At 39.1% G+C, this 117,774-nt stretch overlaps 1 protein-coding gene across 2 annotated transcripts; it reads right to left on the bottom strand.

Moving 5' to 3' along the window:
• Positions 1–8,200: 8,200 nt before the first annotated feature.
• Positions 8,201–113,132, bottom strand: plppr5b (phospholipid phosphatase related 5b). 2 transcript variants are annotated; one of them, XM_079360800.1, is made up of 8 exons: positions 112,828–113,132; positions 104,518–104,605; positions 80,675–80,863; positions 58,380–58,512; positions 40,973–41,223; positions 20,897–21,073; positions 15,854–15,988; positions 8,201–9,010 (listed from the first exon to the last, which is right to left on the bottom strand). In XM_079360800.1, exons 2-8 carry the CDS (start codon positions 104,578–104,580, stop codon positions 8,981–8,983), a joined length of 978 nt encoding a protein of 325 aa, XP_079216926.1. In that variant the 5' UTR covers positions 104,581–104,605; positions 112,828–113,132; the 3' UTR covers positions 8,201–8,980. The 2 variants fall into 2 exon arrangements, with proteins under 2 accessions (XP_079216926.1, XP_079216927.1); XM_079360801.1 differs by lacking the exons at positions 104,518–104,605; positions 112,828–113,132 and having other exon boundaries at positions 80,675–81,106.
• Between the last annotated feature and the right edge of the window lie 4,642 nt (positions 113,133–117,774).

Below are 117,774 nucleotides of genomic sequence, written 5' to 3' on the forward strand. Positions count from 1 at the left end.
TCAAATTATGATCACCACATTATTTCAGACAGTGGAAAATTTGAGATAAAGCTGAGCTTCTGCTGTCACTGACAGCACAGAAGAACAGTGCGTCCCTCTGGTTATGTATGTCATAGTTTAGTCTCCAACTCATTTACTCCATTACGACAGCATTTTCTCGATAGAGTAAATACGATTTCATCTTCTCTGCTATTGAGAATGCAATGGAGCTATTTCATTTGCAGCAATTCACGCTCACACCCACAGATAAGTAGCAGGACCAGATTAAAGTCATTCATTTCACACTCCATATAAATGCATGTTTTCCTTTTCTCCCTGCCTTTCTCTCTCCTCTTCTGATCTCCTCACACATGATGATAATGAATTTCACACACAGTGCTGGATGAGACAGGATCACAAATATCAAATGTGGATGTTTGGAATTAAGGATTATGATAGTGTGCTAGCTACGCGGCAGCTGCTACACTGTCCTGGCTGTATTTCAGTTATATCCTCCATCAACCCCTGCTGGGAGCAATTTATGTTTCCAACCTTCCCCCAGCTGAGACGAGGCACATCCAAGCACGGGCTTCCATCTCTCTGCTCGACAGGCCTTACTGAGCTCAGGCCCACTGTCAGTGCCAGCAAGCAGCAGCCAGTCACTTGTGCTTGTGAAGTCCCTTGATATCAGTTTGCGTGCACATGAGGTGGATGATGGAGAGGCAGCCTGCAGGGATCAACTATCAAGGCAGCTGAGAGGCCAGGAGTCTTTGTCACCACTTGACACAATAGATCTTAAAAACGTCTTTCATTGTCTTTCACAATTTTTGCCATTTGAGAATCTAGGCTAGCAAATATTGTCTGCTTATGGCCCTAAAGAGGCTATAAGCTACCATACAACTGAGAAAAAAATTGTATTAATGTTCTGAGAACAAACTATTTTTTCTGCAATCTTTCTGAAATCATCGACTAATGTCTGGTCATTGACCTTAGGCACTAAGTACAGGGGTCACGACCAACTGTCACCTGCAGAAGTTCCCTGATGACTCTGCCATCGTCGGCCTCATTCCCAATGGGGAGGAGGGGGAGTGCAGAGAACTCAACAGGGACTTTGTGGACTGGTGCCAGCGGAACTGCCTCCAGATCAATGCGGCTAAAACCAAAGAACTGGTGGTGGACTTATCCTGATGCTTAACCTCTCCCATACTTTCTTTGTAGAATGACTTTATTATTTTATGACTTTATTTTGTAAAACTACACAAGATGGATCTCTGTTGATGGTTATGATTGTTAATCAGAATATGGGAAGCAGAACCCTGAGTTCATGTCCAGTATATAGTCTAAAGAGTCTTTTTGATCTATTATGTTTTGTTATTTAATGCCAGACATCTATGCTTCCTTTGACATTTTGAAGAGAATACCAGAGCAAGACCGTGTACTGCCTTGGAAACAGACTGGTACACTATAGAATGGAAAAGCTTGTGTTCAAATACTTAAAAGGTCTCTGTATCCTTTGATGTCAAAGATACATAAAAGGCACAGAGTCGACGCTGAACATGAAAACAATCTCAAGTATGATGTAGGAGAAACAGAAAGCAATCACTGCTGTGTGCTACTTTAAAAGTAAATGTTGAATTCCTTGAACATGTTATTTTTCACTGTTTCAGAACAGCAGCAACTTGGTTTCCACATTAATGATGGTAGAAATTCTTGTGGACACATCGTCATACTCATATTTTTTTGTATTTCAGGGTTGCAGCTTATTCACGTTAGAGCTTTAACCCTAAGCAATAAGACACACAATTTTGTGTGAGGGGAAGAGGAAAGCCGTGTGCTCTGGCTTGCAAAAAACTTTACAACTTCCTTCAGGAAAAGCTCAATCTCCTTGTACATGGGACATGGAAACAAAGTAAATGTGATGGTAATATTGTTTTTCAATCATCCTGTCTTGTGTGTCCTACCAGGCGACCTCAGTGTTTCCAGGAAGAATGACATCATCTGTCATTCCAGACAGCATAAATTCACATCCAAGAGACACCACAAACAGATATAGTACTTATGATGATAACAAAGGACACTGTCAAAGTGGACCACGGGAGGGGGAAAATTGCGACACCAAATGTATGAATTTGACATTAACGTGACAGTCAGTAACTGTTTGTGGAACAAGATATGATGTAACCACCATGTCAGTGGGGCTAAGATAATTACGCTTCATATAACTTCCACTGACTCATAAGAAAAGGTCACTTACTAATATGTCTTCGCCCCTGATGAGTCATTGGCCAACCTGAAGACATTAGCACGTCTGAGGTCCCGACGACAACATGGCTCGTGAAAAAATAGTGTGGTTCTTACTTTTTTGACCTGAAATAACCTCAAGACTTTGGGAGCAATTACAGACCGCAGGTGATTGACATTTTCTCAGATCTTCTTAATTATAAACGTTGCATGGCCCAACTTCAAGCTGAGCAAAGGTCTAATCAGTCATGGTGACATCCCACAGATTAATGACATTGTTTTGCTCGCAATTTAATGAGGAGACTGGAAGAACCTGGGAGATGGCATGCTTACCAATCAGTTGGAACTGATTTTCACACGTGCTGCAACATATAGCTTGTTTTTGTACACTTTTCTTATAGCAATCAAATAAACATAGATTTTTGGAGTAAATTTATAACAACTAGAACAGTTTATATCTTTTTTTTGAAGGCAGTGTTGGTAATTTTCTCCAGATTCACTTTTTGAAATTTTGGTTGAAATTGTCTTGGTCCTGACAAGACTCAAAAGGAATTCAAAATCATGCTAATTTATAAATATGACCAACCCTTTCTTCAATAATCACATTTGCAGAGGTGGGTACTCATTAAAACCTTCATAAAGCCTGATTAAAAGTGAAAAAGTAGAAGATGTGGGAGGTATTAACTAAAGAAGCTGTTTGGCTTAATTATTAATTTGGCATGACATCACAAACCAGGTGTATCACTGCATCCAAAATTGAATGGACACAATAAAGATGTACTTTGTGTATGTACTCAACGCTTTCAAATGACAATGGATCGGGTTTATTGCATCCATGATCTGTTGGTCATGACTGGTAAATGGTAAATTGACTGTTGCCTGTACAGTGCTTTTCTAGTCTACTTAAAAGTATTTCACACTGTCCCACCTACACATGCACAGCCATTCACACTTTGAAGGTACATGCTGCTTTGTAAAGTGAACACCAGAAGTAACTAATCTCGTTAAAACATTTATATGCCACTGCTAAAGCAAAGAAAACAATTTGTCTGGCACAAGGACACGTTGTACATGTGGCTGCTGCAGCCGGGGATTGAACCCCTGACCTTCCAGTTGAGCGAGGATGACTCTACAAACGGAGCAACAGCCACCAAACGAGGTACATGTCACCTGTCTGTTCACCGAGGAACACTTGTGGAACCCATAACCCCAACACTGTTTTCCATTGCTGTGTAATCTAAGTTGCCTGCATCTGTTTGTGTGATGTTCTTTAGGAGTAAATACGATGTAATACTGGGAAACAAGAACACATGAAATATTTGAGTCTTATCTAAGAATATTTGAGTAACGTTTGAAACCAACATCCCAACATTCACACCCCCTACATGCCATGGTTATTCAACACTACGGAAGTGAAAAGAGAGATTCCCATTTTTGCTTTGCTTTTGTGTGAGGTTGTTTGGAACATTCACACATTTTGTTTTCTGACAAATTTTTCAGCCATTATTTGAACCAGTATTTGAAGCCACAGACATATGGTGAGTTCATGCTTATGGGGAAATGAAGTAAGCTTCTACAGAAGAATAAATTCCCCCTAGGTGGCAGATGAGCTGGATTCCATGTATGTGGGTGTTGGAGCTTCTGAAGGAGCTATTAATATACTGTACTAATACATGGATATATTTGACTGTTAGATTTCTAGTTTAACAATCTGTCACCTCAGTTATCGATCCTTCAAATATTGTCACTTCTTTTTAAATGATTATTTTGTGAAATGAGAATCGAGGGCTTGAGTATAACTCAGAGGCAACTGCTGTAAGTTGTCAATAAAGGTAGAGCGAGTCAGTACATGTCATTGTTAACAATTCACACTGTTGGCAGATTTGTATTTCAGGGTTGCAGTTTAGGAAAGACCAAATCCCAGTTTAGTGTCCTCGGGCTGGATACAGAAACCAAACATTCTTAGCAACATGGATCAATAAGGGTTAGTTTATGCATTTACATATAATAAAAAAAACTAAATGTACAAAACTCACTTTTAATACCTCTTTTGTAATGTGGGCTGTGTCCCCACATATCAGTGGGATCACCATACCACCATAAAAGGCTGAGACATGTGCCATCATCATGTGGCCGCCATCATCATCGACGTAACACTACTTGAGGCAATGGAAATATGCTCCCATCGAATTGCTTCTTGCAAGAGACGGGCTGCTTCTCTGCATAGAATTAGCTGGAACACAGTGGCACAGACCAGGCATGGCGGCTCTACTTTTTAATCATCGTAATCATGCTTTTAAATAGACCATTAAGTAAATATCCTAGTGGAGTGCTGGTTTGATTGAAAAGACTTCTAAATTAAAGACAAGATCAGGAGTCAATTAGGTCAATTATCAACTACCAGTTTGCAGGTTTGCAAACTCTACATCGCAAACAAAGGCCACAGCTGTGAAGCTTCACTGCATGTTTGTAGACTTTGCTGAACACAATAGAAATTCTCAGAAAGGAAGACAATTTAACTCTGTTGTTCTGTCCGGGTGAACCCCCAGACAGGTTTATACCAGTGCAACAGGTTTGTAGCATGTGTAAATACAAAATGTCTTAATCATATCTGATCAACTTCTTTCTTGGATAAAAAAAAAGCCAGATTGATGTTTTTCTCTGAGAATATGGAACGGAGGGTACAGAATTCTAATAAAAGTTGTTTTAAAGAACAAGTACAGTGCTGGAATAAATGGATTTAAAACATATAAGAAGATTTAAAACCACATGAGACGGATTATGAGAAAGGAATCTTTCAATTGACCTAATTCAGCTGTTACCAAAAAAGAAAAAAACAGATCCAACTGCTGTCATTATGCACTGATCATTTTTAAAAAAGAGCATGAGACGATTACAGAGGAAAAAATCTTTGATCTCTTTTATTTTATTTTTTATTCAAAGGCTGTAAATTTCTTATTTTTTACAGTGTAAAAGGTCACAATTCAACTCAAGTTGAAAACAAGAAAATTGGAAGAAAAGAATAATAGAAAAGAAACTAAGATAGAAGAAGAGCAACAACATCCATACAAAATGTTTACCTAGAGATAAATAAATCCCATGACTGAGAGTTAAAAAAGAAAGAAGATACAAATCACATGTTTAGAAAAAATTTTGAATTGATATTTCAGAACAAGCTGTTTTGATGAAATATGAGGAGAAAACAGTAGGATATAAAAACAAATATCAACACAAACAACATGGATGTCACTAATCACAAAACATAAAAATGCATCTGTAATTCTGCACTATAATTACATGAAAATAGTTAGATGTCATGAAGAAGCAACAACAGTAATCTGAGGAATAAATGAAACATTTATTGTGAACACTCACACAGTGCACAGGCATAAGAAAATAGACAGCATTAATGTACAATATGATCAAAAGGATATAATTATTTATATAATTTATATATGTATTTTTCCATTAAATATAGGATAGTGACAGCTTTTTGCACATATGTGCAGATTTTTTTTCAGTCCTGAATATTCTGTGTGATGTTTGTTTTCAAGCAGCAGCAACATAAGTGGCCATTTCATTAGCTATGAGAGGAGTTGCAGACTGATTTAAAGTGCTGCCGCTTTTTGCATGTTCCTGCCTGGAGTCCTTTTTTCTAGAAGTGCTTCATGTGATCATTACAAAAATAGAGATTTGAGTGGGCAAAATAATTTCATCTTCAACTCGTTTTAACCCCTCTGCTGATGGTAAAGAAAATCGAACATGTTATTGCTACAACTGACTTCATGACTTAACGCAAACAAGGGCTGGCACACTTTGACTTCATTACAATGCTAATATACAATATGTGTTTCCATTTGTAACTAACATAGCTGTTAGCTACTGGTTCCTAAAAATCACTTAATCAAAGGACTGTTGAGAATCATTTGATGAACCAGACGAAGCTGCATTGATCCTTCTTGGCCATGAAATTAGAGAAAATACTTTAAAACAACCACTCACTTTGTGAGAAAGCAAGAATCATCATTAATAACTTAATAATAATTTAAGAATAACAATCAATAAATGGTGTTCGTGTCTGCTAGTTAAATTTAAGTCCAATCTTCACTCACAATTAAGCTCTTGTTTAGTATCCACTAGCTCCTAAGAGAAATACTTTGCGTTTTATCTGCTAAATTATCAAGTAATGTTTACCCAGCTGTGTTCTCAGATGTTTGCTGGTTAGCAACTTCTGAAGAAAAGCTAAAACATCTGTTTTCTGACAAATAAAAATACGGGCCTATTATGAAATAAATTTCAGGGACCTGGAAATCTCTAGAACTTACTTGATTATACAATTGAGTCAGTATAAATATAGCTAAGTGACAATAGAAATGGGGCCTCAAGCCAAAATGCAGTTAATGCAGGTCTGAGTCAAATTATCAAACCCAATTTGTAGATTTAGTATTTTGAAGAATGGTGTATTCATGTCTGTTGTTCATATAGAAAGATTGCCTTATTACATACGATGAAAAAGTAAAGGTACATGAGCTCCTTGTTTGATACTTTAAATTTACACAACATTTAAAAATAAAAGGAGACAGTATCATATTCATTACAATGGATTGTGGTTGATGTACAAATAAACACACAAGTAAAACCAGATTTCAGTAACATGCTTCCTCCATGTTCTACTTAGCTACGTTTTATCAAATAAAAAAAAGGCTTTCCAACAACTAAATATTGGACCTTGTCAATGATCAAATATGTTCCTATTCTGATGGGCTGTGATATGGAACGATTGAAACTGCCAGTGTCATGTCAGCAAAGCAGGTCTCGATCTTTAACAGAGACACAGGCCATGAACGTTTTCTTTTTGCTGAGAATAGACCCCCAAACGGCGTGTTTTTTTTTCATCCCTTTGACCTGATTTTAAAAAGCCGAAAACATCAAACAGGAGACAAAAGAACTTAGTAAGATACAAGAAAAATCTCAGTTTTGGCCTGTGAGTCAGATTGACCATTATATTTTATTCAGTATTCATGTAAGAAAAAAAAAGAAAAAGAAAAAGAGAAGAGCTATTTGCATTATTCTCAAACAAGAGGTTTCAGAGACTGTGTTCTCCTTTGTCATGTCCATCCGGCATGTACACCATTAGGCTCGAATCTTCAACTTGAAACCCACTTTTACTCACAATAAAAAGAGAAACAGAGAGAGAGAGCGAGAGAGAGAGAGAGAGAGAGGGAGGGTGATTGTCTGGTGCGACTGAGAGACCCTTGTTTTTTTAAGACAGAGCCACTGTGTTTTCATTGGTTGCAGTAGACTGTATCTACTGTACACACAGATAACCCTCATACAGATGTCAACACAACTGAAAGACACAGGGGTACAAATACATAACGTTTTCCATATTTGCTACTTTGACCTGAGCCCATATTTATCAAAGATCCATATTGCACCAAAAACTTGAGATACTGTGTTGGAGTCCCTCACTGTCTTTCAAATATCAGGAAGAACATTAAGGCCATTCTTTCATACTTGGCAAACCTCCAGAAGTGCATCACCACATAGAAGTTTTCTGATAGCATGGACAGACTTGTTAGGGTCATAAAACATGCACACAGCTAATTTCCAATTTACGTTTTTAAAAACAATTGACTGAGGCTGCAGTTAAGGTTATCCAAAGATACACAGAATTGTCTCTGTGGGTATTTGGCTGTTAATGGTCACCACAGGAAACAGAGGCGCCAACATACACAGGCAGACGTATGTTTAAAGCATGATGCACTCCTGACTCCGAACAGCTGTCAAAAAGTTGATTTATCAGTGTAAAAAAAACCAAACACATCTTTTATACTTTAAGTCCCTGCAAAGTTCATTCACATTTGTGTATTTTCTTGTGTGGGTGGCTTGGGCTTTCTTGCATTTGGAGAAGGCAGACACCAAGTTGCTGGAGTGTCACACACTTGGGGGAGAGGTTGCTGCCCCAAGGGCCCCACAAGGGCGTAGTCAATTACAGCTCACATGCAATTAAAGCTGCAGACACAATAATGGCCTGATCTGAGCCGGGCTGAAATAGAGTCAATAAGCAGAAGAGACTTCACAGACATGATTTTGGCAGCTCTGAGACTTATTTAAACTACCTAAAAAGGAAGATAATACGTGACCTTAAGAGAGCACCTGAGACTCCTTTGATCAATTTATATAGGAATATTTAAATTAAAAGGTTTTTAGTTCTAAGTTCAATTGTAAAGGACTTTTAGTTTGAACCTAATTGATTCATTTGGTAAATATGGGCCCAGCAGCTAGTGATTTTCACAGCAATCCTTTGAATGTCATGATGAAGATGTAATGAGACAAACAAAATCTGAGGGGTAGGCATCAACAATAAAAACAGAACATAGTTTTTTCTTTTTTTAAATCCTCTTTTTAAACAAACGCCGTGCAACTCTGTTCTTCACCTGTTTTTCTTCTGTCCAACGGTGTGCAACAAGTGTTCCCCTTTTCCCGAACAAGCTTCATGTAGGAGGCGAGAGTCAAACAAGATTTAGAAGAAGTGCATAGATGGAGAAAGCAGGAACAACCTGTCCCGTTAAGTTACTGACTTTTTTTGAGTACAAGAAGCTGCAGAGGACAACAAGGGCCTGATTTAGACGACATAGAACAACATACTGACAAACCGGACACACACAAGATAGGTTTAGCGCTGCGCACTGGTTAATTGGATTGGATGGTGAAGAGTGTGGACGTCCAATGGGTCTGCCACACGGCCGACTCCACGTCATGTGACCTCAGCGAAGGCGATGTGATTCTGTAAGAGAGAGACACCAAATCAGAATAGATAACTGCAATGAGTTGAGCACAAAAGCGGAATGGTGGGTCAACGTCATTCCGCCTCTGATCCGCCATCAGATGTAGTAACCAAAGTTGATTTTTTTTTTTTTAATTCATTAATTTTACAGGGACAAGGCATATTGATAAACATTTATGTAAAAATGCCAGAGTTAGCCAAAAGGATCATTTTCATTTTTTGGCCACATTTGATAAAAAAAACTCCCTAGAAAATCCAAACAAATTCAAACAATGCTAAAAGCTACAAATAGAAATAACATAGCAGTAATTAAGCGGACAGATAAGTAGTCACAGGCAAAAATACATAAGCATACATGCAGGACAAAGCAGCATTTGGTTAATATTAAAGATGTATAACATGCAGGACAGACGTGAAGTAGCATTGAGCAGACATAACAATGTACAAAATTAAAGAGGTATTAGTAAAAGCACTTATCCAATAACCTACTAAAGTCAATGTTACATGGATACAACAGGACAACATGTAACACCATATAAATGATTGAGTGAGCTATGCCTGAAGCTCACAACAAAGGACAATTAAAGCATGCAGGCCACATTAATTTAAAACAGGACACTTTCAACAACAAGCAGACACAAGGTGGCAGCAGTGGGCGGAGCTACTTCAGTGCTGACAGATGTGGTTAATAATTAGCTAGTGTTTCAGATGTGAACTAAATGACCGGTAAGTGTTGTGCTCTCTGATAAATGTTGGGATGTTGTTCTATTCACCAGAGGCTGTAACAGAAAAGGCTGACTGAAAAGCACACTTCTTTAGAGGAAGAACGCAGACGAATGGGGGGGAACACAGTGTTGTTGTGTAACTATGGAGATGGCACCAATTACCTGATCACCGCTGCAGTGTGTGTGTGTGTGTGTGTGTGTGTGTGTGTGTGTGCGCGCGTGTGTAGGTGTGTGTGTGTGTGTGTGTAGGTGTGTGTGTCTGACTGAAGCTTTCGCTGTCTTTACACTTTGGGCCAGATTTACTAAACGTTTGCATGTAATAAAACGTGTGCAAACTTGATACCACCAGCAAAACACCTGTTATCTGATGTACTAACAGCGTGCAGTGAGGATTGCGTCTTTCATATGAGCAAAACGACACGTATTGTTCATTTAGTATGTTTGCCTTAATGAATATGAAACACGAGGCGTTTCTACCTCAGCGTGCAAAATACTGGGAGGAGAAAATTCAAAGAAGTTAAGTTAGTACACGCAATGTGATTTACCAAGCCAGGCAAGAGTTGCGGTGATAGTGACGGTGTCTAAATTTAACATCTTTGAAAGGAACGTGCTAATCCATAACAGGCTGCAGTTACGAGGAGACATAGGCACAATAAAAGAAGGCGTACAGATCGCTTTTGTTCCCTTCACAATGTGTTTCAATGACCGAAAAATAAATGGCACGCAATTTTCATTTTGCTTCAATAATTTTTAACTAAGAGAAACACCATGATTAAATGAACTAATATTACTGAACATTCACAGCCTCTGCATTCTAAAGAATTGCAACATTGATGTTTATGTCATCCTATTTCCTTCTTTTCGCCAACATTACATTTTATACATTTATGTCCGATCACACAAAGCGCTGGTGCGCAATAGTCCTATCGGAAAGCCTGAGAGCCATGCCACTGCTCTTACCTTCTGAATGTATGACAATTCATTCAAAATATGAAGGGAAAAAAAGAGAGACACATTTTAATTCCGTGGTTTTCTGATAACCCAAATGTTATTTTTTGTTATATTCAGATTTATCTGCTATTACTTGAAAATACTGGACGTTCATTTGCCTCTCACTAATACCTATTTTGAGCTTGCAGTCGTCCTGCTTTCCTTCCAAACTCCGTGATGTAAACCAGTAGAAAACGCAAAAGCCTGACTGAAATACTACCGCCTCAACTAAAGCAAATTTTCTTGGTAGATCACCCGCAAAACGCTCACAAACCAAACCTGCAATCTTTTGGCGTGAACACACAATTTAGCAATCTTTAATTGGGATCTTAGTTAATCAGGCCCTTTTGTCTCTCATGCTTTTCCCCCGTATGCCATTATACGAATGCAATGCGTAAGCACAAAGACGTATTGATGACAGAAATTGATTAAGCTGATGCTAAATTGTAATCTTTAAGGGGCAACTCTAACATTATAACCACAACAGAGATGTGATGAGGATTTTCTGGATTTGTTTCAAAACATGTTTATGAGTGATCAGACATCACTTTAAAGGACAATACAATCTTATTTTTTATTAACTTTTCGGGCCATTTCTGCCTTGATAGACCAGCTGAGGAGAGTCTGGAAATATTGTTGGGAGAATGTGGGGGATGGTATGCAACATGTGACAAAGCCACTAGGCCATCTGTTGCCCCAAAATAACTGACTTTTGTCCCGTTATTAAATATATTATTGTTTAAGATTGTTAAAGATATTGTTTGTGACAGCAAAGTTGAGGGTTGTGTGAAGGGAATCCCATCCAGCAGTCTGCTGAGGTTCCCAGTTATATGAATAATTCTGCCCTCTTTTCATATGTTGCCAAATTCTCAATTGATTAAGTAGATGTACTTAGCTAAGGTACTTAGAGGTAGCCATTCTTTAGATGCAAATACTTCCCTTGTGTTGCAGTTATTTCAAAAGCCAACATTTAATCTTTTAAAATTTTGAAAAAAAGCAGATGTGATGCAGAATGTTGGTGTTATATTTGTTGATTTTGAAGGGAAATCACTCAGACAGAAAGTTATAGCTTTCTATACCATCAGGGAATAAAAATGTGATATCAACTTTTGCTGCTCAAACATTCCTGTCTGCTTTGGCATTTTGTTCACTTTGGCTTGTTTAGCTGCAGGCATCTTTAGGCTGAGCTATTTTAGGAGCATGCAATTTTCCACTGAGCCTGTCGCAGCTGAGGTGAGAATGTGAGATTCTGTGCTCTTTTTAAAACAACGGAGCGCAGGCTCTCGAAGCAGGAAGCTGTGAATTGACTCATCAAATAGGAGCCGTGTATTTTCAACGTTTCACTGCTGAATTTGGATCCTGTTAAAGGAAGCGTGAAGAAAACACAGCAGGCTAGAGTAAATAGAAATGTGTTGCTGTTACATCGCACAATCTGAATTCTGAACATGTAAAAAAGAAAGCTTGCAGCAAAGAGAGAGTCGAGAATGCACTGCAAACACAAAAGCATAATACTCTGGACAGCATTAAGAGGGGCTAAATCAGCCTTATTTTCTGTTTGACTTCATTTGGGAAAAACTGGTTCGATCAAAGCGTTTGACCAATAAAAATAGATTTCCTCAAGGGAATCCCACATAATTACATTTGGCTGTATTTGTTGTGGTTTTGTTCATCAGTGCTTTCATACATTAAACCACTGTGCTCAGCAAAGTAATGGCTGAGATCTGCTGGGATCATGCTTTATTATTTACACCTCATTGGCTATCACATACCTGCTGTATTTCTGTGGCTAGTGTATGAGATGTTTAACACAAATACAAAAAATAAAGAATTGGTTGTCTAACATCTAATTATCTGATATGTTTTCTGAGCTGTCTGTTATGTAGTGTTAACGATGCTCCCATTTGTCACGAATGGACAAAAATCTTAATACTATCATGCCCTTTAGTCAGCTTTGCGCTTTTCTTGGTATTGAGAGGAAACTGCTGAAATTATGAAACATTTTAGACCTTTAACTCTTCTAAAACTTCCTTGCCAAACAACTTTTATTCCTGACCATTGGTATTCACATGTAAGGATTGGAACTGGCAAGATCTTTGTTAGTTTAATACATTTAATCTGTTTTATCAGCGGGATTGCAGTGCATAAACTTTATAAAAGCTCTGCTAACTTTCAGAACTATTTATGTTACCAGCAGATCTAACATGGGGCCATGTCTTTCAAACAATATCAGAAAGTATTTGCTTTCTATTTGAAATGTGGAACAAAAAGTACAGTAAATGTGTCCAGAGATTTGGCAGAGCTCAGGTTTCAAACCACTCCAAAGTGTGTTGCCTTTTTCTTCTGAGACGCTGGAACCAGTCAAGACCCTGCAGCCAGCCCAGGAAGGCCAGGAAGCGCTCCTTTATGTAGCAAGACTCTTCATCTTCATCATCTGTCTCCTAGGAGACAGTGTGTGTGGGTGTGTCATTAGACTTTGTGCTGCCTGTACCAGTCTGACCCAATGGGTGGTACTGGAACTGGAAAGATGCTGTGAAACATTTGTTGGCAGCAAAAAAATATCCCATTGGGTTTTTATAACTAAAATTGTATCCATTCTTTAATATCACACATCCTTTTGCTGTTGGGACGTTGAAAAATCAAAATTATTGTGTCTTATGTTAACCAGGATATAAGACAAGGACCATAATAAAAAAGAAGGAAATTCCCACATACTGTACAGAACAATATTACCAAATGCCATTTCCAGCTTTTATAATGACTATGAACAACATGTTAATTATTTCTTTGATTTTTTCAATTCCAATGTTGAAAAAAAAAAATATATATATAATATATATATAATATAAAGGTGCTTTTTGTAAGAGTCGATCTTTTGAAGCAAGCTTGTCATAAAACTTTGAACTGTCTGTCTATTCCTCATCAGGATACTCAGCTGAAACATGGTAATATTATGGAACATTTATTTCTTCAGTTTTGCCTCTTGCAAAAAGTGTTCAATGATACAAAAGATTGTCAATAACCTATTGCTACTACCTATTTAGAAGTAGCAAACAGGGTGAAAAGTAATCATGGAGAAGAAGTGGAAGCCATTTCACAAACATTGGCTGCTGTGACCTTTATGTCCTTCCTGAATACAATGCAATCGTAGTTCTGGGGAGTATGGGTAATTTTAGAGAACGTGGGGAGAAAAATGCCGGGTAAGAAGCCTGCTATACAAATTTAGACCAGTTTACTCCATTGTCTCACAGCAGATTACATAAATAAGTGAATATAATGAACAAGGGCAGCTGTGACCAAAACATGCCTTTGTTTATTTTACTTGTATGTCTCCCCCAGAAGCTAGATCGGGGTATTGGACGCCAAGGAAATCCATTGATATTCTTTTTTCAATGTAAACAAAGATGCATCAATCAACAAACCAATTCAATGATGTGACCGATTCTTCAATGAGTGATAGAGGTACTCAGTGCTGGGAGTTCTTAAAAAGGTGGTGATGGTGGGGGGGGGACAAACTTGCGACACAGACAACATGACAGCATCATGTGTCATAAGCTGCTCGGTGATTGTGTGTGACATCTGTCACTTTACATTTAGCTGGACCTAAATATTCAAGGTTTGCAGCCAAACCTTTGCTTGGAATCTGGGTGACATGATCTATTTTATGGCCCTATGTGGCCCTGTCCTTTCAACATGCTTTGCCAAATATAGCTTAGGACTAAAACATGCTTCCAGGGTGATGTTTTTTTTCTTTCTTCCAAAGGTCAGCGCTTTGATGTAATAGATTGGGTTAGGGCATCTTTTGTCTCTTATATCTCACCTCATCTCTCTCACCAAACAAATAATTTGGAGTAACATCTGATAAAAAAAAATATAAGCAAGGCAATGGACAGGAATGCTATGAAAATGTCTCATATGTTAAATTATTATAATTATTTTTTAATACAGTAAAAAAATGAATTCAGGGTTAAATTATATATTGTTAAATAACTAATTGCAATTATCATACTGCATGATATGCAGTGCCAATCATGTGACCTGAGGTACGCCATGCTGCAACTTTTCTGGCATTTGATGCAAACAAAAACTGCCAGGTTTGCCTGCCTTGTTTTCCATGACATACTTATAATATATTGTTCTCACAATCAGTTGTGGAGTCGGAGTATCCCCTGTGTGAAAAATCTAGACATACAGGAGAAACTGCTGCCATCTCTGGCATGACGCTCCAGGCAGACACTCGTTGACGCGAGTCAGGAGATAAGTGTGGATACTTTCAGCGCACACGATGAAGTGCGTCACAGGCAGCCCAAGACTGTGAACTTTCTTTTAATCAGAATTTGTTATCACTGGTTTGGTTATGCAAACCAAACGTAACTTTGAACATTGTTTGAATAAGTAACTAGTGAAAGTTACCTATACTACCCACAGTAGCTACTTACTATCAAGACGTAAGTGAGTTACAAACAGAGTTACTGCTTTATAAATATAACAAGTAACTTGAGAGCTCTCTCTTTTGCAACAATCCTCATCTTTGTGTTCTCATTATTTAGTGTTGCTGTGATAGAATGGTGCTGTGACTAATTTTACCGATTAGATCTCCGAAGGCAACAGACTCAACAGTTGATATGAAACGTGTCACCCTCAACATACCCGTCCATCAGTCTATCAGCTTAAGATCAAGGAGCAGGCAGTGTTTCAAATCAAGCTGGCCATTTTGAATGGAGCATCTCCTTCTTAGTCTGCTGAGCTAGCATGAGCTGCATGTTGCTGTTGTTTTTTTAAGCTCCGTACTTTGTCTCTGTGAGTTTTCCTTCCTACGCAGAGATTTCAACTCACTGCTATATTGTTGTCATTTAACTCGAGCAGAGAAAAACAGTGTTGCTATTCCCGAGACAGAAAGCTCACAGCTTAATGATCACCTGCCTGTGTCGGTTTACAGTTTGCAGCGTTCTTTCGCCGAGGAGGCCACTGTGCTGACGTCAGTGACACCTCACCTTCTGTAATTCTGAAGTGTTATAAAGGAAAGTAACTCATTTGTTACTAATTAAATTGTAGTGACATTACAACAAGAATCTATTATCCAGTTCTATTTAGAACAGGTCAGGTGTGGTATTGTGAATGATGCACTTACCTGTGAGGCAATATACTTCTCCAGTGGACTCTCCATTCGACCCATATTCAGCATTCCTATATTGGGTTGTGGCTCCATGGGTGAATCGTCGCCCAGCAGTAACTTGCCTTTGAAGTTATGGACCACACACACAACCTATGAAATACACAACGACATATAGAAAAGGTGTTACACACATCAATGGAAATACAGTCAAAGAAGCACACACACAACACAAACACAGAAGTCTTCCAGGAGAGGAAATAAATCTGTGTTTAATGGAATTTCGAGGACTGACAGATTCCTGAGTGGTTGGTTGGATTAAGAGAGTAACCCAGTATGTAGGTCACGTATGTGTGTATTGACTCCCTCTTGGAGGTTCTACTGTATCAATGATGGATGGGTGGTTGCATTAGGTCCTCTAATAAGGAGCAAATTGTGGCTTTGAGGTTACAAACGACAGAAGCAGTTTTAAATTGGCTGAGCAGAGAGGAGATACAGAGAAACTCTCATGGTTAGGACAGTGCTCTGCAGTTGTGCTTATAGGACAGTGCAACCTGGAAACTTTAAGGGTTATATAGCCTACTAGCAAACTTCACAATATTTATTAATAAACAGCCATACAGACTTTCTTTTTTTTATTTCCTCAGCCAAGAGCAAAACAAGGACTCTCAAACTCCTCCCCCCATTTTCCTATTCTTCTTCTTGCACAGTTTCGTTTGATGGCTGTTTATCATAAGCCTGGATGGATTTGCCAAAGATTTCTACACTCATGATGGACTAAGCGGGGTCTTTGTAATATAGCAATAAGCAAGGTCTTTGACCTGCTCTTTTGTCATATTAAAATAAGATAAGATATAACTTTTTTTTATCCCCAATGGGGAAATTCGGGCATTGCAGCAGCAGTAGAGAATCGAAAAAGTCAAAAACCGAATAAAATAGTAACATAAATACAATTCCAAAAATAGTAGAACAGGATACATACAGAGGACTATAGATAATGTGGTGAGCTCAACAGGACAATGAAGAAATGATGTGCAGTAAATGGCAGGTTAAAGGGACCAGTGAAGATTTAAAATGACGTTTGATTAGAGGCAGTGAGTTATGTAACTCACTGTAGGTTAACAGTTATAAAGTATAATATAATATAGTGCAATAGATGTAACATTATGTTATATACATTTGTGCAATGTATAGAATATACATATAATTAATAATAAATATAAATGTGTGTGTGTATATATATATATATATATATATATATATATATATATGTGTGTGTGTGTGTGTGTGTGTGTTTAATCGTTTTTAAACGTTTATAATTCTCTGCGATGTGTTTTATTCTATTGTTATATAATATAACATGGTGTATATATATATATATATATATATATATATATATATATATATATATATATATATATATATATATATATATATATATATAATAACAATAGTATGCAAGCAGTCCAGTGCAATGTACAGATATAAATGTAAAAATATAATATGAATAAAAAATGGATATGATATAATAGCAATAGAATAAATAATAAACAGTGAATATCAGTGAATTAAGTAACAAAGTGTAAGGTCTTTTACCTGCTTTTTGTAAAGTGCCTCTAGAGAACATTTGTTATGAATTGGTGCTATACAAATAAAGAATGACTAGGATCCCTATCCTTAAGCTTATGTGACCTTGGTCTCAAGAGGGGTGTAAAGCAAGTAATTGTTAAGCAAGGTCACAATATTCACTGTAAGTGGCTTATTCTAATTCGTAGCATACCGGCTGCTTACTAGTTATTATTACACATTTATTGATAGAGGGTATTGAAGTCAAGCTATAGACTCTGATGTAGAATATATTAATGAGCGCCTAATGATGTCTAATAAGCAGCCAGTATGCTACTAATTAACATGCTAATAAGCAACTAATAATGGTAATTAATGTAACCTTAATTTAAAGTGCAATTTTGACATGAAAGGCAAAGGGTTCAATCATGTTTGGTTAGTCAAGACCTATGTTTACATGTGCAATGTATCTTCAACCCACTTAAAATCATTGTGATTTGGGATTCCCACCTCACCATTTGCATGGATGCTAAATAAAGTGATGGGATAGTGACATGCCTATATCCATCAAGCAAATAATCAGAATGAAGCCATTTTGAAAGGTGCAGAGTTGTCTCACTGGTCTACAGCTTCTGCATATAGCCAAAAAAGAATCCGGTCCTTCATATTCACACAAATATAAACTGCACTTGGTTGAGAAATTGATCTGTGTTCTTTGGCATGTTAAGTATAAATTCCTGTCAATAGGTGTGTTTCAGGTGTGTGTGTTTCATCAGCGTTAGATACAGTTTTAACAGAACGCATAAAGCCTGTGTGTTTATTCCTCAGTTATTTCTGGTCTGGTTTTTGGTAAGCACACCAGACTCACTGTGCAAATTGACTCTGCCTGTGTTGTAAACAAACGCGCAGTCTCTCTCCACACCTCCAGATGTTGCTCCTCAGCTCGCCCCTCGCTGTGCACCAGGGATGTAGTACGCCTCCTTGTTTGCATCTGTGACTTTGGATTCTGTATATATGCATTTTTTCTCCCTAAATTGACCTACATTGTGTGCTGCCAACAAGTCTTTTCATTTTTCTTTGTTACCTTAAAGAGATGTCTTTCTCTGTATCATTTTACACTCATTCGTGTATCTTTCTTCTCTTGTTGATGTATGTGCTTGCACTTTTTTTGCTATCTCACTGTCTCACTTCATCTTCCATGCCAACTCACATACACAGCTGAACAGCTTTAGTGTTGATTTGTTTTATACTGTCTATATGTTTCCTCTAAGTGTGTGTGTGCTAGTGCAACATTGATGTCAGTCTTTGGTGTAGAAAGCCTTTTCAGGTAATAAACACATCTGTCAGCTGTAAGGTTTTGTGGCAGCAGACACAGAATATGTGAACCCAACACTGAAACTGAATCATACTTTATATGTTCATATTACAAACACCTGCTTGTATATCCAACATGGTTTACAGAGCAAGATAATCCTTTACCATACTGAACATGGACATGCGCTGGCCCTCCCATTCTCTCCACACACACACACACACACACACACACACACACACACACACACACACACACACACACACACTTAGAGGAAACACATATAGACTGCTCCACATATAAAGCTGCTCCCCTGTGTATGTATATTACCTGTTACCTGGCATCTGCAATATCTACTTTTGTATTGTATTTCTTTGATAATTTGATATCTCCTATCTGGCAAGACATACTTGGCAGCCATGAGACGATATCATTTTGCCACACAAAATATTGCGATACTTCACTGTATATATTTTTCCTCCACCCCTACTGCCCTCCATGTCACAGACTGCATACAGAAAGAGAACTGAGGGTAGGTTTTTTTCCCCCTGCAATCAGACACCAGTATGTAATGTCATAGTGTCCACAAACTAACACTTCATTTGCTTTAATGTATGACCAAGTTGCCAGGCTAAAAAAGTATTTTTTACCATCAGACATGTTAGACAGACAAATGAAATACTCCAGTGAAACGCCTCTGTGGACATACTGTTAGGCCAATAGCTTGTTGAACTCCATCCATTAACTGCAAAATGATTCAGTGTATTCACCTGCTCGTCTCTAACTCAACCTGTCTGATGGCTTGTATCTGCTGATAGCACCAAGAATTGTGCATCACCTGTGACATCTATAGGCCCTGTCTCACAGTTCGATTCACAACAGTACTTGTGCTAATCATGTTACGCTGCAAACATGCCCATAAAGGTTTACTGCTGTTTGCAGTTTTCCCTTGTTTGTGTGCTCATGATTGCTGAGAAGAGCTCTTAACTCCCTGTGCTGCAAAGCCAAGCTCTCACGCTGACTGAATTCATTTCCCACCTCTCATAGATGATGAGACTGGATGGGAGGGTGGGGAGTAGATCTTTTTTTGGGTTAATTGTGAAGCTCAGGCTCGACAGATGTGTTCCTAGTTTTACCATCTGTAAGGTGGTTTCCTCCCTGGAGCGTGCGAGAAAGAGAGAAAGTTCTCCAAATAAAATCAGGCTCTCATCATCAACATCATCCTAGGTAAATGCTGACATCTGGCAAAAAAAAAATGCACCCATTTGTGTCAGAGTTGAACCAAAGACAACAATGGACAAATTTAACACCTGATTTTAAAGTCATAATAGTTTCTGTTTTAAGTCATGCAAAGATATTTCCATAATCACTGGAAGGTCTGGGAAAACAACCTCATTTACATCCTGTGCTGCAGTGAACATCATTTACTGAAGACCGTAATAATTTCTCTTAAATTGTGTTTTTCTTTTTAGAGCTGAGTTTTTTTTAACTGAAAACTGGATTTTTCTTGATACATTTGCAAATTAAAAGGCATCAAAGCACCTGCTTGGCCCCTACTTGCTTGGCAGCACTGAATGGGAGGTATTTCACCCTGTACATATACATACAGAACAATATAGCTCCCCACTGACTTTTGGGCAGGTTTAGTACAGTAGAGTAAAAGTTATTGTTTTTGTATTTAACATATTACCCTATAAACAGCAAGAGCAAACCAAAACTGCAAGGTTGGAGCCATGGCAGCCCAACAATCCCATCCACAAAACTCTTTAAAGCAGATTCAGATGACAGGTTCCTGTAGGTTTAACATTATAAGACACTTTTAACAATGTCACATTGATTTTACATTGTCATTAGATGTATTGTTTTTTAAAAAAAAAAGGTAGGCTGTAGTCTCTTTAAATAATGACTTAGCCATTAATATTCCTTACACCTCCACAAGGCAAAACAACAGCATTGTTGAGTTGGTAAGACTATACAGCATTAGTTTGAACATTCTTTCTTGTATAAACCCTCTCACACCCCCAGATGATCTATCTTAATACATACACAGACACAGATCTTTGTTTTTCGATAAACAGAGAGATTATGACTGTGACATCTCTCACAAACACTCCAAATCCCTAAATGCCTCTCTCCATCACTCAAACAAACACACACTGAAGATTTGAGGACGTCTTTCTCACCAGAAAAGTTGCAATGGCCGATCCGATGATAAAGCCGGCGATGACGTCCGACCAGTGGTTGCGGTATTCAGCCACACGGTTCAGACCGGTGAGAAAGGCCATACACACGAGCCCGAGGGACATCACTGGTTTGGCCAGACGAGTGCCCTTAGCTTGCACCGTGCATGTCACATACATCTGAGAAGAGAGATACACAAATGAGTGTAAGAGTTATATAGTGTTGGGTCCAGCCAGGATGGCAAAGTTCAGGCTGTGTATGTTTGGAGAACTACAACAAAAGACTCTTTATCCCAGCATGCCTTGCAGGTACTCCCAGAATGCTTTGCCACACCTAACACAGAGGTGTGAAGTCTGGGAGGTATAAAGCCGGCCATGTCTCATTGTTCTGCCTCTTTCAAACGTCGCCTGCCGATGTCCGAAGATACCCAACTTTGTTCCTGTTTCCAGCACGCTGCTCTTTGTTTAAGTTTTGGCGCGCAGCTAATCCAAAGGCCTTGAAGCACACCGACGTCCGAAATTCCGAGCTTAGATCATCCACTTGAACGCATCTCCCAAGCAGATCGTTTATTTCTCCCGTGTTAAAACGGTATAGAGAGAGATTGTAAGGATTACGTCTCGTTCCGTCCTTTAAAGAAAGGACACCCACGGAGATCACCTCGCTCGACGGAGGACACGACGGCCCTGCTCAACCCCTTTGGACACACACGCCGCCATCAGCTAACAACTGCAGGAAGGCCGCTCCAGGACCTCTTTTCTTCCTTTCATCAACCGTGGACGAAACGGTGACAAGTGAGGCTTAGCTAGGTCTGGGCAGTTAGATATAGAGAGTGTGTTTAATAACTGAGTTATTATGGTGAAACGGTGATAATATTTTGCTTGGTGTTTGACCGATGTGTCTTAGATTTTACTAGAGTAAAATCTCTTTTGTTTCCTTTATTTGTGTCGCTGTGCCCCCTGTGTTTATCTGTGAGCTCCCGCGTCATAACCGGGCAATAGACTCATTATCAGAAAGACTAGTGTGAACGCTGTCTGATACAAATCCAGCGGCTGGCTTCTGATAAGTGAAAGTTACTATGCTCTGAGTTGTGGTGAGCTCCAGTCCGAGATTGAGCTGTCGAGGGGCGTTGTATCTCTCCCGCTCTCTCGCTTTACACACACACACGCACCTTTCGGTAAACGCACACACATAGAGATCTGTGGCTTTCCAGACCTGCTGAAACGTAGATCACCCTGTGTCCGCCATCACGTGACCACGCGTGGTCGCCGCCATTTTTGCTCGCTGTCTGTCTCTGTCTGTCCCTCCCCCTCTCACTCTCACACACACACACACACACACACACATACACACATGTGCCACGCTTGTTTGTTCTGTTTGTTACTTGTAGTTTGGCTTATGATAGTTGTTTGTTTGATTGAGTTTCATTGATTTACTTGATGTTGCTTTGTTAAATAAATTCTATTATATTTTAAAAGGTCGTTGTTTGTGATCACTGTGAATTTGCTTTGTGACTTAGGCTGGGTGAAAGGGCTTTGTGTTCGGATTTCACACCTTCAATTAAATACAGATTATTAATTATTAATATTGGTATTTAATTAAATAATTTGAGACTGATATTGGTAATATTTTGGTTGTTCCCTGTTTACAGGGTGGTGCCCCGAGGTTTATTAAACACAGTTTAATAACAATTATTGATTTAGATTAATAATTAAATAAACTTAATTATTAATTTATTTTGACAATCAAATTTTACTTCATAAAACCCAACATAACCGTTGGTCAGGTATTCGCTCCTGAAAATTCCCAACATAATGGTGCCCCGTGTGAGGCCCTTAATAAACCAGCTTTGTTACATTGTTTGTTCACAGTGATCCAAACTTTTTAATCCTGAAGTGATTCTTCTAAGGAAATTCTCTTTTCTTTGGGAGATTACTTTTTGTTGTTTTAAAGCAAAGCAAACATCAAGTTGTGTGTTAGTTGTGCTGCTGCGTGTTGACGAGTGAGTAGTTTAATAATTTTTGTGTGCTTATTGTTGTTGGAGACAACAAGTTAGCCATTTGCTCAGTCAGGAGTGTAACTTTAAAATTGTTACAGAGCCAGCTGCCTGAGAGGTGTGTCTTCCCCCAATCCTCAAAAGGACTTGAGGTGTGAATGTTCGCACCTAGCTGCCAGGACAGACTGCACTGATCCGGTTTAGAACCGTAGGTCAGAATTGCCTCCTGCTGACTTTTTATCTTGCAGCTTCACAAACAGTAATCCACTAAGGTATTCTGTTTTACCACATCAACATTAACATTAACATGGGTACCAAAACTTCTTGTGAGCCAGGAGCTAAGACTCCTTTTGGATCAGACCACCACACATCACCAAAAGAAACTGTTGCTGGTCTGACGCAGCTCTCCTTAGAGGGGATTGCCAACCTGATCAGCTATTTCATTAGCATTTGTAAGGACACCTTGAGAAAGGTAGGTGACCAGGCCAACCCCCGAGCCAAGATCACCCCCAACAAAGACAGAATGTCTGCGAAAGACATTCAGCAGTCAGGGACCAAGGCCCCCTGTGGATCACACAATCCACCCCCTCAGGTTGGAGTTGCAGGTTTAAACCACGTCCCTTTAAAGGTCAACAGTCTGAACTCCTCCACCCTCAGCACAGGCGAAGATAAATTAAATGAGTCGGTTGAGTATATGACTCATCGAACAGGGAAACCACAGTACACATCTTCAAATGTTCGCGGCCAACTTCTCCTCCCTTTTCAGCGCAAATCATATTTGCAGCAAAAGAGACACCAGGCACAGCTCGCCCAGGTGCAAGAAGATAACCAGATCCTAAAGGACGGCTTCAAAAGGATGCAGGACCGACTTAAGACCTTGCAAGTCGAATGCAAGGCCCTGCAGGAGGAGAATAAAATACTGCAAGAAAGCTGCAGGTTAGCCAGACGAATGAAAGAAAGTGTCATGGTACCCGGAATTCAGGAGGAGCAGGTACGCACCGCAGCCCCCACGCCAGCTGAGGAAGCCCTACACAAGGGATGGGATACTGAACCAGATCCCTGGAGGAAGGAGACAGACATGTTGGACGACCAGAGGACTTATGAGTCTTCAGACGACTCGGGCAACTCCCACCAGGCTGTAACTCATGGTCTATGGACCAGACAGAGTGTCAGTGCTTCAATGGAGACACTCCAGCCAGAGGTCCAATCCCTGCAGGAAGAGAACAAATCTCTTCGTCAGCACCTACGAACTGCCAAGCAGAAGGTGTTAGACGCCTTTGAATTAATTAAGGGAGCACAGGTAAGCATAGAGCAAGCCACGTCGTCAGGATATGACTCTGATCGTGCACCAAGCCCCTTAGAAGATCAAACGCCCCTGCTGAAAAAGCTCAGTAGAAAACCGAGCAGCCAGGATAGTCTAATGACTGAACAAAGTCTTGTTCCCCCTGTTAATCCTGAACAGAAAGACTTTGACTGTAGAGCCCCTCCCTTTGAGAAAACGCTCCGGTACACTGACAGTTGTCACACTTTTTCACACCTTGACAGGTTTGAATCACCCCATGGGAAGGGGGGTGACTTCTCAGCCCCCACAGGCAGAGAGTACATCAGGCCCTCTGCTGCCACCTGCAGGTTCCCACCACAGGATACACAGCTGAGCAGTTATGGCACGTCTGATGACTCGGATGGCTCCTATGGGAAGGGGGGTGACTTCTCAGCCCCCACAGGCAGAGAGTACATCAGGCCCTCTGCTGCCACCTGCAGGTTCCCACCACAGGATACACAGCTGGGCAGTTATGGCACGTCTGATGACTCGGATGGCTCCTATTCACCCAGATATCCAATAATGCGCACAAAGCTCATTGATTCTCTGGTGGATGATGCGACCCGCTTTGATCCAGATAATACAGACTTTAAAATAGTCGATTATCTTAGAGAGATCAACCTGCTCCTCCGTGAAATCCCTGATGCATCCACCTGTGAAAAACTCAGGCTGATCTGGAAGACAACTTCCAGCAGGGTTCATGACTTCATCAGTACCCTCCGGCCCAGGATTAGAGAAAAGTACTCTGCACTCTGCAATGTTTTGTGCGAGGAATACTCCACCTTCGTTTACCCTGCAGAGAAACTTGTTGGTGCTTTCAAAGTCCTCCACCAGGAACATGAAGCCCCCAGAAAGTACTACCAGCGCCTAAGGTCAGCATACTTTCAGGGACATAGGGCTCCAGGTATGGACGAGGATGGAACTCTCAAGTCCATCTTCGTGTACAACCTGCATAGCAGTGTGCGGCCAACTGTTGAGCTGCACTACCGAACTCATCAGCCGAGTATGCAAGAGGTCAAGGAGTTAGCACAGGCAGTGTGGGAGACACGCATACGCCCTGAGCCTGAAAGTCACAGAGGTGGCGTAGCACTTGAAGGCAACAAATTGCCTCGTGCTATGAAGAAGTCCAAGAGACCACGTCACCGGCAGAGAAGACGACAGAGCCAGGGGGGTGAAGGGTTGAGCCAGCCATAGGGTAGGTTCCAGCCTGAGGAGTCAATCACTGACAGACCTGAACGGAACTCTCGGGATGGCCGAAGCCTAAGACAGAAGGGTAGGTATAACCAGAGTTCCCAAGAGGAACTCTCGGGATGGCCGAAGCCTAAGTCAGAAGGGTAGGTATAACCAGAGTTCCCAAGAGCTTCATAAGGAAGCAGGTCTCGGCAGTGAAATGACTAGCACAATTCCGAGGGGGGTGATAGCTGGGGTAAGACAGTGTCAGGCCTCCAGCCCTTACAAAGAACCAGGTTCTGACTCCACTTTGGGGAGGGGGGAGTAGCTCCCATTTCAAAATCCAGTAACTCTACTCACGCTTTTGTTGTTGTTGTTTTGTTTTGTTTTGTTTTGTGGCCTCACACCCATAGTGAGACTCTACATGTACATGTACATTACGCACTGACATAGCACAAACACACACAGGCTTTCTCCTGCCCAGTCAAGGAGTTAGCCCACACATCTACACATGAAACCCTTCTTTTTCTCTCTTCCTCTTGTTTGTTTCATGTGTTTTGTCCAAGAATGCACCTTGAGCAGCAATGCTTCGCTAATGTCTGATTATGTTTTGATGTTTAGCGCTAGACATAGTTAGACAGTCTGCCCAGACTTTGCCTCAATGTCTGCCCAGACCAAATGCCTCTTGAATTTATGGACTGTTTGCCAAATTAACTTTTGTACAAGTATCTCCAAAGCACGTGGACTGGTGGCCCATAGTGCCCTGAAGACCATGACCTGCATCCCGCTCTTCAGGCCAGGGGGGATGTTGGGTCCAGCCAGGATGGCAAAGTTCAGGCTGTGTATGTTTGGAGAACTACAACAAAAGACTCTTTATCCCAGCATGCCTTGCAGGTACTCCCAGAATGCTTTGCCACACCTAACACAGAGGTGTGAAGTCTGGGAGGTATAAAGCCGGCCATGTCTCATTGTTCTGCCTCTTTCAAACGTCGCCTGCCGATGTCCGAAGATACCCAACTTTGTTCCTGTTTCCAGCACGCTGCTCTTTGTTTAAGTTTTGGCGCGCAGCTAATCCAAAGGCCTTGAAGCACACCGACGTCCGAAATTCCGAGCTTAGATCATCCACTTGAACGCATCTCCCAAGCAGATCGTTTATTTCTCCCGTGTTAAAACGGTATAGAGAGAGATTGTAAGGATTACGTCTCGTTCCGTCCTTTAAAGAAAGGACACCCACGGAGATCACCTCGCTCGACGGAGGACACGACGGCCCTGCTCAACCCCTTTGGACACACACGCCGCCATCAGCTAACAACTGCAGGAAGGCCGCTCCAGGACCTCTTTTCTTCCTTTCATCAACCGTGGACGAAACGGTGACAAGTGAGGCTTAGCTAGGTCTGGGCAGTTAGATATAGAGAGTGTGTTTAATAACTGAGTTATTATGGTGAAACGGTGATAATATTTTGCTTGGTGTTTGACCGATGTGTCTTAGATTTTACTAGAGTAAAATCTCTTTTGTTTCCTTTATTTGTGTCGCTGTGCCCCCTGTGTTTATCTGTGAGCTCCCGCGTCATAACCGGGCAATAGACTCATTATCAGAAAGACTAGTGTGAACGCTGTCTGATACAAATCCAGCGGCTGGCTTCTGATAAGTGAAAGTTACTATGCTCTGAGTTGTGGTGAGCTCCAGTCCGAGATTGAGCTGTCGAGGGGCGTTGTATCTCTCCCGCTCTCTCGCTTTACACACACACACGCACCTTTCGGTAAACGCACACACATAGAGATCTGTGGCTTTCCAGACCTGCTGAAACGTAGATCACCCTGTGTCCGCCATCACGTGACCACGCGTGGTCGCCGCCATTTTTGCTCGCTGTCTGTCTCTGTCTGTCCCTCCCCCTCTCACTCTCACACACACACACACACACACACACATACACACATGTGCCACGCTTGTTTGTTCTGTTTGTTACTTGTAGTTTGGCTTATGATAGTTGTTTGTTTGATTGAGTTTCATTGATTTACTTGATGTTGCTTTGTTAAATAAATTCTATTATATTTTAAAAGGTCGTTGTTTGTGATCACTGTGAATTTGCTTTGTGACTTAGGCTGGGTGAAAGGGCTTTGTGTTCGGATTTCACACCTTCAATTAAATACAGATTATTAATTATTAATATTGGTATTTAATTAAATAATTTGAGACTGATATTGGTAATATTTTGGTTGTTCCCTGTTTACAGGGTGGTGCCCCGAGGTTTATTAAACACAGTTTAATAACAATTATTGATTTAGATTAATAATTAAATAAACTTAATTATTAATTTATTTTGACAATCAAATTTTACTTCATAAAACCCAACATAACCGTTGGTCAGGTATTCGCTCCTGAAAATTCCCAACAATAGTTATAGATATCGCTTCAGGTAAGGCATCCATGAGACTCATTATTCACCAGTATCAGCCAGTCTACAAACCAGTTAACCAAGTACAAATCCCACATTGGCTCCATACAAAGACTTTAGAAAACTTACTCTATTTTATGCTTGTTGTGTTGAGAATTTAAACTCAGCCAAAAGATAATCTTGTGTGGAATATAAATAAAAAATTATAAAAAAAACAAACTTAAAGCTATTCTAATATTCATAAACAATATTTTCCGTATTAACAAGTTCATAAAATGATTGCATGTAATGTCAGTGGGGGAGATTTGGTAACCTTGGAGTTGATTGCAAGATTTAAGGCAAATGTGTTCCCATTCTTACCGAGGGGACTTTGCTTCTTTTAATCCTCTCTCATTCTGATCTTCTGACCATAACACAATCAAATAGACCTGAACAATATTTTGTCATGTCTAAGCAAATCAAACTTGAACTCTTACAATGTAAGGTTAGTTCTGCCGCCCCTGAGCTCTGCACAGTTTACACAGTTGAGGTTTTTTTTTTTGAATCAGTTTTTTGCTCTTATCATGCACACACCTACAGCAGGCACTCGTTTGTCAAATCACACGTCATGTAAAAAAAACCACCAAGAAACGAAATTTATATATTTACTGTCTGCTTGTTTTGAACTTGTACACCATTTACAATCATTGTTGTTATACGGGAACAATAAGTCAGATATTTTGTTTTTTTAGCTTGAATGGCAGCCTCAGATGTCCACTTGTTAATTTAAAAATCTTTAACTTGCTTGTTATCTACCTAACTGCGTTAAATTAAGTATATGACTAAACTTCCAATTCATCATACAAACTGATACGATCAGCTCTATTACATTAATGTTGTATATTTTCATTATTTCCCTGTTTTTCTTTTTTTTTTAACCACCCCTTGTGTCTGTCTTTTCCTGCTCCTCATGTTCCTGCCATGTGCGTCAGCCCAGTCCTGATTATCATCACCTGTATCTCTTATCCCCTGATCATCTTTAATCCTGGTGTGTGCTCCCTAATGTTTTTAGTGTTTCACTCGTGTCGGTCCTAGCGTTCTTTACTTTTGTCTTTCATGTGTAGGATTTCTGCACGTGTATTGACTCAGCCTTTTGCCTTCTCCTCTGGACTTGTCTGCTGATTGTTTGCCTTACTGTCTATTTTACTTTGGAGTGCAATAAATGATTTTCCTTTTTGAACGCTCCCTCTGAGTCTGTGCTCGAAGCCATAGTCTGTGGGTGCATCCAGATTGCAAAGTGCTTACTCAATCTGTCAGTATGCAGTAGACAGTTCCTACTACCTGTATACTTACTATTCAGTAGGCAGACATTTGTTTCTACTTTGTTGAGTCGTTCAGTTTTAAAGTGGTGTCATTTGCGTTACCTGAACCAGCCACCTCCATCCTCGTTTGTTTTTTTGGGTTTTTTTTTAGCTTTAATGTGTAACATGCATTCCAAGACAGAACTTTTATTTTAAGCTGCAATTTGGCTCGCTAACAAACACTGTGATTGGACAGTTAGAGCAACAGTGCATTGTGGGGGCTGTTAAGTAGGACCAGTATGCTCCTGTTTCAAACCTCAAATACTCTGGCTGATCGAATAAAACTCTGGGCAGCACAGATTCTTGTTTGCACAAACAGAATTACATACTATAATTTCAGGTCATATTACAAACTCAATGTGACGTCATATTGAGAGAGAATAGTATGGAAGTTGACAATTTCAGACAGTCATAGTGCACTTATCTTTGTGTCATTATGCAACCTTAAGAACTATATTCCTTGTATGCGTACAATTGCACAGTTCCTTACTATTGCATCTAAAAAATCATTTTCCCCACACTATTAAGAGACTGATGTAGAATTTTAAATAAAGGTAAAACTTTGTGTTTTGTGTGCAGTGAAATAGGTAAAGTAAATAATGTTGGATTTTTTTTGGCTCAGAAAGTGGAGAGAAAACTTTAACCAAGACTAAACTCATACTGTATGTCTCAGGGTTGTTTTTGAATATTACCAAAATTCAAAACGGGAGAAGTATACTTGACAGAAAAGAAAATGACAAGATGACGTTCACAACTTTTATGTGACTTTTAAATGTATTCCAAAATGTCCTTGCTGTGTTTGTAGAAACTAGAACTGGTGCAATGTGCAATGCAAAGTCTCTCCTCGGGGCATCCTTCTATATTATCTACTTAACATTTTTGGAAAAGTGCTGGCAGACTTGCCGGTGGAACAGTAGGAAGAAAAAAAATGCATGAAAGAAAGAAGAGGAACAGCTTGAAAAAAAGAAGAATTATAAACACCAGAAGAAGAAAAAAACAATCCTAAAGACGAAGATATCCAGAGAAAGGGGGACATAACAAATATGAGAGGAGAGTTAAAGGAGAAGAGAGGAAAAAAAACGTTGGAAAAGTTGGAAAATGTTAGCTTAAAGACAATCATTATTTCATGGTTCTGGAGGGATCATAAAAATGTCAGCTTGAACACAAGTTAAACCTCCCACTTCCACAGTCTTTAACTATTTAGACTAAACATGACCTATTTGTGGAACTCAGAATTCACGCCTGGACTCTGTCAAAGAACTCTACCAGAAAGATTTTTAAACCCATGCATGCACATTTAAAACAGAGCGAGTCACGAGGAGAGTAATGCCGGCAGCATCCTCCTTATCCCCTCCCCCTTCTCTTTCCCTCTGCCCTCCTTACCATCTGTGCTTCAGATGAAGTTGCTGTAAATAATGCATTGTTTTCATAAGGTCTGCTCACTTATGACTTCAGTACAGCCTTAAAACACTTCAGTGTTTATGATTTCATCAGTGTCAAAAGGTTTTGAGGCCGTTTTGGGGTCTAGCCAGAAAGACATCATTGAGTCAGGCTTCTGAGCCCCTTCCTCCAATGTACACTCTCATCAGTCCAGCCCAGGCCTGAAAATCCCACATTATCTATCCATCATCTTCAATCCCACCAATTACACCACTTCATGAATCTATACACATCTTGTACAGATACACCACCAACTCACATCTTCCTTCTCAAATGCTGAATAAATAAGTCAAGTTTCTCTCTCTCTCTCTCTCTCTCTCTCTCTCTCTCTCTCTCTCTCTCTCTATTCTTTCACTTGTTTCCTTTTCTCTCTGTCAGTTCTTTTCTTTTTTCACAACAATTGTATTGTTTTCGTAGACAATAAAAAGAGCTTGATCAAAGACAAAATAAATTAGTACTTCATTATTAAACAAATGACAATTCCACTGAACAATATGGAGATTCTGCTGCCAATAGGCTCTCGATTTAAATACGTCCACATCGACACAGTCGACTGCTTATATGAGCTGCATTAGTGAAAATGAAAAACATTTCTCTTGTGTTTGTCAGTGGTCGGATTGAAGGCCTTCATTAGGTCTGCTGCTATAGAACAAATGCATATATTTGCTGAATAATTTTACACAGTTCTCTATCAGAATCAGAAAAACTTTATTAATCCCAGGAGGAAATTCAGTAACAATTTACTGTGTAACAAAATAGTTTGCACAGGTTATTACAGTGCAAGTAGTTTGTTATATTCATAGGTGTATTTCTTTTCAATCAAACAACAACACATTTAGACAGAAAGCACACTCAGTGAAAAGTATAAGCCATTTTTTCCTCACCAAGAAACTTTGCTAAATGTTGCTTTATGCGATGCTCATGATGGATTGATGTTTGGTCTGTTTAAATAATATAAGAAGGAGTACGCTCTCCTGCTCCTTTATAATGTTTCTTAAGATAACATCTGCAATGAATTACTACTATACAAATAAAACTTCATCAATTGATTGACCGATAATGACTAGGCATTACCAAAATGCATTCATCCCAAATCAACAATGCTATCGTGTCTCTTTTGGTGCCGCGAAAACAACCTTGAAGAAGATTGAGGAAACAGGGGGAATGAGTCTCACTCAGACAAATATAAATCAGAAGAAACATTTCTATGTTTGGCTCGAGTCACTAATATGTTGTGTTGAGGCAGCAGACAGCCTCTAAGGGACTAATTGTATTTTCATTAGAGTGCACAATCTCCTCCAAGGATGATCAAAAGTTTCCATTCCAGTCTCTGCAATTCATTTATTTTTCATCTCTCTGGTTATTCAGGACTGAAATGTCAGTTTTTTTTTCTTCTCACGAGCAGGGGAAGTTTTTCTACTGCATTGTGTTTTAGGAAACCTTTCTGCAAGGCTCCATATACAGTAGTTTCCATCCATTCGATGAATGCTGCCGTTGGTGGAGAAAAGTCCACATTTCTTTGAGCGGTCCCATGACACAGAAATTACAGGGCTTTAGCTCTCTGTCCTTGTTCTGTTCGACAGAAATATCAGTTTATTTTCATATCAGAGTTAAAATGGGCACGCTTTTCAAATAATCAATGGGCAGACTGTAGACTGTAACGTTCTGCCCAGTAAATGATTACATGGCAAATGCACTTCCGATCATTTTGGAATGCAATCGAAACATCATTCGGGTGTTGGAATTCATTGGTTTCCTGGCTGGACATACTGCTGCTTGCTTAAAGTGTTCTTGAAAACCTCTAATCCAACCCACTTCACACTCAAAACTGGACTCTCTTGGGTCCTCAAAGTTTAACAAGAAAGTTGTTTTTCAAGCTTGGTGCAGAGAGGGTTTTATTCCAAATTGTAAGCAGGTAAACTGGTCAAATTAGTCAAATAGGCATGGCTCATTTACAAAAACTAGCAAAATCTTTCTAAGGGGAAGAAAATTGTTTCTAAACACGTCTACACACATGCACTTTTAAGAGAATTTCAGTACAGCCATGCCTGGTACTCACTGACTGGTGAAATTACACATAATTCAACACTGAAAGCCTTTAAATCTTCTGCAATACACGTTCCAGGTGGGAAGCTAAAAAAACAAAAAAACATGAATCAATAAAGACAGATTCAGTCCTCTCTAGTTAGATTTGCTTTTGGAAACTCCACTTTTAAATTGTATCCAAACAATTTACCACACTTATCCTAGACGCACGACTGCCAATTATCTAAGTGGAAATGCACAAAACTAGGTTGACCTTTACCAAAACTTGTTGAAGAATATACGCTGTGTTTTTGCACCAATTACCTGCGAACCCTAATGGGAAGTACCAGCTACGACAAAAGTGGAACACCACGACAGCCATCAACCTTGTATACATCCAATGGAGTACAGATGACGGCATCATCAGGTTCTAATAGTGAAATTACAACCTCAGTCAAGTAGATGAAATAGTTAATTGAATGGCTTGCTACAAAGGATAACCACAAAAAGGCTGTCGTCAAGATACTGTCATTTTGGGGGAGGCTGTGGCTCAGAGCGTAGAATTATTGTCTCTCTATGGGAAGGTTGAGAGTTTAGTCCCCAGGTTCTGCGAGCAACGTGTCCGATGTGTCCTTGGGCAGGACACTTAACCCATCCAACCAGCTCAGGAGCGCCTGCCGGGGGCAACTCACTCACTCAGAGTGTAAAAACTCACAGCGTAAACATCTAATGTCCCTTCCGGGATCAATAAAGTAAATCTTCTTCTCACCGCAAACCAAAGTAAATCATATCAATCAATAAACAAGATGAAATTAATGATGTAATGTGTTTGTGAGTCGACTAAAATGAGCATGCAGACGAAGGTATGAAGAAGAACAAATGGACACTGTGAAATGTTTTCATTCTCGCTACCAAGATTGCAGAACATATTCTTGGATGACATCACCAAAACCTGTACTACGCCACTGGAATGCACAGCTGCACACTGGGATACCAAACCAGCAAACATAAGGAAGGAACTTCAGTGTGCCCTGAATTGGCAACAATCCACACCCACTTAATACGAGAATGAATATTATTACAGTGTAATTGTTTGACACAACTGGACAAGTTACTTGAGGTCATGTTTTCCCTTTAGTACAATTATGTAAGTATGATATGTATTTCCTGTTTTACTTTGTTCTTCACCATTGTCTCTGTCTATCGGATCCTGCTCCCTGTGATTTCCCACCTTGTGCGCCCCCAAACTAACTGTTTTCACCTGTCTCATTACACCCTGATTGTCTGTGTTTTTAATCGTTGTGTGTCCTCCCTCGTGTTGCAAGTTTGTAGAGTGTTTCAGTGTGTCCCCCTCATTCATTTCTACTGTTCACACTCCTACCCTCAGGCCAGAGGTACACAAGTGTGAAATGCAGGACCTACAGACTCCAGAACTTTCTCTTTCCCACTGCTGTCTGACTCCTAAACAGCTGACAGTGTAACAATCACAATCTACCTCATGCTCAGTTTGCACATTTTATATTCATTTCTTTGCACAGTTTAAATTATATTTGCGCTCTATACTGCCTTCACATTGCACATTTGCATATTTGTATATATTCAATATATATTATTGTTTTTAAAATTATTATTTTGCTATTTTCCAATTTTCAATATTCTATTGTTGACATTCATTGTGGACATCAAAGTAAGAATTTTTTTGTACAGGGAAACATGTTCCTAATATGCTACTTTTACCTTTTCTTGCCTTCTTATTTTTGCCTTTAGCCTGCCCATTTTAGATTTCTTTGCTTCCTGTGTGCCAACCTGGACTGTTTGCCTCGTGTGAGTCTGCATTTTGGGTCCGTGTTTCTATCTGTTATTGTTACTTGTGACACTTCTTTCCCTTTTATTCTGGTAATAACATTTTGAGAGGGTTAGCGCCAGCAAAATTAAGAAAAATCTCTTAACTGTCACTCAGGAGCAAGAATTTGGAAACTTTGGCCAGGATATACTTCCTTTACCAGGCAGGCCTTAAAAACCATGAGCAGAATCGCTCATTGGTGAACAGTATTCTTCTGGAGCCTATTTAAAAATCTGACCAGCGACTATGGATGGAAACTAGCATTTTGGCTAACTCTGTCATATTTGCAGAGATGTTAATTTATAAGCACTATCCCTTCAAAATAAAAATAAATAAGTCAGTCAAAATGACGACTGGTTTATTTGAATGTATGTAATTTATTTATTGGATATTCCGACACTATAGGTTTTGCTCACTTGTATTTATGATTGGTTGTAATGAAACCTTGATTAAATGATGGAGGTTATATTTTGATTGGCTATGTCTCAGTGTCTGTTGCTTACATCCAGTGTATGAAGCCGGTGCTCCACAACATATCATATCCTTGCTCTACAGATATAATTCATGTACTTTGACAGCTGTTATAGGTGGAATGTGTGTGCGTGGGTCTATGAATGTACATGGTTATATATGATTGTCCTTCACCAGTTCAAGGGGACTTCTCCCTGTAAGTCTTTGTAGCTTGTATAAGCTGTCACACCAATGAATCACATCAACCTAATACTTTGATGAACAGAAAAATCCTTTAGTTGACCTCTGCAAAAGACACACACACAAGCACTGACACACACAAACACGGACACACACAAGCACGCGCACATGCACCATATACCATATAAATAGAACATATAAATGTCTCCCTGTTAGACCTTGTTTGACCTAAGACTCCTCAGGCCAACTTGATTTGTCTTAACGACCTTTGCAAGTGTTTCATAGCTGGTTGCAGGCTCTAACCTATATTTTCCTTTTAATGTCAGACATTAGCAGCTGTTGGCATGCTCACTATATCAGAAGCTTGTCAGCTAAATGGAAAGTGGGACATGAAAAATTCCACCTGGGCAGACGAGGTAGATCTGCTCGTCCTCCACTTGACGCCGTTTCAGACATCAATCTCTCTGTCTTGCCGAGTTCAAATGGTGTCTTGTGGTATAACCGAGGGCAAGCTGCTTAGACAGAGACAGGGGGACTGAGCTCTGGAGCCAGCACATCCTGCTTCCTTCATATATCAGGTTGATTGAAAAGGAGATTACAGAGAGATATAATACTCTCGGGTCTTCTTAGCTTGTTTTATGACAGAGATATTTTACGGTTTAGAAAGGTATTACCCTTCTAGTTCACATAGTATTCTGTGCTGTCAGAGTGGTCTCACTCTGATGAACTTGATAAAATGTATTTTCTCAGAAAATATTTTTTACTGCAGCTACATTATGCACCTGTTTTTTGGTGAAACGTGGATAAATGTCATAAAGAATAAAACCGCCTCTAAACTGATCAGATTTCACACAAATATTGTTGCCTGTTTTGGTGTTGGACACAATTATTCAGTTTTGTTTTGTTTTTCAGTATACACTGGCCTGCATGGTCACATACAACACTTGTTTAGAAATAGCCAGACAAACAATGGCAGAGACTCCCACCTACTCAGTTTTTGTATCAAACAAGAGACAATGCTAATACTTCTTAATTTGCTAAACCAAAGTGAAGAGACCAGCTGAAAACAACAAGGGAGCTAGCTTAGCAAACATCACAAAACAGAAAGAAAATAATCAACTCAATCGAAAGTATCAACTCTGTTATGTGTTTAACAAACAGACAGTATTGAAGTTCAAAGGAATCGGAAGTTTGTCCTGCAGTGCAATTAACTGTGCATGATTTCATTAATAGTGGTTGCTTTCCTGGCAACTTCCAAATCAGTGATTTAGATGATTAGTTTACATTGGACCTTACAATCCTGTGTGATGACTTGAGTTGTGAAAATCTGATTATGCAATGAAAGAGGTTAAACATAACCTACATGCATATAGCAGGGACACCGTTTGAACAAAGTAAAACAAAAGAGCTTCATGTTGCAGCGAAAATGACTGAACCTTACACTGGAGATTCGGGGGAAAATGTAACATTAAGTAAATCTGACTTTCTATGCTGCTGTTATATAATCACATGAATGGGGTAATTACGAGAGGCATGTTGATAAATTCTTAGGTTGAGCAGAAGCTGCATGTCTGTATTTAGCCCAGGCATCGCTGTAATGACCTAGACAATGAGAATATGAAGAGGAGTAATGATTATCTCAGCAGAGCTGCAGGGCTATTTGTGTGTATTTGGGTTTGTTTGTGTGCCCTTATACTCCATGTCTGTTTGTGCAAACCGCATGTATATCCTCAATGTTGAACTGCACACACAATGGCCTTTGCTAAATGACCTAGATAACAGAGGCAATCTGCTCCCCCCATCGTGCAGGGGAGTCACTGAGGGTCCATGCCCATGCATCCATCGCTTATGGGCACTCGGGCAGACACTAGTGCTCTGACACAGAAAAAAAAAAGAGATCTGACCATCAGCAAAAAATCAAGACTCCTTAAAGGATGAGTCCACAATGAATCAGAGGGCAAAAAGCTGCTGATGTCCTGCTCTCTGTGGATTTAAAGCTCCCAGGTTGTACAACTGAACCAAAGCCTGGTCATTTAGATGTGAGAAACCAAATAGACCATTTTTTCCTGGTCTCTCTACACTGTACATGGTAAAAGTAAGAATGTGTCCTACTTCGTGTTGATCTTGTTGTTTTGTGAAACATGTTTGGGTGACGCCATCCTACATGACACTTTCAAAGAGTTTTAACCCCTTGACGACTGAATTTGTTTCTAAGTATTAAAACTTTTTTTTTTTAAATGTGTTTCTGCTTTCAAGTAGATGCTCAATTAAGTTGAGAATGTTTATTTGAAAACAGCACATAAATAGATATTACATAAAAATAGCGCATAAACATATCAATGTTTATGGAACACATCAAACGGATGTTGTTCCATCTCCGACTGGTCAAACTAATGCTTGCAAAAGGTTCCTAGGTATGTATTGAAAGTGCATCAACTGGCAGTGGAGGAATACAGACGCTATTTTGGCTGCATTTGGAGCGGAAGTGGTTTGATGCAAATTCGCGACAATAGGCATCAAGGGATTAATGAAATACCCAACCTCAGTTGCAGAATGTTTGCACACAGTATGCCAATTGCTGTGGCCCACTGAGCTTTACAATGCCAACTACCATGTATCTGCTGATAGGTTACAACTAGGGCACTGCCAAAGCGTAAAATGTATGCTCTAGAATTTCTGTTCGTCACCTATAATTATGCAAGAAGGGGAAATGAATGGGAAGTGTTTGTGAATGAAACTGTATAATAGACTATATTTATAGCTATAAATAGAATGTGAAGCCTCAGCCTGTGTGAAAAATAAAGATGTTGATTCAAGTACTGGTAGAAGTGCTGAAGTGCTAGCTTATTAAAATAGAGATGTGTGACAATTAAAATAACCTGCCTGGCATGCCTCCTCCATATATAGCCAGAGTGTACCAAGGCTATAACGAGAATTATAAGCAGTTAAACACACCTTTTGTGAATATGATGACATGTTAATCAGTTGCTAGCCAAGTAGCTAAAATAAGCCCCTGATGGTTTTTTCAGAAGTTAATTCAACCCATCTAGACAGAAGAGACAACACAATCTCACAATTTATTGATGGACTAAAAGCAAATACGTTATTTTTGCATTGGTCTGCACATGTGAAGAATTAAGAACAAGGACAGAATTATGCAACATTTAGCACTTCTATAAGCCTGCCAGGCTTCCTTGTGAGTTCGGATGAAAAAACCCCCCAAAAAAACAATGACTAAAGAACAAAAGAGCAATGGCTCCATCTGAAGCTCCTACCATGAACCTCGTCACAGTAAATGGTTCGGATGGCACAGGAAGTAGAAGATATGTAGGGGGAAAAAAAACTATAAATGTAAGTAGATTAAAGTCGTTATTTTAGTCTATAGTTTAATCAGAAGTGCGGCAGTTGCCTGAACAAAAATGAGGAACATGGAGCATCTTGTGAAGTCGTACTTTTGTATAGGTTCCACAAATAAGGAAAAAGGCCTACTTCCTGGTGAAGATTGTCAGAGTATTAAGTCTATGTGGAATGGCCTGCTCTAAAGCAAGGGATATCATTTTATTCCAACTTACATTTGGTTATGGTCACATGATATACTAACATACTGTCCAGACGCAAATATTATTATGTCGTATCAGTCAGTAAGGTGAAAGGCAAACTGTCTTCACAGCATCAGAACAGCATCACAATAGCCCTAGCCTTGTTGAAATAACCTGTGAGAGGAGACAACCATCCCCTCAATTGAATGCAGAAGAAGCGTCCTTGTCATTCGCTCACTATCTTTGATCTTCAACTGGACCTTACATAAGACCTGTCTGGTAAGAAATTAATCCTGACTTCAATGCAATAATTTCATTAGAAATCAAAGAGATAAGAACTGTGTCAAGCACACAAAGGCTTTGAAATGAAAGAGCTCAGATAACAATATATCACAAATGCTTTGGCATAATGTGTTTTAAAGAAGAGGATGGTGCAATCAAGCATCCAGCTCTATCTCACAAGCCTCAATACAGCGTGACATGTCTGTAAAGATCCGATAGGCTGAATCTTAATCACTAGACAGGTCTTACTTTAAAACCTTTCACTGTTTTTTTTAAGTTTCTCTGATGTAAATTACTCATAACTGTGATATACTACAATCCAAAAATGCAGTTTCCAGTGTGCAATGTCCAGTATTAATACATAGAAGACAGGAGGAATGTGATTGTAGAGCGGGGGAAGTTCAAGTTTAAACTTTACAAATATTTCCCACAGCAATGCCTTATCCTTTATTCTGGAATTTTTCATGAGTGCAGAATTTGCATTTCCTCAGTGGCTGATGGAGAAGCTATCTTTGTTTTCCAGTGCATGAATATCTCCTTCTGACAAACACGTTAGTGCATTTTTGCATGAGGATCACATTCAACATGCAAAATTGCAGGGCAAAACCAATACACCCGGCTCCTTCTGGAAGTCTCAGATTTAACAAAGTGTGAAATGTCATTCTTTCTAGGTCAAGGTAGGCATTTATTTTTTACCATTAAAACAAAACAAGGAAATAACACAAGAACTTTTTACCTGGATATGTCAGAATTTAGAAAAAGGAAGAATACAGGCTTTATGTATCCCAATAATAGGGAGATTTCTAATTTACACTCTTGTTATTGAGAAAAGCTACACACATGAAAGTGTGTAGCTTTTTTCAATGAAAAGCGACACTGAAATACACACACAGGATCCTATGGACATGGACTAATGGAGAGATGTAAGAGAGAGGGGGCTACAGCAAGCACTGCTAAGCTGATGGTGGAGGGTTCAGTGCACCTTGACAGTGCTAAGGAAGTGAACTGGCACCTGACACTTTAAACCCAGCCATATTAAACATTTGTACTCGATATAGTTTTACCTTATATCTATTATAATACTGTTCATTCATAACTACTGCACATGTAAATTAGCCATAACAAAATCATAACTAACGCTTGATCCTTTATTATATTTTATTCGATTACATTGCACTGTATTTTATCTGTTTTTATTTTCAGTTCATTTAGGCATAGAAGTACAGTACATGTCACAAACGCTTTTCAGTTATGAGTATGTGACAAATAAAACCTTTTAACCTTCAACCTCTCCAGCTATACCAGACAAATTTCCAGATTTGGTTGGCACCGGGACTTAATCCGGCTACGCTCCAGTTCCCTACAGACTGGGCTACTGCTGCCTAATGGCAACCTTGGCTTAAAATAAAGTCAAAAGACTGAGAGAGAGAGCGATAACCTGTTGAACTATCTCTGCTTCCTCTGTTTTAAAAACTGTATCAGTGGGTGGTAGGTCAATAGATGAATCAGCTGCTTTTGGAATGGTGTTGCAGTAAACTGTGTGCAAATGCAGTTTGGGCTGAATATTATTTGCATAAACGTATCATCTGCATTTTCACATCAACAGAGAAGACGGAAAATTGGGAATGAAAAATGCTAACTTGGTCAGACTTCCTGTGTAATCTGACTTGGCAGCCATGCAATGACTTGAAAATGGAAGAACAGCATTGGATCATTCAATATTCTGGAAATGATGGTGATTTTCTTTCTTTCATAGCAGTGAACTCCAAAATGTCTGCCTCTTGATTGGAAACCTCACTGTGTTAATAGGAAGATATTAGTATAGAGACTACCCTGACCCAATGCTTTTAAACATTTTTTCTAAAGAACTTTTTTTTTTTTATAAAAATGTGAATATCTCCCAACAAAGAAGGAAACAAGCAATATCTACGCAACTTTGAGCAGTTGCAAATATTTAATGTGCAAAAGTTGAGACAATTAAACTTTTAAATTTGAAATTATAATGTTTTGATGGATTTACCAAAAGATCTAAAGTATTTTATAGAGTTAGTAGTAAAATGTGTTGAAGAGTTCCTTACCGCCAGGTACAGCGCAGCGTAAACACTTAGTGCGGCCTCCTTGGATGGAAAGGTCTTGCGGGCGCGCATGATGTCGTCCTGGTTTCCTGTGCAGGCTTCCTGGTGGCTGATATAGCGCAGGGCCTGCTGGCAGCCCAGTGCTGTATAGTTTGGCTTACAGACCGTCAGGAAGTAGGGTGCCAAGTTCCCAGTCACTACCTGGCCTGCATTGACAAAGATATCAACGGTAAAGAGGCCAAAGGTGTAGACTCCTGTAAAAGAAAAGAAGCAGATGTTAGAGGAACATGGGCAGAAGAAGTGTCCAGTGTCGTATAATCTTTTAAAACTGACATGATCACAATATAGAAAGGCAAAGGTTTACACATTATATGTTATGGCATGTTTATGAAAATCATATATTTAAAAAAAAAAGTGAGTTCAATGATATTTCACAAAAAGACAATATTGCTTCTCTGTTTATAAATATTTGTATCCACATTTACCCTTCATACTGTGATATACACAAAATATTGTGTAATAACTAATCAGCTATAGAATATTTGTAACTATCAATCCTTTAAAGGTCACATGTTATGCTAAATACATTTGTTTCTAGCCTGTCAACAAACCATCAATTATTTGAAATGTCCTTTTCTTTCCATTTTGTGTCAGCTCCACTTTTTACAAAATGTGTGCTCAATCAGGCGGTTTGGAAATTTTCCCTTTGTGACATCACAAAGGTCAGTAACCCCTCCCCCAGGAGGGTGACACTCCCACAGCTAGTTGTCTGTTCTGTCCTCTGAGCCCACCTTTTTTCTTTAACCAATAAGGCACGGGACGAGAAAGTCAGAGCCACCCAAGCCCTTTAAGAGGAGTGTGGAAACAGCTCATTTGCATTTAAAGCTATAGACACAGAAACAGCCTGTTCTGAGCAGGGATTCATAAGCATGACAAAAAAACACGATCAGAGTGGATTTATAGCAAAAAACTTCACAGACATTTTGCTCTGAGACTTAATTAAACTTGTTGAAATGGAAGATAATATGTGACCTTTAAACTATGCAAAAAGCAGCAACAAATTCATCAGGACAAACCATAAAAGCACATAGGCCAATATTTGAGGAAGCTTGTGTAGTTAGTGCTGAGGATTTTAATATAACGTTCATGTCAACATCAGCTACTTTTCATGTTGCTATCAGAAGGAATCAGTAAGTAGCACAATCACAGGAAACGGTAGACAAACTAAATATCCCCTTTGATGCCCAGTGAAGAAATATTTAAGTATTGCAGTAAATCTTGCTTCCAAATAAGTCCCTGTGCTTACATGGAGAGGTCATATCAGGTAGCTGTGGTGTGATGCTGAGAAAAAGAGAGAGAGAGGCTCTGTAGCAACAGATTATAATGACCACTGGATTTACTGGGGAGAACAAGTGTGTTGTAGCGCTTCAGGGCAAATTACATGGACCACTGAGTGTGTAAACAAGCAAGCAGTGTATTCCTCCCTGACCTAACAATAGATTATAATAACTCTAACCATGGTAAATGTACATGTTATCACATGTTTGTTTTACTCATTAACAATGCTGCAAGAAAGCAACCATTTCTCCTCCCACATATGAAGGTAGCATTTAAAGAGATGTTTTCCATACTAAACTTCTGACTTCTAGTGTTTCTTTAGACTGTAGCTCTGTTTTTCTCCCTCATCTCTTAAGAAAGACATATCGTGTTGAGACACCAGCAGAGTGCTTCATTAAACAACAAAGATGGTAAATCAGTCATTCAACCAACTCGCATTTTTAATGTTCTTGATTCCCTTTAACACCAGACAGAGCAAAAACTTTCTAGTCCTCATATTTTAAAAATCAGTAGCCTGTACCTTGAAGGAAGATTTGAGGTTAACTTCAGGGGTGGTCGATTATTTCAGTGATACGTTGGTGGTAAATGAGCTATACGTAATTTCATCTTTTCTGACAACTCAGAGCACTTTTACACTACATCATATTCACCCATTTATACACCAATTCAGTTGGTGGATGGTGCCAAAGTGCCAATAATCAACTTACTTCATTTCTCTCAAGCTGGCTATGCCACCAACTTGGGGTTCAGTGTCTTACCCAAGGACAACTGGACCTGTGAACTGCCAACCTTTCCATTTGGAGACAACCATCCACTGAGCAACAGCTGCCTCACTTCTGATTCACTTCTTACTGGAATGACAATGGCGACCTTGCACGGAAGTGTTGCTCTACAAATTGGTGGTGGAGTCCATGGATAAAGAAACCAGGGGAGGCTTTTTTTTTTTTTTTACCAGAATCCCACTGTGATGTCATAAGGAGAGAAAATTAGAAACTGAGCATTTTTCCTCTGTGTTGTAAGACTTATGAAGATCACAAACAAACTGAGTGGATGAGTTTATTTCACCTTTTGTGGGTTGGTAAATACCCAGGTCACCCAAATAAATGTCCAAAAACAATATAAAATGTATTTTATTTTTATTTTATCATTTTGATTTAAATATGTCCCCTTTAATGCTACACACCAGAACTGCTCCAGAGCAGTATATGTTGGGAGATGAGATCCAATGGTGTTAATGCCACCTACTGAGTGCAGACCAAAAAAAAAAAAAAAACGTTAAGTGACCAGAAAAATCCTTTTGCATTCACACAGATTATCGCTCTATATTCAGAGTTCACAGCATTCATAGTTTTTTTCCCCCACAGATATCGATGTAAAATCAAGCCTGACTGAAGCACTGTTTCAATATATATTCTAAAGTTCTTTTGATCCCACATAACATCTATCTTAAAAACTGTTTAAATCCATTTCATGGCATACACATGCACTATAGGTGCATCATGCATTTACATTATTTCCCTCCTGACTTGGGCAGCTTCTACTGTTTTACTTAAACAGTAGTAGTGTTAAGCTTCTTCATATAAGCCTGTCTCAAGAGTATATTTATACCACTGTTCTTGCCAGCAGAGTTGCTCATGTTTGCAATTTTAAGTTTAGTTTTTTGCGCTGGAAACAGCCTTACTTTTACAGAATGTGAAATAATTCATCTCCTGCTGCTCATCCACACCAAAGACAAATTTAGACACAGTTAACTGTTAAAACAGTCACGCAGGTGGCACTGGCTGTTCCAAATGTTTTTAACCAAACCAGCCAGCTTTAGGTCTCAGTGATTGAAGGGCTTTACGAAAAATAATTGCTTTCCTCCTACGAAAGCTCTCCTTATTTCACAGTAAATTACCAAACAGGCGCTTAGAGAACTCACTCTACTCACTGGTGGAGGTGTTCTTCACACCTCAACTTAAACACACACGTGCACTGCAGGAGGCATTATTGTTTTGGAACAAGACTATCTTTTGGATCAACAGTTTTGTCCAACCACAAATTAACTCATCTTATGAGGTGCATTTTAAATTTGTGAAACAAACAAATCTTTATTCTGTATGCACAGAAGGGGCTAAGTTTAAATCAGACTCCTTCCTTTTCTTCTTCTCATTTGTCATCAGCCACACAGAGACATTTGGTGAGGCTCCAGATGCTGACAGGTCCATTTCTTTTCAACCTCTAATAGGTTTTGTCAAGCATCGTGTGACTCATTCACTGAGTGCTCGCCATGCTGCACATCGTTCCGTTGTTGTCCCACTTTCTCCGACACAAACATGCACATGTGGGCGTTGTGTGTTTTACGGACGACTTACTCTTACTAGTTACCGCCCTCTCTCACATCCTGTCTGGCTTTTGGAACACAGAGAGAGATAACCAAAATTGCTTATTAGGGCATAAAAACGTCATCCAGTTTGCCTGCTTCAAACAATGCCATGATCTGCAACTCGAGAGTTTTTTTTATGTTTTTGTGCTCTGGAGTCAAGGTACACATTCTCATTGGGCGTAATACTACTGATGGTGTGTGTGTGTGTGTGTGTGTGTGTGTGTGTGTGTGTGTGTGTGTGTGTGTGTGTGTGTGTGTGTGTGTGTGTGTGTGTGTGTGTATGTGTAAGCAGGAGTGTAAGCAGGGTTGAAGCAATGCACCTCTTCTTTGAGCCGGTGCCAGTGTCTTCACAATGCTGCAGTGTGAGGCACACTCAGTCTGAAAGATATCACAGTTTACCCAGACTCCCTGTGTGCTAACAGACACGCACAAAGGTAGAGACCCTAGAATATTTGGCAAAGCTCCAAATATCAAGATGTGACTAAGCTCGATGTCACAGATATAGACGGTGTTAAGTCGTGTTGCCATGTTTTATTTCAATCTCATTCCCCAAGAAAAGTGTTGAATGTTTTTCCTTTCAGCAGTAATCCTTTCAAGAGTGATTTTCCTTCTAGCCATCTCCAATGAATTTTTTCCATAACCTTTTTTTTCCCTGGAATTGCAGCCTAAAATCTGGATTTCAGTGTTTTGGTGCCACAACCTTATTGACGCCAGTGATAGTATTAGAGGTGTAGTACCCATGGCAACTATCATTACTTCTCCCTAAAATCAGAGAGCACTATTGGTATAGTTGGTTATGGTTGTATAGTTGTTGTAGTTTGACTGTACAGTATCTGTTTAGTGCTACTGCTGGCTTCTCTCAAGTTTGGAATTTCCAGGCAAACCAATATATTGTGTGTTTGAGTAGTGATTAAGCTCAGCATAAATTATAGCAGGAGTACTGGTTATATTTTCACACATTTATTTGATTTTCTTCATTCAACGAAGCCACTCCCTCTCTCTTATTCCCTGGGTGTTTACTCTTATTAAGTAATAACTCAACCTGTTTCTCTGTTTCCAATGCATGCATGTGCTGTATTACGATGTTATGTTCAAGAGGTAATTGTGCTCTGGTACGGTTAGTCCTGATGCAGTGTGAACATGCTCTTATTGCCAAAGACGTTGCACATCTATCTTTTCCTAAACTGTTAAAAAATAATAATAATAAACTTGTGCTTAAGTCTCTCCTGAGTGAAATAACATTGGTCTTCAGTAGTTCCTTCAACTGTTCGCTTAGAAAGGCAAATCATTTCATTTGATGCTAATTTGAAAAAACTCAGTGAAAATATGTTTCTTTAAAAAGTGATTTAAAATCAAAGGAATCTAACTTTGCACACTGGATGTAATCTCTGGGGCTGGATCATCACCAACTAAAATATTAAATTGGCTACTTTTGTATAATGTTTTGTCAGTAAATTAATCTAATCATGCAGCTGTTATTTCCCACCATGTTATTTGAAGAGTGCAGTTTTAGTTACATTTTTGAAACTAGTTGAGTCGGAAGAGGAAAACATAATCGGATTTTGCTAATTTCTTTTATTATTATATCTTGTTGCAATAACTGTTGCTAAATCAAAGCTGTGCTGATATGTAATACGTCATACAACAATAATCCCTCTTCAGCCGCCACAAAGCAAATCTCGGGTCCAGTATATATTCTAATGTATTCAAAGGTTTTTCTTAATCCACAGTTTCATCTTAATCAAATTGTGCACACTTTGTGGTCTCTATCTAATCGTTTACAAAAATGATTTTCTCAACTGCAAATTAAAAATCAAAGCTAAACCCTGATTAGGCTCTGTTTATTTTTCATCATTGCTCTGCTTTGTAGCGTTGAAGAACATGTTTTACAGCTGCACCATTGTAAAAACAGCTTTTTACAATTCAGACTCATGATAAGCTTCGCCAGTGGGCATCATTATAGCAATTAGCCTTCCAATATTGATATGAATGAATCAGCCTAGTTTTCTATTGCAGCGGCAACATAAGGACATTCAGAGAATGAGGCCATCCAACATCTGAAGCAGCAGCAGGATGAAAAGGACTCAGTCACCATTAAAAATAAACAACATTTTTGTAAACAATCTTTAGTGGTCAATCAAAAAAATTGTGTAGTATGACATACAATTTAGTGCGTTGAGTTTTTTGACGCTCTTCATTTCTACAGTATCAGATTTTGAATGACAGAGATCTTTAATCTAAAGAGTAAAGGCGTGCATAAGCTTTTTTTTAAAAAAAAAGTCCATTAGTCCTTCGAAGGACAACATTAAATCACTGGAGTAACTCTTGAAAGCCTCTGGAAACACAAATCTAAATATTTTGAGGGAAATGGAAGCTTTGACATTGGTCTGTACAGGGTCGGGAGAAGGTTTCATTAGAAGTGGGTGAATAATAGCAATTCTAATTAAAAGAAACGAAACAATTATAGGACCAGATATTAGTGAGTATTTGATGATCCTGGTTATGGCTCTGCATATCAAATTCAAACAGTTGAGCAGGGCAGCTAAATGGGGGAGGGCAGGGTATGAATGGGGGTAGTGAATTTTGATTGACAAATCAATTTAAAAAAGTACGCTGCCATGCACAGAGAAACTGTGTACCATCGAGAAATAATCTGTTTTCGACAAAATTTTTCAACAGATATGTACAGTATCTGCTTTGATTAGTGTGGCTGGAACTAAATCAATGTATAACACTTAAACACTTAAAATAATTGTAAATCTGGGAAATTGTAAAGTGTAAGAATCCTAAAAGAACTGAAATCTATTTGAGATGCTACAGTGACCACTTTATGCAAACAAAGTTTGCAGAATGAATGCAAAGTAAGAGCTGTGTTTCAATGGCTGAACTATATGATGAAACAATATCTACAGCCAAATACAACAACGTGTTGTAAATGTACAAACATCTATCATTTCTGGTTAGAACTTTTTTATTCAAACACTCTTAACAGTCAATTTTCCAAAGGGTGAATAATTTATTTAAAGGGCATAACTTAAAAAAAATCCACTTTTACAGTATTTTTGAACATATATTTGGGACCTGGGAGTTTACAGACCAACAACACGTGAAACAAAACCCATCCAGTCCTTTGTTTGTGATCTTGTGCTCTGTTTCAAATTTTCTCAACTTGTGACATTGCAAGTTGGATTGTGGTTAATAAAAAAATGCATTAAAGCGATCAAACAAGGGTACTGACAGAGCTGGTTTATACAGGATGACAAACCTCAGGTGCTTGATTCATGTTATATTTGACCTAGTAAGACGTTTTATTTAAAACACAGGTGAAAAAGGGCTATAATATGTTCTCTTTAATCTACATTTAATTAATACATTAATAATTAATTAATAAATTGAATCTACATCTTTAATCTACAATTAATCTACATTCAATATACATCATTATATAGTGCATTTTTAATGCTGGAGAGGGGTGAGATAAAAAGGTTGAGTTTAACATGGATGGGTAAATAGAAATGGATATACACATTATTTGTAAAATCTGTACTGTAGCAGACCGCAGAAGAAATGGTGTATTTATTGCAAATAAAACAGTGGCAATAAATGCCGCAGCATTGAAGACGGAGCAAAATGCAAACACTGTGGAGGCTGAGGATTACCGTTTGGAGAGCTAATTTTTAGAACATTTCTAAAGAGTGCTCATGGTGCAGTGCAACCTTGAACGGAGGTCGAACCCAACCAGAGGAATAAAAGAGGGATGTTTCTGTGTTGAGTGGATTCAGACTGTCAGAGCAGAGCTATGCTGCATTCAGCAGCCACCATAACCCTTCAACATCAGCAACACTGCAGTCTCTGGAGACGCTGCGCTAACTGACAGAGGAGTGTGACAAACATTATGAAACGTTAATGCTGAGAGGTGGAGAGAGAGATTAAGGCAGGGCTTTTCTGCTGTGCTGTTAAGTGTTGATCATGGAGGACAGCTCCTGGTTCAATGAGCTGTGAGTCGACCTGTTGTTCTAGCTAATGCAGTGTGACTCAAGAGTGAATTTTCAACATGGGTTTCCAATGCATAAATCAAGATGGAGGGGGCTATGGCGTCAACAGTCAGCCTTCAAACGTGAAGAATCTTACACGACACCTGCACTTTAAAATACAAAAGCCCGTGTTTGTTTATACAGGAAACCGTCCGTAGGAACCGTCCAAAATTAAACTCAAACCGAGCAAAATTTATATTAAATAAATACCCATCATATATGCTAAGGACATGCGGGACTTGTTACAGGGTTGCATAAAAATGGTTGAGGCCAAACAAAGTTTGACAGCTTCTATAAAGTTTTCATTGTTGTTGACTAACAGTAGCAAAAGGCCATCATCAGCATATGTATGTATGTATGTATGTATGTATGTATGTATGTATGTATGTATGTATGTATGTATGTATGTATGTATGTATGTATGTGTGTGTGTGTGTCTGTGTGTATATATATACACATATACATACATATATATGTATGTATATATGTGTGTACAGTACAGTATATACACACACACACACACACACACACACACACACACACACACACACAACCGTTAGTCAACGGTTTTAATTTCAGACTGTTTCATTGCCAGCTAAAAACTCCTCACAGGGGGTTTCAACTATAATGGCTAAAGGAACATAGCTTTCAATTTCATAACGTATTATTTCCTGAACTGAAACATGTTGGTAAAAGTTGGAAGTCGCAAAGTTTGGAACTGTCCAAAAGGGCTGTATGTAACTCCTTTGGAGTGCTGGGGATGACATTACGCTCTTCACACGTATGCATGGTGCTCCCACACACTTTTTCAAATTTTACTGGCTTAATGGCTCACTCCAAAAATGTCATTACATTCATAACATCCTTCACAATGAAGTTCCTCCATTACACCTACACAAGATGTTAATGCTGGCAGGGTGTGCTCAGATGGGGTAAATTGTGCAATCACTATAAATCCCAGAAAAGTCACAGGAAGAAATTACAAGTTTAAGGTCATAAAAACGGGATTATTCACTGATTATTACTTTTTCCTCACAGGTACTTTATGTTCCAGTCTGCCTCCCCATTTATTTAGGTGTGACAGTACAAATGTCTGAAAAATTGTTAATTCACCTTTTGAGGGAGACGTCAGAGGGATGAGTGCCTGAAAGAAAAAGCCAAAACCAAAAGTAGTGGTGCACATAAACTTTGTTAAAGAACAGAGCTTTGTTGTCTCGATTGGCGGCCTCCCATCCTTTTAAACATTCATGTTGTGTGGACTCTTCTACACAATCCCCTAAAATGGGGCTGAGCCTATCTTCATCTGGCGAAGTCTTAAAACACATAAAGGTAAAAACACACTGTTGAAGTCAAGTGTGAGAGAGCACCATGACCTTAGGCTTTGTTCTAAATTTAATCTTTCCCAAACTGCACGGCTCTGTGAGTCATTATGCAAACCAACGCCAGGCCTGTATGAAAGTGGAGGGCTTTTGAGCTGGGTTATCGCCAGGCTCAAATGATGTGCTGCTCACCAGCAGATGTAAATCCTGGCAAGAAACATGTGCAAGCATAAATACTGATGTGCATGAATACACACTTGGGTGCACACAGAAACAAATACACAGACCCCAAGCGTGCACATGGAATATGCCACGTGCAAACACTGGCACATTCTGACTTTAGCAAAGGGAGACATGAAAAGCACAAAAGAGAAGGTCCGTGAGCAGCTAGGCTGAAAGAATTCAACTTCTGCATGACAGCCTCAGGAAACAGCAGAGCATTATGGGTGAGAGACAGCTTCTCATGATCCTGATGCCACTTTAAACTTCTACTCAATTACATTTCAAAAAGACATGGGAAGTTTGACTCCCCTAAACCAAAGAGAAAGATGGCTTGCACACAGCAGGGCTCCAATGTTTTACAAAAGTATTTCACCAGGGTGGGATTCCGAGCATATCTTCCTTCATCAGACACACATCAGACTCCCCTGAAAATCTTTGACAGCTATTTTTCACTATTTTTACTTGGATACAAGTTACTTCTCATTTTAATTACTGTAAACTCTTTTTATTGACCAGTCATCTCTCTGTCACTTATAGCTGGTTCAGAATGCCTCCTGTCTGTTTTGGGATCTAGTACTTGTACCACAGTAGCCAATTTGTTGACTTTTTGCACCAATGTGTTCCAGTCTGAGCAGAGGTCATATGGACTGTTATGATCCAAAACAAAGGCTTAAAACCAGATGTGTCAGAGATTTTGTGGTGGCCACAACATATCTTTGGAACAGATTAGACCTTTAAATATCTAATCTCCTCAAACCGCTGACATTTTTAAATCCTTGCTCTTAAGAGCCACCACTGTGCACTGACGAAGTTAATCTTGACATCCAGACATTTTAATATGAAACTGTTTATCCTGTTTATTATTACTATTGTTAATACAATTATTTATATATATATACTTTAAAAAGTTTTATTTTTGGTTTAATATTGATGTTTTTAACCCGCTTTCTAACGTCTTTGAGTTGAGACACTCAAATGCTGTCTCATTCTAACGTTCCGTCAACACCTTTTGAGGTAAACTCATAAAAGGCTGAGATGCGGAGCTGAGGCAGGCGATTGCCCTTCCCTCACACAATGTGTGCTGATGAAGAAATTGGCAATTAAGGCTAAATCTGTTTTTATTTTTAAAGGCTGTAAACATCTTCTTTTTTTTCTAATCAAAATTGGGATTTAAAAAACAGAGTGTGTATGTGAGATCCAGCGCTTTTACAGTCCAACTTTAAGTGGACACATGAGGAACTGCAGGATTTTGGACTTCTGTCCTCCTTTCCTTTTTCCAACACTGGAGGTTGCTGCTTGCTTCAAACAAAAAAAGCAGTGTCTAGTCAGGGGCCTTGTCACATGGATCTGAAATGAACAACAGGAACACAGTCCAGACAGCTGGAGTGTTTGTGTCCCTGCGTGGCCCCACAGGGGGTTGAACATGGTCTCTGTAGCTGCATACATGCATCACAAACAGAAGGCCCAAACAACAAGAAGACTAGACTTTTTTTATTCAGGATTCAGGATTCAGGATTATTGTAGAAATAAGGATGAGCAGCACTAAATCAAATTTAAGACCAGATGCTTTAGGGACATTGGCTGAAAATCCACAAGATGCTGCTTAACACGTTAACTTTATTTCTGCTAAATTAACAAATTGGATATCACTTCTTAGACCTCACTAGTTTGATCATTTTTCACCACTTTTAGTAACTGTTTGTTCTATGTGGATTAAAGACTGCTTTCCTCGAACATAATTTGAACCGTAACCCTCTTAAATTATCTTGAAAAATATTTTTCCGATCATGACTCCATAATGGCATTGGTGAACATACAGAAAAGGTGGTCTCTACTTTACCAGACCAACAACATTTTGTTGATCATTTAAACCCATGAATGGGGAAGTCTTTAAAGCAAGCCCAATGTCTGGGATTGGAGCCACTGTGTTAAACTGCTTTGCTTTAAATGAAGTATTAAACTAGCTACCTCTACCAGTAAATTAAAATACAAAGATGTGTCTGTATTAGCAATTATAGACTTTACGTAGCATATACTGTAGGTAGGTTGTCCAGCAGCTTATTACAACCCATATTTATGCATGTCATTTGGCTTTTAACTCTAGTGGCTGTAATATGAAAAACAGAAGCTTCCAATGGATGTTAGTTGGCATAGTTAGACATTAGAGGTTGTAATGGAAGGGTTTGACAAATAACCGACTTTACCACTAATTCACAGCCACCCGCTACGTTTGATTACTTGTATACTTTCACAAAAGTTCAATCTTTAATGATCAATGTTCTCTTAAAATGTAGTACTTAATATATGTGGAAGGACAACGGTTCCACTCTGTCCACAAACAGGTAATGTGGAAAAAATCCTGTAAGGTGCTCATTGTTGCATTACCAATAACAGGCTCAGAAAACAAGCCAAGCTGAACCCTTTTCAAAACAGGACTGATGATCATAGAGGGAGCTTAAGATACCAATGGGACGTCAGAGAATCTGGCAAAGTTCAGCTTCTGCGTTATCTTTGGTATAGCAGCAGAAATATAATCTGACAGGTTCAAGGGTGGTGAAGTCAATATCAACTGACAGATCTGACTGGCCTACTGATGTAGTGACTGACATTGAATGTAATACATTCCAGTCCGGCTCTAAAGACATCCTATGAGTTAGAAAAGTATTGACAAGCTTCATAAGAAGCTGGCTAAAAATGCTATCTCTTGGAACTGAATTGTTAAATTAAATATTAAAAGAAAAATGAAATGTTGTCAGGATTCTTAGACTAATTATTACATCCATAAGCAGGACTTGGCTTGTCAGAAAAATAAAATAAAACATGTGAAATGGGAAAAACAGAGAGCCTTCCCTTTAGCTCAGAGAGGGCCACATATGTTGTATATGAAACACAGCTGTGAATGTTCCTGTCTGCCTCCCCATCTGTTCAGATGTGCCGTGTCTTCTTTACTGAGTTTGTCACTCAACTCGGCATATTATGCATTTGTGACATGTAAAAAGCTCTGAACACTTGGATGTTATGATATAGTCTATAATATAATGAATATAATATTCAATAGTTCGCAGCGAGGGTGGAGGGACACTCTGACCAGAGTGACATGCAGGGAAGTTGGATGCACATACAGCCTTCACAATAAGAGCACAAACCTAGCTCACATGCAAAGAACATACAACCAGTGTACAAAGCCAGGTTCTTTATATCTGTACGGATGGGTTGCCTGGTTAAATGCTCTTTCGCCCCAGCATACTTTAGTGTGCAAGACTATTAATTCAGCTAACAGTATGTGACAACTTGAAAACGTGCCTGCATCTGTTCTTAAGTCAGTGATAATGTTCTTTTAAATAGTCCACATAAGTGCAAGGGGGTAAAAATTACCACAGTGCTCGCAGGCTACATTGCCCCAATTTGTGTGGAAAAACACTTTCTATTAATTAGGCTTGTTTTCTCTGCAGAGGACAGATTTTGTTGAGCCAGACTTCCACATTTGCTTTTTTTTTTTTAAGACAAACAAACTTCACTCAAAAATATTTACTAAAACAAAAAAAATGCATTTGAAGTCAGGTATATTGGCCCATAGATTTGTGGTTGGATTGGAGCAGGCCCATGCACTTCTTAATGTATAACTGGCACCAGGACATATTACAGCTGATTAATGATGTATAATACTCTAAACCTTTGTCAGTTACAAACACTGCATCACATTTGTGAATTCCAGTTTGTATGCAGATGCTGAATGAACAGTGTGGGTGAAATCATACAGCTTCAGTGTTGCTTTACCAGCAGGTGCAGTTTGGGCCCAACAGGGGAGGCCAGTCACTGTGGCATTCTCCAGCTCTAAAACCTTTAATGCCTTCTGATCTCTCACACACAAATCCCTCCACATATAAGTCAAACTAACTAAGGAGGCCTTTGGCTCCAAAGACTCAAAGAGAGGCAGGCAAGCAACACTCACAAAGGAAGCCCAGCAGTCCACAGCGACCTGATCACTCAACTCAGCACAGTAGTCTCTATGGGTTCAGTCCTCTGTTCTCTCTCCCTGTGCCAACCAGCCTGCCAGAAGTAGTTATCAATAGACATGGAAAAGCACCATATAAAATGCAGGCAGACACACTGTATGTAATAGGATTTGCAGATTGTGTATATTAAACAGTGCTTTGTAATTGGGGATAACTGCTGTAGCTAATGCTGTTATAAAGTGGCACTGACAGCTAACCACGGACCTGTTAGTTGATGATGCTAAAGAAAAGCAAACGCTGAACCTGTTATGCAGTTTGCTTCACTGAGCTGTAAATTTTTAAACGGCAGAAGCACTTTTCTCCACCTCTTCCTATAACAATAACAGACAACTGCATCCGACTCTAAAATTGCATGCAGTACAGTCTCTCAGTTTGGAACTGGCTGGCATTACTGTATATGCCGTCATCTGTTTCCTCCAAAAATCATGTAAATCAAGTAAAAACAGATTTTGTGGGATACTAATCAAAAGTAAGTGAACTATATAGAAGTTAACAGCCATCATAGCAGCCCTGTTGTAGTAACTAAATATGTATGTAAGTAAGTAAGTAAGTAAGTAAGTGTATTTATACAGCACATTTCAAGAACAGACCTCACAAAGTGTCTCACAATAAAGGATTGAGCAGAGACATTACAAACAGACAGTTACATAAGCAGCATTTTGGACCATTAGAATCATCTCTACAGTAGCTCAGCTCTGAACACAACATGCCTGAGTTAAACTATATTCCTCAGATGATAAAAGGAGCAGAAGAACAAACTGTTCACATGCTGGTCCAGCACCATTTGGACCAGTGAATTACCATGAGCAATTTTCACAGTAAATAATTAGAAACCAAGACATCTCTTCATCTCTGGAACAACATGCAGAGATGTGAGCCTCTGTTTTATCAGTGTTCAACTGGAGAAACGTTAAGCAAAAGAGACACTAAGACTAAGACATTTTGAGGAAAACTGAATGGCATCTGCAAAACAATGATGTGACATCTTTAAAAAGTTCTTATTGCTAATCGGCCAAAAGCAGAAGCAACCATGGCAATCACTTGGCAATCAACTGTGGATGTTTTTGTTATTTCTAAGACTCTCTTCCTATGTCCACATACTGTATGCAGTGCAGCTCACAGGATGAAAGTGGCCCCTGCTGCGCGTATACAACAGTTTTTGAAGCAGCAGGAGACGTTAAGAATTAGGTCATAGAATGAGTACACATGAATAATGCCAAAGACAACACCTTTATGCGGACTCAGGTACAATACTCGAGTACAGAACATTCATGTTCTCACTGATCAAATGAACTGGACTTTGGGGTCAAGTGTACTTGGATCCATGCTGAGGTCTCTTGTATGTAACCACCATTATGTGTTCCTGTTGAAAATAAGCCACAATATGGGATACATTTGAAAAGTGATGACGGAGCTTCAACTGATCTTCTGATCAAACCTCAGCCTCTTCATTTTGTAAGGTGATCCTTCTCAATTACACCACAGCAGGGGTATGCAGAACATGTTAATAAAGGTGAGATATATCGTTCTTGTGCTGATGTGACACTTCAACTCTGGGGAACCAAAGTTCAAGGCAAAAAAATACAAAATCTTCTGCAAGGAAAAAAAAGTGTCCAAAGTATTGAAAAACTAAATAAATAAGTGATTTACGTTTTAAATGATTCACAATGAACTTGGTTAACTTGGTGTGTTTTTTTATGTACAATCTCAGCAAATGATTTCTTTGTCAGGGCCAGACATAATAATATGGGCCACAATAGGAGGGATAGATACAATCTACATGAACTAACAAAAAAACAAAAAGCCCAGTGCTGACTAACTTGGTTATTTGAATTGCTCACTTTTATTGCACTTAATTTAAGGCCCTTATATGTGGCAACAAAGGATATGTAGTTCTCTATTTTCAACTATAAAGAAGACTTTTTTTTTTTTACACAAATGTTTCCTCTTCTAAAGACTGAGTCTTACTGAAGTGTGCTGTGTGACTGCTCCTGAAGAAACACAAAGATACAAAGGAAACCCAGCAGCTGAATGTGTTTATCCTCTTTCTTTGATTTCCTTAAAGATAAGTCATCCCACAATGCTCTTTGTAACTGACATCAATTAACACTTCGACTTAGCCTCATTCAGATAGAACACTATACCAGAGTATAATACATGATAACTATTTCCAATGAGTCTCTTCGGGATGAAAGGAGCTTTAGCCTGGAATGAGCGGCCTGTTAACATTAACGAGCAGCGTGAATGGCATGGAGTACGTGTAAATGTGAGGGTAAAGCTGGGGCACCGAATGGATTACCTCCTTCGGGATCTAGGTAATAATCCTCTTCTGCCGTTTTATCTCTTGCTCTCACTTAAGCATGGGAGAGGACAGGGTAAGGCCGATGCTGAGCTACGATGTTTATGTTTGGCAGACTTAAAAGACTGCGGGTGTCTGTGAGTGCATTTCATCACAAAGCAGTCAGAGGATTCTGTCACTTTGTTTGTGTAGGAATGCATGCATGCATGATTGCAATCTTTGTGCAACTTAACTGTATGTGCGTGTTGTATCTGCACAAAGTCAACTCTTGTGTTAGCATTAAATATTCTTTATCAGAAATATTCTCTTTTTGCATCATCTTCTGACACTAATTAGTGTATCCATGGGCATTTGTTATGAGAATGTCTGTTGAAATGGCATCTCTGTGTAGCTAAATGTACTCTGATAAGATAACACACACACACACACACACACACACACACACACATATATGTATATATATATATCAAATACTGTGTTTTCCCTCTAAAAATACAGCTAAAGGATTTCTAAAGATATTCAATTCAACCTGCATATAATCCCTTATCAAGAACAACTTCAATCTTTTTTGTAATTGTTTCTTTAAGTTGTCTTCTCATGTAATGTATTGTGTAATGTACTTTGGTCTGCCATGGTTGTTATAAATGTGATTAATACATAAAGTTTACTTGACTTGACTTTTGTGTTGTGTTCTTTACTTAGTCATGCCTTCTCTGCACAAACTTGTAAATATGTACTTGTTTTATCTTGATAAACACAGTTGAGAAGCCAATATCGGTCATGTCTTATAAATCAAATCATCAATGCAGAAATAAAGCAGCACACTAGTGTAGTGTTACTAGTGTAAAGTAGGAGTAAGTATCATTTTTCATTGCAGCTTGTAAAGACAACATTGAAACAGGGCCCATCCTCCTGAGCCCATAACCTCCAGAATCACACCCCAAGTCACTGCCGGACTGCTTGCACCATACGCTAGCACAAGCTTACTGCCAGTGTTTGGCAGCTGCCGATCCAACAGTAGGCAAGCCAACTCTACGTTCGCAGGTGAAAGCCAACACAGCGTTCTCCGTTGTTTTGGACCAAGCTTTATCTGCTTGGTGTTTTGCCTAACTACGATTACATCTTCTCTTCTTTGCTTCATCCTCCACATATTCCATATTCACTGGTTTGAATCACATCCGATTTCTGAATTGTATCCACTACTAAACTTACCTGTCTGCTAACATTGGCTGGGGGAAACACATCAGCTCCCCACCAAGAAATGCCTCAAGTCAACCGAAACAAAACAAAGTAATCCAGGCATAGGACAGGGTCTCTGCAGACACAGCCACCGCTTCCCAGAAGTGATGATTGAGTTGTATTACTTTTGTTTCATTTTCATCATTAATTGTTTGAGGAAAATGCTGATGACCATCTTTAAATAAATAGCAGATAAAGTGGAAATAAAAAATTAAATGTGTAATTTGTCTGGTATCTGCTTAAATATTCGAGGACATGTTCTCACTTCGAGGAAAAGTAAGTACCATTGCTGCACCTATGTGCTGTTAGAGCTAAAAAAACATATTTCTTGGCATCTTTGCAAGAGTTGACACAAATATAGACAGACAACACATTACACCATGTTTCAATTGTAAGCAGCCAATACTATCCATCAGTATTTGGGCTTTGTGAAGAATACTAAAACCGTCCCCATTCACTGTAATTCCTCATTCAGGGGCAGTTTCATTTATTTTTTTAATTCAGCAGTTAATCTTAACAGAGGTAAAAAATTGGTATGTTTTAGCAATGAGTCAAAAAAAAAATGCCCTGAGACTTACCAAGGAAACGAAAGGTCCTGCGCACCAGTGGGTTGAGGTAACAGCAGTCTCCAGTGGCCACTGTCTTCTCTGAGCGGTCAAACTCTTTGGACGTGTACTGGACCAGGAACAAAACAGTCTCTGTTATTGTGATCTAAGGGATAAAAAAAGAGATGAAAAGATTTCAGATGAGCTGAGTAAGGGTTTGTTTGCTAGTCAAAGTTGCAATTGCTGGCAGTGTCATTTTATCACACTCCATCACAGAGCCCAGAGTGTATTTGTTTTCTCACTGGGCTCCATCTGTACTGACAAAGCTGTGGAATACACAAGAACATATGTGAGAGAGGAAATGGGCTGCTCTGTTCACTGCTTCTGTGCAAAGTCAGTGCTCTGTGAATGATGGAGCAGAAGTGTTTTTGTTTGCAAATAGGAACATTTTTTTTCTTTAAATGGAATAATGTCCACAGATCACTTCATTGCTGATTAATTGATGTAGACAGGTTATACTGGTAGAATAATTTGAAACTGATTGTCAGTGATTGATATGTATACTCTTTGCACAAATATCCTGGCATTTAATAATTTTCAAGACTGAAACATACCTCCATCCCACCTTCAAATCTCAGCTCAAAACTCACCTTTTAGCTTCACTCATTCTGTATGACCACACATTCCTCACTCTTGCTGCTTTGTTTTTCTGTAGTTGATTGTGTTGATGGTGACTTTTAGTGTTATAAAAGGTGCCCATAAATAAAATGTATTATTATTACATTCTATGAACATATTATATTTTGATGCAGAAGATCAAATAAATGGACCGTAGGAAGGAGTAACTGTAACTTAACTTAAATATAGCTCTTGTTACATTAATACAATTCATTGTGTTACTCACTACAAAATCTGCCACTGAGAAACATTCAGAGAAAATACATTTTAATGGGGTTTCCCTGGGCAAGCCAGAATAGTTTTCCCCATTTGAGCCCTTCTTTCCCTTGCTGTTGTGTTCTAATGTGATTTTCTTTCAAGTGAAAACTAATCCCACATGCAGACGCAAACTAAATATGTCTAAGTATATCTCTGACTACGTTCTGATTTTCTCTCTGCAACTCCCAGTTCATATATATAGATATATTGATATAGATAGATATAGATATATTTGTTATTTTTAAATATTTTTAAAAGGTATATTTTCATTTGTTAATCTTATTAGTTTTGTTTTCTTTCTTATTTTCTTATTGCTGATGGACATTTTAACCAATTGGTTTTTAAGCACTTCCTAAATAAAGCTTCTCCTTTATGACTTCAGATTCATCTGTATATGTATATCGGTATATGGAGCAACAAGATTTTGTATGTGAACTGGAGTCAAATTAAATTCAGTATGTTTTTATGTTATAAAGGAGCTAAAAGTCATTAAAGTTGACTGATGATAAAGACAGGGAACTATGAAAATGTAACAACATTTTCTGTTTGAGCTGATGCACACATTCCAGCCACATTGAAATAGAAAGTAAAGGTTTTTTATCATGCAAACAAACAATGCATCTATACATGTGGTTAAATGACTACTGATGGCCTTTCTCTCAAAGTAATGGCCTAATATATCGAACTCCATTCATTCCCCTTCAACGTTTCTCAAACCTCAATGTCATGGAAAACACTGATCTCACTTAAATGTACTTCAGGATTAATATCCAAAAAAGATTTAAAGTGTCATCTGGTATCTATTTGTGTTTATCTGGGTTTACAAAATCAGTGCAGTGTCATTTTCTAACAGCTGCTGCATTTGACTGCCAACAACTTCACAGCTTGCCAAGCACAGCACACCTGCTACTGTTCTCCATCACACTGCAGCAACTAGCAACCTCAGACATATTGACAGCCACCAGGACATTTACTGCAATGCCACTTAGTTTGAGGCTTACAGCTACTCATTCCAGGAGTCCAGACAAGCCACCAAGCCTTTTATACCAAAAACCCAGTCAAGAAAATACACTAAAAAAAGTCTTTGAAGTCTTAAAAGATATTTAATTTCTGTACGGCTTACACAAAGCTTTGTTATATGTTTATGCTCATATTTCAGCCTGGTGTAAAATGAGCAGGAATATTTCTCTTTTCAAACTAATATAAGCATAAGCATTTCAATCCTGGTGCTTGAAAAAAAAAAACTTTTTGTTATTTAGAATTAATTCAATATATTTGTTTAAAAAATGTGTATTTTTTGAAGAGAAGGAACTGTATGTATATATATATATATATATATATATATATATATATATATATATATATATATATCAGTCATACACTGATTCTGTGTCATGCATGACAATTATCAACTGATCATTTACACACAATTTGTCCATCAGTAAAGTAAGCTACGCCTTCTGGAACATTTTTGTGTTTGCCAGTTTGAAACACAGCCAACAAGAGACAAGAAATTGAAGCCACTTCACATTTGAACCTCTGGTGAACAGCAGGTGTTAAAAACAAAAAAAAAAAACTTTTTAGAAAAATTGTAGCAGGGTTTATATTTTTTGCACGCAAAAAATACCTAAAAAAATCCCTGTAACTTGATTTTTTTACTGAGAGTGGTGCAAACAATGTACAGTATGTCATGATAGACATGACCCAAAAATACAGTACGTCTTGTTAATGTACATAATAATGAGCATATTAAGTGATATTGATTATCATTCCTAATTATTATTTAATGTTAATTAAACAGTAGATCAGGCTGCCTTATATGAAACAGTGACCCAACAAGATTAAACTACATTAGTATAAACTCATAGTAAATTTAATTTAGGCATATTCACACACGGTGGTGGACTTAACCATTAGGCATAGGTAGGCGATTGCCTTGGGCCCCAAACTGCAGGGGCCCCAAAAAATTATGTTAAGGAATTATTTTTATTTTATTTTTTTATCTTTCTTTGTGGTGAGTTATAATGTTTTTCTTCAAACCCATACACATATATATATATACTTATCAGAAGAATGCATTATTCATTTATAAATCATGTCTCAGGGAAACCCTCCCTCAGGTTACTGCACAGTGTGTTTAAGGAAATGATTGACAAGGTATCCCAGGTGACAGAAAGAAAGAAGAGTGATGAGAGCAAAAGAGATAGAAAGATACAAACCAGCCAGTATGAAGCAAACTTATCTCGCAGTGCGGAAAAAAAAAGGAACAATAGGATACATAGTGTTGCCCCGAAGTCCTGTACATTAACACAACAGATCTCTGCACGTAGAGATGGTGAAATAAAGAAACACAAACAAGAGATAAAGGAGATGAAGAGAGATAAAGATCAATTAAAAGTTATACAACAGGCTCACTTCAACTGTATAAGCCTGAAAAAGATACTGACTGTCTTGTGTTTTATTTGCCATTAATGGGAATTGAGCGTGCGGAAAGAAATACATCCTCGTGCTGATTTGTAAGAAATTAAAAGTCTTTGAAAGATTTGTAAAGTTTGTCCTCAAGAAGAGAAGAAAATGACTTTTGAAATGCTTGTTTTTTCTGTACAGATTGATTGATGGGTTCTTATGTGTTTCAGGAACTCAGGAAATCTAAACGCTAAATGCTTTTGTGACGGAGATGCAGAGAGGAGGATAAAAACATGGACAAATGGTACATATTTTTAACTATAGTATGTTTATTACTTTTGTGTCTCCATGATTTTATTGTGTGTTATCTATCCACTGTAGGAACAGAATATAAAACACAGGAGGATCACAATCAACCTCCTGCAACCTAGCAGCACATTAGACCGGCTGTTCTTTACTGGTCTAGTTCAGAAGCTACTATTAACCCTTCATTAAAAAAACTGCCTACACACATTTTTAACATTTTCATCAGATTTATTTGATTTATTTGATAGACAATTGTGCAGTTTGAATTTCAGTCGGTACAAATATTTTTGTCTGATCCAAGAAACAGAACAAAACAAATATACTTGAAATTGAAATACTCAGCTCTGCGACCCACTTTCGGGTTTCGACCCATCAGTTGAGAAGCACTACATTAACCCAACAAGCAGAGGGCCCCAAAAAATGACTAAATCCACCACTGTTCACACAGAGCTGACGCAGCATGAGGAATGATTTGATTCAGTGTCTTGCCCAAGGACACATCCACATGTATGACAGCAGGAGCTGGGGATCGAACCCTGACCTTCTGTGTTGAGAGGCGCCAGACTCTACCATTGATCCACATCCGCCCCCCACTGAGCCACAGATTCCCCACTTCATGCCATTTAACACCTCTTACCATTTAGCACATGGAAGAATGGGAATACAACATAAAAACACAAAAAAAAACAAAAAAAAAACCCACCAGTAATGAGTAGCTATAAAATATAAACTGTATCTAAATTAATTAAAAGCTCTGAAACTGTACAGGATATAGAACTGTCAAAGTGACACACAAGTCTAAAGACAAGATGTGAATTACTACATCTAGGATCCGCTACATAACTCAAGCACGCACGAAGGAAGAGTTATATAATAGCAGTGAACTGCTAGAACCACCGTGGTTAATCAGTAATGCATGACATGCTAAGCGGCACTATCTTAAAAAAGGCGCGTCGGGCTAGAATATCATTTTGAGATGCCAATAAAAAGGTGTGATGTGTGTGCATCGGTGGGCAGTGAGAGCTGTGCTTTTACTCATCAAATCGGGGATATGGTAGATTTACCAAGAATTGGAAATAAAGGGCCGAGTAGTATCTTTTCAACACATTAAGGGTGTTGATAACCAGTTGCAGTAACAAATCTATACAGGCCATTTGTGCTGTGATGAAGGTGCAATGGCCGGACCACAGGGCTGGGCAAAGCTCATTGTGTTCTTAGTAAGTTAACATGACCAAAGGCCCAAAATGGACATAATGAACACAATAATGGCTGCTTGTCTCTTTAGGATTTGCCCCATGCCCCCATGTCTCCTGAGCCCAGTGTTGTGTTTCCAGCGCTCGACTGACTTCACACTCAGTGCACTGAGGGATTAATCTTTCATTTGCAGGTACACCCCACTGGGATTTGTACTAGCAACCTCCCGACCTTGCCCAGTCTGACTGTTTCCACCTGGCTGAAGCTTGAGATGCATGAAGTCCTGTCAGTGGATAACTCACAGTGCATCAGAGCATGCCTGCATCTGCGCACATGTGCCGGCTAGTGTGCGATGGTTGTAGGTACCAAAGCCCGGAGCTGAAACCCGCAGAGATGCCAGGAACTCAGGCATTGCCACAGCGATTTATTCAGGTTGACTGGTAAAGAGGGAAAGTAAGGTAGAGAAGAACTTGGACTAAACTTGAGAAGACGTTTTTTTTAATGCTGAGGCTGTGTCCTTCAGAATTGGGATAGTTTTTTTTTTATTTTTTTTTTAAACAGCAGTCTCTTTAACACGTTATACCATCTTTCAACATTTACAAAATTATTAAAGTGGATGAATGTACTGTAATGGGAATGAAAAAAAACCAATAATAATTTATCCTCACGTCCTGCTGTTTCTATTATCACTCCACTAGACTCCATGGGGGGGTGAGCCTCACTAACCCGCTGAGTGCATGAAGTCATCATGACAAAAACCAAAGATATAGAAAATTTATCTTTTCCTTAACCGTTAAATAAATACTTGTTAGCTCTAAAGTCTCTCCTGATTGAACTACCACTGACCATGGTGTTACTGTGCCCTGATTGGCCAGCCAATTCACCTAACCAGAACCCAAAGTAAATCTTTGGGTTACTGTTAAGAAGAAGCTGAGAGCCCCCAGACCCAACGATACAGACGAGCTGAAGACGGCTAACAGGCTGATTGCCTCCACGCCATGCCGCATCGATGCATTTATTTATTCAAACTGATTGCTGACCAAGTACTGAGTGCATAAATAAACATATAATAAAACATACATTTTGGCAGGGTCGACATATCTGTATTATAAACCCCTTTATTGATTGGTTGTATAGTATATTTTGAGTTACTGGATTTTTGATTTTCATGAACCATTGAAAAAAAAGGCTTGAAATATTCAGTTTTATGCCTAATGAATGTAGAATGAACTTTCAATTTTTGAATTAAATTGTGTGTGTGTGTGTGTGTGTGTGGAGGGGGTGTTCACGATATTGTAATTATATGTCATTTCAGCAGTGCTAAAGGCAACAAAATATTCTAGCAGAACCACAGCTAACTGAAAGACACCATCAGGCATAGCTAAGCTCTTGATCTTGCACCCACAAGAATAACTGAATAAAAAGATGTTGGGCCCAGCACAAACCCTGAGAAGATGATCTGAATATGTTATTGATTATTCAGAAGACTTCTTGATGTCAAATACACAATGCAAAATGTATTAGCCATGATAATCACATCTACAATCTTATCAATAGTTTGTTTTTGGTGCAAAGCATAGCATACACAAGTACAACCAGCTGATGAAAAACTCATTCTGGGTGTGCTTTTTCCTTAAGCCATCTGTTATCATTTTCTTGGGCCCTGTCATAGCTCAGCATTTTTTTTTACATCTCTATTGCTACAGTTCTGAAGGGTTAGGATATTTGAGAAGCTCACTAAAAACTGAGATTGAATTGGCACACACGGTTCCTATAGCTATTTTGCTGGAACAGTGTTGTTTGGCCCACCATGAGATACTTCACTGCCTGTAAGAGAGCAGAAGCTGTGTACATCCCTTTAAGTGGAAAAAAACTGGAAAAGAAGGAGGCAGCAGGTAGGGCTTGGTAAAATTGTGTCACACATTCAGAACTTCCCATGGTTGTGTTCTCTTACACTCCTGATGTTTTTGCACACACATCATTGGCTTCTACATAGTTCAAATCAGTTTTGCCATTTTGAAGAGACAGCATTGTGTGGAAAAATGTTTTTATTTTCCCATATTTTCAAACAATCAACTCCTACAACTAAACAGCTTTGTAAAGAACATGTTGTACTGTGCGACGGTCACCAGCATTTGAGGCTATGAATTCCTTAATCTGGTTTCTGTCTGCAGCACTTTCTACTTCATGAAAGCTAACTCCTGTGCTGTGCTCCTTTACTATGACATTAACAATTAAATAATCACTGCAGGTTAAATGTTGAAGGCAAATCACTTATTTCTACAAAAACTGAAAAGTATTTATTTATAAGCCATAAACAAATCCAGGGTCCTGACCAGAGATCACAAGATGCTATAAGCTAGTCATGCACTCTGGCCTAAGGGTAAGGTTACCTTCTTGGGTTTGTGCCAATTCTCCACAGAGATAAGCAAAGTTGATGACACAAAAACCAATCTATTTCCACATCTCCTTGTGATCTCTCACTTCAAATAAGCTTATTTTCTGACCTTCTAAGTCAAAGCACATCCAACATTTTGGGTGCAAAGTCATGTGAAACAAGTCCAGAGGCTGCACTTCATTAAGAATTCTCAAGCCCAAAGCATGTGAGCATTAAAGGGACAAATACAACATGTTTTTTTCTGTTACTAAAGAGAGGTCTAATATAGACAAAGCTGTTTTTAATGCCTTCAATGACAACATTTACAGTCCCTTTTCTTGCAGCAGAGAGCTGATTTATTGGAAGAACAGATCAGATCTATTCCTGTATTCTGTATTTCCATTTATAGAAAGATGTCTGTGGGCAGAAGTATGCACTCTATGAGAAGAAAAGGAAATGTCAAATGATAATTGTGGGCAAAGACAAAAAGGGTTTTCCTCTTCCCGCCTCTTTGAGACAGCTTTCTCGGCTGCTGACACAAACGCCCGTATGCAAAGAACCCAGACAGAATTGTCCACGTCTCATTCTAATGCTTTATGTTGTTGCTGTTGCTGACAAAAATAGTTACTGTCAAGCTTTTTGAAGCCCTGTCTACCCAAAAACCCATCCATTCATCCATCTATCTGTCCTCTTCATTTGTCTGGGACTGGGTAATGATGGCAGCAGACTAAGTAAGTAAGTTATCTCTCTTCCCACAAACATTTCCCTTGAGGTCCTATCCATAAAAATCACACAAAAGGAGTCATGTGAGACACACTTTTAGGAGGCAAACATCCAAGGTAAACATGTTTCACTCCTAAGAAGAGGACAGCTAATGGAACTTCAATATTAACTGCAAACAGCAGCAAATTATAAGTAGAACTTAGATGCCTTTACCTGTACTGTCATGGGGGGGTAAAAATAATCCTGATTTGATTCACTGCTGGGAAGCCTGTTCTACAGAACACCAAAAAAAGGATTAATTCAACTCACAATACAATATGAATGACAATACTGGGTTCATAATACGATTCTCACATGATTTATTTTACAAAATGAAACTGAAGACAAACCATGAGATGACTGAAAAAGATTCCTTTATTGGATTTTCATGAAAACACCAACGCATCCCTATATCTCTTTGGCTCTTGTTTGGGCAAATAGGGCCGCAAAGCCGCTTGTCAGTGGGGTTTGGCCTTGGTGTTGATTAAATGCTGCTTCTTACAATATTTGCACACCATTTTCAACGTGTCTGTTATCTTCTCACCTCTTTCATTTTCTGTGTTGGGAAAATGCCAAAATTCTTCTCAACCTCAGATTTAAAAGACAGTGGAGCGTCCTCAATTTCAAGCTCTTGCTCTACAACTGCTAACCGCCTCTGCTCTACAGCTGCTAACGCTAACCACATTATGGCGAGTCTCTTTTCAGAGTACAGATGTGAACCTCGACTTTTTAACTGCCTCACGATTAATCTTTAAATCCCTAGTTTTCGCCTATATTGGAATACCTTTCATAAACATGGATCGTTCAGAAGTTCCTTTGCTATTTCAAAGTAGCTGTGAGCACTTCCTTGTTTGCAACATAGGTGGAGAATCTTTATTCAAAATTATTCCTGACACTGATATTTCATATAAGTTAAAAACATGCTGTTTCTGAAAAATCACAAAGCTACAAAAAAGAATGTTAATTTTAAAAATGGTATGCCATCATGACCTCCGCTTACATAACCACCTCATTAAAAACCATTGGTGTTTGTTTGTACTTTAGTTTAAACTGTTTTTAAGCCCTCTGTGCCACTTATGGCCGAACCTCTCATAAGCTATCTAAAAATAATAATAGCACTAGCAGACAACAAAAAAACCCTGATCCACTTCCATCTTGGTGAACATATTCTGCCAAACTCAACAGTAACAGAATACAGTCTGTCACAGGCAATGCAACAGATATTCAAGCCTTTGTTTTGCCATCAATTCTTCTGATATTAGACCCTACAATTTTTATTTTTATGCACTTTCAAGAGTTAATGGTGAATGACTGAGACAGTGTTCAAACTGAAAACAGCCCTGGATTTAAAAAAAAAAGTGGCTTTGTGCTGCTCCAGGCGCAGATGGTTAACCAGAAACCAGAATTCTCCTGAGATATTTGAGGCTATGAGGAAGAATTTATTGCTCTTGAAATGTACAATTTCAGTGTCATGTCATTGAAAAACCTCAAAGTAATCTAGTCTAGTTTAAGCGGTTTGCTGGTGTGTGATCACATTTCTCCCTTTATTTTATTTCCTATAGCTTAGAAGATGACTTCAAAACTGTGTTTATCTGATTATCTGAGTAAGGCTTTCCACCTGCTCTGCGGAGGTCAAAATGTTTAGCTATGGCTTCTGTTTTGTTCAACTTGTTTGTTGAACTTACACTGGCCTGGCTTTGTTTTTGTCCTGACAGTTGATCGACAAGTTCACTTAAATAATAGTTGGCTTGTAAAAATATTTTCCAAGTGACAAACTTGAAGTTGAATGAATTTCCCCTGCAAAGCACAGCAGGAAACTGACACATACTGTAGTTCCACTCACTTTGACGTATGTTTAATAATACTATAGTATATTTTGTTGGTGGATCAAAGCAGAACAATTACTTGTCTTTAGTTGTAAGAGGATCTTATCTGTACCTCTCTGTGTATGGTTGAGCTTTGGCTTTAAGAGGAACCACCTGAAGCTTAAAGTGGAGGTAACTTGTTGAAAAAGACTCAACATTGGATCATCTGATAAACTGGCAAAGCAAAGTCTAGACACAAATATGACATGCTTCTTGACCTGCACTTGCAACTTAACGAAATCTTATCGGATTGACTGCAGATCATATGTTTTCAAGGTGTGGTTTTAAAAAGGTGGCCTGCAGGTCAATCCATGTGAGAAATTACAGGCAGAACAAATCTACTTGTGAAAGTGATGAAACACACTTTGGTGATCAAATACGTATTGACAAACGATTTCGTTAACAGAAACAATGAGTCTCAGTGTCCTCTCCTGAGCTGCAAATGCAACCACTTGCCCAAAGTGTCATTACGTCCACTAATTTGGCTTCTGTCTGAATGTAGTTAATACTTCAAATAGATTGCTGTGCATTGTGCAGGTAGGAGAGACCAATTGCATTTAATCCAAAAACCTGGCAGCAGTGGCGTAGGCAGACATGGATGACTGGGTAGGCCTAAGAAAATAGGCACAATAAAAAAGTTACATTTTAAATTTGAGATCACCAATTTTAAATATGAGATCACCATTACCATCTCATACCAGAGAAAAGACCCTTGTAAAACCTATTGTTTCCCAGCACAGTTTACAAAACACAGTGAATGGCAGTGAATTTTCCGTTGCTTTGTGTCACACTTGAAGCAGGTAAAGAGGAAGAAGATCACTTTTTACATAAAAAAAATAGAAATCAAAAGTGCGTCTTATACAATGGATTTTATTTATTTATCTTTTTTTCCTTTTTTTTACATATTTGGCAAGTCAGAAGCTTTGATAGATGAATAGGCCCAGGTCATTCTGGTGCCTACGCTACTGCCTGGCAGGCGGATGAAAATGTGATTTAGCTAAGATTTACATACAGAAATGTCTTGAAATTGTGGATCTCAGTGATTAACAGCTGATCCCCAGTTACATGAGAAATATTTTTGAGTCTCTTCAGCATCTTAGCAGTGTAATGAAAACATGTTGCCATATGAAAGAACAGTAAACAGCCTGCTATCGCTCAGCAGCTGTATTTATATTTGCAGTTTTTCAGGGACACTTAAGACAAAGGCTTTTAAAAGTAAATATCAGACAAAATATTGTTTTATTTGTCTGCTTAAGTGGTTGATTTTAACAGCCTTTTATGTTAAACCCATGTCTGCAATATAGCATGTGCTGCCTCATCCCTTCACTCTGTAACAACTTCAGCTGCAGATTCCCCTCCTACATCTCTTCCACATACTTACAGAGCAATCACTGCAGCTACAAACCCCCCTCCCGCCCACTGCCCTGTCCTTCACAGCTGAGGTCAGGGTACAGCTTCAAAGCCTGCATCCTTGAAAGGCAATCCAGGAGATGTCTACAAGACAGCAAAAAAGACCTGCAGCCCTACTCTTCCCAAATAATACATGATCTACAAATTGGGAGTCCTTGTTCTATAGAACACCCTTCCCAGCAGTTTATCTATATGAACACAATGAAGTCAAATTGTGTATCTCCTCCACTGGCCTCATGTGGCTGCAGACATTGGTGGCTGGTTTTTGGGTACATGTAAGCCATCCAAACTTCTGTAAAAGGAGAGACAAGTTTGAATGGATGGAATATACTGTATAAGCTCAGTTTGTGATGCTGTCTCCAGCCAATGGAGCAACTAGTGCTGCCTACTACTGAGTGCCTCCAAGATTTCATTGGACTGGTGAAAATCTAAAGCTTTTACAATAAATACTTCTCACAGTTGACTGGTCAGTTTGTGCAAGTCCTTTTTTATGCTGTGATCTGCTTGTTTAACAGTATGACAGACAAGGCCATTAGGCTGTTGGATACGCTGGTGGCAGAATTCACTGGGGAATCTAATGGTGAGGCAGGCAGTGTAAGGTCCATCTTGCAGGGCATCTGGTGGTCATCCCTTCAACCTTGCAAGAGAAAAAAGCAGCTGCAGTGGATGGCCCCATAGTGCTTAGCTAAAGGACTGAATGGCTGCCATAACTATCAGACTTAAGTTATAATTTGTATCAGCACAATGTACTGGTTTATTTAACATTGTATGCGGTAACTTTGACAATAACAATAAAGACTGGGGCAATGTTATTCCTAATGAGTTACCTGAATTGATTATAAAAGTTACAAAAATAATGACTATAAAAGAATGACTTTGAATACATAAAACGTAACTTTTTCAACTTGTGTAACAATACTTTCCAAATATTCACTCACTCATATTCACACTCAATTTAACAGAGTCTCATCCAGGCCTATCACTGGACCTTGCAAACAGACTCCCAAACTAAAGTAGATAGAGGGACAAAAGAAGTGTTATTTACTGTTTTATGTGTTTGGTAGAGTTCTGCATTCTTTTAGGAGACACTGATACGCCACAGAGTCAACACATCTGTTTTTACCACTTTAACATCTATAGTCTCCTGAAGTGATATGCATATTAGTTGCCATGGTTACCTAAAGATATTTCTTTACTTGGCCATGCACCAAAATATTATTTCTGAAAATGTGCATAGTCTCCCTTGGCATTCTTTACTGATTTTGGAAATGTACTTGTGAAGCTAAAGTGTATTGCTTGTGATTTCATCAATAACGGCAAGTAGTGGCTGAAGGACCGCCTGAGCTCCAAAAAGCCTGAGCAGTACTGTGACAGCCACAGGCCATTTGTCCCACTTTCTCATCGGCTATAACACAGGCTGACAGGGCCACAGTGACAATGTGCTGCTTGTTTAGTCCCTTAACTACCTCCCTGCCCTCTCTCTCTCCATCTTCATCACTGTAGAGCTTTTCCCCACTGGCGAAGTCACGATGACAGGGCCAGGGTGACCGTGCTGCTTATTTACCAAACCACTTGTCTGGTCAGTGCTGAACTTTTTCACTCCTCTCCTTCTCTATCTCTATCCCTCTTCTTAAGACGTTGGCTTATTTAATTTCACACCAGTGTATGTCATGACATTATTTATCTTCATCAGCAATGCAAGGCAGAGTGTAGCCAACAGGAAAAGACATTGACATTGAACCAATATTTGGGAGAGTCTTTGTTAGACAGTGTTCTTGCCTCCAGAAAGGGCTTCCAGAATGAAGCTTGATGTCTCAATATGTCTCCATTAAAAAGTGAATTGGGCTTGCAGTAGCAACAAGTTTAAACACTAGGGTGAGACAGTGCCTGACATTTTCACAATGGAAGAGGCCTTTGGACACACTTCTGCAAAAACTCCAGGGATATAGGGGAAACAATGAAGTTCTTGAGGCTTGGATGTAACTGCTGGCCTCTGCAGTCTAAAGTGATACATGGCAGTCATTTTGGAAAAAGCTATGAACAGCAGAGCAAAGACAGCAGCAACACATTAGCTGAGGGATGAAAGCAGCAGAGCGACTTAAGATGCAGTTCATCAAAAAAAAAAAAAAAGAAAACTTCAAGAGGCAGACTTTAAAACATAGACACAGACCATATTAGAAGTTAGATGGACCCTTCATGTCATGCTAAAGCCAGGGCTTTATTAGCGTTGACAATTACTCTTCTTACAGTTATCACTCAAACAGTTAACCACACTAAAGACGTTCTTGCCCAAATAGTCTCACATTAAACCCTTAGGAAATCAGATTATATTTGACAGTGGGCACAGGCATCAAAGTAATCTTCGAGTATTCACCCTATAGTGTATAAAAGGGTTCAGGGAAAGATAGTCGGGGTTCAGACTTCGCAAACTGCCCAGACATCTGTCTGTCGTCAGGGACACGTAGTGTTGAACCCAGAGACTCTGTAACTTGTGTTCTTGATTCATCAGGTTAATAAACTCTGTTAACCTGAAAGAGATGTCTTCAGTCATTCCTCTCATCCCATCAAAAGAATGTGCAGAGAGATTCAAGGTAATTATTTAAAGGAGTCAGATTTCTATTTACAACATTTGGGAAAAGGATTAAAACAGCCAACTTTTATCCTTCATTACGTTGCGTTAAATAGGTCTACAACAAAAATATCCCTTTAATTTACCCCTTTATAAATCCTAAACAAACTAAAAATCACAAACAAACGAAATATAAATATTGAGCCACCAAAGTTTGGTTTGAATGATGTTTTTGTCTGTTTTTAATTAAATAAAACTTGTGTTTTTAATCTAAAATCTTCACCACCTGTACGTTTCCTGTTGTCTGAAAGGCTTTTAGTTGTAGCAAAAATTAACTTGCAGATGCCACATCCAAATATTTTCTGTTACCTTTTGTCCGTTGCGCTTCATTGTACTGATTTTAAAAGGTGCAGTGGAGGGTTTCTATCTCACTTTAAAAAATATTCAGGATAAAGTCCAGTTTTCTGTGTTTTACTGAGCAGATGCTGGCTAAATAACTGGTTCACCCGTTCATGCATTAACCATTTAAAACATATGTAAATGATATATCTCATTTTAAGATTAAAGTGACGTCACTGTTTTTAATATTCATACTTTATGACAAGTCACATAATTGTCCATGAGTAGATTATGTAATTATTTCAAACATTGTTTTTATTTAATTATTTTCAATGCAAGAACAAAAATACATTTTGTTCCAAAAAAAAGTTGCAGTTTGAATCAAGAGGATTAGGGCCACTGAAAAGATTTTTTTTACATTTTTTGTTCTCAGAGTTCAAATTCTGAGATGAAAGTCAGAAGCTTTTTTTTCCCTCATTTGCCCCAATTTCTCTTCCATATAGTTCAATAACAAACAGAAATTGTTACCATTGTTTAAAGTGAAACAAAGCCAGCAATGCATCGTCCAATCTCGTGTTCCGATGATTGATCATTATTATTTCCAAACATTGAACAGTCCTCGGACATTTCAATAAGACTATAAGACTAAGGGACTAAACAAGCAGTATTATTGTCAGTATCCTTTTACACTGCCTGATGGTCAGTCCAGGGTCGGCTTCACCCCATGCCGAGTGACAGCTGAGATCAGCTCTGGCCCCCTGAGACCCACAACAGGGTAGATGATGGCTGAATGGATGGACATTTTTTTTAAGGTTAGTTTGGGGCTTTTTATGCTTTTATCTTAGAGACAGGACAGTTGGATAGAGTCCCAAACTGGAGAGAGAGAGAGAGAGAGAGAGAGAGAGAGAGAGAGACAGAGAGAGGGGAATGAAATGCGGGAAAGAAGCGACACACCAACCACTACCCTACCAGCACCTATTCAAGGTCATCTGGACGTTGTTGGGGCCTGATTCCCCCCTTACAACAAACCTAAGAAAACTCCTTATTTGTTAAAGGTGCACTATTTAGACAGGTAGGGAAATTTTAAAGTTGGAGAAGTGAAACAATTTCATACTAGATTTTCTGAAGTAAATGCACAAAATTGATTCAAAGGAAAAACATTGGTCCCTGGAACTCTGTTTGCAGCTAAAAGTGACCAGGAGAGTTTTGACTGTTACGGACCGTCAACCACAACTTCTCGCGTATCATGTTGTCTTCAAATAGTATTACAGCGACCTCATTTTCAGAGGACAGTTTGTTTATGAATATGTATGAGTATACCACAGAATCTGTACATTTCTCCAACTTTCACATTGCTCTACCTAAACTATAGTGCACCTTTAATGGTTCTGAAGACTATCATCCAAGATGTTTCTGTGGTGTGAGGTGTGAGTGATTCAACCTGCTCAGAACCATCTTAATTACAGATATTAATCATGTTTATTAATTACAGACTGATTTGCTGTTGTGTTGGGGGGAACCCAAGGACAGCTGATGACACACTCTGCCAATTGTAACATGAACAAAACAAAAGTCAATCAGGAAATGAGCTGACTTAAGAAGCATATCAGTCAATTTTCGTAACATAGATTTTTACTCACCTCCAGTTTGTGCTGTATGGCAAGTCTTTCACTGTCTCCACAGCTATATTCATAGTTTAACTCCTTTCTTTGTGAAATTTCAGCTCCTATCAAAATGTTTCCCTGTCAGTCATCTGTCATTTTTCATTACTCTAAAGTTATGTTGGACTCTGGGATCCTTTTTTGTCATCAAAAATCTTCTAATATGGGTCAGGCTTAACTGTGAGATGTCCTAAGTGCTCCTGCAACAAGAAACTTCCTTAAATGGCTTGTTTTTTCATAACCTTAATTAAAAAAAAATGTATGCACTTGATGTTGGTTTTGGTGTCACCAGGCCAAACACTCACTTTATAAATTGTTATTTTATGGAGTAACCTGTCAGTATTTTTTCCACAGTCTCCTATGCCCGGCTGAGATCTTTCATTGGTTTTCTCAAAGAGGTTCAGTGGGTTGTTATAACTCAGATAATCCAAACTGCACTGCTATAATTCCGAGGTTAGATTGGCGTGTATTTCTCTTGACTCTCGGATAAGCCTTATTCACCACCTTCTCACATTCAATGTCATTTCTTTTTAAACCCCAGCAGCATGCGGAAATATTTGGCAAAGCCAAATATGTGGACTGAATGATAAATACAGAGTTAATCAGAGATGGTGATGTTTCCATATGTGATGTCATCCATTCATAATGATTGTTATAATGAAAGGGTCTGTTGAATGTGCTTTAAATTTTCAAAAAGGGGTCTGCATAGAGGCTACTGTCAGGTATATTTGGTATGCATCATGCAAAGACCTACCAAAAAGCCTCCTGCATCTATACTGGTAGCCCAACAGGAGACCATCTACTTTAAGTTTTATTTCAGATAATGCCTTGTGAAGCATCCATCAAAGTCTCCTAGGTCATTGATCACAAATTTTGTAATTTTTATTCCGAAAACTATGTAGAGCATAAGTCCCTTCAGGTTAACATCTGTGGTTTCCAAATGTGAAATTTAAAATGCCTTAATTTTAGTGACTAAATTCAAGTTAATTCCATACCAAACCTTGACACAGACACACATCTCATGAATGACCTAAGATCAGAGGAAAACTGATCTTGAAGGACATGTTGCAGAATCTCTGTAAATTTTCCATCCAGTTATAATCTATTATTCCACTTGTCCAGTTCTGGCGAGATGCAATCACAGATGTCATTGGGCAAGAGGTCAATCACATGTGAGCTAACATTTAGAGACAGATAATCAATCATAGTCACACTCCCAGGCGAGGCGATTTTGGATCACCAATTAACCTAACGAACATGTTTTTGGACTGTTGGAGTAGGCTGGAGTACCTGAGGGATATAAACTCCACAGAGAAAGGCTTGGTCAGAATGGGATTCGAACCAGGAACCTTCCTGCCTTCTATCTTGCATTATTGTCTTTGTTAGTTGACGGTGCACCACCGTGCAGCCGTGTGTACATTTTATTTCCATAAATGTTAATATGGTACAGAGCTATTAATACAATTGATACACCAAAACTGTGTAGAGGACATGGTCTCATATCTTTTTCTCATTTTGTCATCCTTCACAAACGCTGTTCCTAAAAGCACCTGATGAAAATCAGCAAGACATTTCAGCTACCTGTCCTGTAATCAAGTAAACCACAGCGAAATCAGGCTCCACAGAATTGTACTTTGAACACAGGGAAGTATCTGCTGTGCTAATTCAGGGAGTAATCTTTAAACTCACTATAGTCTTTGAATCAATCACGGTAACTCATTATGAAGAGCATTGTCCCAGACCAATTATATCTGTTTCTTTAACAGCACAGCAGAGCAAACATATATGTATAAGGTGACCGCTCTTTTACCTCTAGGTAAGAACAAACCCACAGATGTAAGATTTCATTTCAGTTCATTGTCATGCCATATGACTCAGTCTTGAATTGAATCTGCTCTACAGATCCATCTTCAACCTGCCTGTCTATTTTTACTGCAGCTTGTGGTTTCCTTTATGTTGATCAATGACCTGAAACACTTAGTCATGACAAAATATGTATTCAGCTCTCCTTATTCTGTTTCTGTGGGTGAAAAAGTAAGAACCTCTTCCTCTGAATAAATACATCTTATACACCACAGAGATTTTCTGATCTGAGCTCAACAGAAATCAAACTGTTAAGTTTGGCATGTTCATTTTAGACCACTTCAATAAATCAAAAGATATTACTATTAACAAAGAGGTGAAAGACAGGAAGTCAAAAATACATACAAACAAAAGTTCTTTCTAACACAACTGTCCATATGTAGTTGTACAGCCTCAGACATTTTAGACCATGTTGGGTATACAAGACAATGATTATTGTTTGAGGAGATTACTGGACAAATAAAACAAATGTCATATTATGAATTATGTTTTGGTAATCTGTGCATCCAAATGTGGTCGCTGTTCTTTTTTAATCGAGGAAATCATGATAAATACTAGTTAAAAAAAAAAGAAACATCCCTGAAATAGAAAAGGAAACAACTAATTGGGCCAGAGTAGCTGTACTGTCACTGGTTGTGTTTTATAAACATGTTGAACAGTTTTCATCTTCATAGCACTTCCACTTTTAGAGCCAAAAAACATCAATGAAAGTCATAGGGGTCAATGTGCTGTAATCACTTTTTTGTTCTACAGAGTGAACTTTAAAAAACTATATGGACATCAGGGGCTCATTATGCAATTGACTTGGTGGATGCTGTGGATTATACGGCATCTGTGGAGTAGTTGTTTGTTTTCTTATTTAGTATGTTATAGAAGCGACTGAACACTGGGGGGAAATTGCATTTTGCAATTTGCCATAATGAGCCACGCTGGAGGTGAGCTCCCCTGTGAGTTATATTATAGGTTGATCGTTTTCATAATACATTCTCTTCTTTAATCCCCAGGAGAGCAGGTTATATTTTGGCAGGCATGAAAATGAGCAGAGCGTGTTCCTTCCTCATTGCCATTTTTTCCTAAACCTTGCTGTCGACAAAATGTGTTCAAATGTATCAGATTCTATTAAGCAAAAAAAAAAAAAAATGGAATGGAACGTTAATGCCTTGGATTACATATTTCAAGAACAACCAAGATACTGAAAAGTTGTTACCGTCAAGTATTTGCTCCTGCTTAGTTTTACTAAATGCACTGCCTGCCAGCAGCATTATGCAAATACTTGTAATTGTGAATGCCGCTGCCAGGCTTTTAACACATAAAAAGAGAAGTGTTTCCTTTCACTGCAGCTATGAGTTGCTAAATTGATTTTAAGATCTTAATGCTTGTTTTTAAAGCCTTAAATGGCCAGGTAGCACACTATATCTGTGACCTAATAATCCCCAATAAGCCAGACTGCTGCCTGAAATCGTCCATCCGGTTGTTAAAACTCAACTGGTTGCAAAAGGGTAACAAGGCTTCACAGTTTGGCCACACAGTTATGGAACTCACTGCCTGGAGATGTCAGGCAGACACAGCAGCCTCTTTTGAATCTCTTCTTTCAACTCACTTGTATTGGCTGGCTTGGCTTGTGTACTTCTGAACAATGTTTGTAATGATGCATGTCATTAATTGGCATTTTAAGGGCAAGTTTTTGATTCACTGGTTGTAGTATGTCAGAGCAAAACAAAATCAAAATTAATCAAAAAAATTGGCTTAATGTTTTGCAGCTTTTTTTTTCATATTAGATCAAACATGCTAAAAGACATATTTCATATTCATGTTTGTTTGTTTCCTTAAGTAGAGTGCAATCAGATGTATTTATAGTCAAGATGTTTTTTTACTTTGAACTTCTTTTTCACAAGTAGCTTTAATGTAAATTTTGTCCTCATTTAGAGGATAAGTCAGGAGATTTTCTTCTTTTTTCTTTTTCAACAAATCCAATAAGCATAGGCTTTAGGCTGAAGTACTTCTATCTGGTGTTTATGACCATTACTTTATCTGTGCCCTGCAGTCTGGTATTTTTTTTAAATATTGTGCACCAGTGAGAGAAAAAAGTGGAGGTTCAATCAAATAAGGCAGTGCAGAAATCAGAGAGAGAGAGAGAGAGAGAGAGAGAGAGAGAGAGAGAGAGAGAGAGAATGAGTAATATACACTCAGGAAAGGAGCCACAGGTTGGATCCGAGCATAGAGCACGCGCACCAAACACCAGGCATCCCGAATTGCAACTTTAATTACACTCCAACTTAATGTGTTTGGAAATCTCAATCAACTTGTATAATGTGCCAAAATAAAACAGTCTTTCATTTTTAAACTTCATTTGTCTATTCAAATTCAATGCTTGATCTGAAACAATGGACACAGACAATCTGAACGAGAACGTCCATCAAAAGGTAGTGTGATGATGATTCTCATCAACGAGACAGACTACTGGCAGTAAAGGAGAAAACATATGCTAATAAATCTGCTGCTTTGAGACTGTGTGCTGTGCAATGTACCAGGATGCCAAAGCTGTGTTTAGTTATTCACAGTGATTTAAGCTGTGTGTGTGTGTGTGTGTGTGTGTGTGTGTGTGTGTGTGTGTGTGTGTGTATGTGTGATTGCCCACATGCAGGCAAACAGCTGAGACAGATGCAGAGGCGTACAGACATTCCTACATCCAGAGCACTGTGTGTAAACTCCAGACCAGCTACTGCAGCAGAAACCATTGTACTTAACATTCAAGGACCAATGCATCTCTGTTGGCTCCACTTTCTAAGTTTATCCCACTATCAGCTCATAATTGGCAGTGCTAATGAAGGAGCAGTGAAACATAACACAAGCTTCATTCATTCAGGGGCCAGGGAGTTATTATGGTGAGATAAGGAGGTTCTGTGTAGATCATGAGGAATCTCGTCCTGTTATTTGGAGAAACAAAGCTCAGGCATCAACCACAGGATTCAGATTATGGGACCACGGAAGATCAATATTCTCTGAGATGATTGCTTGGTTACAAATACCTAGGGATGTAAAGATGAGTCGTGAGGCGGTTAAAAATCGATTTGAAGGAGTCGAGGTTCACATCGGTACTCTGAAAAGAGAATGGCAATAATATCGTGAGCGTTATTAGCTGCAGATCAAGATCTTGAAATTGAGGACGCACCACTGTCTTTTAAATGAGAGGTGTGGAGGCATTATGGCTTCCCCAAGACAGAAACCGAAAGAGGGGATAACAGGCGAGATAAAAACTGTGTGCAAATATTGCAAGAAGACGGGGGACTAGACAAACCTCACAACCAACATCATGCAGCATTTAATCGACACCGAGGCCAAACCCCAATGACAAGCGGGTTTGCAGCCCCGAGGTGTATTGGTGTTTTCATGAAAAAAAACTAAGGAATCTTTTTCAGTCATTTTATAATTTGTCCTCAGTCTCATTTTGTCACATCAATCTTGTGAGAATCGTATCATGAACCCAGTATCGTTTCCCAGAGTGAACAGTATACCTTAACTATATTTGTATTGTGAACCTGATTTAGCTCACTAAGGCTCCAGGGAGACGGGTGATCCTGCTGAAATTCATCACTGTGCCATGTAAACTGGCACCTCTGTTGGCTGTATGTGCATTCAACAGCATAGTGACACATCTACCATGTAAACATGTCGCTAACATGTTAATGCTCTGTTACAACTTGTATCACTGCCCCCATGTGGCAAAAAAAAAAAATCCCCCGACACACAAACACACGACCAAAGACGAAAAAAGCCCTCTGTAACAAGAACCAGTCCTCCAGTAAGATAGCTGCTGATGACTATCTAAAGTGATGAATACTTATTTGCAGGGAGCTGTTCTTAAAAGACATAAAGGCGGTACAAATAATTTGATCTAATCTGCTAAACTAATTCATGTCCTAAAAGCGTCGGAATGCCTTCACAATCAGATCATTTTCGGATATGACAGGATGGAGCAAAGATCAAACCCTGCCAGGTGAAAGCTGTCTTCTGAGTAAACATTCATCCTTTCAAATTGGTGCCTGTAGGAGAGCTCTGATCAAAGATTTCATAATTAATGACGTCCACTAAATTCTGGGAAGGCAGCCTGAATATGCAATCTTTCATTTTCAAATCTTGCCATTTCTGATTTTGTCATGAACAAACCATTTTAAAAAGTTATTCTTTGGGTCATACTTTTGAGAGTACAGTATGGTTATCCTTTTTTGCTTCTTTACCTAAAGGCAGAAGTTTTTTGTCAAAATGTTGAGATAAGTAATGTAAATGTCCACTTCTGGGCAACTAAAAACATCAAAGTTGCCAATTTATAATTAAACATAGAAACAAACCATGGAGGGGCATCATCTCCAAGATGTCACTGTTTTGATTGACAAATAGTAAAATAATTATTCAACTGTTTAAATTGTAGGCAATTTGTCAATTGACTCATTGATTAAGTCACATGCTGAGTTGGTAAAACAGAAACTGCAAAATGATTATAGTCAAAAGAAGAAGCAAACCCAGAATTATACAAGCTTCTATTAATAGAGAATTGTATAACAGGAAATACAGTTTGAAATGGATCATCAATGAACCTGCAGGTCTGACTGGTGAAGTTTAAAAATGTGAAGTGTACTCACCAGCAGCGTGGGCAGCCCAGCCACTACAGCGTAGAGCAGGATGGGTGGGACGGCGCTGCTCTCCTCTGGTCCCAGGTAAGGTTTGGTGTAGGCGGTGTCGTAGCAGAAAAAGCCCTGCACGTGCACGCTGAAGGTGTCGGTGTACTCGAAGTAGTAGGCAAGCATGACAGTCCCGGCCATGATCACCAGCTGGAAGTACAGCATGATGAAGACGGAGAGCGAGAGACATTTAATTAGAACAAAGCCTTTTTCTCCCTCTTTCTCTCTCTCCTACCCGGCCTCCTCCTCCTCCCCGGTGGTGCCGACTCCAGCTGACCGGCTCATGACAGCTCGGCTGCACGCAATGAGCTGCTCTCTGTGGAGACTCCCTCCGCTCCCTGCTGCAGTGACTACAGACTGTGTGTGTGTGAGTGTGTGAGAGAGAGAGAGAGAGAGAGAAGGGGGGTGGAGAGACAGTGGGTGTGTGTAGGGATGTGTGAGCTCATGTATGTAGGGGAGAGAGAGATAGATTAGAGGGACATGTTAGCAAGGTCTGACAGCTCCCTCTGCGTGTGTAAATGTGTGTGTGTGTAAACTGGACATAAAAGTGAAACATGTAGTGCTACATTAAACTAATTCAGGAGAATCGCAGAGAAAATTACAGAATGAAAAGAGAGCCATGAGAAGGGGGGAGGGACGGAGCTGCGACGTCAGATGTGTCTGGACCACTGACAGGGGCTGAAGCTCTCTATCCTCCATTCAGCCCATATTTCATCAGAGAGGAATGAAAGAAGGCTGCGAGCAAGTAACATGTAAGGCAAGTGTTGGTTATTTCATCACACTGTGGGAGTACTCTGTTCATCCTTCAGTACTTTCATTTCATATAATTCCTTTCTTTATCTTAATCTGAAACAGTTGATAAAATGCTCTCGCCCTTATTGAGTGAGACTCGTCTCCATGACGTTCTAATGTAAACGATTGAGGATGAAATACACAGCTATCGCACCATGCAAAAACATCCCACAACTTAACTAATCACAACCTTTTAAAGATTTTTTTTTAATGACATCTTCAGAATGCAATTTATATGAAGGAAAACTAAATATTTTCTAGTAAATCAACCCAACAAAATGCAACTTCTGAAGATAAATGCTTCGCCTGAGTTACATAGTGGAATATAATTTGTCATAAAAGGAGGGCTTCGTATTTTAACCTCGATGTTGTGTGTTAACATTTTAGGAAGGGATCCCTCTAATTCTATATAAGCATGGAGGACTGATTACTGATAGCCACACGTTTCAGTAGGCGTGGGCATGTCAAAATGGTTTGAAGATATACCTACAAAAGTATTTTCTGTCTTTTTAGTTACTTCTTACGTAAACAGTGTCGTACTGCGTCTTAGTAAAATAAAAAATAAAGGCAAAACAGTTTGGTGCAACATCAATTAGCTCTGAAGTGAATGGTGAATGGACTTTTTGACAGTCTTCTGACGATTCACAGTGCTTTTACACCACAAGTCACACCGACCCATTCACACACTGATGGAAAAGGCTGCAACATAAAGTCTTCAGTATTATTTATTCCTATTCGTACACATTCACACGTCGCTGTCAAAGCAGCAGGGACTTGGGGTTAAGTGTCTTCAGGACACATCCGACATGTTGCTTGCAGGAGCTGTAGCCCACCACAATAACCTACTTAAGACAACAAACATGTCCACTAGTTCTTTATTTTCTGCACTACATTATACCCTCACCTCCTCCTCTCTTCCTTCACCTCCTTTCCCCTTCTCCCCTCTCTTTCATTTACTCCCCTCTTCCTTTACCTCTTCCCTTTTCTTTCACATCATTCCATCTTCCTTTACTTCATCCACTCTTCATCTTCCTTTCTCCCCTCTTCCCTCACCCCACCTAAATCCAGGAAGTGCTGATGACTAGGGATATTACAGTTTTTCTCCCGATTGCTAAGACACAATTCTTGAAAGTTGCTCCACTTTTCTCTAAACTGTGAACACAAAACCCAAACCAAACTTTCACCTCAAAACAGTTCAGTCAATCAATCAATCAACATACCTATCGATCTATCTATCGCAGTAGCTGTGATTTCATCAGATATGACTTGTCTTTGTCTTTGCTGACCACCTCTCACATGAACTCCCCCTCTCAGATTTCTGTCCATTGTAGTGAACTGCCTTATTCATGCTCCCTCGGGTCTTTAGCCACAAGTGTGATCCATTTTGAGTTGTTGTGTTCAAAAAAGTGACAACTGTGCTTTACTTGTGTTTGACTTTTGCCACCTGTGCTCACCATTATGCAACACAGGTGAATCACAATGACAATGTGTTGGCAAGTTGTGTCTAAACAGGTGAGACGTGCTTATGGTTTTGCCAAAGGCGTGACTGATTCAATCAGTCCAGGCAATGGAGCATTTGGTTCAGACAACAGGGTTTAGTGTTTCAGCAATTGATAAAAACTGTAACATCAAGTCCTGTGAGCTGAAACTAGCTGGGAAATGAATTTAATCCCTGACCTCAAACTACAGACTCGTCACAGTTTGACACAATATGACCCAATAAAAACAAGCTGAAGGAAAGACATAACCAGTGTTAGTGTGGACCGTATAGAAGATAATAGAAACAGTCTATGGTGTGGACCCTTAGTAGGCAGCCGCCCATCATCTTGTTAGACAAAATTACAAAATGATCTTTTTAGTTGGGAGTATTCTGGCCCCTGCCTTAATGGATATGAGAGCTGAAGAGAGACAAGAACCATGGGGACAAGATGGTGAAGAGAGGATCTGGGGTTTGTACCTCGTGTGGGCTGCTTGAGCACTGTATACATGGTGGCCGGCTTTACAAATTGAGCTAGACTGGAGATCCCCATGGCAACATTATCTCAGGTTATTCATGATTATTAAACCACTTCACACATTCTTTAAACTGCTAATGTGAACCAACATCTCTACAGAGTGTTACATTATTGGTTCACTTTTTTCAAAAGACAAGATTCCAGGAACTCTCAGATTAGAGCAAACTGAGATCATGTGCCCACTGCAAGTGCAAGTACTTAGAGAGTCGACCCACTTTATTAACAATCCTTCCTTTATTTATTAGCACAACTATATCTAATAGCAACTGTATGCATGTGTTCATTTTCTGATACTCTTGGTTATGTACTGGGTGCAATCCTTAATGATGCTTTTATCACCACTTGTGATATTTCTGAATAGATGAATTATGCTGAACACCAACCACAGTTACCTCTGAAGTTATATTTCTTTCCCCTCCCATATGGATCAATAAAAGCATCTTCCTATTTTATACCTCACACACTCTCTCTGTATATTCTCCAACACCAGACGCACACTTATCTGCTTTACTGGCATGCTGAAATCCATAAGAGAAGGCTGTCAGAGGAGACAGAGGGACAGATAAAGAGGAATAGGCAAACAGAGATGGAGATGTAGAGGGTGTGTGGAGTCAGCTGGGTACAGGATGACAGCTTTGAGTAATGGTTGCCATTACTGTGTCACTCCATCATCAACCCCCATTTGGATAGTAAGTAGGCCAAATTAATGTGCTGGCTTCATGCAAAAACATACAAGATTTGTGATGATGCATGTTTTAAAGGTCCCATATTATGCCCTTTTGGGGTTCATATATCTCATTAATGTGTCTACTAAAGTACGTTCACGATCACTAATGCTTGAAAAAAGTGTCTGTTTTCATGTGCTGCTGCTCCATGCAGGCTCTCTCATCTGCCTGTATTTGTAACACTCAGAATCCCCTAGAAAGAGGAAAAAAAAAAAAAAAGGAAGGTCCCCAAGTATGCCTAGTCTGATCTGACTGGTCTGCCGATCTTTTCTCTCGTAATTGGTCAGTCGTTCGACTTTGTTTTTGGATCTGTCCCGCCCCTTTTACCATGTAACCAATATGGGGAATGCTACAGTCAGTCCGAGGGGAGCTTGTGCTTGCTGCAATGAGCCAATAAGCTTGGATCAGTGACGTCTTTGTCTTGTGATGTCACAACACACATTTTTAACAGGGGGGGGGGGCATTTTCATTGACTTTGAATTTCGGCAAATAGACGTGCTTAAACATGCACAAGACACCCGGAAAACACACTAAAGGGAATATAAAACCAGAAAAAGAAGAATATGGGACCTTAAATTTCAGATTAAGAGTTGCAAGACTGAGAGCTGTATGAGCAAATCAATGGACGCTTATGGATATTCATGATATCTTAACAGAAAGCATTTACAGTATGCTTTTCTTTTTTTATGTAAAATAGAAAAGGGACTGTGCTTAGATCTTTAGACTGTCATTGTGTCAATGATTGGAAATATATTGTATGACAATCTGTATGACTAATAAAACAGAAAAAAAAAAAGTTTTAACTGGAATCTATTTTTAAGAAATCAGGAATGATTCAGACAAAGAGACAAAAAATATCGACACATTTTCTATAGTGCAAAGAATACATTGTTACATTAAAAAAACCCTCCTTTCTTTTTACCGTAAAGTATTCAAATTAATTGATTTGTTAGTAACTAGATGCACCTGTGGCTCACAGGACTGTGCTCAAAACATCAAGACAGCAATATATCGTCATGTGCTGCTTTCAGAATGCATGCAGCTGTTACAGAATCAATTTGGCTGCAAAGCTGTGATGACAGCTGAAAGACCTACCACCTTAGCCATAGCTCTGGGATTTACATATTTGAATAGATTTCTTGGATGTCTGTGGACCTGAATTGAAGCATCTGAAGTAGGATCCTTACTATGCTTCTGTTGCTTTTTACAATAAAGAACAGCTGTTTCACTGAATTCTCTGAAGGACATGGTCATTATCCCAATTCAATGAATATCACAACGTACCGTATGGTTAGTGGAGTCGGTCGTCTCTTAACTGCAAGGTTGGGGGTTCAACCCCCAGCATCTGCCACCACATCTGATGTGTCCTTGTGCAAGACACGTATCCCTAAGACACTCCTGTACCATATTAATGTGTATAAATGGGATTAGTTACTTCTGACGCTTACTTAATATAGCAACCTCTGGGATCAGTGTGTGAATGTGTAAAAAATGCTTTGAGTACTAAAATGTAAATGTAAATGTACTTGAGCTTGTATAGCGCTTTTCTAGTCTTCCGACTACTCAAAGCGCTTTTACACCACAGAGCACACCTACCCATTCGCACCCATTCACACTGATGGGCTGGATATGTGGCCCATCCAGTATCTAACCATTCACGCCACATTCATACGCCCCAGACGCAGCAGGGGGAGCAATTTGGGGTTAAGTGTCTTGCCCAAGGACACATCGGACATGTTGCTCGCAGGAGCTGGGGATCGAACCCTCAACCTTCCGATTGAGGGGCGACGACTCTACCAACTGAGCCACAGCCGCCCAGGCTGTGGCTCAGTTGGTCAAATAAAAGGTGCTAGATAAGCTCAAATCCATAAACTTCTTACCTTGGAGCAAATGGATGAAAATAAAAGGGTTGTAGTAGTCGTAAGACAAGAAAAGACTGAAAAAGAGGAGCAAATGGAAAGTTCAAGACATTTGTGCTGCTGCGGTGTCACTTCCTTCATGCATCAGCCTGACAGTAAAAATGCTGCATATCTCACATGACAAATCATAGTTTCCTTATTGTCTGGGGGAAATAAATGACAATAAAGACCATCCATCCATTTTGACGGAGTACAACCTGGAATGTTCAAAAGTCAATCACACATCCAGCGGCAGACAAGCAGCCACACTCTCATTCACACCTCACAGCCAATTCTAGAGTCTGCAGTTAACCTAACAAGCAAGTCCTTGGACTGTGGGAGGAAGCCAGAGTAAAAGGAAAGAGCACAAGCCTGCACAGTGACAACATGCAAACTAATGCCTTGTGTGACAGGGATTTGAACCAGGAACCTCCTCGCTGAGAGGCAGGGTGTAACCATTGCTCCCTGTGCAGCTAATCTAAGATCTTAGATTAATAACATTTACAAACACTTTGTGCTTTTTTGGTTAAGATTCAATTGAATAGTGTTTATCTTTGGGAATAATCTTTATACATGTCCTGATTTACAGACTTATAGTGACATAAAAGGTTAATGATAAACAAACTGTTTGCACAAACAGATGAACATAACATATTTGTCATGTTTTTTCACACACCAACACACAGAATTACTCATGCAGGCGGAAAGCTCAAAATCCAGCCAATCAGACAGCATTCAATGCAAGCAGTTGTAAATGTGAACACAGCTGAGTCCTCTGTAGACCTGCAGGCCCATCTGTCACTGTCCTGCTCAGCCTATGAGGAAGCTCCCAGTCACTGCTCCACTGCTGAGGCAAAGATCAGGCAACAAACAGAAACACACACACACACACACACACACACACAAGTGCAAGGGATGCATAAAGCCAAGCACATAGCATTGTTCAAAAGCAAACAGGAAAATATTTTGACACTTTGAGGTCCAAGATGATTTTTGTCTGACAGCCTGATGTTTTCATGATCCTCCCACTAGTATCTAATTGTAATCCTGCTTTTTTTTTTTAGTCGCCTCGAGGAAAAAACAACAACAAAACAAAAAACGGCTTTTTAAAGGCAGGGTAGGTAATTTTCTCCAGATACACTTTTTAAGATTTTGGTTGAAATTGTCTTCAGGTCCTGACAGTTGTTAATAATTCATGTGCTCTGAAAAAGTAACAAAAAAAATCTGTCACCTCTAGTGGTTGTAAAAACTTCGACCAATGTCGGCACTCATTTTATGCCACATTTTATAAACCTATCAAGCCTCTCTACCCCATACATACACAAGCCCAGCTAAAATCCACTTCTGGACCAATGGTGCTAAGTGCATGTAAGTGAGGGGCGGGGCTTTTGAGGGAGCACAGAGGGGAGGGGGTGGGTGAATATGGAGAACAGAGGATGCTACTTGAATCATGCTACTCAAAATCATGCTAGTTTTAGAAGAAAAAAAAATGTGTTTGTTTTTGGAATCACGTGCAAAAAATGTTTTTTTTTTTGTTTTTTTTTTTTTACCAAAGTCAGCTATACCTGTTGAGTTAATGTGCCACATAAATGTTTAAATCATGATTACAAATCTACTGATATTTGTATTAAGTACATGTGTAAGAACATAAGTATCAGGTAAGACTCACTATTATGTATTATGCCTGGAGCCAAACCAAACATTATCCTTTGATTTCTTCCCACTGTGAGTTAGTGTGAGAAATAACTCAAGAAATTATGCTAATGTTCCTTATGCTGACTGGGAATACAATTATTACCCCTTTGTGGGGAATCATTTAAAGCGATCTTTGTAAAGAACACCTGCCAAGTTTAGAAAAGAGCGTAAAATAAACCCTAGTGTGAGCAGAGTAATAACCACATTTATTTAAGGTAGGGTTCGAAAAAGAAACAATTGTTTTAATAGTTGTTGTTTCATGAATCTGAAAGTGAATTTTTCATTGAGGATTCATGAAACTATAAGTTTTATGGTGAAAAAACATTTCCCTCGCCCCCCTTGATCCAGGTATTACAAAATTGCAACCATTTTATTCACTTTTAGTACAAGTGGGAGGCTAAAACCTCAGAGATAGATATCAAGGGATACGAATGATGAAACATGCAACAGTCTGCATGGAAAGATGCACTGAGAGAAAATAAAACCTGTTGTTGTATTGAACCTCAGCAAGGATAGGATGTGGAATTATGACAGTCTTTAACTCAATTCAACAACCATGTGCCAGCGAGTACAGCAACAGTGGCAGCTGCAGGGAGAAAGAGAAGGAGGGCGCCTCTCTCATGCAGCTCACTGCAGCAGCCTCACATGTGACCATGGCAACGGAAATGAATGTGAGGAAAACAATACAGGAGCTGGTTTTATCGTCATTGTATCTGAGTGCACTGAATTGCACACATCTTCACCAACAGACAAACAGATAGATTCAAATATAACAAACAGCTACCATATGTCATGGAGAGCCAGGAAGTAGTCAGAAACTGCTTTGACTTTTAACATAAAAGGGATGCATCTGCACAGAATACAAAAAAAACTCAGTAAATATGATATCAAAGCACAGTATGGCAGGGATTCTTCTCCCTCTCATAAGGAGCTTGTTCTCCTTCCTGAGGAGCATCTAATGAGCTCTGTTGTGTGGTGGATACAGGTGCAACATTTAGGCAGGAAAGACCCAGAGCCTTAAACACACACACACTTGTAGAGAACATAAAACGCTCAATCACCTTTTAGACTTAGGCGAGGAAGGTTGGAAAAGCACAATATGAACCCTTCATAATTCAAACAAAACTTTAGGATTTACTTTTAGTTGTTTCCCTAAATCCTCAAATGCCAGAATTTATATTAACTCAGGTCTGTTTCTGCTTGCTACTACTACAGTACTAATATTGTAGCTGTCTGTCAAGAGCAAAGGCAAAGACAGATTGTTATACTAAAGGCTGAATGTGCCACTTTTTGATCCAGTAGATGTCGCCCTCGAGCTCCAGCAAGAAACCAAAACCACTCCAGCTATTTTATTGTGTTAGCAGGCTAATGGTAGAGCTCTTAAGTTAGCTCGTAGCGTCATATTGCATGTAAATTTACACAAAAAAACCATGATTTAAAATGCTAATGTGAAATTCATAAGCAGTGTGTGCAGGTATTTTATTCTTCTTTTAAATAAACCCTCACCTGAACAGCCTTTATACACAAAGGGAGGAGCTGGCCAGCCGTCCATGTTAGCATGATGTAGATACAGCACTTAAACATACATTATGTAAAGTCTGACACTAGGGGGCTCTCAATCATAACAACTACAAAAGATGATGTATATCATGGGAGTTATAATGAACAAACTGTTTAATCTATATGAACGGGCAAAAACGACCTGAGAAAGACAATATGTGCACTGACAATGTTCTCTAGTGTAGTTTACGCATGTTTTATCTCAAAGCAGTACATACAGCAACAGAATGGCAGCTCTTAGTAGCAGCTAGTGCTAGCTCATACAGCCATTTTTGACTCAACATGCGGTGTTTCCTTGAGAGCGATCAACATGTGTCTATCATGGCGGCTGCCTACAAGACACGTCCTGTTGCAACTATAAAATACTATAGTATAGCTATAAAAAGTGCCCAACTAAAAACATATGACATGGGTTTAGTCCATTTTTTATTTAAGTTTAATTTAAACATTAGCTTGCAATTCTACATACTGTACCTTTAACCTCCACCCAGTTTAAGTTTATAGAATTTAAAAATGTAAGAAAAATGATAAATTATTTATTGTTCCCACATGTTCAGTGGCTCTTTAAAGGGTCAAAAGACTTAACTGTACAGTCTGCCATAAATATTGTGTATGACATATTCAAACAGAGATACAAACTCTGACTGACTGTAAATCTATATATAGATGTTTTGTGGTTGAAATATGAGAAATGCTTACATTGTATTTTATTGCAGTATTATGCCAAAGGCAGCAGTGTGACCCAGATACAGTCAATACATCTCAGAAGCATGCAGGAATACCTTGGCTAACAAGCACACACATCTCTTTGAAATGCATAACAATCTTTCTTGGTGCACACAAAAAAATTTTTTCACATGAATTCAAGCAACAGAGAAACATGATCAGGATGAACTGAATTAGTGTATGTTATCAGAAAATATGGCCAAATTTATGGAGCTTTCTGAGTTAATTGCCCACAGAAGATTTGATTTCATCATGTTAATAAAGCGTTCTTACTAAAGGCAGATTGGCAGAAGAGAAAACTTCAAAGTAGCATGCTTCAAGCAGCCAAGGCTTATCTGGTATGTCACACTTCATAAGAAATTCATGCAGTGTCTTTCTTGCGACCCGCTGATGTGAGGACTGCTCCTGCAGGCCCATGTTTTTTGAATGAAAATAATTGTGGCAGGCATGGGTGGAAGTTGAGACTGATGGTTGGGGTAACGACACAGACCATAGCGCTGTTTTCTGTGCATGCATAGAATGTCACATAAAGGAGCTATTACTATACAATAAACTGTTCTAGGGTCTGTGCATAAACAGTGTTTACCATGATGGTAATAAACTGATAAGTACAGCTGAGAATACTGGATTTTCTTTGTTTTACCAAAATCTGGTCGCAAACTTAAAGGTATATCCCAAAGTTCAATCAGAAGAAGTTTCACATAAATGCACCACCAAGGTAATATCAGGTGGCCACCTAGCATATTGGTCTGTGCCTGTTTGAAAAGGAATAACTCGTAATGCCCCCAGGTGGCAGTATTCATTCAAGTTAGTTCAGTAACTGACATTCAAGAATAAAAACGTTCAACTGAAAAACAGGCTTTTATGATGATTTAGCAGTTTTTTAACAACATATTTTATTCTAACCTTAGTTCATGATATGGCAACTTCTTAAATGGTAAATGACATGAGCTTGTATAGCACTGATCGAATCTTCGGACAACTCAAAGTGCTGTCTGATCCAGAAGGCAGATCTGACTACCAACATTGTGTGTTGGCTAAAATTATAAATGTTAAAACACACACACACACACACACACACACACACACACACACACACACACACACACACACACACACACTCATATATATACATACAGTGGTGACTAAGTGATGACTGGCTAGTATTTGTTCCTAACTGGTATGAATGGATGAAAAAAGGTTTACAAAAGCCAGGTGAAATACTAAATAGGGTTTAGAGTACTACTAACAGCCATCAGTTTACGAGTCATCCCAGCCAAAACTATTGACCAATTTAATCCACTTGATTTTATTTACATCTATTTGCCACTATTATATTTCGAACCAGAAATAGGAAACAAAATAGTCCATCAATCTATGGTGGGTTCCTGGGACTTTTGCTGTGTTTTATGATGCATTGACAGATTAAGTCTTTTGAATGTAATATGTTGTGTTAAGTTGTGGTGCGGTATTTTGGGTAGCATTAATGTTGAAAGCTAAATGGACTTGAGCTTGTATAGTGCTTTTCTCGTCGTAGTACTTTTAGACCGCATGTCATACCAACTCATTCATACTCTGATTGCTATGTAGTGAGAGCATCAGATCCCATTCATAGGTATTTATATGACACATCTGTATTGTCTTGCCCAAGGACACATCAAACATGTTGCTGCAGCAGCTGAGGATTGAACCCATCAATCTTCCACCTTAGAGACGACTGTACCACAGCTGCCCTGTTATTGACTGATGACTGTTGACTGATGTAGATAGATAACTCAGAACTTCACTAAACTCTTGCAAAATATTATAATTCTTACATGATCTGTCTTCGGGCTGCTGTTTCAGAGTAGTGTGAATTTGAATGAATCAATTAGTTATTACTGATTGACTATTTACCATCATCTTAATTTATCATTCTATATGTTAAGTTATGATAAGTACAAGAGGATAGATTTAGGTGTCATTGTATCGGGTAATACTATTAAATGGTAAATAAATACACTTGAGCTTGTATGAGGCTAAAGCTAAGAAAACATACCACATTGTCTAAACGTTTTGAATCTGAAGCAACAATTGCTTTAGTTTAGTAAACAAATCACAACTTAATGTTTTTCTGTTTGTATGTGTGTACTGTAGTCAAACAATCAATTAATCAATCAATTATTTGCACAGCATAATCTCATAACAAATGTTTTCTCAAGACACTTTACAAAGAGCAGGTAAAGAGACCGTGCTCTTCGTTATGTTGACAAAAAGCAGATGAAAAACCTCACTTATTGAATGCATCTTGGTACACTAGAATGCCCCCATGAGGCTGCTTTAAAGTCCCTGCAAACATTATGGCCTTTGAATTTACTGGTAGTCTTTTAGTTGTAACTAAGCTCATCTGGGAGCTTAACAGTGAAATGAAAAAAAAAATCTAGTATTCTTGTGCTTAGAAGAAAACCTTAGTATAGCACAGTGCATCATGAAAAAAAAGGTGCAAGCATGTGATATTACAAAGTAAGTGATCCAAAATTAAACAACGTGGCAGGTAACCGCAGGGGAAGTATTCCGATTGCACTAACACTCTGTCGCTGAAACATGTTTGTTAGTGTTGGTGCAGGTTTATATCTCTGTCCTTCTCTCTCTCTCTCTCTCTCTCTCTCTCTCTCTCCCTGGAGAAACCTCTTTCCTGGCGACTGGTGGGCAGATAATTGCAAAGCATCAAGACTCTCTCTAGGGTTGTTAGTGTTTCAACTAATGATGCATCCAAACAAAGTCTTCATGCTTCATAGGCAAGCTTAGCTTTCTACCTCCCCACACTGCCTCAACACTCAGTTCAGTTCAAGTGACTAATAAGAAGATTGTGATGCACCACACTCACAAAAAAATCTTATTTTGGATACAATGTTAAGAGGTAGTTGTGATTTTAATATCCACTATGTGGCTCCTTTTGCCACATGTCATTCCCCACTCTCTTTCTCCACGGTTTCTGACTATATTCACTGTCCTGTCTCTAAAACAAAAAGCCCCAAAATAACTTTAAAAAAAGTGGTAATGGTTCCAAGATAATATTATCATGGATTTTTCTCAGCCAGAAATGGAACACATAAAGCTTTATATCAATACCTGGGCAAAAACTGGAATTGGCAGCTCTATAAAAATGATGATATTTTGCTGACTTAGAATGATTTTGCCAGAAGGAGCTCTTTCTCGCTCTCACTCTTTTTAACAGGAAAGTTGGTAATCAGCCAAGTTCTAATTCTAAAAGAGTCTTCTGTTACTGTACCAAATACACTTTAATGTATAACAGGAAATAACCTAAGCACACATTGTTTATGCAGTCTGACATTATTTCATTTCATTTCATTTATTTATTTATTTGAACAGGGGCAGTGTACAATATACATTAACCTCAGAAAGGAGAGATGCATTGTACCAGGTTGTAGCACTTGTGCTAATTTCCACCTGCAGTCCCTGGGCAGGCTGTTGTTAACATACAAAGTATGTACACTACAAAGCATTACATTGCATATGTGGTGCATTGTATAGCAGCAGTCATTATATGTAACTCCTAAAGTCCTTTCAATTATAATTTTTGGCAGTTTAACTGAGGAAACAGTTTAACATATACTTAGGATGCCCATATCATGATTTTTTTTAATATATATATATATTAAAGAAAATGAAATACTAAAAAGCAAACTCTTTGGCCTTGTCACTCACTGGGGAGAAATGATGACAAAGGTATCTTCTGTTGTTTGCTGCTGCTGTGCAGCTGTTTCCTGAATGAATACACAAACTGGGTTTTGTTATTTGATTAATTCTTTGACTGCACATCTTCTTTTTAGTTTCCAATAATAAATCACTTGTATTGTCTTTTTGCCTACAGGGGTTTTGTTACAGTTTAGCATGGCTGGTATCAACTCTTGTCAGTGCTCCTCAGAGAGAGGAGCACTGTCGCCCCGGTGTGTTGGTGCACATAGTTCAGTCTGTTTTTATAGGTTAACTTAGTTTTATGTCAAGACACACAGAGCTCTTTCACCAGAGAAGAGCTTATGAACATAAGGTCATAAGTGTAAATGTCTTTTATATAGTGCTAATTGCTTCTTATACTTGTTATTTTAGCGTTGCTTTTTCTTTCGCACCAATACACCAAGACAAATCCTGTGTATGTAAATGTACTTGGCGACAAAAAACGATTCTGATTCTGATAGCCCTGTCCTTGCAGGGAAAGACCATGCTCCATAGATGACAAGCAAGCCAAACTGAGCAATGAAATTAGGTCAAGGTCATAACAGACTTGCATATTACAAACGGGAGCTTTGCATGCTTACCGACAAGCAAGAATATTTTAAATCTACATGAGCAATGGATACAATTTGCCTATGAGATCAGAAAACATTATTTCAACTCTATAACCTTTTTTTGGCGATTTAGTTCTCCATCCATCCATTCTCTTTCTCTTATAAGGGCCAGGTTTCACTGACAGCAGGCCAAGCAAGTTGACCAAGATATCCCTCTCCTCAGCAATATTTTCTAGCTTCACTTGACAGATCCCAAGGCATTTTCAGGCCAGAAGTGACATATAGTATAATCCCTCCATCAAGTTCTGGGTCTACCCTGGGGTCTACTTCCAGTTGGACCTGCCTGGATGATTTCTTCTGATATGTATTGTTATATATTCTCTTAGTGCAAAGTAAATTTCCCTAGGAGCAATAAAGGTATATGTCATTCAATATGCTCAGTAGCTAAACGATGATTAGCCTGCACACAGACAGTTATTGTCATTGTTCCAGTAAAGAGAAGAAATCTAATCAATAAAAGGAACTGCATGCTGTAATTACAATAGAATATTTTCATAGATGCTGTCCTTCAATTCAAAGTGAGCAGTCTTTGAAGTTTACTACAACAATTTACTAGCTGTTTGCTGGTTACTCTACACTTCTCAGTGCTCATTTCACAGTGAAGAGCTGAGGGGAATGGAATTAGTTCTGCAAGGATTAACACTGTAAGCCAAACTACTTGACAAATTGAAAACTTGACCTGATGATGGCACTAGATTAAAAGTCAGAGAATCATCAAAGTTATTACATTCACCCGGAGAGTAACATGAATATGTATACTAATTTACATGGCGATCAATCAAATAGTTGTGGAGACACTTCATGAACCAAAAATGTCAATGTGTTGGTTGAGCTGGAGGGGTCTTTAGAAATTTTAAGTTAGAACAGTTTAAACTGATCTCTGAAACTGTTGGGGGGAGATTTTTTATCTGAGGGACAAAATGAAAGGTTATCAGTATTCTTTTAATGAAACTGAACACATTTCATGAAATGACCACGTGACAAAATAGCCACATCACAGTGGAGCTATTTATCATTTAGACATATAGTTACCTGCAGTTGTTCTGACACTGTAACTAATGTAGACAACCTTTATTGTAGAAAGAAGTCACCAAGATAGTTACATGCACTAAAGCTGAGTACAGCAGTTGATTATAAGAAAGTTGCTTCACCTGTTCACTGCATACCTGCCCAAATACATCGGTGTTAAGCAGAGGGAGAGAGCAGGTATAAATGTGATCCAGACTGATGCTGCTTCTTCAGCCCGTCTCTCATGCATGTAGGCTACGCAACCTTGCTAACTTTTTCTGTGTTTCAAATGATGGCATAGTCAACACTAAAAGGCAGGTTATTTTCGAAAACTTATTTTGAAAGTAACATTCTCTCTGTTCTCCGTATTCAACCACCTCTCCACCCCTGTGGTCCCTCAAAAGCCCCGCCCCTCACTTACATGCACTAGTGCCATTGGTCCAGAAGTGGATTTCAGCTCATGCTTTGAGTGTGGGCTCGTGCATGCATGGCATAGAGAGGCTTGATTGGTTTATAAAAGGTGGCAGAGTGCCGACATTGGACAAAGTTTGTACATGTTTCTGACGGCTACCGATTTTTGTTTCTTTTCATAGCACATGAATTATTAATTATTAATTACTGTCAGGACCTAAAGACAATTTCAACCAAACTCTTAACAAGTGTATCTGGAGAAATTACCTACCCTGCCTTTAAATTAAATATAAGCAGGATTTTATCAGTGTGTAGCAGATTGGTATGGGTGATCACCCTCTGTATCCTCATCTGTCAAAAATGATGGGAAAATCCATTTCCCATCCCATGATCTGTAATATTCATTTAAACCAAAGAACAAATAAATGTGTCAGTTTCCCACTAAAACAGGTTGATATCTGTTCACTGTAGAGATGCTGAGATGTTGAGACCTTTGGTAAGACGCAGCACGCATCTGTTGACTGTCTGCCACTCTGTCCTTAGAGAAGAGGTGACAGCGGGCCGGCACATGATGCACCCTCTCTCACTGTATCAATGCATTATCCTACTAATCTGGACTAAGTGTTTCCTCATCACTCTGATTAACGAAACAAAGCCATTTGTTAACAACAAGTCAATGTGTACACATTCCCATTTCCTTGATCCCATAAGCCCAGCAGGAAAGGACAGGGGATAATAATAGTAGTCACAGTCGAGGGTGAGTGCATCATGCTGCTGGTGTACAGTCAACTCTCAAAAAGCTCATCTTACTGTATATGTTCTCTTAGTGTAAAAGAGAAGATTTGAAGCTAAAAAAAAACCTCACGTCTAGTAAAATACTAACTGTATTACTACCCTAGAATTGTACATGAATCAAAAAGACCGTCATGTAATCTGAATGAAATGCAAGAAGTGATTTCCACTGCTCTTTATTAATTTAGCTCCAGATTGGCCTTTCCACATGCATCTTTTATCTTTAGGCCACTGCAGTTGCCCTGCAACCTCTGGGTGAATATACACAGAGACAAACACTTAAAGATACAAACACATACTTCACCTCTTGACAGGAAATGTAAGTGAAATGATGGAACATATGGACCAGCTGCTGATTGGAGCTAAAACTCCTTGTTGGTGTGGTTGATTGTGCTTTAACTAACTAGCTGTTAGTCTATTTTAACCCTTTACAGGGCACTCATTGAAATACTTTGAAATTCAAAAAATTCAACCTATTCAGGGACATAACAGAACTTTATTTCTGTTATAACATTTTTCAAAAATTGTAAGTGTAATAAACATTGACAAAGTTACCATATTTGGTTGAAATGCCACAATAGCAGGATCAGTGATGTGGGGTGATCTGTTCTGATTGGCTGGGTGAGGATTATGTGCTTCTCGACCTTACTGAGGTGCAGAAGGCTGGCCATATGTCATGTTTGTGGAAATGACCAAAAATAGTCACTTGCCCTATAAAGGGTTAAAGGTATGGTGTTTTAACTTGGCCTGTGAGTAAGCCAGAAATAGAATGACAAGGAAAATGTAAGAGCAACTGTGTAAGGTCACGATGAGGAATGAGGAACTGTGTAGACATGAAGACGTCTTTGTTTTACGTCAAGAGAAACCAAAACAGAACAAATACTACAATTTGACAAATACCTGCAAAGAGCCAGTCACCTTCCCAACAGAGTTAATAATTTATTGCATTCATCCTTGTCCTTGGCAGTGGCAGTGGCAATAACATACTGATGGTGATTGAGAGGGCAATGATAGATTCAGTGATGGCTGTGTACACCATCATTTCATTTGGCAGGTTGTAGTTCTTCAACTGCTCCACGAAGTGAATCATGTGCTGTGCTCCAGCTCGAGGTTCTGGAGGATGATAGAGCCCAAGAAGAAGCCTTCTACAGTGACAACAGAGTGAGAAAGAAGGGGCAAGTCGGGCTGGCCTTTATTAACACCTGTGTACCAACACAACCAGGAAGCCATCTGCAGCGCCATCAGGGTTTGTTGGTGATGGGTTGAATAATATAACTGTCCCTAAAGCTGAATCTATCAACAGACTGGATAATATTCACGCAGCATATCACGGCCGTGGTTCTACTCTAACAGACAACACTGAGACTCTGTGCAGGCTGAGAGATAGACGACTTTATTGGTCGGTGTGGAACCCTTATATACAGCACAACAGATGTCACAAATTCCTTCCCACTTTAGATATTTCTATACATGGTATGAAGAATCACATTACCTTTACTCTTCAAATGTCAGACCTATATTTGAGGAACACTTCAACATTGTACTGTCAACTGAGGCCGAACATTATACTTTTATGATACCTTATATATCGTGTTTCTCTTCAAATATGGTAATATCTTCTAAGAATAAATCGTAGTCTGCTAACAGCAAGATCTTCTCTATAAGCTGCAACCATACTGAACGTATTCAGAGAAATTCGTACTATCAGTTGGACACACGTGTTTTGAAATCAAAGGCAAAAGAATGCCCGAAAACATCTGATGACCTGAGGCACTGTCACTGACAAAGTATATGACAAAGTATAGCTAGAGATAGAGCACTGTAATGTGGCAAAGTGCAGTACAGAATAGTGGTATTATATCATGTCATTTTAAAAAAGACAGTCTTTTAAATTCTTGAAAGTACAGATGTATAGCTTTAAACCTATTAGAGAGTACTCAAGTATTCTTATTTAGTTTCAGTCTGAATGCAGCTGGCAGACATTTATCAGTAATGGACAAACTTGAATCTGAAAGTGTTTAACACCCTTTCCATTCCCATCTTTAAAAGAGTGAACAAGCTGCACCCTCCAGTGGTGAATTATGAAACAACAGCTCTGTGCCATTCAGTCGCTTCTTTTCAACAGGCACATTGCTGATGCAGCTTATATGGAATCATCTCTATTTGAAATGTCCAAATGCTTGGTGTATGATCCAGAACGATAAGCCTCAAACGACTTTACAAATACTACAGTAAGTCACTCATGCTCATTATGCACATGCTCACTATTTTAGGTTCTGACACCAACAAATATGCACCCCAGTTTAAGCATGAATGCCACATGAGTTCACAGTCTCAAGTGACATCACCCACTGAAGCCTAATAATTACCATTACCATCAGAAATGCTGTCTCAATGTTAGTTTTCGGTCAACCCAGTGGTTCCCAAAGTGGGGTTTGTAAGACGGTGGGAGGGGGGTTGCAACATGCCTTCCGAAAACAAAAACAAATTGTAAATTTGTCTCATTATTGTGAAATTAAATACAACAAAGTTGTACAATTTTAAATCAAAGCATGGTCCTTCAGTGAGATGTGTGCTGAAATGAAAATAAAAGATTTGAGTTTGACTGCAACAGCGAAGCTTTGTGAATACAAACGCACAGACACACTGAATTAACATAACCATTTGAAGGCTGCTACTGCATTCTTTAGTGTTGTGTTCATGTCAGTGTTTGGATAGACCTTAACCACTTCCAGGGATAAAGAGGGTCCCAAGTCTCTCGTATCATTATTTTTAGGGGGTCACCGGATTAAAAGTTTAGGAACCCTTGAACAATACAACAGGCAAAAAATTGCAGCTGAGGTTGGCCTTTCCAGTCCTGGCAAACAATGCTACATTTCAGCCACACCCCGAGGTGAAAAATCCATCCCTTGTACAATGTATACCAATATAGAAATAAGCTATTGATAGTTCACTTATCTTGAATTAATCTGTAAACATCAAGGGCTTCAGGGGCTTTTGAAGAAAGTCTCACTTGGACCATTGAGGAATTATGGGGTTTTTTTGCACTTTTGCATTTGCTTCATTTTTTTAACTGCAACAAGACCTCCAAACTCAGGGCTTCACAGAGCTGCATGGAGACAACAGAGAGGAAGGAGGGACAAAAAGCACCGGGAGTAACATACAACCAAAACATACCAGCCAATAAGTCTTTTCATAAATCTGAAAGGAGACGATATTACTTGTGATGCAAATAACAGCAACCAACTGCAATTAACTAAACCCTCAACAATGAATGTTGTTATATGGATGAATTAATACTGATGGACACTTTACATAGCAGATGGTGCTGTCAGTAGTGTGACCTTTGCGCTTTATGAAGTCAGAAAAAAAAGTAATACAAGCTCAAGTCCATTTACAAATAATGTGAAAAAGTGGAAAGGTTAATAAAATGTGCTTTCTCTTGTATTGGTTGTACTTTGTTCTCAAGTACAGAGTGGTCAACTGACAGAACTCTGTCACCCCGGTCTCATCCCTGCCTAAGGCCAGCTGCTTTAGGCTATGATCGCAGCAAACAGTTCAGTCACTAATGACTCTTTTAAAAACTCTGACAGTTAAGTTGCATCATGGGTAATGTAGATGGTGGAATGCTCTTTCAGAGAATATAGGAATTATAGAAGATAATATATTTAATTCTGTCTGTCATGGTTGTCAAGTGTAAAATGTTAACGCTTAATGTGTGCAGAACTTTAAAGAGAGTTTGCTGAATGTAACGTTCTACACGACCTAATGGGAAATGCCAACGGTGCATGAAGATCCTTGCATGGGAAACAAAATAGTGAAAGTATATATTGTAAATTTATATTTGTCAAGCTAGGATCATTTATCAAAATGCACAACAAAGTTTAACAGCTTTTAATATTGGTTATGCATTCAATAAATGAGCTATTAATTCAAACCCTGGTTAAAAATGTGGGCCAAATACATCTTCATACCATATTTTGGTCAATAACAGAACATTTAACTTCAACCAATCAGAATACTTATCCTGTTAATTCTTAAATTCATGCTTCACTTTGGTTTGCTTTCAATCTTTCAACCTTGAATGAACCGTGCATAAAATGTTTTCTCGTGTCGCTTCAAGTTATCCCACAAATCTGCACACTCCACACGCACACACACACACACACACACACACACACACACTCTCACACACACACACACACACACACACACACACACACACACACACACACACACACACACACACACACACCTTTGAATTCTAACTAGAACCATCCAGCAAAGTGGAAAACTCATCGACCAGTTCTAGAAATTATTCTGCACAAATAGAAAGATGGATTAGATGGGAATAAACAGAAGGGAGATAACCTCAAGAGGAGATTGGAAAGAGATGGGGGAAAAAAACATTTAAAAAAAGGGGAGAAAGAGATATTTAGGAGAATACTGAGAGGAAACATTAAACACAATTATATTTAATGAGCTCATTTTGGGTAGAAATTAAATCAGCATGACCGTTTATGCTAACCCTGTATCGTCACGTTGTGTACTAGAGCTGAATGGATTGTCAATCAATCAGCATTCTAACAGACAGTTAATCAGTCTAACGCTTCAGCTATCATACAAAAAAACTGCACATTCACAAACGTTCTGAGACTCCTCTCAGAGACCTCCTCACTTAAATAGGAACATTCTCTGAGCAATTCTGAGCCAGGAAGAGAAACGTTTATCTTAGTGGAGGTGTATAGCTGACACGGTTGCTATGGTAACATTCTTTTAGAAGCTGTGATTAGTTAATCCATACAAATGGAGAACAAACGTGCTTGCTTGTAATGGGCATAGATGGACAGTGAAATCAATTAGAAGAAGTCTTTGTGTAGACGACCCCAGGTTTTTTTTCTTTTAACAGCTACTAGCATGAAGACTTCACAGAAAGCACTGCTGTTTTTAAAAAACTTGTGATCGGTCATTGGTTTTCAGGATTATATATGAAAAAGCAAAAAATCCCCCCAAAAAGGCTAGACGGCTGATAAACTGGTCCTTCTAACAAATGATGGCATTGTAACCAAAACCTTCAGCTCAATTCAATTAAAAAAACTATATTTGTGCAATTCAAACCTGGCAACATTCTTCTGTAGGGGAATCACCCAAGCTAAACAATTTATCACCTTGGAAAGAAGAATGACCTACATCCAAAGCAAACCTCCGGTCATTGTGATATTTCATTAAACACGTAAATCAAACAAGTGAGAGCTGGTTGTTCTTAATTGTTTTTATGTTCATTCCTTTATCCAATTTGCCCAAGGACACAGCGGACATGTAGGCAGAGGAGCTGGGAATCGAACCCCTAATCTGGTTGAGAGACGATGACGACTCTACCAACTGAGCCACAGCTCCATAATAAACAAACCCATAATAAACAAACCCATAATAAACAAACCCATAATAAACAAACCCATAATAAACAAACCCAATAATAAACAAACCCATAATAAACAAACCCAATAATAAACAAACCCATAATAAACAATCCCCATAATAAACAAACCCAATAATAAACAAACCCATAATAAACAAACCCAATAATAAACAATCCCCATAATAAACAAACCCAATAATAAACAAACCCATAATAAACAAACCCAATAATAAACAAACCCAATAATAAACAAACCCATAATAAACAAACCCAATAATAAACAATCCCCATAATAAACAAACCCAATAATAAACAAACCCATAATAAACAAACCCATAATAAACAAACCCATAATAAACAAACCTACGATGTAAATAACTAGAAGTTTCTCACCCTTTACATTTTTGGTTTGTAAACAGCTGCTGTTTGTAGAGTTCTGACATTCATTAATATATAAGACTACTCAACATTATATATCATGTAAAGTAGCTATGTTAGAAAAGCATCAGTTCCCAATATAACAACATGAACACTGATTACATGCAGTTAATACACTTCTCAGTTAGAGCCTATAACATTGACTTTATGATTTTAAACCCTGTAGTGACAAATGCAGGAAATGAGGGGACGTTAGAGTGATCACAGTCTTGTTGAAGCGCGGTGGGTTTAATGGAATCTCAGCTTGAAAGAAGATGAGACAATAAAATAATCATAACTGTTTCTAAAGTTTTCTTCTCGGCTTTCTTGTTTTCCCTTTTTAATCTGTGGGACTTGCTGAGCTGTCAAACTGTTTTTCTCTGCAGTCTTTTTTCACACTATGAGCGGTTCACGACTTGAGTAATGTGCATTAATATTAAGTTCAGACAGACAACTCATGTTTGTATTTGTTTCACTTTTTTTTATTGTAGTAGTAGAATATAGTTTGTGTTCTAATCTCTTCTCACTGTTTTTATTTTACATGCAGAAATTTGAGGGGTGATGAAATGGTATCATAACAGCCGGAGCCCACAGGTGTTAGCTGGGATAGTAGTGGTGGGACTGAGCAAGAGAGCAGAGAGAGAGAGAGAGAGAGAGAGAGAGAGAGAGAGAGAGAGAGAGAGAGAGAGAGGTAATCTTGCTTCTTAAATAAAGCTTAAAGAGGCACCTGTGGCTCAGTTGGTAAAGTCTGTCTTTGCTCAAACAAAAGCTTTTGGGTTCAATCCCCAGCTCCTGCAATGGACACTTGGTGTCATGGATAATGACACCAAGTGTTAAATCTGTGCTGCTCCTGTTGACTGCCTCAACTAACTCAATGATAGAAAATGCCATGGATGGTTAAAAAAAAAAAAAAAAAACACCGTAGCACTTCCTTTTTCAATTCATATTCCAGAGCAATAAGGGGAAAAAAACATGTTACATTTATTTTAGATGATCACAATGGAGTAGAAGAAGTGACTTTTCAGTTCACCCTAAAATATGTTCACTACCTACCTATATATGTCATGGATCAAGACCTCAACTTCAACATCATGTTCTCCCCCTGATAGTCCCACGAGGAACATTGCCAAAAGCCTTTAAACATGATCAAGTCATAACTTATGCTATCGTGCCTGGTTTCATCTTGCCACTAGATGGTGACAGAATACTACACTTGAAAAAGGAGCCGAGGGTTTCAAGAAGAACTGCAGCTGAAGCTCTGTCTGAAGACATCCCAATACTCCAGCGTCCTAACAGGTTGAGCAGAAAATGGTGAATGACAGTCAAAAAAGGCAGTTCAGGCCGATTAACCCCGGCCAATATTAGCTCATTCAGTGAGTATCCTATCGGTTACTTTTATATAAGATTCATGCTGATATTACTGGATGTGTTCACCAGACAAATACCATTTCATCAGAGCATCATTGTATTACACTAGCAGTTTCTGGCTGTCACCAGCAGAGTGTGCTATGTAGATTACAACAAGCATCGTCACTTTCTAGAAAGTCTAGCGGTGGCGCACAAACATTTCAGGTAAGTGACCATTTTGTCTTCAGTTCATAATTTTTCCACAAGTGTTTGATAACTGCTTTTGACAATCAATGTGTTTAAACATGTGTTTATCTATAGCTCTCTATCTCTACAGACTGAACATATTCTAAGATAGATATTGGCTGTTTTCTGATGTTTTTCTCTCCACAAAAACAATATGGGTATCAGCTCCAAAAATCTCCCACGAGCCAGGCACTAGTTCAGTTTCATTACCTGAAAGTCCTCAGTCACAGAGACCCGCTGTGAACAACATGTAAAAAACACACTGTAGCTTTATAGTGTTCAAGTCACGAAGGACCCGAATAATTCATCAACAAATAGAAAAGACAGCCTGTACAACTCTAAACTATCTAGCAGGTAGAACTGACTGTAAGCTTAGCTGAGAACAACAGCATTACACCTCTTACCTCCCCTGCCAGTGAGGTGTACAATTTCCTTCGTTGTTTTCTGCTGAGTTGTTTCAGAGGCATGTTGACTGGCTTCTCTGGTCAGTGACTGGAATGAAAAAAAAAAAAGGAAACTGCTGAAAATGCACAGAAAGAGGATGACTGATGGACATTATCAAAGCACAACTAAACAGCATGACATCATCATGAAGTTTTTCATTTGGATAGAGATGACTTGTCACTCTTGTAATCTACACACAAAAACAAGACTGTAAAGGGCATATATAATTCTTGAAGTGTTATGATAACCCTAACCCTTAACTTACACATTTCAGTGTTGCAAACCTCTGAATAGACCATGATCCTAATTTGTCTGAATATGTCTGTTTATTCTTGGTAATGGGTCATGAAGCAGCAGGAGCTCAGTCTGTAGTGACTTGGGTTGGGAACCGGAGGGTCGCCTGTTCAAGTCCCGGACCAAATCTGGGCATTTATCTGGTAGCTGGAGAGGTGCCAGACCACTTCCTGAGAAATGCTTGGTGCCCTTTAGCAAGGCACCAAATCCCCCCCCCCACTTACGACCACAGGATCCTGTTTGTGCATGAGTGTATTTCAGCCTGTGTGTGAGTTGCATGTTCAGTGTGAACACCTAATTTCCCCTCATGGGATCAATACAGTCAAATAAAATAAAAATGATGAGAGCATAATCTCTGTGGTAAGTATATATGTAAAGACACTGATAAATCAGGTCCTGGGCCCGAGGATAGCGACAAAGCATAACTGGAAAACGATATACTGTAAGAACAATGAAATCAATAAAACAAGGACATGTTTGACAACATCCAATGCAGATTTTATTATTATCATGTATCACCAATAGAGTCTAATTACAGACCAGCACAGCATGCACACACCCAGCCTGAACTCTTGTGACCTTTATCAAGCTGAGCTGCAGTCTGCCCGCCCTTATTACACAGCATCGTTGTAAATCCCTGAGCAATGACTCTATGACACTGTCACTGTGGCATTTTCCTTTGACTATGATTCCCTCTGTGAGCCCTGACTGGAGTCAATCTCTACTGTTAGCCTAGCCATTCAGAAGGCACAACACTGTATGGAATTTTAATGTCAGGTGTGCCTTCAAATACACGTACTTCAGGTTTTTTATTCTTACCCGTCACTGATTGTAAATGGCTGTTTTTCACAGATGAAGAAGAGTGTGTAAGAATTTTAATAAGGCACAAAAAAAAACACTGGAAAAGGTTAAACTTACTGTACCACTCTCGCCTTCCTGAATACACAAGCTGTAGTATTTACATGTCAGAAGGTTTTGAATGAAGTGTTTTAACAGATTCCCACTTCCACTTAAACATTAAACGTCATCCACTCACGACTCGGCCCTAAAATACGTCCGTTACACAATTTATATTTGTCCCCATAATGTCGGTCAAATGTTGTTTTAAGTGCAACACAAGCCAAACACCACTCGCAGAGGCTGTAGACATAAAATGAAGATGAAGTTATGAGCAGGCTGTGTCAGGTTAATCTGGCAGGTTAATCTGGGTTCGATCAGGGGGAAACTGTAAGTACGCACACAGAGGACAGCCAAGTGGTGCACAGGTGATGCAAAATCCGACACTTCCAAAGGACACAAGACTCTCTATCTCTAAAGGTAAGACAGTGAGTCTATATAAACTTAACACACCTGGATCAAATCAGGGCCAGTCCCACACACACACACACACACACACCCCGCGTGAGCCTGCTCTGAGATGATTTCCTCCCCACACTCAGTGTGAGCTGCCTCACAGGCATCAACTGGAGCAAAGGATTATCACTTTTATTACAGTGGTGCGGACGTTAAACTGCAGGGAGGATGACAGTGTACAGAGCTGGGTTTGTCCGCAACCTCACAATTTAATTTGAGTCCAATTTGTTGGGTCACGATTCGATTTAATATTGGTCAATATTCTTCAATATCAATGTATCAATACATACAGATGACAGACACACCCAGAGAACTCCTCACAGTATCTTTTGGTCAGTGTTAAATATTCATGTGTACACTGTTTGTGGAGGTTTCCAACAAACTGACTCATCGGTGCACTCTTCTTTAATTCTTTAAACAAAATAATAAAACATAAAAGTACAGTATGATCTAAAGTGCACATTTGAGCCTGAGCCAAATTTGTAGCAAAAATTCTAATAAACATAACAGTGCTGTGATGGCATGGACAAAAACTATTATGTAAAGTGTGCCTGACCTGAATTCACAGCACCCAGTGCCCCGAGTGGAGAGGGGGCGTCATTACAAGAAAACAATTGTTCTTGGGATTTTCCTGAATCAACGTTGAATTGTGAAAATAATACTTCCAATGCGTTCATGAATTCATATTTTTAACCAGCACCAGTGCTGGTTTTTACTCAGCCAACAGTTTTGAATAATTTGTGCTAAATTTGGACTGTTTTGTGTGTTTTATTATCGCTCTTTATTTAAACTGCATTTACATTTAGATTTAACAAACCACTACATTAGTCTTCTGGAACCTTCACTAGTAAGAACAAAACTATGAGAGAGCGAGTTAAAACGCATCAAACACTGTGCAGTGTGCCGCTCTCTCTCTCCCTCTCTCTCTCATTAAAAGTCAATGTCGGTTGCCCAAGTACGATCTATCGCCCTCATCTCTCTTATTCTCCTATTGACATAGCATAAAAGCTGACTCTCTTTATCATAAATGTTTCAGAGAAACATCTTTAAAATAAGGATATAAAAGTAGGTATAAGAAAAGTAAGCAGTTGTAACTAACTCAAGCTCAGGCAAGATTAAAATCCTGGTGCTGCATCTGAGCAGAGCATAGATATGTCTGTCAGTGTGACTCATTCTAACTTTTCAGAGTGAGCCAATGTGAGAACAAAGCAGGAAGTATTCAAGAAAACTGACCAAAGAAATGTGATTGCATTGATCCCCTCAGGGGAAATTATGTGTTTACACTCTGATGAACATGCAGCACACACATGTTGATGCGCACACACACACACACACACACACACACACACACACACACACACACACACACACACACACACACACACACACACACACACACACACACACACACACACACACACACACACACACACACACACACACACACACACACACACACACACACACACACACACACAGGATCCTGTGGAAATGCACTGACGGAGAGATGTTAGAGTGACAGAGTTGCCCCTGTCAGGCGCTCCGGAGGGTGATGGGGGGATTTGGTGCCTTGCTCAATGGCACCGCAGCAGTGCTCAGGAAGTGGTCTGGCACCTCTCCAGCTACCAGACAAATGTCCAGATTTGGTCCCCACCGGTCCTGAAGCGGCGACTCTCCGGTTCCTAACCCAAGACTGAGCGACTGCCGGCCCAAATAGATGGTGTACATAATGAAACAGCTTCATTTGTCCTGTACCTGCTCCTGGACTCCTGCTGCATGAGCCGTGTGTGTTTATTTTATTTCCCAGTATTTTGTGTGAGTGCTCGGTGCATTTTGTTTTGCCTTCGAATCTGTCCTCTTCACCCTGCTCCCCTGCCTGCAATCATCTTCACCGACAAGAACCCTGCTCCAACGCCCAGTCTCTGCTGGATCGGATTATCTACCACAAAGCCAACCATCTACTAGTCTGCCTGCCAGCCCCCTCCTGCTCACTGCCTCACACCCAGCCCTGGACCCCTACCCTGCTTATTCAAAAATCAATCTTTTCAGTCTGGTCTGCATTTGGGTTCAGCCCCAGTTGTGACATCATTACGACTTCTTCTTCAGTCTTTTCACACTAAAAGTAGTATTAAAGGGACTATACGTAACATTGTAACATAATTACATTGTGTTTTATCGCCTATTAGTAAGAGCACTGTTAACTGATGGTTAAAATGGGCATTTACTGTCTATCTGTGTTGCCTGTATAACTTTTTATTTTTTGACCAACCCGGTTTCAATTTTCCATGAAAGCTGCAGGAAGTGACGTTCTGTGCGCGTTCTCGACGTCCTCCTCACACAGCTCTACTTTGAAGAGAGCAACAGATGTTGCCTGACCGAAGAACTAAAGTAAGAATCTGTGGAATCTGTTATTACAAATAGATGACCGGCCACTAGCACAACACGGATTGCTCCACAGACTCCACGTAAGCACAAGAAACCAAAAAAAGGTTTCATCTGTAGGAGCCCGCCGCTGAAGAGCGAGAGTCAGAGCGAGCAACAGGATGCTGGTTCAGTTCACCTAAAAGCCTGCAGTGTCACTAAAAACGCAAAGTTACATATAGAACCTTTGTTAGGAATGTAAACTTCTCATGTCAGACCCTTTTACTGGTTTTCCATCTCCACAATGTTGTTTTTACGTCATGTCCTGCCTCCTGAGACTCCGTCCTCCAGTCTAACAGGGACAGTGTCTGACCGTGAGGTGCATGTGTGAACAAGCATTTTTTTTTTCTTTTTGTTTGTTTTTCCCAAAGAATAGAGCTCACCTAAATCTCTGCAGAACCCCACAGACAGGCAAAGTGTTTATGTCCCCATGCCCCCGAAACTGAACCCCTGACCCTTAATTTGACACCAGATGTAAGACGTCAGCAGCATGTAAGTGCTGCAAGTAAAGAGGCAGTCGCCATCTGTCCAATTCCCACCAACTTTGAGCTCTGACATTGTTTCACTGTCCTCACAACCAGCTGTCCTGTCAGCAAACTTTCTTTGTACAAGAAGAAGTGTGTGTGTGTGTGTGTGTGTGTGTGTGTGTGTGTGTGTCTGCATTTATGTGCGTTTGAGTGACATTTCTTTTAAGGCTCAGAAATAGACTCAATGTTTATTTATTTAACACACAATCAATCGTAGCGTTTTCCAAAATCCGTTGGCTGACATGCCTGAGCGGCAGATGTCAAAAAACCCTTCAGAAGCACCTGAAACCCGACCGCTGTCACATGACAAACCAGAGGACTAGTAACACTAAAGGCTCGATTCACACTGAGGCTGGATCTCAGTAGTGTTAGATCCATGATCAGGGAGTACAAGACAGGGGAAAAGCCGTTGGCAACACAACTAGACGTTCTGAACATCTGCTCAGTCCTGCAATGTCTTTTTTTTTTTTTTTTTTTTGCCATTGGATAAACGTTTTTGGAGCAGCAGAGAGTCATGGAGGAAGGGAATGTCTATGAGCTTAATAGATGCTACAACATGAACCTCTCTCAGTGGAAGGAAAGACAATTGCAAAGATAATTCTCAAGATTCAAATGTAATTTTACTTCTTGCAAATTCCTGTTAAATTCCTTATTTTCTATCTGTCAGGTGGATTATGCACATCCTCACACATAGACCTTAGAGACACATGGTGTCTGTCTGAAATGTATTTCTTCTCCATGCTCTCATCAGGGTTGAGTCATGCCCTCTGTTTTCACGTCATCCTTAACAAGTGTGGAGGCCAGAACAAAAACCGCAGTGTCCGTCAATCCACAATAAAGAACTCTGCGGCCATCAGGTCAACTCAGTTTATAAGTCCACCAAAGATTTTCAGAGAGGTGGAGCATGGAGATGTTATCATCTCCCTGCCAAAGACAAAGAAACAGCTGACCCATGACCCAGTCGCCACATGGGAATAAAACAAGACTATGAGCGCTTCAGTGTTTTTCCTTTGAATCAGTCAAATTCCTCCAGAAAAAATAAACATACTATACATAAAACTAAGATATAACCGATGTGGCAAATCACACTTGAATTAACCTGCCGCATAAACCAGAGGGGGAATTCAAGGAAGTGTGTCATGCTTGAGCACGGATCAGAGCACTCTTACTCGTCAAACAAATTGGACTTTAGGAGGGAAGCACGCTCGGGCACAGTACGGATTGCCAAGTGTTACAGAAATGCATATAAGCACCATGGAGACATACTGTACAAATAAGAAGACCATTTGTTTTGACATGTTTTATACTGGGGCTTTTCAGGGTCAACATGTTCATTTTAATGCGATTAAGGAACAGGAAGTAAAAAGCATACATTTTTACTTAGATACTTTTTCCCTGTACACTCACAGTACGTAGGATACCGCAGTTTCTCCCCGTAGCCACAGTGACGGAAAGAACGACACGACTGCTCCTTTGAATGGCTCAATTCCTTTTTAAAAAACCCTCGCACAGCTCAGTTAACATCATAAACTGAATATATTAATGGATGAAGCCTAAGTGGCGTCACCTATCTGTTAGAGCAGGGGGCTTTGGAGTCCCATTGATTACTCTCACAATGCTGGAAATTCTGTCTCAGCCTAACTTTCAGTCAACCAAGTGACAGGATAAGAGCTGGAGCTGAAGCAGGTTATAAGCCTCTTGACTAGGGATGTAGAGATTAATCGTGAGGCAGTTAAAAATCGATTCAAAGTTGCCACGGTTCACATCGATACTTACAGTTACAGCGTCCGAAATCAACAGCAGCCATGCACCACATGCAGGTCGATTTCCCGTTTGGTGAGTTCATTTCCAAAAGCTATCTGACCCAGAGCGGGTAACTGTTTCACCATTAAGTCATGAAAACTATGCTATGAGCATGTTTTAATGTAGCTGCAGCTATCTGACTATCTATCACACAGTTGATCCGTGATCCATACGACAGAGTCGGGAACATGTGATCTGGTCAAATGGTCGGCTTTTCTCCGTTCACTCTCACCATGTCTGCAGCTAACATAGCGATAGCAACGTCCTCTCACAGTCTCTGTAGTCTCAGTCTGTGAGCGCACTGAATGCACACACAGGAGGAGCAGTCAGAGATACACACATCTAATAATGAGCAGGCTGATTAAATAGTGTCCAATGTTGGTAAAGCTAAATCAAGAGAGAACTTGTTTAATGGAATAATGACTTATCATTCTCCGATGGATTTTAGTTTTTAGTCTGTAATGTTAATGCAGGAGGGATCAGAGAGCAGGGGGCTCTGAGAGGTACCTGTTTAGTAAATTAAGGCAAACAAATTTATATTTTAAATTTCTCAATTTCCTGATCTGATAAAATGATTGAATCTGTATTGGTTCAACAGAACATAATGCTTTCTCAATTAAATGTACTGTAACAGATGTGTAGGTGACACAAAAACACTATTTGTTATTTCAGCCATTAAAACATGTTAGGCCTGTATTTTATACCTGCCACCTTGACCAGTGAATCAAAAAGTTAATTTGGGACCCTGTCAGTAATATGGTGAGCATCAGCCGCTGTAGAGCAGAGGTGGTTGGCTGAACAAGGAGGTGTTAGCATGGTAGCTGCAAAGACTACAAGCAGGTTTGCAGCCCCCGCAGACCCAAACTTGTGCAACCCTAGTAGCAGATGTGGCTTAAGGCTAAAGACTAATATTATTCAAACTTTCTTTTTTAAAGATATCTAAAAAATCACATGCATACACACGTACATACATACATACGGTGCATATATATGTTTTTATTATTTATTTTTTAATGCACCTTTTAGGGATTTGAGAGTTATGGGAGAACATTTTTCCCCAGCAATAGCCCAAGTAGAGCTAAATGTTTCTCTGTTTTCAGTGATGGATGGTAGCAGCACGGGTTCATTACCTCATCTCTTCAATGAAGTAACTTTAATGTTAAGATAGACACGGACATGTGAAGAGCCAAATTCTACACAAACAGTGCAAATCATCAGGTACACACATCTGCAAGAGTGACCCTGAGAACATCACCATCACAACATGAAAACCATTTTGTTTCACAGAATGAGTAGAAATGTTTAGAAAGCTTGGTTTGTAAATAAGGAGACCGTTTCCTCAAATACATAACCAGTTACCAACAGAAGCAGTAACTGAATCAAATTCATATGTGGGCTACTCAACTATGTCCTGTTCCTTGCACTGAAAGCAGTCTTTTCTTGTGGGAAAATGACTTTCTGAAGGTGTTTAGTTTGGCTTATTGTGAGGTGTTTTTGAACCTCCTTAAGACACTTTAATGTAGTTGCAGATAAATGTCCGTCATCTTGTTTGGGTTCAGCGGTTCAGCTCAGATAAAAAAGGGATTGTTATATTTGTTGTTCTCAGGATAATTACAAACCTAGCGCAGAGAGAAGTTGACTAAAGCTTTCTGATACTGCTTCATCCTACTGCACTTCCTGTTCGAGCAAGCCTGTGTTGTCGATATTTGTTTCCCTAACAGATAGTGTTTCCTGCAGCTTCGACTCCTTTCTCAGTTTACAGCAAGGGGGGGTTTAAATGTATCGATATGGAAGCAGACTTCGTCACAACACCCGTCCGCTGCTGACACAGGAATATACACATGTGAAGGACGTCGGGAGGAGAGGTCCTACCTTGGACAGCTCCAGGAGTTTGTGCAGCTCTCAGGAGTCTCGACCGACTTCACCTCAACAGCCAGCTGAAGGTTCTGACAGGGACTATATCCGCTCACTTACAGCTGTCATTCAGGTACAGTGGGTCCGGGGTCTTCCATCTTAACGCCTCATTCTTTTCCGCATCTTGTTGAAATTACCGGAGGCTCCGTGGTGCATCCACGAGGATATTCTACTGCTATTGCGCATGCGCGGAACAGGTCGTTCTATGGCGGGTTTAAGGTGAATGCTGCCTTTATGTGATGTCAGGAAAAGGTGAAACCGAAAATGGCTCAATAAAAATTGTAAAACAGCTCTGTCAGTGGTGTGATTTATTTGTAACATTTAAAAAGTTCGAAAAGTAAGAAGTAGGCTCTTACTAGCATTTCAACCTTTTTGATATTTTAGTAGCTCTTTAATTAGTATTGTACTATAGTATTGTTTTGGATGCACTAGCTAGCTCTTTAATTATTGTTTCAGATGCATATATTGTTTTACACTTTTATGTTTTGTAATTATTTTAATTTGTTGCAGTGATTTTGCTCTGCTGTCCTGCGTTGCTGCTGTAAATTTCTCTGCTTGTGAGAAGAATAAAGGATTATTTTATCTTATCTTAGGCCATCTGTGCCTTCACAAACATGTCAAGATGCAGTGTTCATCCTCAGTGTTTTTCAAGGAACGATAGTGGTAGGCTACAGGTTTTACATTTTTGTATTAAACATAGCCTACCCTCCAACGAAATTCTTAAGATACAACTACATCACATGAAGGTTTGCATTTAATTATTTATATCAGTAATGAGTGGAGATGTTTTCTTTGACATGTAAAACAAAATGATAATTAATTTAAAGGCACAGTTGATGTCACATTCATAAGAAAAGGGTTCAAGGTACAATTTAAAGATATACATTTAAATGAGGGTGCTGATGATGCTGCCAACCTAAAGCACTGTTACCCTATAGCTCGCATCATTTAGGCCTATCGTGTTTTTGACAACTCAGGCGACAAGGTTAAGGAAAAAGAAAGCTTACACTGTGTTTTAAAAACCCTCCTTATGTATCAGACTTTCCATGACAATTTTAATCACAGACATGATAACTCAAATCTCACCTACAAAAAAATAATATTCCACCAGATGTCTTTTTTTAACGTTAACGTGTCAAAGATACGATTGGGCCTGGAAGGCAACCTTATCTCTGTTCCTATTCTAGCAGCAGAAACAAGAGTCCTTTTCACTCAGACACTGACTTAATGTGTATGTGGTGTCCTTTTACCAGGCCGGCACTCATGAAGCAGTGGGAAGAAACCGTGGAAAGCAGCTAGTGTGTCAGAACTGAGGTGTTAGCTCTGACACAGGCCCTGTAATGACAGCTTCTCGTCGCGACAGTAAACACTGAGACAGTGAACACACGGAAATGTTGACAGTTAAAAATGCTAATAAGCGTCCAAACATATGGTCTCTTGCACACAGATGCTGCTTCTTTTATATTGACATAAGATATTCAGGATAATATTTTAGTTGAATCTAATTATTTCAAGACAAGGCCCAACTGTCAACATTAGCATGTATATCTATCACCATTGATCAAATTTAACATCTGCAATATGGTTTTAATGTGTTTATATTTTAATCTATAGGTTATTAAATAGTCTGCCTTTTATTAGGTAAAATGTACAGACTTGTCTAATGGCATTATAATTCAATGTGGTACAAACATTTGTAAAACAAATAATACTGTATGTCTCATTACGCATGGCTAATCTCTTTATCGTCATATATATTTCCTTTTTTTTTTTACCAATGTTTGATCTCTTTCTTCTAACATGGTTTAACAACATGTCATGTTCATTCTGACCTTGGGGCATCTGTGGCGAATTGGTAGGGTTGGTTGTCTCTAAAATCCGAAGGTTGGGCGTTCGATCCCCAGCTACGGCACTTAATATGTCAAAGTTTCCTTTGGCAAGACACTAAGAACCCCAAATTGCTCCTGGCAACATAGTAATCAGTGTGTGAATGGTGGCGTTCAGTAGAACTAATGGGCACTTTGTATTTCAGGCTCTGCCATTGTGTGTGAAGGAATAAGGGCAACATACGGTACAGGTCGGAAGACTAAAAGTGCTTTGTACTATTGGCAGAAATGTGTTACCTTTGTATTTAATGTATTCAAAGAAAAGGGCAATAACATTTACTCCTGCCTACAGAAGGAAAAACACGTAATAGCTTTCCACTTGACTTTGATCCTTGTCACTTGTGTCTGCTTGCAAACACACGAACAATACAAAAAAGCAGGTCTCTGACGGTATTCTACAAAAGGTTCAGGGACACTGAACTTTGAGTTTACATTGACATCCAAACAAAACAACAGTGAGCCTGCAGCCCATAAAACTGAAGGCATCATTGGAAAACGTGATGGAACCAGGGATTATGGCTCTCAGTTTTTTTTCCAGGGAAACTAAAGAGGTTTAAGCCAATCAACGTTTAGATTTTCCAACGCCCTGGAATGCAACATAAATGTTCGTTTCTACCTCCATTCAACAAATCAGCTTTTTAAAACCTGTGTACTTCTCTTGAGGAAAACCTGACAACGCTTGCAATTTTAGTTAGACCCATTAGATGAAAGGCGGGTGGCGGGTACCTTGGAGCTTGAGGTACGATTTTGACAGGTACTTAGTAATATTGACCATGAAGGGCAAATCCCACCGCTATTCGCTATCACCGAGTTTTGGCGAACATCACTGACAAGTTTCTTTTCACCTTTACATCATCACCTTGTCATCACATACTGCTTTCCATCAGTTTGAGAACCAGGTGAGCATGTGTGCTTGACTCAGCCGTTGCAACACACAAGTGTTGATGAAGTTTACAATGGAAATTGGCAGTTGTTACAGTGTACATTGTAGAACCTGCAGTGCACAGTGAAGGCGGCTGAACGGATCATCGGTGTCCCGCTCCCCTCTCTTCTGGACCTCTACGACACCCACCTCACCCGCAAAGCAACCAGCATTGTGAGTGACCCCACCCATCCCTCACACAGCCTCTTCATCCTCCTGCGGGCGGGCTCTACCAGAATGTCCTCCAACCTTTACGACTCCACTGGTCATTTGTGCAAGCGTCAAATTACCACCTATATTTACGTTTTAGAGTCAAGCGACCTCTAGCGGACGTATAAATAACTTTGATCGTGTGAATGTGTGTTCGTCATCGAATGACGTTTGACCCCTAACCCTAACCCAAGTCCAAAGAATAGTTAATTACCACTTCCCTCCCCTCTGCCCCCATGAACACTGAACCTTGAAACCGGTTACCATCAAGAACTCTGGACATTTATTGCACATTGCACGCATGCAAAAGTTTCACATTTTCTCCAATCTTGTTTTAGATCCCATTTTATTTAACTTTGTACATATTGCACATTAAGATTTTATTAGTGTTATTTATCTTATTTTACCTCATTTTATTTCTTATTTTACCGTACCTTATTTTATCTACATTGCACTGTGGGGAGGGGGGAAATGTAATTTCGATTTCACTGTATGTCTGACATATTTTGGAATTGACAATAAAGTACACCTTGAACCTTGAACCTTGAACCTTGTAAGTTGTTTATTTCCTTTTTTACTTTATTAATCCCCAGGAGGGAAATTGGGGTTCCCACTCTGTTATTTCAGAGATATGCTTCTCACACACACACAGGCCTGAATCACATCCATGCACAAGCAGGACTTGTGGACATGCATTAATGCAGAGATGTCAGAGTGTGGGAGCTGCCCCCACTGGAAGTACCCCCTGAGCTGGTGGGGGTTTGTTGCTTGCTCAAGGGCACCTCGAAAGTGCTTGATTTTTGGTCCACATCTGGACTAGAACCAGCGATCCTCCAGTTCCCAACTCAAGTCCCTTGGAACTGAGCTACTGCTGCAGGTAATGTGCACACAGCTATCTTGAAATGACAGTGGCATACAACTAATTAGCTTGGCTCAAAACATTGCAGTTTCGCCAGCCAACAAAAGCTGGTCATCTTTGCGTGGCAAGAACAGTTAATTTATCAAGTGGTGCTTTCAATTTCTTCATAGCCAAATCAACTAACTCACTAACAAACTCTCATCTCTTTACCATGTGCATGGCTCACATGCAATGAAAGCAAAGCAGTGACAAACTTGACAGTAAACCCCCAGACAAAAGTCCCAAGGTGGGCTGTATTTGTTTTTCTGTTTTTTTCATCACAGGCAAGAGAAAATACTGGAATTGTATTGTAGTGTCCATCACTATGTTTATCATATATTCTTATGTATGAGTCATGAAGTTTGAAATTGTTCTTCAGGACAAACTGACACTATAGAACAATTAAAATGTATGCAGTTCTAGTGGCTTCGCAGCAACAATACACTATTTCAGAAAATTCTGCCTCAGCATGAGGTTTGGAATTTTTGAATTTCACCACAAAACTTGACTGTAAATTATGTTGTCTTTGTCACCTTTGAACATTAATTTTTCTTGTCCTTCCAAGCCACCTAATTTCACATGTTGTGCTCTGTTATTAAGCTTGAGATGGGTCTTTTTCATCACTTGCAGTAAGTGCATCAGCACAGACTAGGCACACTGGGTTGCCTTTCATATTCACACAAAAATATATGATAACTGGTCAATTTCTCTTGAAAGGTACAACATTTTGCATTTGCGTTTTCTTTCTTGACAGCAATCATGATTCATGTCAGCAAAGATGCATAACCACTTAATGTAACTGTCACACTAAAAGCAACATAAAAGGATATAACTTGTGTAAAACAGTCACACTATAGCTAGATGTTTTCTACGTAAGGGTTAAGGTGATAATTTCTTCGGTGTAAAACTGATTTTATTATAGGTAAAAAGTGAGAGAATAAGGATGCATACACCAATACTCAAAATTAAAGTCTGGTGCTTATATGTCA

This window comes from Symphodus melops (assembly GCF_947650265.1).
Source record: "Symphodus melops genome assembly, chromosome: 14".
Classification (NCBI taxonomy): domain Eukaryota; kingdom Metazoa; phylum Chordata; class Actinopteri; order Labriformes; family Labridae; genus Symphodus; species Symphodus melops.

What these genes read in the sequence shown, in the direction of transcription:
- plppr5b (XM_079360800.1), bottom strand. Translation starts at nt 104,580, where the DNA reads ATGCCTCTGAAACAACTCAGCAGAAAACAACGAAGGAAATTGTACACC. An exon ending in ACGCTGCGCTGTACCTGGCG is followed by an intron (nt 21,074 to 40,972) that starts GTAAGGAACTCT and finishes CTCTCTTCTCAG; the next exon opens with ATGTATGTGACATGCACGGT. An exon ending in CGGCCATTGCAACTTTTCTG is followed by an intron (nt 15,989 to 20,896) that starts GTGAGAAAGACG and finishes TGTATTTCATAG; the next exon opens with GTTGTGTGTGTGGTCCATAA.